Below are 144179 nucleotides of genomic sequence, written 5' to 3' on the forward strand. Positions count from 1 at the left end.
CGGTGAAGCACGTTTGAACTTACAACTACGTTGACGCTGTGAATTAGCCAGCGAGCTAAAGCTGACGCTGGCTTCAGACACGGATACAATGTATATAAAGCAGGCATTGTCAAAGTGGCGGTGGGGACACGCAGGTGGGTCGCGGGCGGGTGTCGGGAGGGTCACGGGGCCAGCCTTTGCGGCGTTCATCAGTGCTCATGCGGCCCGGAGTGTTGGGACCTGAACCTGGGTCAAAGTGCGATCGCGGATGGCGTCGGCTGAAGGCGCGGTGATCACTGATGATGAACACGGCTATTATCTCGATCTTTTTTGCATCGCTGAACATTACTCAAGTGATCTGGAGAGAGTCTATATCCCTCGTGGTCACACCATGCACTGAACTGAACGTTTGGCAAGGGATATAATGAGATCCATGGGAATTCACCACATCGTCGCCCTCGAAGGATGGCTGAAAGTGTTTTGCTGACCATTAAAACTACATTAAAGCATTGAATCGATACAGTGACCAGTCAATCCCAATGTCGGTTGACATCATCCGCTTGAAGTAATGATCACTGAACAAGGGAAATATTCAGAGTTTACGAACTGAGGTACGAATTCCACACTTTCCTCCTGGAGAAATTGTCCTCTCTGCTGATTCGATTGCTGATGAAATTTGGATGCTAACTATCATCTTTTCAATTCTAAATGAACTGAACCTCAAATAACAAGAGAAGGATGGTGATGGCTTTCCGCTCTGTGAAGAAATCGCAGCTTTCCAAAACCCATTGAAAGTTTGGAATTGCGATGCAAAGCCAAAATCACCAGATGTCCCCCACACTGCCCCGGGACATCAAAGAAAACAGCATTAGTAAGGAAAGTGTAGATGAACTGGATAGACTGACTCCAAATGAAGCTGACTGGACTTCTGCGCCTCAGTTTTGACAGCGCATTAAAAACACGGCACATGTCAATCAAACTGTCAGCATTTTGGAGTAGCGTCTCCGAGGAGTATCCGGAGCTGAGTAAAACAAGCATTTTGTTGATTTTGCCCTTCACAACGACCTCCGTGTCCGAGGTTGGAATTTCCGCCCTCACAAAGATGAAGACGGCGCAAAGGGGCACCACGGTAGCATTGTGGATAGCACAATTGCTTCAAAGCTCCAGGGGTCCAGGTTCGAATCCGGCTTGGGTCACTGTCTGTGCGGAGTCTGCACATCTTTCCCGTGTGGTCGTGGGTTTCTTTCGGGTGCTCCGGTTTCCTCCCAGAGTCAAAAGATGTGTAGGTTCGGTGGATTGCCCATGATAAATTGCCCTTAGTGTCCAAAATTGCCCTTAGTGTTGGGTGGGGTTACTGGGTTATGGGGATAGGGTGGAGGTGTTGACCTTGGTTAGGGTGCTCTTTCCAAGAGCCGATGCAGACTCGATGGGCCGAATGGCCTCCTTCTGCACTGCAAATTCTATGAAATGACCCGGCTGAATCCAGAACCCGGAATGTGCCGAACCCTCTCCCCCTGTGAACCTGCTTGGAGTGAGATTGTGAGGACCAAGCAGGCTCAGCTCTCGCATTAAAGGTAAGCAAAAATGGTGGGTCACGAATGACTGCCTTCCTGGGTCACGAAGGTCGGCCGGAGTGGGTCCCGAAGGTTGGTCGTTTGCTGAAAATGAGTCCTTGTAAATAAAAGTTTGAAAAACAGTTAAGAAGGCAAATGCAATGTGAGTATTCCTGTCAACAGGGTTAGAATAAGACCAGGGATGTACTTCTGAGGCTGTATAAGGACCCATTTCGAGTACTGTGAGCAGATTTGGGCATATCTAAGGAAGGATGTGCTGGCTTTGGAAATGGTCCAGAGGAAGTTCACAAGAATGATCCCTGGAATGAAGAACTTGTCGTATGAGGAACGTTGAGGACTCTGGGTCTGTACTCGTTGGAGTTTAGAAGGATGAAAGGTGATCTCATTGAAACATACAAGATACTGCGAGGACTGGATAGAGTGGACGTGGAGAGGATGTTTCCATTTGTAGGAAAAACTAGAACCAGAGGACACCAACTCCGATTGAAGGGACGATCCTTTAAAACAGAGATCAGGAGGAATTATTTCAGCCATAGGGTCGTGAATCTGTGGATCTGTTTGCCGCAGAAGGCTGTGGAGGCCAATTCACTGGGTGTCTTTAAGGCAGAGATAAATAGATTATTGTTTAATACGGGCATCAGGGTTATGGGGAGAAGGCAGGAGAATAGGGATGAGAAAAATATCAACCATGATTGAAGGGCGGAGCAGACTCTTTTGGCCAAGTACCCTAATTCTGCTCCTATGTCTTATGGTCTTATGGTCTCATTACAGTGATCATACTCACGTGGTGGATAACATTGAGGGGAAACTCCAGGTGTTGGTCCCTACCATCTCACAGCCAGGCGACACCAAACAACTTAAAAGTGCGTGGCGTAGCTACGGAGGACATTCATTCCGTTTGGCCTCAGCGCCAATATGGATTTAGCAGATCATTCAATCTCATTCTACCGCCTTTCCTCAGAGGGATGCATTTGATTCTTGTCACTCCCATTCCCTTTTGAAACCGCTGTTGTATCTGCCTCCACAGAAATCCCAGGCCGTGCAGACCAGATCAGAACCACTCGCTGTGGGAATCGGTTAGTAGTTCCCCGTTCGGGATGCTGGGATACGCTTGGGCTGCGTTATTGCATATAAAAGGTGACGATGTGAGATCCGTTCGACACATCTCAAATTACGTTAGGTCCACATAATGTGGCTAAAAATGAACTGTATCCATGAATATAGAAATAACTCTTGGATGTAACTTAGAAATCGTATCTTGCAGCCATATCCATCAGCAAGTAATGTGACAACTGGAACTGATAACCAATGACAACATGGGGAGACTGCACAGCCACTGACTCCTCTTCCACCATTCAACTTGATCATAGCTGAGCTTCTGCCTGAATGTCATTTCCTGCCTGTTCCTCAGATCCATTCATTCCCTTAAAGATCATTGTCCATAAAAATAATGGATGGAGACACCCACAGCAACATTTCAAACCGATTTGGCCAGACAGAGGATGTGCTCGAATCTGCTGCATTCCAGAGATGGAAGGTGGGATAGAGTCAAACAGGTTTGCAGCATGGAAACAGGCCCGTAGGTTCAACTTGCAAATGTCGCTCAGTTTTTACCACTAAGCCTGTCCCAATTGCCCTCATTTCGCCCATATCCCGCTGTACTCATCTTACCCATATAACAATCAAAACGCTTTTTAAAAAGCAAAATTGTAACCGCCTCGATTACTGCCAATTACAGATCGTTCCAGACACTCAACGCCTTCAGTGTGAAAACATTGCCGTCTGTACACTTTCGTATCTCTCCCGTCTCACCTTAAACCTATTCCCTCTGGTTGTCGACTCCCTACCTCTGGGAGAAAGGTGTTGTCTATGTACTTTATCTATGCCCTTCATTATTTTATAGGCCTCTATATGTTCACCCCTAAACCTCCAAAGATCCTCGGGGAAATATACCCATTCGATCCAGTCTTTCCTGACAACTCTAACCATTAAGTACCTATAGCACCCTTGTAAATCTTTTCAGCCCTTTTTCTGGTTTAATAATGTCGTTTGAATAAAAGAACTATACACTGTATTCCAAGTGTGACCTTACTAATGTCGTTTGCAACTTCAACAAGACGTCTCAATCCTGTATTCAATGTCCTAACCATGTGTCTGTAATGCAGTAATGATGGGTACAGACAGAGTAATGATGGAGCAAATATCCTGTTGCGAAATTCCAAGTGCACTTCTAGTTTGCAGTGGTTCCAAAAAGTAACAAAGTCACAGAGTATGTCTGACTGGAAAAAGATGTGGAAGAATATTCTGCTCAGGAGAACTGCAGCAAATCAAACCTTCACCCGATACCAAGAGAAAGAAAACAGAAACAGAAACAGAACGAAGGAGTGTTAAAGAGAGAAAGGGGCAGAGCGTTTGAAGCCAGGTTAGATTGCACCCCACACCCTTCCACTATACTGCATCAAGCACTTTGTTTCTGTGTACCAGGAGTCCTGTTGTTAGAAATACCTTAGATGCAGGTTCCTATGAAGTAGAAGTAACATGATGCACTCCATCGGAAGAATTGAGAACAGTTCATAATAATAATGGCAATCACTTATTGTCACAAGGAGGCTTCAATGAAGTTACTGTGAAAAACGCCTAGTTGTCACATTCCGGCGCCTGTTCGAGGAGGCCGGTTCCGGAATTGAAGCCGTGCCGCTGACATTGTTCGGCATTAGAAGCCAGCTGATTAGCCCACTGTACAAACCAGCTCGCAGAATTTCAAATCATTAAAGAGATAACTGTTATGGGGTTTGCGAGTTGCTGGTTCGGGCAGGATTTAATTCCCATCTCTAGTTCTCCTCGAGAAGGAGGTGGTGAGCTGCCTTCTTGAACCGCTGCAATCCATGAGGTGCAGGTGCACCCACCGTGCTTTTAGGGAGGGAGTTTCAGGAATTTTTCCCGGTGCCGTGAAGTAACAATTATATAATTCCAAGTGGGAGTTGTGAGTGACTTGAGGGAAGACCTCCACCTACGGCCTTTTGATGTCCTTCCAGAGGATAGTGGTTGTGGATTTGGAAGGTGCTGGCTCAGGATCCTTGATGAGTTACCGCAGTGCATTTTGTGATCGTCTGCAGCGCTGTCACTGTGCGTCCGCGGTGGAGGGTCAGTGCTTCTGGAAGTGAGCGCAGTCAAGCGGGATGCTTGGTCCTGGGTGGAGCAGAACGTCTTGAGTGTTCTTGCAGTTATGGGGTACAGTGTGTCACGTGAAAAACACAAAATGGATTCATTAATTTGCTTGAGTAAACATCCTCTTCTTAAATTCAAAAATGAGATAATCCATAAAGAAAGTATTCTTAATGAACATTTCCTCCATTTAAGTGGTGAACAATTGACAACGTGTGATAAGCAACTCCACAGGGAATCTCCTTAATCCAAACAGAATTGCATTCGCCCAAGCTTTTACAATGCCGAATTGCAGCTCTGGTCCTAAAATCTTTGTTGTCTTTCAGCCTAAGATTTTTCGTTATCCATGACTGCAGCAGTCGCGCACATCCTGGAACCCAGGCTTTAGGTTATTGGGCACAGCTGATTGGATTGGGGTGGTTTATTGTCACGTGTCCGGGGTACAGTGACCAGCATTGTTCTGCGTACAGTTCACACAGATTATTCCGGAAATGAAAAGAAAATACATCGGGTAAACATAAAATACACCATGTAAATACATAGACACTGGCATCGGGTGAAGCATACAGGTATAGTACTACGCAGTAGAGAAGCGTGCGAATAGATCAGACCAGTCCATAAGAGGTTCGTTTAGCAGTCTGGTAACAGCGGGGAAGAAGCTGTTTTTGAGGCTGTTCGTGCGTGTTTTCAAACGTTTGTACCTCCTGCCCGATGGAAGAGGTTGGAAGAGTGAGTAGACCGGGTGTTAGGGGTGTCTGATTCTGCTGCCCGCTTTCCCAAGGCAGCGGTAGGTGTAGACAGAGTAAATGGACGGGAGGCGGGTTCGTGTGATGGAATGGATGTGTTCACGACTGTCTATAGTTTCTTACGTTCTTAGGCCGAGTAGGTGATATACCAGGCTGTGATGCAGCTAGATAGGGTGCTTTCTATGGTGCATCTACTAAAATCGGTAAGAGTCAGTTTGGACATGCCGAATTTTCTTAGTTTCCTGAGAACGTATAGGCGCTGCACTGCTTTCTTGGTCTTAGTGTCGACCAAGGACATATGATCTGTATGTGCACACCTAATGATTTGAAGCTGTAAACCATCCCCACCACTGCTTCGTTGATGCAGAGAGGGGTGTATAAAACACTTCACTTCCTGAAGTCAATGACCAGCTCTTCAGTTTTGCTGACATTGAGGGTGAGATTATTGTCGTTAAACCACACCACTGTGTTCTCTATCTCCGTCCAGTATTCTGACTAGTCGCTGTTCGAGATCCTACCCAATACAGTTGTATGGTCAGCAATCTTGTAGGGCAATGTTTACACAGACTCTTTTTACAGCAGGGTGCGGTTCACATAAACACTGTTGACAGTACGCACTGTTTGTATATTCTATTTATAGCAGTGTACGGTTCATATAAACACATTTTACTGTAGGGCACTGTTTACGTCGACTTTACAGCAGTGTACGGTTTACATACACACTGTTTACTGAAGTACGCTGTTTTCATAGACTATGTTTACAACAGTGTACGGTTCACATAAACACTGTTTACTGCAAGTCCGGTTCACATAGACTCTGCTTGCAGCAATGTCCGGTTTAAATATTGTTTACTGCAGGGCACTGTTTAAATTGACAATGTTTACTTTAGGCACTGTTTACATAGACTGTTTGCAACAGTGTACGGTTTACATTAACACTGATTACAGCAGGACACTGTTTACGTAGACTATTTACAGCAGTGTACGATTTACATAAAGACTGTTAACTATCCGGCACTGTTTATATAGCCTGTTTACAGCAGGACACTGTTTATATAGTGTGTTTCCAGTGTATACCGTTTATATAAACACTGTTTACTGTCGTGCTATATTTACATAGACTCTGTTTACAGTAGTGTACGATTTACATAAACACTGATAACTGTAGGGCATTGTCTACAGAGACTATTTACAGCAGTGTACGGTTTACAATAAGACTGTTTACTGTCCGGCACTGTTTCCACAGCCTCCGTTTGCAGAAATGTCCGGTTTAAGTTTACTGTTTAATGCAGGGCACTATTTAAATAGACTATGTTAACTGCAGGGCACATGTACAAAGATTGTTTGCAGTAGTGTACGGTTTACATAAACATTGGTTACAGTAGCGCACTGTTACGATGACTGTTTAGTGTAGGACACTGTTTATATAGTCACTGTTTACAGCAGTGTACGATTTACAGAAACTCTGTTTCCTAGTAGGGCACAGTTTACATAGACGCTGTTTACAGCAGTGTACGATTTACAGAAACACTGTTTACTATAGGTCACTGTTTACATAGACTCTGGTTGAAGTAGTGTACGGTTTAATTTCACTCTCTTTACTGTAGGGCACTGTTTACATAGACTCTGTTTACAGAAGTGTATGGTTTACTTTCACCCTGTTGCTGTAGTGCACTGTTTACATAGAGTCTGTTACTGTAGGGGCTGTTTAGCACAGGGCTAAATCGCTGGCTTTGAACGCAGACGAAAGCAGGCCAGCAACACGGTTCGATTTCCCGAACAGGTGCCGGAATGTGGCGACTAGGGGCTTTGCACAGTAACTTTATTTGAAGCCTACTTGTGACAATAAGCGATTTTCATTTCATCGGGCACAGTTTACATTTTGTTTACTTTAGTGCACTGTGTACATAGTCTTTGTTTACAGTGTACATTTTATATATGCACGTTTTACTGTAGGGCACACTTTGCACAGACTCCGTTTACAGTAGTGTACAGTTTACATAAACACTGCTTCCTGTAAGGCTCTGTTTACACAGACTATGTTTACATCAGTGTACGGTTTGCTTTTATTCTGTTTACTACAGGGCCCTGTTTACGTACACTCTGTTTACAGCAGTGTACTGTTTACATATACACTGTTTAGTGTAGTCCACTGATTACTCAGACATTGTTTACAGCAGTGTACGATTTACAGAAACACTGTTTACTGTAGGGCACTGATTACATAGACTCTCTTTACAGCAGTGTACGGTTTACATTAACACTTTTTACTAGAAGGCACAGTTTACAAAGGGTCTGTTTACTTTAATGTAAGGATTATTTTCACTCTGTTTACTGTATGGTGCTGTTTAAATACTGCTTACTGGAGGGCACTTTTACATAGACTGTTTCCAGTAGTGCACGGTTTAATTTCTCTGTTCACTGTAAGGCACTGTTTTCAACGACTTTCCTTGTACATTTTACATACACGCTGTTTACTCTAGGGCACTGTTTACATAATGTGGAGATGCCGGCGTTGGACTGGGGTGAGCAGAGTAAGAAGTCCAACAGGTTTGTTTCAAATCACTAGCTTTCGGAGCACTGCTCAGTACAGCATGGTACTTTTTACATAACAACTGTTTCCAGTAGGTCACTGATTACAAACACTCTGTTTACAGCAGTGTACGGATAACCTAAACGCTGTTTACCGCAGGGCTCTGTTTACCTTGACGCCGTTTACATCAGCGCACGGTTCACATCAGCACTGTTTACTGTTGGCACTGTTTACATAGACTGTTTACTGTAGGGCATTGCATAAATGGTTACTGTTTGGGACTTTTTATATAGACTCTGTTTACTGTATGGCACTGTTCAAATACTGTTTACTGTAGGGCACTGTTTGCGTAGACCCTCTTTACAGTAGTTACGATTTACATAAACACTGTTTACTGTAGTGCACTGTTTACATATACTCTGTTTATAGCAGCGTACGATTTACATATACACTGTTTACTGGAGGTTACTGTTTACTTAGACTCTGTTTACAACAGTGTAGGGTTTACATAAACACCGCTTACTGTGTTGCACTGTTTACTTAAACTCTTATTACAGCAGGGTACGGTTTTTAAAAACTGTTTACTGTAGGGCACTCTTCACATCGACTCTGCTGACAGCAGTGAACGGTTTACATAGACACTGTTTACTGCAGGACACTGTTTACATTGACTCTGTTTTCCAGCAGAGTGCGGTTTACGTTGGCACTGCTTACTGTAGGGAGTTGTCTACATAGACGCTGTTTGCAGTTGCGTCCGGTTTACATTAACAATGTTTACTTTAGGGCAGTGTTTACATGGACTTTGTTTACAGCAGTATACGATTTCATAAACACTGTTTTGTCTAAGGCACTGTTCACATAGAGTTTTTTTACAACAGTGTACGGTTCACATAAACACTGTTTATTGAAGGGCACTGATTACATTCACTCTGTTTACAGCAGTGTACATTTTACATAAACACTGTTTACAGTAGGACACTGTTTAATAGACTCTGTTTACAGCAGTGTACGGTTTACATATAAACTATTTACTGACGGGGACTGTTACAGAGGCTCTGTTTACAGCAGGCTACGTCTTATATAAATACTTTACTGCAGGTAACTGTGTTCATGGACTCTGATTACAGCAGCGCATGGTTAACTTTCACTCTGTTTATTGTCGACCATGTTTACATAGACCATGTTTACTGTATTGTACGGTTTACGCAAACACTGTTTACAGTAGGGCACTGTTTACCTAGACTCTGTTTACAGTAGTGTATGGTGTAATTAAACTCTGTTTACTGTAAGGCACTGTTTACATAGACTCTGTTTACGCAGAGTACGGTTTATGTCGGCACTGTTTACTGTAAGGCGCTTTTTACATAAACGCTGTTTGCCGTGGTGTCCGGTTTACATTAGCACGGTTTACTGTAGGGCAGTGTTTACATGGACTTTGTTTACAGCAGTATATGATTTAATAAACTCTGTTTAATTTAGGGCACGGTTCACATGGAGTTTCTTTTACAGCGGTGTCCGGTTCACATAAATACTGTTTATTGTAGGGTACTGTTTACATTCACTCTGTTTACAGTAGTTTACATTTTACATAAACACTGTTTACAGTTGGACACAATTTACATGTCCTCTCTTTACAGCACTGTACTGTTTGCACGAACAATATTTACTGTAAGACAATGTTTGCATAGACTGTTTACAGTAGTGTACAGTTTACATAAAGACTGTATACTGAAGGGGACGGTGAGCTCGTATTTGAGACAGTTCTATAAACATTCCATTATCAATGCGATGTATTACCGTTCCTAATTTACAGAGTATCTGACTGCCTAATAGGGTCAGGTGTCGCCAGTTACGGTACATCCTTCCTGGGGGTTAAATGCTTCTTGGCCCCTTGCATGATAGCCTCTTTCCCTATATTTGCTAGAGAACTTGGCATGATGCCATTTACGTTTTTTCACATAATCTAAAACTTATTCATATTTAATTGCTTTTATTCGTAAAGGCACTTTCTTTCTTTTAAACTGATCGTAATTTCCAATGTTTCCGTTCATTAGAGAAATCTCAACAAAAATCACTGAAGTTATAATCTCTGACTCACACAGACAGACGATAAAAAATACAACCCACTTCATGCTTTGACTAAAATTAATTGGTTAAACAAAACACACAGATTCTCACAGCTAACAAATATCACAGTTAACCGTTAGCCTTATCTCACGGCTACAGACAAATCTCGCTTCTCCCTTAATCTTCTATTTACTTTTACTCCCCTGTTTTTTTTCCGAAAGGGGGTCAGCTTCATTAGATTCCTATGAGGGACATATAGGTTTACCAACCTCATTCCGTTGCTTTACGATTGTTTCTTTTCATTGTCTTACTCATTTTGACTCCCTTATCTGTCCTCTTTACGGAGTTCACCTTCTTTCTCGCTCCGGATATTTTTACTGAGGCTTTGGGACGACCTGTGAGGGAGCGGCGAGTTTAGTGCTCATCGTTCCTTCTGCGAAATACTTTAGAACATATATATAACAATAACAACAACCGCAGAAATCGGAAATAATTTATAAATACTACAGGGAGCGCACACCGCTATTTATCCTTTCATGAACCTCGAAGTCTTTTTATTTTTATTTTAGTCTCTAAGGCACCTTTTTCTTCCCATGCAGCTATCATTAATTTATTAACTAAGATAACTCTCAGAGCATGAGTCACTGGCCAGTAATTAAGGCTGCCGAGCCGCAGACCCCCCTTTCAGCTGGGGTCGCGCATTAGCTCTCTCCCTTTCAGCTGAGACAGTCCTGTTTAGAGATTCGTTTCGGGGGTTCGCTTCCTGTTAAATTAGGGAAACTGCAACGACTGCGCCAATTTGTCTTGGAAATCATAATAAAGACAAATTCCTCGAGGTTCGATTTAAGGAAATTTATTTACACAAATATACTTGTGGAGAGAGATTGTTTCAGCTGCAAAGTTAAGGCACTGCACTCTGAGTTATGCAGTCAAAAACCATTATATTTATAGGTTGAAAGAAACAACTTTGAAGAGATAAAGCTTGGGAACATACGCAAGAGGAAATATGAATGTTTTGCCCTTGGTTTAAAAACAATTCGAGTCCGCATTTTGTTGTCCTTCGGAAGAACAACTTATTATCATAATAAGGCCAGTACCACATACTAAGCAGTATTTGGTTTACATTACTTGACCTCCTCACTTTCGCTCAAAAGCAGTGTTAAAATATAGTTACTATTCCCAGCATGCTTCTAAATTGGTAACTCATTAACTTCCCTTCAACACTTACCAACACACGAAGAGTTACGTTTCTCCCAGCTACTGCTAATTGGAGCACTTTCATTCCCAGCCAATCAGGTCACTGCTTTGCTGTGATCTCACTCTTCAAGGTAAGTTTTTAAAGTTTTGAAAGAGGAAAACTTACCTTCCCGACAGACCCATGGCCACTGCACCCGCCGAAAATCTGAAGGCCGCTTCTCCGGCAGCTGTGTCCCCGCCGCTCTCCTCGCGCTCGTTTATCCTCTCTCCCCGCCCCTATCCTCGCGCCCTTTAATCCTCTCTCCACGCTCCCCTCCTCGCGCCCTTTTATCCCGTGTACCCGCCGCTCTCCTCGCGCTCTTCCACTGCCTCCCCGCCGCTCACCTCGCGCTCTTTTATCGTGTGTCCCCGAAGCTCTCCTCGCCCTCTTTCACTGAGTCCCCGCCGCTCTCTTCGCGCTCTTTTACTGTAGGCTGTGACGTCACAGTTTAGCTTCTTTCCACTTCGACCTGCCCTCGAGTCTCCCTCTTGATCTTTACTCGGCTGGGATTCTTACAGTGATTGTCTTTTTTCGGTTAGAGGAGGAGGTAGGGAGGGAAACACTGAAGAAATGTTTCGGGTTAACTGTCACTTGACAACAGCTCCTCCACAAACCACCTTCAATGTGTACAGAGCTGGAATCAAACTCGGGATTCCGCAGTGTGAGATCAGAAAGTAAACACGTGGCACAAGCCTCTTTTCAAAACAGATCAATGCAGCCTCTAACAAAATACACCCACTTCTAATTATAAATGTGCTGCTGCTTTTATTTATGCAACACACATGTTTTGGGAACATTGAAAACGCCAGGAAGCGCCCACGGTGAAACAGGTCCGAACTTACAATTAAGTTGATGCTGTGAAGTAACCAGTGACCTAAAGCTGACGTCGGTTTTAAACATGGACACATTTTATATAAAGGGTTACCGTGATCATACTCGCCGTGGTGGGTAACATTGACGGGAAACTCCAGGTGTTGGTGCACATCATCTCACAGCCAGACGTGACCAGAAATGTGAAGGTGCGTGAATTACCGACGGAGGACATTCATTCCGTTTAACCTCAGCGGCTCTTTAGATTAGCGGTTCATTCAATCCCACTCGATCGACCTTTCCCCAAAGTCATGCATTTGATTCCTGTCATTTCTCGAATTGACATTTGAAAGCCATTGTTGTGACTGCGTCCACCAATCTCACAGGCAGTGCGGACCAGATAATTGATCTGTATGCCAGTACATTGAAATAATTATTCGAAAGATATAACTTAAAAATCTTATCTCGCAGTTATATTCACCTGCGAGTGCTGTGGCAACTGGAACTGACAGCAAATTACAACAGGGCCACTCACTCCTGCCCCAACATTAGGTTTGATCGCAGCTGAGATTCTGCCTCAATGTCAATTCCTGCCTGTTCCTCAGAGACTTCCAATCCCTCAAAGTTCACTGTCCAGAAGAAAAATGGAGGCAGACACCCACAGCAAAATTTCAAACCGATTTGGACATTAGATGGAGTGCTCGAATCTTCAGCGACACAGATCTGGAAGGTGGGACAGGTCATAGAGTCATAGAGTTTTACAGCATGGAAATAGGCTCTTCGGCCTAACTTGTCCATGCCGCCCAGTTTTTACTACACAAAGCCTGTCCAATTGCCCACATTTGTCATGTTCCTCTGCACCCACCTTCTCCATATAACTATCTAAATGCTTTTTAAAAGGCAACAATGTAGCCGCCTCCACTACTGCCTCTGCCAGCTCGTTCCAGACAGTCACCACCCTCTGTGTGAAACAATTGTTCCTCTGGACCCTTTTGTTTCTCTCCTCATTCAACTTAAACCTACGCCCTCTCGTTTTGGATTTCAGTACCTTTGCGAAAATCTACCTCATCTCTGTCCCTCATTATTTTATAGCCGTTGTCAAGATCACCCCTAGCCTTCAAGAAAAATGTTCCAGTCTATCCAGCCGCTCCTTATAACTAAAATTTTCAAGACCAGAAGCAGCAGAGCAAATCTTTTCTGCCCTCTTTCTATATTACGGTGACCAGAACTGTACACATTATTCCAAGTGTGTCCTTCCCAATGTCTTGTACAGCTCCAGTAAGACGTCCCACCTCCTGTAATCAATAATCTGACCATGTATCTGTATAATAGTAACAATGGGCACAGACACAGTAATTGTGGAACAAAGAGCCTCCGTCAGTGTTGAGAATTTACAATTATCCATCATGTTTACAGTCGTGCAAAAAGCAAATAAGTCGCAAAATGTGTCTGACTGGAATAAGATGATGAAGAATGTCTTGCTCGAGCGACCCACGGCAAATGAAATCTTCACCCGATACCAATAGAAACAAAACAGAAACCGAATAAAGGTAAAGAGAGAAATGGGGAGAGAGCGTTTACTGCTGGATACATTGCACACCATTACCTTCCACCTTACTGCAGCAAGCACATTGTTTCTATCTTCCAGGATTCATGCTGCTAGAAATACCTTCGATCCAGTTACCTCCGAAGCAGAAGTTACATGATTCATTCCACCGTTAGAATGACAAACAGGGGCAGCACGGTGGCGCAGTGGTTAGCACTGCTGCCTCACGGTGTCGTGTTCTCAGGTTCGAATCCGGCTCTGCGTCACTCTTTGTGTGGAGTTTGCACATTCTCCCCGTGTTTGCGTGGGTTATGCTCCCAGAACCCAATGATGTGCAGAGTAGGTGTACTAGTCACGCTAAATTGCGCCTTAATTGGAAAAGATGAATTGGGTACACGATATTTTTGTTTCAAGAATGGAGAAGAGTTCATCCCAGGTCCCAGAAATTCAAAGCACCAATGCATTAAAAAGATCACTTTTACTGGATGTTAGAGTTTCTAGTTAGGACATAATTCATTGCCCATCCCGAGTTGACCTTCAGAAGGTGGTGGTGAGCTGCTTTCTTGCAGCGTTGCATGCCGGTGAAGTTTGGGTACACCCAACGTGCCTTTATGGAGGAAGCTAAATTATTTTTTTACCCCGTTACCGTGAAGGAACGTTTATCTGTTTCCAAGTGTGATTGGTGAGTGATTTGGACGGAAATTCCAGTTGGTGATTGTCCCAAGTAGGGGCTTGTCTAGCTCTTCAAAATGATAGTAGTCGGAGGTCTGGAGGTGCTGCTTGAGGAACAATTGCCCGAGGCACTTTGTTGAGTTATTGAAGTGCATTTGCTTTCCAACTCCCTGAGTGTTCTTTGAGAACGAGGGAGCAGCGTTTCACGTGGAAAGAAATGGATTAATCAATTCGCCTGCGTAACGAATCTTGTTCCGAAATGTCAAAGAAGCTATAATAGATAATCGTTAAAGCTCTTTTTCTCCATTTAGGTTGTGAATAATTGACAAAGTTTGACAAAGTTATTGTACAGAGCTGGAATTGAACTTGGCTTTCCGCAGTGTGAGTTCAGAAAGTGAACAGGTGGCACACGACTCTTTTTAAAACAGATTAATGCAACCTCTGAAAAAAATACACCTTCTTATAATTATAAATGTGCTACTGCTTAGACAGACATGTTTTGGAAATGTTAAAAGCGCCAAACAGCGCCCACGGTGAGACAGATTCGAACTTATAATTAAGTTGATGCTGTGAAGTAACCAGTGAGCTAAAGCTGACGCTGACGTCACGCATGGACACATTGTATATAAAGGATTTCCGTGATCGGTATTCGCCGTGGTGGGCAACACTGAGGCGAAACTCCAGGTGTTGCTGCACATCATCTCACAGCCAGACGTGACCAAAAACTTAAAAGTGCGTGAAGTACCGACGGAAGACATTCATTCCGTTTGACACCAGCGGCTCTTTAGATTAGCAGATCATTCAATCCCACTGGACCGACCTTTCCCCAGAGGCATGCATTTCATTCCTGTCATTTCTCGCATTGAAGTTTGAAAGGCATTGTTGAATCTGCCTCCACCAATCTCACAGGCAGTGCGGACCAAATAATTGAACTGTATCCCAGAACATTGAAATCATTGTTCGAAAGATATAACTTAAAAATCTGATCTCGCAGTTATATTCATCTGCGAGTACTGTGGCAACTGGAGCTGATAGCAAATGAAAACATAGGGAGACTACACGGCCACTCACTCATGTCCCAACATTCAGTTTGATCACAGCTGAGATTCTGCCTCAAAGTTCACTGTCGCGAAGAAAAATGGAGGCAGACATTCAAACGAATTTGGACATAAAGATGGAGTGCTCGAATCTGCAGCGACACACAGCTGGAAGGTGGGACAGGTCATCGAGTCATAGACGTTTACAGCGTTGAAATAGGCCCTTCGGCCTAACTTGTCATGCCGCCCAGTTTTTACTACACAAAGCCTGTCCAATTGCCCACAATTGTTCATATTCCTCCATACCCATCTTCTCCATATAACTATTTAAATGCTTTTCAAAAGGCAGAATTGTACACGCCTCTACTACTGCCTCTGCCAGCTCGTTCCAGACACTCACCGCCCTGAATGAAACAATTGTTCATCTGGACCGTTTTGTATCTCTCTGCTCTCAATTTAAACCTATGCCCTCTAGTTTTGGATTCCACTACCTTTGGGATAATCTACCTGATCAATGTCCCCCATTATTTTACAGCGGTCGTCAAGATCACCCCGAGGCTCCAAGAACAATATTCCAGTCTAAACAACCGCTCCTTATAACTCAAACCATCAAATCCGGTAGCAGCATGGCAAACCTTTTCTGCCCTTTTTCTAGGTTAATAATATCCTTTCTATGTTAGGGTTACCAGAACTGTGCACAATATTCCAAGTGTGTCCTTCCCAACGTCCTGTAGAACTTCAGCAAGACATCCCAACACGTGTGCTCAATTATCTGACCATGTATCGGTATAGTAGTAATAATGGGAAGACACAGTAATTGGGGAACAAAGAGCCTCCTTCAGTATTGTGAATTTCCAATTATTCATCATGTTTGCACTGGTTCCAAAAAGCAACAAAGTCGCAGAATGTGCCTGACTGGAAAAAGATTCAGCAGAATATCTTCGTCAAGAGACCCACAGCAAATCAAATCTTCAGCCGATACCAATAGAAACAAAACAGAAACAGAATAAAGGAGGGTGGTAAAGAGAGAAAGGGGAAGAGACCGTTTAACGCCAGAGTAGATTGCACGCCACTCAGTTCCAGCTGACTGAAGAAAGCGCATTGTTTCTGTCTTCCAGGATTCATGCTGTTAGAAATACCTGAGGTCCAGTTTCCTCGGAGGTAGAAGTTATATGATTCATTCCACCGTTAGAATTAAAAAATAGCGGCAGCACGTGGGCGCAGTGGTTAGCACTGCTGCCGGAAGGCGCCGAGTTCTCAGATTCGATCCCAGCTCCGGGTCACCGTCCGTGTGGAGTTTGCGTATTCTTCCCATTTGTGCGTGGGTTATGCCCCACAACCCAATGATGTGCAGAGTAGGTAGATTAGTCACGCTAAATTGCGCCTTAATAGGAAAAAATGAATTGGGTACACGATACTTTTGTTTCAAGAATGGAGAACAGTTCATCCCGGGCCCCAGGAATTCTAAGCACCCATGCATTAAAAATATCACTTTCACTGGATGTGAGAGTTGCTGGTTAGGACAGAATTTATTGACCATCTCTAGTTGCCCATCAGAAGGTGGTGGTGAGCTGCTTTGTTGAAGCGTTGCAGGCCGTTGAGTTTTGGGTACACCCAACGTGCCTTTATGGAGGAAGCTCAATTAAGTTTTCCCGTTAATGTGAAGGAACGTTAATATGCTTCCGAGTGGGAGTGGTGCGTGATTTGGAGGGAAATTCCAGTTGGTGATTGTTCCAAGTAGGGGCTTGTCTAGTTCTTCAAAATGATAGTGGTCGTACGTCTGGAAGGTGCTGTCGAAGGAACAATTGCCTGAGGAAGTTTGTTGAGTTATTGCGGTGCATTTTGGGATGACTGTGGCGGAGGGATTGGATGCTTGTGGCAGGAGGAGCAATCAAACGCACTGCTTGGTCCTGGAAGCTTTCGAACTCACTGGGTGTTCTTGGAGAACTGGGGAACAGCGTTTCACGAGGAAAATAATGGATTAATCAATTTGCCTGCGTAGACACTCTTGTTCCGAAATTTAAAATTGAATAATCGATAATCTTTCATGCTCTTTTCCTGCATTTAGGTTGTGAGTAATTGACAGAGTGTGATAGGTCAGGTATTATACAGAGCTGGACTCGAACTTGGGTTTCCGCAGTGTGAGATCAGAAAGTAAACACGGGGCACAAGCCTCTTTTAAAAACAATTAATGCAAACTCTAAACAAAATACACCTACTTCTAATTATAAATGTGCTGCTGTTTTATTTATGCAACACATGTTTTGGAAATAATAAAAACGCCAGGCAGTTCCCACGGTAAGACAGGTTCGAACTTACAATTAAGTTGATGCTGTGAAGTAACCAGTGAGCTAAAGCTGACGCTGGCTTAAAGCATGGACACATTGTATATGAAGGATTACAGTGATCATAATCGCCGTGGTGGGTAGCATTGAGGGAAACTCCAGTGTGGTGGTGCACATCATCTCACAGCCAGACGTGACCAAACACTTAAAAGTGCGCGAAGTACCGACAGAGGACATTCATTCCGTTTCACCTCAGCGACTCTTTAGATTAGCAGATCAATCAATCCCACTCTACCGACCTTTCCCCAGAGACATGCAATTGATTGCTGTCGTTTCTCGCATTGAAATTTGAAAACTACTGTTGTATCTTCCTCCACCAACCTCAGAGGCTGTGCAGACGAGATAACTGAACTGTATCCCCGAACATTGAATTAATTGATGGAAAGATGTAACTTAAAAATCTTATCGCGCAGTTATAATCATCTGCGAGTACTGTGGCAATTGGAACTGATAGTAAATAACAACATAGTGAGACCTCCCGGCCACTCACTACTGCCCCAACATCCAGTTTGATCGCAGCTGAGCTTCTGCCTCAATGTCATTTCCTGCCTGTTCCTCAGATCCTTTCAATCACTCAGGGACCATTGTCCATGAGAATGATAAATGCAGACACCCATAGGAAAATTTCAAAATCACTTGGACATAGAGATAGAGTGCTCGAATCTGCAACGTTACAGAGCTGGAAGATGGGATAGGGTCACAGAGTGCAAGAGGTTTACAGCATGGAAAAGGCCCTTCGGTCCAACTTATCCATGCTGCCCATTCTTCTGCATTCATCCCATAACACCTGATCCCTTTAATAAGACAACATAGTACCCGCTTCTGTCAACTCGGTCCAGACACTCAGCACACTGTTTGTGAAGACATTACTCTCTGGACCCTTTTGTGTGTCTCCTCTCTAACTTTAAACCTATACCCACTTGTTTTACACTCCCCTATCTTTGGGAAAATATTTTGACGATGTACATTACCTCTGCCCTATTAACCTTATAGACCTCGAGAATTTCACCCCTATGCCTCCTACACTCCAGGGGAAAATGTCCCAGCTTACCAAACGCACCTTATAACTCAAACTGTCAATTTACGGTAACATCCTTGTAAAACGTTTCAGCACTATTTCTAGTTGAATAATATCATCTCTATAATAGTGAGACCAGAACTGCACACAGTATTCCAAGTGTAGACTTACTTATGTCTTGTACAACTTCAACAAGGCGTCCAAACTCCTGTATTCAATGTTCTGACCATGTGTCTGTATAACAGTAATGATGGGTACAGACACAGTAATCATGGAGGAAATACCCTCCTTTCGTGTCATGTAGTGCCAATTATTCTTCATGTTTGGAATGGTTCCACAATGTAACAAAGTCGCAAAATATGTCTTACTGAACAGAAAATATGGAACAATATTCTGCTCAACTTCAAACTTCACCCGAAACCAAGAGATACAAAACAGAAACAGAACAAATGAGAGTGTTAAAGAGAGAAAGCGGGAGAGAGTGTTTAAATCCATGATAGATTGCACAACACTCCGTTCCATCTTACTGCCGCAACCACATTGTTTCTGTTTTCCTGGATTCATGCTGTTAGAAATACCTTAGAACATAGAACATAGAAAAATACAGCGCAGTACAGGCCCTTCGGCCCACGATGTTGCACCCACATGGGAAGTCAAAAAACAAAAGCCATCTAACCTACACTATGCCATCATCATCCATATGCTAATCCAATAAACGTTCATAGAATCATAGATTATCATAGAATTTACAGTGCAGAAGGAGGCCATTCTGCCCATCGAGTCTGCACCGGCTCTTGGAAAGAGCACCCTACCCAAGGTCAACAACCCCACCCTATCCCCATAAACCAGTAACCCCACCCAACACTAAGGGCAATTTTGGACACTAAGGGCACTTTTTCATGGCCAATCCACCTAACCTGCACATCTTTGGACTGTGGGAGGAAACTGGAGCACCCGGAGGAAACCCACGCACACACGGGGAGAATGTGCAGACTCCGCACAGACAGTGACCCAAGCCGGATTCGAACCTGGGGCCTTGGAGCTGTGAAGCAATTGTGCTATCCACATGGCTACCGTGCTGCCCCTAACGTAAACTTCACAGAATTGTGGTCACTGTCCCCAAAGTGCTCACCTACCTCCAAATCTAACACCTGGCCTAGTCCATTACCCAAAACCAAATCCAATGTGGCCTCGCCTCTTGTTGGCCTGTCAACATATTGTGTCAGGAAACCCTGCTGCACACACTGTACAAAAAACGACCCATCTAATGTACTCAAACTATATCTTTTCCAGTCAATATTTGAAAAGTTAAAGTCTCCCATAATAACTACCCTGTTACTTTCGCTTTATCCAGAATCATCTTCGCCATCCTTTCCTCTACATCCCTAGAACTATTAGGAGGCCTATAGAAAACTCCCAACAGGGTGACCTCTCCTTTCCTGTTTCTAACCTCAACCCATACTACCTCGGAAGAAGAGTCCCCATCTAGCATCCTCTCCGCCACCGTGATAAAATTCTTGACTAGCAGCACCCCACCTCCCCCTCTTTTGCCTCCTTCTCTGAGCTTCCTAAAATACCTAAACCCCGGAACCTGCAACACCCATTCCTGTCCCTGCTCTATCCATGTCTCCGAAATGGCCACAACATCGAAGTCCCAGGTACCAACCCATGTTGCCAGTTCCCCTACCTTATTTCGTATACTCCTGGCATTGAAGTAGACACACTTCAAACCACCTACCTGAACACTGGCACCCTCCTGCGATGTCAAATCTGTGCTCCTGACCTCTGTACTCTCAATATCCCTTACCCTAAAACTACAATCCAGGTTCCCCTGCCCCTGCTGCATTAGCTTAACCGCCCCCCCCCCCAAAGAGCACTAACAAATCTCTCCCCCCCCCCAGGATATTTGTGCCCCTCAGGTTCAGGTGTAAACCATCCTGTCTGTAGAGGTCCCACCTTTCCCAGAAAGAGCCCCAGTTATCCAGAAATCTGAATCCCTCCCGCCTGCACCATATCTGTAGCCACGTGTTTAATTGCCCTCTGTCCCTATTCCTCATCTCATTATGACGTGGCACGGGCAACATCCCAGAGATAACAACTCTGTTTGTTCTAGTTCTGAGCTTCCATCCTAGCTCCCTGAAAGCCTGCCTGACATCCTTGTCCCCTTTCCTACCTATGTCGTTAGTGCCAATGTGGACCACGACTTGGGGCTGCTCCCCCTCCCCCTTAAGGACCCGGAAAACACGATCCGAGACATCACGTACCCTTGCACCTGGGAGGCAACATACCAAACGTGAGTCTCTCTCGCTCCCACAAAATCTCCTATCTGGGCCCCTGACTATCGAGTCCCCAATTACTAACGCTCTGCTCCTCTCCCCCTTCCCTTCTGAGCAACAGGGACAGACGCCATGTCAGAGGCCCGTACCCCATGGCTTACCCCTGGTAAGCCCCCCCCCCCCACACCAGTATCCAAAGCGGTATACTTGTTACTCAGGGGAACGACCGCAGAGGATCCCTGCACTGACTGCTTCGTCCCAGTCCCTCTTACAGTTACCCATCTATCTCCAATCTTTGGTGTAACTAATTCCCTGAAGCTGCTATCGATGACCCCCTCTGCCTCCCGAATGATTCGAAGTTCATCCAACTCCAGCTCCAGTTCCCTAACTCGGTCTTAGAGGAGCTGGAGATGGCTGCACTTCCTGCAGGTAAAATCAGCAGGGACACTAACGGCGTCCCTCACCTCAAACATCCTGCAGGAAGAACATTGCACTCCCTTCCCTGCCATTCCTCTTACTTTCAGCCAAGTTCTTGTTAATAAATTAAAAAAAACAGGAGGATCTCCAACTCGGCATGCGTGAATCTTGGAGCCGTTCTCCTCGCTGCCATCTTGTTGGTTGTGATGGTGTGTGTGGGGAGTGCAGTGTGTATATGCGGCTGCAGCTTGTCAGCCTCCTGAGTGTCAATCGTGAAACCGGCGAATCCGGCACGTTTCTCATTAGAATCGATTGTGTTCCACATGGCTCTGTTTTACTGTAGGGCACTGTTTACATATACGCCACTTACCGCAATTGCACGGTTTTACTGCGGGACACTGTTTACATAGTCACTGTTTACAGCAGTATACGATTTACAGAAACACTGTTTACTGTAGGGCACTGTTTACATATACTCTGTTTACTGTAGTGTGTGGTGTACTTTCACTCTGTTTACTGTAGGGCACTGTTTACATAAACTCTGTTACAGCAGTGTGTGGTGAACTTTCACTCTGTTTACTGTAGGGCACTGTTTACATAGACTCTGTTTACAGCAGTGTGTGGTGTACTTTCACTCTGTTTACAGTAGGGCACTGTTTACACAGACACAGTGTACAGCAGTGTATGGTGTACTTTCACTCTGTTTACTGTAGGGCACTGCTTACATAGACTCTGTTTACAGCAGTGTACGGTTCACTTTCACTCTGTTTACTGTAGGGCACTGTTTACATAGACTCTGTTACAGCAGTGTATGGTGTACTTTCACTCTGTTTACAGTAGGGCACTGTTTACATAGACTCAGTGTACAGTAGTGTATGGTGTACTTTCACTCTGTTCACTGTGGGCACTGTTTACATAGACTCAGTGTACAGTAGTGTATGGTGACTTTCACTCTGTTTACTGTAGGGCACTGTTTACATAGACTCTGTTACAGCAGTGTATGGTGTACTTTCACTCTGTTTACAGTAGGGCACTGTTTACATAGACTCAGTGTACAGTAGTGTATGGTGTACTTTCACTCTGTTTACTGTAGGGTACTGTTTACATAGACTCTGTTTACAGCAGTGTACGGTTCACTTTCACTCTGTTTACTGTAGGGCACTGTTTACATAGACTCTGTTACAGCAGTGTATGGTGTACTTTCACTCTGTTTACTGTAGGGCACTGTTTACATAGACTCTGTTTACAGCAGTGTATGGTGTACTTTCACTCTGTTTACTGTAGGGCACTGTTTACATAGACTCTGTTACAGCAGTGTATGGTGTACCTTCACTCTGTTTACTGTGGGGCGCTGTTTACATAGACTCAGTTACAGCAGTGTATGGTGTACTTTCACTCTGTTTACTGTAGGGCAATGTTTACATATACTCTGGTTACAGCCGTGTACGGTGTATCTAAATGTATGGCATTGTTTACATAGACTCTGTTTACAACAGCAGAGGGTTAACATAAACTCTGCTTACTGTAGTGCACTCTTTACATCGACACTTATTACAGCAGGTTACGTTTTTCAAAAACGTTTTACTGTAGGGCACTGTTTACATAGACGCTGTTTACTGTGGGGCACAGTTTACATTTAGTTTACTGTAGTGCACTGTTTACATAGTCCCTGTACGGCACTGTTTACACTGACGCTTTTAACAGTCGTGTACAGTTTACCTAAATACTGCTTCCTGTAGGGCTCTCTTTACACAGACTCTGTTCATATTAGCGCACGGTTTACTTTCATTCTGTTTACTGTAGGGCATTGTTTACATAGTCTCTGATTACAGCCGTGTACGGTGTATCTAAATGTATGGCATTGTTTACATAGACTTTGTTAACAACATCAGAGGGTTTACATAAACACTACTTACTGCAGTGCACTCTTTACACAGACTCTTATTACAGCAGGTTACGTTTTTCAAAAAAGTTTTACTGTAGGGCACTGTTTACATAGACTCCAGTTACAGCATAACACGGTTTTCACAGACACTGTACTGCAGGACACTGTTTACACAGACTCTGTTTACAGCAGAGTACGGTTTACGTCGGCACTGTTTCCTGTGAGGCGCTGTTTACATAAACGCTGTTTGCCGTGGTGTCCGGTTTACATTAGGACTGTTTACTGTAGGGCAGTGTTTACATGGACTTTGTTTAGAGCAGTACACGATTTAATAATCTCTATTCAATTTAGGGCACTGTTGACATAGAGTTTTTTTTACAGCGGTGTACGGTTCACATAAATACTGGTTATTGTAAGGCACTGTTTACATTCACTCTGTTTACAGTAGTTTACATTTTTCATAAACACTGTTTACAGTAGGACACAATTTACATATACTCTCTTTAAAGCACTCTATGGTTTACATGAACAATATTTACTGTAAGGCATTGTTTACACAGACTGTTTACAGTAGTGTACAGTTTACATAAAAACTATAGACTGAAGGGGACGCTGAGCTCGTATTTGAGACAGTTCGATAAACATTCCATTATCAATGCGATATATTACCGTTCCTAATTTGCAGAGTGTCTGTCTGCCTAATAGGGTCAGGTGTCGCCAGTTGCGGTACATCCTTCCTGGGGGTTAAATGTTTCTTGGCCCCTTGCATGACAGCCTCTTCCCTCTATTTCCAACCAGTGTTCGAGGGACGCATTTCCTTCGTTCAAATGATTATCATTATTGGGAACGCAGCCCCATCTATGCCGGGTGGGATACCAAACTTCAAAGCAAAGATGCACCATAAGAGTATGTTAGAAGCAGCAAAACATCCCCTGGGAGGGGGCTATGAATAGCACACATTTAAGTCAATTTCTAATGATTGATTTTATAGGCATTAGCTATTCTTAGAGATGTATATTTTTTCTTTGTCAATTCAGAAAAGATCAACTGTCTGCTGAAATGGTTCATGTTTCCTGCAGAATCTAAGTGTCAGAGACGTGGAATGATGCCATTTACGTTTTTTTTACATAATCTAAAACTTATTCATATTCAATTACTTTTATTCGTAAAGGCATATTCTTTCTTTTAAACGGATTTTAATTTCCTATGTTTCCGTTCATTCGAGTAATCTCAACAAAAATCACTCAATTTATAATCTCCGACTCATAAAGACAGACGATAAAAAATACAACCCACTTCATGCGTTGACAAAAATGAATTGGTTAAACAAAACACACAGATTCTCACAGCTCACAAATATCACAGTTAACTGTTAGCCTTATCTCACGGCTACAGACAAATCTCACTTTTAACTAAATCTTCGATTTACTTTTACTCCCCTGTTTTTTGTTTCGAAAGTGGGTCAGCTTCATTACATTCCTATGCGGGACATATAGGTTCACCAACCTCATTCCGTTGCTTTACGATTGTTTATTTTCATTTTCTTACTCATTTTGACTCCCTTATCTGTCCTCTTTACGGAGTTCACCTTCTTTCTCGCTCCGGATATCTTTACCGAGGCTTTGGGAGGACCTGTGAGGGAGCGGTGAGTTTAGTGCTAATCGTTCGTTCTGGAAAATACTTTAGAACATATATATAACAATAACAACAACCGCGGAAATCGGAAATCATTCACAAATACTACAGGGAGCGCACACCGCTATTTATCCTTTCACGAACCTCGAAGTCTTTTTTATTTATTTTAGTCTCTAAGGCACCTTTTTCTTCCCATGCAGCTATCATTAATTTCTACACTAAGCTAGCTCTTCGAGCATGAGTCACTGGCCAGTAATTAAGGCTGCCGAGCCGCAGACCCCCCTTTCAGCTGGGGTCGCGCTATAGCTCTCTCCCTTTCAGCTGAGACAGTCCTGTTTAGAGATTCGTTTCGGGTTTCACGTCCCGTTAAATTAGGGAAACTGCACCGACTGCGCCAATTTGTCATGAAAATCAGAATAAGGACAAATTCCTCGAGGTTCGATTTAAGGAAATTTATTTACACAAATATACTTGTGGAGAGAGAGTGTTTCAGCTGCAAAGCCAAGACACTGCACTCTGAGTTATGCAGTCAAATACCATTATATTTATAGGTTGAAAGAAACAACTTTGAAGAGATAAAGCTTGGGAACATACGCAAGAGGAAATATGAATGTTTTGCCCTTGGTTTAAAAACAATTCGAGTCCGCATTTTGTTGTCCTTCGGAAGAACAACTTATTATCATAATAAGGCCAGTACCACATACTAAGCAGTATTTCGTTTACATTACTTGACCTCCTTATTTTCGCTCAAAAGCAGTGTTAAAATATAGTTAATATTCCCAGCATGCTTCTAAATTGGTAACTCATTAACTTCCCTTCCACACTTACCGACACACAAAGAGTTAAATTTCTCCCAGCTACTGCTAATTGGAGCACTTTCCTTCCCAGCCAATCAGATCACTGCTTTGCTGTGATGTCACTCTTCAAGGTAAGTTTTTTAAGTTTTGAAAGAGGAAAACTTACCTTCCCGACAGACCCCTGGCCACTGCTCCCGCCGAAAATCTGAAGGCCGCTTCTCCGGCAGCTGTGTCCCCGCCGCTCTCCTCGCGCTCATTTATCCTCTCACCCCGTCCCTATCCTCGCGTCGTTTTATCCTCTCTGCACGCTCCCCTCCTCGCGCCCTTTTATCCTGTGTACCCGCCGCTCTCCTCGCGCTCTTCCACTGCCTCCCCGCCGCTCTCCTCGCGCTCTTTTATCGTGTGTCCCCGAAGCTCTCCTCGCCCTCTTTCACTGAGTCCCCGCCGCTCTCTTCGCGCTCTTTTACTGTAGGCTGTTACTCGGCTGGGATCCTTACAGTGATTGTCTTTTTTTCTGTTAGAGGAGGAGGTAGGGAGGGAAACACTGAAGAAGTGACTCGTGTTAACTGTCACTTCACAACAGCTCCTCCACAAACCACCTTCAAGGTGTACAGAGCAGGAATCGAACTATGCTTTCCGCAGTGTGAGATCAGAAAGTAAACACGTGGCACAAGCCTCTTTTCCAAACAGATCAATGCAACCTCTGAACAAAATACACGTACTTCTAATTATAAATGTGCTGCTGCTTTTATTTATGCAATACACATGTTTTGGGAATATTAAAAACGCCAGGAAGCGCCCACGGTGAAACAGGTCCGAACACGCAATTAAGTTGATGCTGTGAAGTAACCAGTGAGCTAAAGCTGACGTCGGTTTCAAGCATGGGCACATTGTATATAAATGATTACCGTAATCATACTCGCCGTGGTCGGTAACATTAAGGTGACACTCCAGGTGTTTGTGCACATCATCTCACAGCCAGACGTGACCAGAAACGTGAAGGTGCGTGAATTACCGACGGAGGACATTCATTCCGTTTAACCTCAGCGGCTCTTTAGATTAGCGGTTCATTCAATCCCACTGGACCGACCTTTCCCCAGAGGCATGCATTTGATTTCCTGTCATTTCTCGCATTGACATTTGAAAGCCATTGTTGTGACTGCGTCCACCAATCTCACAGGCAGTGCGGACCAGATAATTGATCTGTATGCCAGTACAATGAAATCATTATTCGAAAGATATAACTTAAAAATCTTATCTCGCAGTTATATTCACCTGCGAGTGCTGTGGCAACTGGAACTGACAGCAAATTACAACAGGGCCACTCACTCCTGCGCCAACATTAAGTTTGATCGCAGCTGAGATTCTACCTCAATGTCAATTCCTGCCTGTACCTCAGAGACTTCCACTCCCTCAAAGTTCACTGTCCAGAAGAAAAATGGAGGCAGACCCCCACAGCAAAATTTCAAACCGATTTGGACATTAGATGGAGTGCTCGAATCTTCAGCGACACAGATCTGGAAGGTGGGACAGGTTAGAGTCATAGAGATTTACAGCATGGAAATAGACCCTTCCGCCTAACTTGTTCATGCCGCCCAGTTTTTACTACACAAAGCCTGTCCAATTGCCCACATTTGTCATATTCCTCTACACCCACCTTCTCCATATAACTATCTAAATGCTTTTGAAAAGACTACAATGTAGCCGCCTCCACTACTGCCTCTGCCAGCTTGTTCCAGACACTCATCACCCTCTGTGTGAAACAATTGTTCCTCTGGACCCTTCTCTTTCTCTTCTCATTCAACTTAAGCCTATGCCCTCTAGTTTTGGATTACAGTACCTTTGCGAAAATCTACCTCATCTATGCCCCTCATTATTTTATAGCAGTTGTCAAGATCACCCCTAGCCTCCAAGAAAAATGTTCCAGTCTATCCGCCGCTCCTTATAACTTAAATTTTCAAGACCAGAAGCAGCAGAGCAAATCATTTCTGCCCTCTTTCTATATTACGGTGACCAGAATTGTACACAGTATTCCAAGTGTGTCCTTCCCAATGTCTTGTGCAACTTCAGCAAGACGTCCCAACTCCTGCATTTAATAATCTGACCATGTACCTGTATAATAGTAACAATGGGCACAGACACAGTAATTGTGGAACAAAGAGCCTCCGTCAGTGTTCTGAATTTACAATTATTCATCATGTTTACAGTCGTGCAAATAGCAAATAAGTCGCAAAATGTGTCTGACTGGAATAAGATGATGAAGAATGTCTTGCTCAAGAGACCCACGGTAAATCAAATTTTCACATGATACCAATAGAAACAAAACAGAAACAGAATAAAGGTAAAGAGAGAAATGGGGAGAGAGCGTTTACTGCTGGATACATTGCACACCATTACCTTCCACCTACTGCAGCAAGCACATTGTTTCTATCTTCCAGGATTCATGCTGCTAGAAATACCTTCGATCCAGTTTCCTCCGAAGAAGACGTTACATGATTCATTCCACCGTTAGAATGGCAAATAGGGGGAGCACGGTGGCGTAGTGGTTAGCACTGCTGCCTCACGGTGTCGTGTGCTCAGGTTTGATCCCGGCTCTGGGTCACTCTTTGTGTGGAGTTTGCACATTCTCCCCGTGTTTGCGTGGGTTATGCTCCCACAACCCAACGATGTGCAGAGTAGGTAGATTAGTCACGCTAAATTGCGCCTTAATAGGAAAAAATGAATTGGGTACACGATACTTTTGTTTCAAGAATGGAGAACAGTTCATCCCGGGCCCCAGGAATTCTAAGCACCAATGCATTAAAAATATCACTTTCACTGGATGTGAGAGTTGCTGGTTAGGACAGAATTTATTCACCATCTCTAGTTTCCCATCAGAAGGTGGTGGTGAGCTGCTTTGTTGAAGCGTTGCAGGCCGTTGAAGTTTGGGTGCACCCAACGTGCCTTTATGGATGAAGCTCAATTAAGTTTTCCCGTTAATGTGAAGGAACGTTAATATGGTTCCGAGTGGGAGTGGTGAGTGATTTGGAGGGAAATTCCAGTTGGTGATTGTTCCAAGTAGGGGCTTGTCTAGTTCTTCAAAATGATAGTGGTCGTACGTCTGGAAGGTGCTGTTGAAGGAACAATTGCCTGAGGAAGTTTGTTGAGTTAGTGCGGTGCATTTTGGGATGGCTGTGGCTGAGGGATTGAATGCTTGTGGCAGGAGGAGCAAACAAGCGCACTGCTTGGTCCTGGAAGCTTTCGAACTCACTGGGTGTTCTTGGAGATCTGGGGCACAGCGTTTCACGTGGAAAATAATGGATTAATCAATTTGCCTGAGTAGACACTCTTGGTCCGGAATGTAAAATTGTATAATCGATAATCTTTCATGCTCTTTTCCTGCATTTAGGTCGTGAGCAATTGACAGAGTGTGATAGGTCAGGTATTATACAGAGCTGGACTCGAACTTGGGTTTCCGCAGTGTGAGATCAGAAAGTAAACACGGGGCACAAGCCTCTTTTATAAACAATTAATGCAACCTCTAAACAAAATACACCTACTTCTAATTATAAATGTGCTGCTACTTTTACTTATGCAACACATGTTTTGAAAATAATAAAAACGGAAGGCAGCGCCCACGGTAAGATAGGTTTAAACTTACAATTAAGTTGATGCTGAGAAGTAAGCAGTGAGCTAAAGTTGACGCTGGTCTCAAGCATGGACACATTGTATATGAAGGATTACAGTGATCATAATCGCCGTAGTGGGTAGCATTGAGGGAAACTCCAGTGTGTTGGTGCACATCATCTCACAGCCAGACGCGACTAAAAACTTAAAAGTGCGCGAAGTACCGACAGAGGACATTCATTCCGTTTAACCTCAGCGGCTCTTTAGATTAGCAGATCAATCAATCCCACTCGACCGACCTTTCCACAGAGGCATGCAATTGATTGCTGTCGTTTCTCGCATTGAAATTTGAAAACCACTGTTGTATCTGCCTCCACCAACCTCAGAGGCTGTGCAGACGAGATAACTGAACTGTATCCCCGAACATTGAATTAATTGATGGAAAGATGTAACTTAAAAATCTTATCGCGCAGTTATAATCATCTGCGAGTACTGTGGCAACTGGAACTGATAGCAAATAACAACATAGTGAGACCTCCCGGCCACTCACTCCTGCCCCAACATCCGGTTTGATCGCAGGTGAGCTTCTGCCTCAATGTCATTTCCTGCCTGTTCCTCAGATCCTTTCAATCACTCAGGGACCATTGTCCATGAGAATGATAGAGGCAGACACCCATAGGACAATTTCAAAATCACTTGGACATCGAGATAGAGTGCTCGAATCTGCAGCGTTACAGCGCTGGAAGATGGGATAGGGTCACAGAGTGCAAGAGGTGTACAGCATGGAAATAGGCCCTTCGGCACAACTTATCCATGCCCCCCATTCTTCTGCATTCTCCCCATAACCCCTGATCCCTTTAATAAGACAAAATTCTACCCGCTTCTATTACTTCCTCTGGCAACTCAGTCCAGACACTCAACGCACTATTTGTGAAAACATTACTCTCTGGACCCTTTTGTGTGTCTCCCCTCTAACTTTAAACCCATACCCACTTGTTTTACACTCCCCTATCTTTGGGAAAATATGTTGACGATGTACATTACCTCTGCCCTATTAACCTTATAGAACTCGAGAATTTCACCCCTATGCCTCCTGCACTCCAGGGGAAAATGTTCCAGCATACCAAACGAACCTTATAACTCAAACTGTCAATTTACGGTAGCATCCTTGTAAAACGTTTCAGCACTATTTCTAGTTGAATAATATCATCTCTATACTAGTGAGACCAGAACTGTACACAGTATTCCAAGTGTAGACTTACTTATGTCTTGAACAACTTCAACAAGGCGTCCAAACTCCTATATTCAATGTTCTGACCATGTGTCTGTATAACAGTAATGATGGGCACAGACACAGTAATCATGGAGCAAATACCCTCCTTTCGTGTCATGTGGTGCCAATTATTCTTCATGTTTGCAATGGTTACACAAAGTAACAAAGTCGCAAAATATGTCTTACTGAACAGAAAATATGGAACAATATTCTGCTCATCTTAAACCTTCACCCGAAACCAAGAGATACAAAACAGAAACAGAACAAAGGAGAGTGTTAAAGAGAGAAAGGGGGAGAGAGTGTTTAAATCCATGATAGATTGCACAACACTCCGTTCCACCTTACTGCCGCAACCACATTGTTTCTGTTTTCCTGGATTCATGCTGTTAGAAATACCTTAGAACATAGAACATAGAACGATACAGCGCAGTACAGGTCCTTCGGCCCACGATGTTGCACCCACATGGGAAGTCAAAAAACAAAAGCCATCTAACCTACACTATGCCATCATCATCCATATGCTTATCCAATAAACTTTTAAATGCCCTCAATGTTGGCGAGTTCACTACTATTGCAGGTGGGGCATTCCACGGCCTCACCACTCTTTGCGTAAAGAACCTACCTCTGACCTCTGTCCTATATCTATTACCCCTCAGTTTAAGGCTATGTCCCCTCGTGCTAGCCATTTCCATCCGCGGGAGAAGTCTCTCACTGTCCGCCCTATCTAACCCTCTGATCATTTTGTATGCCTCTATTAAGTCTTCTCTTAACCTTCTTCTCTCTAACGAAAACAACCTAAAGTCCATCAGCCTTTCCTCATAAGATGTTCCCTCCATACCAGGCAACATCCTGGTAAATCTCCTCTGCACCCGTTCCAAAGCTTCCACGTCCTTCCTATAATGAGGTGGCCAGAACTGCACGCAATACTCCAAATGCGGCCCTACCAGAGTTTTGTACAGCTGCAACATGATCTCATGACTCCGGAACTCAATCCCTCTATCAATAAAGGCCAACACGCCATAGGCTTTCTCCACAACCCTATCAATCTGTGTGGCAACTTTCAAGGATCTATGTACATAGACACCGAGATACCTCTACTCATCCACACTTCGAAGAATTTTACCATCAGCCAAATATTCCGCATTCTTGTTATTCCTTCCAAAGTGAATCACCTCACACTTCTCTACATTGAACTCCATTTGCCACCTCTCAGCCCAGCTCTGCAGCTTATCTATGTCCCTCTGTAACCTGCAACATCCTTCCGCACTGTCGACAACACCACCGACTTTAGTATCGTCTGCAAATATACTCACCAACCCTTCTGCGCCTTCCTCTAGGTCATTTATGAAAATGACAAACAGCAACGGCCCCAGAACAGATCCTTGTGGTACGCCACTTGTAAGTGAACTCCATTCGGAACATTTCCCATCAACCACCTGTCTTATTTCAGCTAGCCAATTTCTGATCCACATCTCTAAATCACCCTCAATCCCCAGCCTCCGTATTTTATGAAATAGCCTACCGTGGGGAACCTTATCAAACGCTTTACTGAAATCCAGAAACACCACATCAACTGCTCTACCCTCGTCTACCTGTTCAGTCACCTTCTCAAAGAACTCGATAAGGTTTGTGAGGCATGACCTACCCTTCACAAAGCCATGCTGACTATCCCTAATCATATTATTCCTGTCTAGATGATTATAAATCTTGTCTCTTATAATCCCCTCCAAGAATTTACCCACAACAGACGTGAGGCTCACTGGTTTATAGTTGCCGGGGTTGTCTCTACTCCCCTTCTTGAACAAAGTGACCACATTTGCTATCCTCCAGGCCTCTGGCACTATTCCTGTAGCCAATGATGAAATAAAAATCAAAGCCAAAGGCTCAGCAATCTCTTCCCTGGCTTCCCAGAGAATCCAAGGATAAATCCCATCAATCCCCGGGGATTTATCTATTTTCAGCCTGTCCAGAATTGCCAACACCTCTTCCCTACGCACCTCATTGCCATCTATTCTAATAGCCTGGGTTCCAGCATTCTCCTCCACAACATTCTCTTTTTCCTGAGTGAATACTGACGAAATATATTCATTTAGTATCTCGCCTATCTCTTCAGACTCCACACACAACTTCCCATCCCTGTCCTTGACTGACCGACTCTTACCCTAGTCATTCTTTTATTCCTGACATACCTATTGAAAGCTTTTGGGTTTTCCTTGATCCTACCGCCAAATATTTCTCATGTCCCCTCCTTGCTCATCTTAGCTCTCTCTTTAGATCCTTCCTCGCTACGTTCTAACTATCAAGCGCCCCAACTGAAACGTCACACCTCATCTTCACATAGGCCTCCTTCTTCCTCTTAACAAGAGATTCCACTTCTTTGGTAAACTACGGTTCCCTTGCTCGACGGCTTCCTCCCTGCGTGGCCGGTACGTACTTATCAAGAACACGCAGTAGCTGTTCCTTGAACAAGCTCCACATATCCAGTGTGCCCAACACTTGCAGCCTACTTCTCCAACCTACCCCTCCCAAGTCATGTCTAATAGCATCATAATTGCCCTTCCCCCAGCTATAAATCTTGCCCTGCGGGGTATACTTATCCCTTTCCATCACTAACGTAAACGTCACCGAATTGTGGTCACTGTCTCCAAAGTGCTCACATACCTCCAAATCTAACACCTGGCCTGGTTCATTACCCAAAACCAAATCCAATGTGGCCTCGCCTCTTGTTGGCCTGTCAACATATTGTGTCAGGAAACCCTCCTGCACACATTGTACAAAACACGACCCATCTAATGTACTCGAACTATATCTTTTCCAGTCAATATTTGGAAAGTTAAAGTCTCCCATAATAACTACCCTGTTACTTTCGCTTTATCCAGAATCATCTTCGCCATCCTCTCCTCTACATCCCTGGAACTATTAGGAGGCCAATAGAAAACTCCCAACAGGGTGACCTCTCCTTTCCTGTTTCTAACCTCAGCCCATACTACCTCGGAAGAAGAGTCCCCATCTAGCATCCTCTCCGCCACCGTAATACTGTTCTTGACTAGCAGCGCCACACCTCCCCCTCTTTTGCCTCCTTCTCTGAGCTTACTAAAACACCTAAACCCCGGAACCTGCAACATCCATTCCTGTCCCTGCTCTATCCATGTCTCCGAAATGGCCACAACATCGAAGTCCCAGGTACCAACCCATGCTGCCAGTTCCCCTAACTTATTTCGTATACTTCTGGCATTGAAGTAGACACACATCAAACCACCTACCTGAACACTGGCCCCCTCCTGCGAAGTCAAATCTGTGCTCCTGACCTCTGTACTCTCAACCTCCCGTACCCTAAAACTACAATCCAGGTACCCATGCCCCTGCTGCATTAGTATAACCGCCGCGCCCCCCCCCACCCCAAAGAGCAATAACAAATCTCACCCCCCAGGTTATTTGTGCCCCTCAGGTTCAGATGTAGACCATCCTGTCTGTAGAGGTCCCACCTTCCCCAGAAAGAGCCCCAGTTATCCAGAAATCTGAATCCCTCCCGCCTGCACCATCCCTGTAGCCACGTGTTTAATTGCTCTCTCTCCCTATTCCTCATCTCATTATCACGTGGCACGGGCAACAAGCCAGAGATAACAACTCTTTTTGTTCTCGTTCCGAGCTTCCATCCTAGCTCCCTGAAAGCCTGCCTGACATCCTTTTCCCCTTTCCTACCTATGTCGTTAGTGCCAATGTGGACCACGACTTGGGGCTGCTCCCCCTCCCCCCTAAGGACCCGGAAATCACGATCCGAGACATCACGTACCCTTGCACCTGCGAGGCAACATACCAAACGTGAGTCTCTCTCGCTCCCACAAAATCTCCTATCTGTGCCCCTGACTATCGAGTCCCCAATTACTAACGCTCTGCTCCTCTCCCCCCTTCCCTTCTGAGCAACAGGGACAGACGCCGTGCCAGAGGCCCGTACCCCATGGCTTACCCCTGGTAAGTCCCCCCCCCCCCCCACAATTATCCAAAGTGGTATACTTGTTACTCAGGGGAACGACCGCAGAGGATCCCTGCACTGACTGCTTCTTCCCAGTCCCTCTTACAGTTACCCATCTATCTCCAATCTTTGATGTAACTAATTCCCTGAAGCTGCTATCTATGACCCCCCTCTGCCTCCCGAATGACCCGAAGTTCATCCAACTCCAGCTCCAGTTCCCTAACTCGGTCTTGGAGGAGCTGGAGATGGCTGCACTTCCTGAAGGTAAAATCAACAGGGACACTAACGGCATCCCTCATCTCAAACATCCTGCAGGCGGAACATTGCACTACCTTCCCTGCCACCCCTCTAACTTCCAGCCAAGTTCTGGTTAATAAATAAATTAAAAAAACAAAAATAATAATAATATAATATGGCACTTACCTCACATCAATGGGTCTTATTATTAGGTTAGAGGAGGAGGGCGGGTGGGAGACACTGCACGTGTAGTGTCTCGGGTTTCCTCTCCACTAGAATTTATTGGTTGGGGGGGGGGGGGGGTGGTACGGAGGGGGGGGGGCTTCCCAGAAGTCCGCGTGTCGAACGTCCGGTTCCCGCCTAATATCAAAAAAATAAAAAATAAAACAGAAAAGAAGAACAAAATCGGGACCAGGTAAGTGTTTTTGAAGCAAAAACTCATCTCCCGACAGGCCCCTGTACTCTGCTCCCGCCGAATTTCTGAGGCCTGCTCCTGCAAGGTAAGTGTTTTTAAAGCAAAGACGTACCTCTCGACAGGCCCCTGCACTCTGCTCCCGCCGAAACCCTGAGGACTGCTCCTGTAAGGTAAGTGTAGATCCAGTTTCCTCTGAAGCAGAAGATATATAATGAGCTCTACCGTAATAATGGAAATCAGTTCATCCCATGTCCCAGAAATTTAAAGCAGCAATGCTATAAAAAGTTCACTTTTACGGGATTTGCGAGTTTCTGGTTCTTGCAGCATTTAATTCCCACCCCGAATTGCACTTCAGTAGGTGGCGGTGAGCTGCCTTGTTGATCCGCTGCTGTCAGTGAGGTGCGGGGACACCCAACTGTAGGGGGCTTCTAGGGAGTGCTTTTAGGGATTTCTTGTCCTTGAAGATGATCGTGTTTGTGCGATTGGAAGTTGATGTCTAAGGAACCTTGGTGAGTTACTGCAGTGCATTTTGGGATGGTAAACAGGGCTGCCACAGTGCGTTTGAGGTACAGGGATTGAATATTTCTGGAAGAGGGAGCAATCAAGTGGGATACTTGGTCCAGGATGATATCGAACTACTTGAGTGCTTTTCGTGGTATGTGGAATACTGTATCATGTACAAAACACAAAATAGATGATTACATTTGCTGAGTAAATAATTGTTATAGGCCAGGGTCAAGAAACTCAAAACAATGTTATGAAGTCCAACTGACCGACAATCTTTATGTTGAATTTGGCTAGAATATACACAAGAGCCTCCCCTTCAAGTGTGATTCAACAGTCTTCCTAAACACTTTAATCAACACAAGCTTTATTCTAAGAACTTAGTTAACATATGTATATAAATAAACACAGCAAGAAATATTATCAATTACAAACATAATGACACCATATAGCTACAATAATCTATGTATAATACTTAATGAATTCCCCCTTAACTGTTCCAAATCCAAATCGCATGAACGAAAAACCACATTTCAAGGTCGTGGCCCAGCACTCTGCATTCTCACCTGAATAAGACTTACTTTTCCTGAGAATTTAATTTCGTCTCACCAGCAGGTTTAAAACCATTCCGGAGAGAAAACTATATTTTTCTAATTTAGCGAAGCAGGTAACTATAATCAATGTTTTTTTTTAACTGACTCTGATATTAACAGTGACAATAGATAAACAGGCCAAAACATGTTGCCGAAGCGAAAGTAAAAACATCACACAGCCACAGCTCAGCTTCACCCACAAAATGACATCACTGAAGCCATGTGATGAGACAAAAACCTTTCTTAAAGGCACACTCCCACGACATAATCTCGTTCTAAATGATAAAATCAGATAATCAATAAAGGAGATTTCGCTAATGCAGTTTTCCTCTATTTAAGTTGTGAATAATTGACAAAGTGTCATAGAGAATATGGTGAACTGGTACACGACAATAATCTTTCCCTCAATGTCAACACTACATAGGAGATTGTCATCGACTTCAGGAAGCGTGGTGGAGAACATGCCCCGGTCTCCATCAATGGGAATTAAGTACAAAGGCTTCAATCCTTTAAGTGTCCAGATCACCAACAACCTGTCCTGGTCCCCTCATGCCGATACTATAGCTAAGAAAGCTCAACAAAGACTCTACTTTCTCAGAAGACTAAGGACATTAGGCATGTCAGCTACGACTCTCACCAACCTTTACAGATGCACAAAAAATGCATTCTTCCTGGTTGTATCACAGCTTGGTATGGATCCTGTTCTTCCCCAAGACCGCAGGGAACTACAAAATGTCGTGAATGTAGCCCAATCCATCATGCATCCAGCCTCCCATCCATTGACTCGATCTTTAATTCCCGCTGCCTTAGAAAGGCAGCCAGCATAATTACGGACCCCACACACCGCGGACATGCCATCTTCCACTTTCTTCCATCAGTAAAAATATACAAAAGTTTGAGGTCACTGCCATCAGACTTTTAAATGGACCTACCTTGTATTAAGTTGATCTTTTCTCTACACCAGAGCTATAACTGCAACATTACATTCTGCAGTCGCTCCTTCCTTCCCTATGTACGGTATGCGTTCTCTGTATAGCATGCAAGAAACAATTATTTTCACTGTAGACTAATAATGTGAGACTAATAAATCAAATCAAAGAGGTCAGTTATTGTGCAGAGCTAGAATCGAACTTGAGTTTCCTCAGTGAGAACCAGAAAGTAAACACGTGGCACAAGCTGCATTAAAAAATAATTGTAGTGCAACCTCTAAAAAATACACCTACTTCTAATTTAGAAATCTGGGTCTGCTTTTAATCGGTGCAAAACACATGTTTTGGAAATATTAAAAACGCCAGGCAGCGCTCACGGTGAGACAGGTTAAGTTACAATTAAGTTGATGCTGTGAAGTAGCCAGTGAGCTAAAGCTGACGCTGGATTCAGACACGGATAAAATGTATATAATGCAGGCATTGTCAAAGTGGCGGTGGGGACACGCAGGTGGGTCACGGGCAGGTGTCGGGAGGGTCACGGGGCCAGCCTTTGCGGTGTTTATCAGTGCTCATGCGGCCCGGAGTGTTGGGACCTGAACCAGGGGTCAAAGTGCGATCGCGGATGGCGGCGGCTGAAGGCGCGGTGATCACCGATGATGAACAAGGCTATTATCTCGATCTTTTTTGCATCGCTGAACATTACTAAAGTGATCTGGAGAGAGTCTATATCCCTCGTGGTCACACCATGCACTGAACTGAACGTTTGGCAAGGGATATAATGAGAGTCATGGGAATTCATCACATCGTCGCCCAAGAAGGGTGGCTGAAAGTTTTTGGCTGACCATTCAGACTACATTAAAGCATTGAATCGATACAGTGACCAGTCAATCCCAATGACGGTTGACATCATCCGGGAGATATTCAGAGTTTACGAACTGAGGTCCGAATTCCACACTTTCCTCCTGAAGAAATTGTCCTCTCTGCTGATTCGATTGCTGATGAAATTTGGAGGCTAACTATCATCTTTTCAATTCTAAATGAACTGAACCTCAAATAGCAAGAGAAGGATGGTGCTTGCTTTCGGCTCTGTGAAGAAATCGCAGCTTTCCAAAACGCATTGAAAGTTTGGAATTGCGATGCAAAGCCAAAATCACCAGATGTCCCCCACACTGCCCCGGGACATCAAAGAAAACAGCATTAGTAAGGAAAGTGTAGATGAGCTGGCAGACTGATTCCAAATGAAGCTGACTGAACTTCTGCGCCACACTTTTGACAGCGCATTAAAAACGCGGCACGAGTCAATCAAACTGTCAGCATTTTGTAGCATCTCCGAGGAGTATCTGGAGCTGAGCAAAACAAGCATTTTGTTGCTTTTGCCCTTCACAACGACCTCCGTGTACAAGGTTGGATTTTCCGTCCTCACTAAGATGAAGACGTTACAAAGGACCCGGCTAAATCATGCACCCGATATGTACATAGCCCTCTCCCCCTGTGAACCTGCTTGGAGTGAGATTGTGAGGACCAGGCAGGCTCAGCTGTCGCATTAAAGGGAAGAAAAAATGTTGGGTCACGAATGACTGCCTTCCTGGGTCACGAAGGTCGGCCGGAGTGGGTCCCGAAGATTGGTCGTTTGCTAAAAATGAGTCCCTGTAAAAAAAGTTTGAAAAACAGTTAAGAAGGCAAATGCAATATTAGCATTCATGTCAACAGGGTTAGAATAAGACCAGGGATGTACTTCTGAGGCTGTATAAGGCCCAATTTCGAGTACCGTGAGCAGATTTGGGCATATCTAAGGAAGGATGTGCTGGCCTTGGAAAGGGTCCAGAGGAGGTTCACAAGAATTATCCCTGGAATGAAGAACTTGTCGTATGAGGAACGTTTGAGGACTCTGGGTCTGTACTCGTTGGAGTTTAGAAGGATGAAAGGTGATCTCATTGAAACGTACAAGATACTGAGATGACTGGATAGAGTGGACGTGGAGAGGATGTTTCCACTTGTAGGAAAAACTAGAACCAGAGGACACCATCTCAGACTGAAGGGACGATCCTTTAAAACAGAGATGAGGAGGATTCTTTTCACCCAGAGGGTGGTGAATCTGTGGATCTGTTTGCCGCAGAAGGCTGCGGGGCCAATTCACTGAGTGTCTTTAAGGCAGAGATAGATAGATTCTTGTTTAATAAGGAGATCAGTGGTTATGGGGAGAAGTCAGGAGAATAGGGATGAGAAAAATATCAACCATGATTGAATGGCGGAGCAGACTCGATGGACCGAGTGGCCTAATTCTGCTCCTACGTCTTATGGTCTTATGGTCTCATTACCGTGATCATACTCACGTGGTGGGTAACATTGAGGGGAAACCCCAGGTGTTGGTCCATACCATCTCACAGCCAGGCGACACCAAACAACTTAAAATTGCGTGACGTCGCGATGGAGGACATTCAGTCCGTTTGACCTCAGCGGAAATATGAATTAGCAGATCATTCAATCTCATTCGACCGCCTTTCCCCTGAGGGATGCATTTGATTCTTGTCAATTCCATTCCCTTTTGAAACCACTGTTGTATCTGCCTCCACCGAAATCCCAGGCCGTGCAGACCAGATCAGAACCACTGGCTGTGGGAATCGGTTAATAGTTTACCGTTCGGGATGCTGGGATACGCTGGGGCTGCGTTATTGGATATAAAAGGTGAAGATGTGAGATCCGTTCGACACATCTAAAATTACGTTAGTTCTGCATAATGCAGCTCTAAATGAACTGTATCCATGAATATAGAAATAACTCTTGTATGTAACTTAGAAATCGTATCTTTCAGCCATATTCATCAGCAAGTAATATGACAACTGGAACTGATAACCAGTGACAACATGGTGAGACTGCACGGCCACTGACTCCTCTTCCACCATTCAATATGACCATAGCTGAGCTTCTGCCTGAATGTCATTTCCTGCCTGTTCCTGAGATCCTTTCATTCCCTTAAAGATCATTGTCCATAAAAATAATGGATGGAGCCACCCACAGCAACATTTCAAACCGATTTGGCCAGACAGAGGATGAGCTCGAATCTGCTGCATTCCAGAGATGGAAGGTGGGATAGAGTCAGACAGGTGTGCAGCATAGAAACAGGCCCGTAGGTTCAACTTGCGAATGTCGCTCAGTTTGTACCACTTAACCTGTCCCTATTGCCCTCATTTCACCCATATCCCGCTGTACTCAGCTTACCCATAGAACTATCAAAACGGTTTTAAAAAGCAAAATTGTAACCGCCTCGATTACTGCCAATTACAGATCGTTCCAGGCACTCAACGCCTTGGAAAAAGGCGTGTGGAAAAATTGCCGTCTTTACACTTTTGTATCTCTCCCGTCTCACCTTTAACCTATTCCCTCTGGTTGTCGACTCCTGACCTCTGGGAGAAAAGTGTTGTCTATGTACCTTATCTATGCCCTTCATTATTTTATAAACCTCTATATGTTCACCCCTAAACCTCCAAAGATCGTCGGGGAAAATGTGCCATTCGATCCAGTCTTTCCTGACAACTCAAACCATTAAGTACCGATAGCATCCTTGTAAATCTTTTCTGCACTTTTCCTGGTTTAATAATGTCGTTTCTATAACAGAACTATACACCGTATTCCAAGTGTGACCTTACTAATGTCGTTTAAAACTTCAACAAGACGTCCCAACTCCTGTATTCAATGTCCAACCATGTGTCTGTATCACAGTAATGATGGGCACAGACACAGTAATGATGGAGCAAATATCCTGTTGTGAAATTCCAAGTACACTTCGTGTTTGCAGTGGTTCAAAAAGCAACAAAGTCACAGAATGTGTCTGACTGGAAAAAGATGTGGAAGAATATTCTGCTCAGGAGAACGGCAGCAAATCAAATCTTCACCCGATACCAAGAGAAAGAAAACAGAAACAGAACGATGGAGAGTGTTAAAGAGAGAAAGGGGGAGAGCGTTTGAAGCCAGGTTAGATTGCACCCCACACCCTTCCACTTTACTGCATCATTTACTTTGTTTCTGTGTACCAGGAGTCCTGTTGTTAGAAATACCTTAGACCCAGGTTCCTCCGAAGCAGAAGTAACATGATGCACTCCACCGGAAGGATTGAGAACAGTTCATAATAATAATAGCAATATTAATATAATAATAGTGGGCGTCAATGAAGTTACTGTGAAAAACGCCTAGTTGTCACATTCCGGCACCTGTTCGGGGAGGCCGGTTCCGGAATTGAAGCCGCGCCGCTGACATTGTTGTGCATTAGAAGCCAGCTGTTTAACCCACTGTGCTAAACCAGCTCCCAGAAATTCAACACATTAAAGGGATCACTGTTGTGGGATTTGTGAGTTGCTGGTTCGGGCAGTATTTAATTCCCATCTCGAGTTCTTCTCGACAAGGAGGTGGTGAGCTGCCTTCTTGAACCGCTGCAATCCATGAGGTTCAGGTGCACCCACAGTACTTTTAGGGAGGGAGTTTCAGGAATTCTTCCCGGTGCCGTGAAGGAACGATTCTATGATTCCAAGCGGGAGTTGTGTCTGACTTGAGGGAAGACCTCCACCTCCGGCCTTTTTTTATCCTTCCAGAGGATAGTGGTTGTGGACTTGGAAGGTGCAGGCTCAGGAACTTTGATGAGTTACCGCAGTGCATTTTGGGATGGTGTGCAGCGCTGCCACTGTGCGTCCGCGGTGGAGGGAAACAGTGCTTCTGGAAGTGGGTGCAATCAAGCGGGATGCTTGGTCCTGGATGGTGCAGAACGTCTTGAGTGTTCTTGCAGTTATGGGGTACAGTGTGTCACGTGAAAAACACAAAATGGATTCATTAATTTGCTTGAGTAAACATCCTCTTCTTCAATTCAAAAATGAGATAATCCATAAAGAAAGTATTCTTAATGCACATTTCCTCCATTTAAGTGGTGAACAATTGACAAAGCGTGATGAGTAACTCCTCTGGGAATCTCCGTAATCCAAACAAAATTGCATTTGCCCAAGCTTTTACAATGCCTAATTGCATCTCTGGTCATAAAATCATTGTTGTCTTTCAACCTAAGATTTTTCTTTATCCATGACTGCAGCTGTCGCGCACATCCTGGATCACCGGCTTTTGGTTATTGGGCAGAGCTGGATTGGATTGGAATGGTTTATTATCACGTGTCCCGGGGTATAGTGACAAGCATTGTTCTGCGTACAGTTCAGACAGATTATTCCGGAAATGAAAAGAAAATACATAGGGTAAACATAAACTACACCATGTAAACACATAGACACTGGCATCGGGTGAAGCATACAGGTGTAGTACTACGCAGCAGTGAAGCGTGCGAATAGATCAGACCAGTCCATAAGAGGTTCGTTTAGGAGCCTGGTAACAGCGGGGAAGAAGCTGTTTTTGAATCTGTTCGTTAGTGTTCTCAGACTTTTGTACCTCCTGCCCGATGGAAGAGGTTGGAAGAGTGAGTAGACCGGATGTTATGGGTATCTGATTCTGCTGCCCGCTTTCCCAAGGCAGCGGTAGGTGTAGACAGAGTAAATGGACGGGAGGCGGGTTCGTGTGATGGACTGGATGTGTTCACGACTGTTTATAGTTTATTACGTTCTTAGGCCGAGTAGGTGATATACCAGGCTGTGATGCAGCTAGATAGGATGCTTTCTATGGTGCACCTACTAAAATCGGTAAGAGTCAGTTTGGACATGCCGAATTTTCTTAGTTTCCTGAGGACGTATAGGCGCTGCAGTGCTTTCTTGGTCTTAGCGTCGACCAAGGACATATGATCTGTGTGTGCACACCTAATAATTTGAAGCTGTAAACCATCTCCACCACGGCTTCGTTGATGCAGAGAGGGGTGTATAAAACACTTCACTTCCTGAAGTCAATGACCAGCTCTTCAGTTTTGCTGATATTGAGGGTGAGATTATTGTCGTTAAACCACACCACTGGGTTCTCTATCTCCGTCCAGTATTCTGACTCATCGCTGTTCGAGATCCTACCCAGTATAGTTGTATGGTCAGCAATCTTGTCTGGCACTGTTTACACAGACTCTTTTTACAGCAGGGTGCGGTTCACATAAACACTGTTTACAGTACGCACTGTTTGCATATACTATTTAGAGCAGTGTACGGTTTATATAAACACTGGTTACTGCAGGGCACTGTTTACGTCGACTTTACAGCAGTGTACGGTTTACATACACACTGTTTACTGTAGTGCGCTGTTTACATAGACTATGTTTACAACAATGCACGGTTCACATAAACACTGTTTACTGCAGGTCCAGTTCACATAGACTCTGCTTACAGCAATGTCCGGTTTAAATATTGTTTATTGTAGGGCACTGTTTAAATTGACTCTGTTTACTTTAGACACTGTTTACATAGACTGCTTGCAAAAGTGTGCGGTTTACATTAACACTGTTTACTGCAGGGCACTGCTTACATAAACTATTTACAGCAGTGTATAGAACATAGAACATAGAACAATACAGCGCAGTACAGGCCCTTCGGCCCACGATGTTGCACCGAAACAAAAGCCATCTAACCTACACTATGCCATTATCATCCATATGTTTATCCAATAAACTTTTAAATGCCCTCAATGTTGGCGAGTTCACTACTGTAGCAGGTAGAGCATTCCACGGCCTCACTACTCTTATGGTTTACATAAAGACTGTTAACTATCCGGCACTGTTTATATAGCCTGTTTACAGCAGGGCACTGTTTATATAGTCGGTTTCCAGTGTATACCGTTTATATAAACACTGTTTACTGTCTTGCTATATTTACATAGACTCTGTTTACAGTAGTGTACGATTTACATAAACACTGATAACTGTAGGGAACTGTCTACAGAGACTATTTACAGCAGTGCACGGTTTACAATAAGACTGTTCACTGTACGGCACTGTTTCCATAGTCTCCGTTTGCAGAAATGTCCGGTTTAAGTATACTGTTTACTGCAGGACACTGTTTAAATAGACTATATTAACTGCAGGGCACATGTACAAAGATTGTTTGCAGTAGTGTACGGTTTACATAAACATTGGTTACTGTAGCGCCCTGTTCGGATGTCTGTTTAGTGTAGGGCACTGTTTACATAGTCACTGTTTACAGCAGTGTACGATTTACAGAAACATTGTTTACTGTAGGGCACTGTTTACAAATACTCTGTTTTCATGGAACATAGATAATACAGCACAGAACAGGCCCTTCGGCCCACGATGGTGTGCCGAACCTTTGTCCCAGATTAATCATAGATTATCATTGAATTTACAGTGCAGAAGGAGGCCATTCGGCCCTTTTTGTCTGCACCGGCTCTTGTAAAGAGCACCCTACCCAAACTCAACACCTCCACCCAACACCAGGGGAAATTTTGGACACTAAGGACAATTTATCATGGCCAATCCATCTAACCTGCACATCATTGGACTGTGGGATGAAACGGCAGCACCCGGAGGAAACCCACGCAGACACGGGGAGGATGTGCAGACTCCGCACAGACAGTGACCCAAGCCGGAATCGAACCTGGGACCCTGGAGCTGTGAAGCAATTGTGCTAGCCACAATGCTACCGTGCTGCCCTGAAGAACAAATAAATCTACACTATTTAATTTTACCGTAATCCATGGACCTATCCAATAGCTGCATGAAGGTCCCGAATGTTTCCAAACTCAACTACTTCCACAGGCAGTGCATGCCATGCCCCCACTACTCTGTGGGTAAAGAACCTACCTCTGACATCCCTCCTATATCTTCCACCATTCACCTTAAATTTATGTCCCCTTGTAATGGTTTGTTCCACCCGGGGAAAAAGTCTCTGACTGTCTACTCTATCTATTCCCCTTATCATCTGACAAACCTATGTCAAGTCGCCCCTCATCCTTCTCCATTTTAATGAGAAAAGGTCTAGCACCCTCAACGTTTCCTCGTAAGACCTACTCTCCATTCCAGGCAACATCCTGGTAAATCTCCTTTGCACCTTTTCCAAAGCTTCCACATCCTTCCTAAAATGAGGCGACCAGAACTGTACACAGTACTCCAAATGTGGCCTGACCAAAGTTTTGTACAGATGCATCATCACCTCATGGCTCTTAAGTTCAATCCCTCTGTTAATGAACGCGAGCACACCATAGGACTTCTTCACAGCTCTATCCACTTGCGTGGCAACTTTCAAAGATGTATGCACATAGACCCCAAGATCTCTCTGCTCCTCCACATTGCCAAGAACTCTACCATTAACCCTGTATTCCGCATTCATATTTGTCCTTCCAAAATGGACAACCTCACACTTTTCAGTGTTAAACTCCATCTGCCACTTCTCAGCCCAGCTCTGCATCCTATCTATGTCTCTTTGCAGCCGACAACAGCCCTCCCTCCTCTCCACAACTCCACCAATCTTCGTAGCGTCTGCAAATGTACTAACCCACCCTTCAACTCCCTCATCCAATTCATTAATGCAAATCACAAACAGCAGAGGACCCAGAGCTGATCCGTGCGGTATGCCACTGGTAACTGGGATCCAGGCTGAATATTTCCCATCCACCACCACTCTATGACTTCTATCGGTTAGCCAGTTCGTTATCCAACTGGCCAAATTTCCCACTGTCCCATGCCTCCTTTCTTTCTGCAGAAGTCTGCCATGGGGAAACTTATTTAATGCCTTACCAAAATCCATGTACACTACATCCACTGTTTTACCTTCATCCACATGCTTGGTCACCTCCTCAAAGAATTCAATAAGACTTGTAAGGCAAAACCTACCCCTCACAAATCCGTGTTGACTATCCCTAATCAAGCAGTGTCTTTCCAGATACTCAGAAATCCTATCCTTCAGTACCCTTTCCATTACTTTGCCTACCACCGAATAAGACTAACTGGCCTGTAATTCCCAGGGTTATCCCTAGTCCCCTTTTTGAACAGGGGCACGACATTCGCCACTTTTCAATCCCCTGGTACCACCACTGTTGACAGTGAGGACGAAAAGTTCATTGCCAACTGCTCTGCAATTTCATCTCTTGCTTCCCATAGAATCCTTGGATATATCCCGTCAGGCCAGGGGGACTTGTCTATCCTCAAGTTTTTCAAAATGCCCTACACATCTTCCTTCCTAACAAGCATTTCCTCGACATTACCAATCTGTTTCACAATGTCCTCTCCAACAATATGGCCCCTCTCATTTGTAAATACAGAAGAAAATTACTCGTTCAAGACCTCTCCTATCTCTTCAGACTCAATACACAATCTCCCGCTACTGTCCTTGATCGGACCTACCCTCGCTCTAGTCATTCTCATATTTCTCACATATGTGTAAAAGGCCTTGGGGTTTCCCTTGATCCTTCCCGCCAAAGATTGTTCATGCCCTCTCTTAGCTCTCCTAATCCCTTTCTTCAGTTCCCCCCTGGCTATCTTGTATCCCTCCAATGCCCTGTCTGAACCTTGTTTCCTCAGCCTTACATACGTCACCTTTTTCCTCTTAACAAGACATTCAACCTCTCTTGTCAACCATGGTTCCCTTACTCCACCATCTCTTCCCTTCCTGACAGGGACATAGATATCATGGACACGTAGTACCTGTTCCTTGAACAAGTTCCACATTTCACTTATGTCCTTCCCTGACAGCCTATGTTCCCAACTTAGGCACTTCAATTCTTGTCTGACAACATCGTATTTACCCTTCCCCCCAATTGTAAAACTTGCCCTGCTGCACGCACCTCTCCCTCTCCATTACTAAAGTGAAACTCACAGAATTGTGGTCACTATCTCCAAAATGCTCCCCCACTAACAAATCTGTCACTTGCCATGTTTCATTACCAAGTACTAAATCCAATATTGCCCCTCCTCTGGTCAGACAATCTACATACTGTGTTAGAAAAGCTTCCTGGACACACTGCACAAACACCACCCCATCCAAACTATTTGATATAAAGAGTTTCCACTCAATATTTCGGAAGTTAAAGTCACCCATGACTACTACCCTGTGACTTCTGCACCTTTCCAAAATCTGTTTCCCAATCTGTTTCTCCACATTTCTGCTACTATTGGGGGGCCTATAGAAAACTCCTAACAAGGTGACTGCTCCTTTCCTATTTCTGACTTCAACCTATACTATCTCAGTAGGCTTATACTCCTCGAACTGCCTTTCTCCAGCTGTTATGCTATCTCTAATTAACAATACCACCCCCACCTCTTTTACCACCCTCCCTAATCTTATTGAAAGATCTGTAACCAGGGACCTCCAACAACCATTTCTGCCCCTCTTCTATCCAAGTTTCCCTGATGGCCACCACATCGTAGTCCCAAGTACCGATCCATGCCTTAAGTTCACCCACCTTATTCCTGGTGCTTCTTGCGTTGAAGTATACACACTTCAACCCATCTCCGTGCCTGCAAGTACACTCCTTTGTCAGTGTTCCCTTCCCCACTGCCTCATTACACACTTTGGCGTCCTGAATATCGGCTACCTTAGTTGCTGGACTACAAATCCGGTTCCCATTCCCCTGCCAAATTAGTTTAAACCCTCCCGAAGAGTACTAGAAAGCCTCCCTCCCAGGATATTGGTGCCCCTCTGGTTCAGATGCAACCCGTCCTGCTTGTAAAGGTCCCACCTTCCCCAGAATGAGCTCCAATTATCCAAATACCTGAAGCCCTCCCTCCTAAACCATTACTGCAGCCACGTGTTCAGCTGCACTCACTCCCTATGTACAGTGGATCCTGTGCAGTATGTCATTAATTATAGTGGCCCCTGGGTAATATATCATTATTTACAACGGTCCCAGTGAGGAATTTCATATTTACAGTGGACCCTGGTTCGTATATTATTATTTACAGCTGTCGTCCGGTAGCATATTTTTATTTTCAGTGGTCGCTGGATAGTATTTCATCATTTACTGTGGTCCCTGGGTAGTATATCACTTTTTACAGTGGTCCCTTAGTAGTATATCTTTATTTACAGTGGTCCCTGTGTGGTATACCATTTTTTACAGTGGTCCTTGGGTAGTGTATCTTTAGTTACAGTGGGCCCTGGGTGATATTTCATTTTTTACAGTGGTCCTGGTAGTATATCTTTAGTTACAGTGGATCACTGTAGGACCCGAAGGGAAAACTGCTTCTAAACGATTCACACAGCGAGTGGTTCTGATCTGGTCTGCACGGCCTGGGACACTGGTGCCGGCAGATACAACAGTGGTTTCACAGGGAATGGTAGGAGTGACAGAAATCAAATGTATGTCTCCAGGGAAAGGACGCTGAGGTCAAACGGAATCAATGTCCTCCTTCGGGACTTCACGCACTTTTAAGGCTTTGGATGTGGTCTGGCTGTGAGATGATGGGACCAACACCTCCAGGTTCCCTCCAAGTTCCCCACCACCGCGAGTATTCTCACTGTAATCCTTTCTATTCACTGTGTCCATGTGTGAACCCAGCGTCCGCTTTAGCTCACTGCTTACTTCACAGCATCAACTTCATTGTAAGTTCCAATCTGTCTGACCCTGGGCGCTGTCTGTGCTGTTAATATTGAAAACATCTGTGTTGCTCCCAATAAAAGCAGACGCACATTTAATGATGAGAGGAGGTCTATCTTTTTTCAGGTTGCTTTACAATTATTTTTAAAAGCGGCTGTGCCACGTGTTTGCTTTCTGGCCTCTCACTGGGGAAAGACAAGTTCTATTCCAGCTCTGCACAATAACTGACCTATCACACTCTGTCAGTTATTCACAACTTAAATGGTGCAATACTGCATGAAGGACATTTACTTTATCCAGGATCTGATTTTATAATTTAGGAACACGTTTGTTTAATCAGCAAATGTATTAATCCGGATTGTGTTTCCCACATGATACCCAGTTCCCCATATCTCCAGGAACACTCCCTCGCACGCTATCTCTCCCTTGCACTCTCACCCGCCCTCACCTTCACTCTCTCACACTATCCCTCTCTCACACTCTCTCCCTCTCTCACACTCTCTCCCTCTCTCACACTCTCTCCCTCTCTCTCCCTCTCTCACACTCTCTCCCTATCTCCCACTCTCTTCCTCTCTCCCAATCCCTCCCTCTCTCACACCTCCTTTAGACACTTTCTCTTACACTGTCTCTCTCTCTCACACTCTCTCCATCCCTATATCACTCTCCCTCCATGCCTCCCTCCCTCTCACAAAACTCCCTCACTGACATTTTCTCTCACACGCTTTTCCTCACTGACACTTTTTCTCACACACTTTCCCTTTCACACTTTCTCTCACACTTTTCCCCCTCTCCCACTTTCTATCACACTCTTCCCCCCCTCACACTTTCCCTCACAATCTTTCCCTCTCCCACTCCCTCAGTCACTCAGTCGCTCTCGCCTTCACTTATGTCTAAGATTATGTTAGTATTTTAGACACCATCCTTCTCACCCAATCTGCCTCCCCCATTCACTCACCCGCTCGGTCTCCACTCTCTGCTTCCCTTTCTCTCAGACAATCTACCTCCTTCTCTCGTTTTATCCTTTATTTCTCCCACCCTCTTTCTCTCCCATTCTGTCTCCTCCCACCCTCTTTCTCTCTCATCCTGTTTTCTATCATCACATCTCTCTTCTCTCTTCCTCCACATCTCACCCCGCCTCTCCTCCAGTTGAAGTGTGAGTATCAGATGGACGGCCGGTATCAGTTAGAGACGGGGTATTAGCTTTCACAGCTGAATCTGTTTTAATGCTGCTCTCTGAGGTGATGAGTTTGTTGCTGCAGCCTCTGAGTTTGCAGAGGTTCCAATGATTCTAAATGTTTTCTTAGTTTGAGGGGCTGAATCAGATTTAAATATGGGATCACATACTTTGCGCTTTAAAATTGTTCCAGATTTTGGAGACATTGAAATTTGCTACTTATGCTCAAACAGAACCTACTGAAATTAAGTAACGGAATGGTCACAGTTAGAGACAGCTACACCCCAGAGTGCAGTGGAACCACCCAGAGAAACACACGCCCTGATCTGAATCACTGAATAGTCACAGTTACAGAGGCAGCTACATCCCAGAATGCAAAGGAACCACCCCGTGAAATACACTGACAACTGGAACTGAATCACTGAATAGTTACAGTGAAGTGAGGGATATCACTGAAACAATGTGAGATTGAGAGATTGGACAGATGGTGTCTGAGTGGACAGCATCCTTTCTGTTAATGTTTGTTGAACAATGTGATTAACGCAGTCCAGTCTTTGGAAAGAGGTCATTCACTCACAAAAATAATATTTGCTTTCACTGAACACAATATCGTAATCTGTTTGTTCACATCTTCGAAAAATAAGTTATACGATGTCACAACCTCAATATCCCTGAGGTGGTTCCACAGGGTATTAATTAAAAGCTTGGAGAATATATAACCTCAGAGTTACAGACAGAGAGATTTCCAATCGCAGGAAGGGACAGATCACTTCACAGTGAAAATGCATCGTTCAATTGACATGGTTGAGAAAGTATTTTACCCAATCCTGGCTATTGTTGGTGTTCCTGGTAAGTGACAGTCACCATTGAAGTTGTGTAAAACTGTGTGTGAGCGGCTCTCTGATTTTAAACTGGGACTGAAAATACCTGATCTTGATCTCGTGCTCACTGTTATATAGACACCTGGTCAACGATATAATTGTCAAATGTCTTTAAGCATGTCAATGATTTGAATCCCTTCATCAACTCACAATAAACCTCTGTTTGTAACTCACTGGATCTCTGTCCGGTGAAGTTATTATGTTGAGTGGAATCTTGTATAATGTTAGATTGGATTTCAGAAAAGGCAATCTCTCTGAAGGGAGGTTTAGGAGGAGAAACAATTAAATCGCACTGAGTGTGGGTATCTGTCAGTGTAGAATTGTACTGACTGTGGGTCACTATCCAACGTGGAGTATCTGACAGCAGTGAACAAGGATTACTGGAAGTATCTGTCAGTGTAGAACTGTACTAAATGTGGGTCTCTCACCAGAGTGGAATATCAGACAGCGGTGAACAAGGATTACTGGAAGTATCTGTCAGTATAGAATTGTACTGAGTGTCGGTCCCTCACCAGAGTGGAATATCTGATCCAATTATCTATCTATTACTGGGACTATCTGTCCGTGTGGAATTGTATTGAGTGTGGGTCAGTAACTGGACTGAAATTAGTTGGTTCTGTTTTGAAATGATGTATTTTATTGGGCAGTGGTCGCTCCATTCTGTGGAGTTCTCTCTGTGTGTTTTAACTTTGGAATAGGTTGAAAACAGGAAGAGTTTGGCTGTGTTTTGAAGATGTTTGATATTTATCGTGTGAAGTGACATTTCTCTATCTCTGTTTTCTACTGATCTACTCTAACAGGAACAGATTTCACCCACACTCTAATATTTCATAAAACCCACAGCAGTGCAGCATTCCAATAGGTTTTGTGATATTTTCTCATTTCTATTCCTCCTAAAATAAATCACATGTTTGTTCAATTTTTATGGGTGTTTATAAACTGTGTTTTTGCTTCACACGATTTGTGAATCTATTCTCCTGAACCCAGAAACCCCTCCAGTCCATTCACACACTTGTTTTCCAAGGAGTGATTTGGGGACTGATTGTTCTGATCAAAATGCAGCAGCGGACACTGATCAGTCGGAACATTAATTTCCCATTGAAATTCCCACTTTGCAATTTCATAATTAATGATGATGTGTGCCTATAATTACTTGTATTCTTCCTCTGTATTCACTATAATTCTCAATGTGATTTTGTCTGTAAATTGTGTCATTATCATTCTGCTTCCCGATCCCATACTGTTGATGGGAATGGTGAAGGAGAGTGATCCCAGTGCTGATCCTTGTGGAACACCACGTCCCACAATCCACCAATCAGCCTAAATCCCTTTAACTCCTCTCCCTGTTTTCTGTGTGTGTCCCCAGCATGTGTCCATTCTGCTGCTGTGTCCCCTAACTCCACTGGCTCTGAGATTACCCATCAGTCTGTTATGTCGGATCTTACTGTCGGCCTTGAGACAATCAAATTGTTTAACATCTATCATACTACTCAGATCTATTATTTCTGGTAGTTATTGAAATAATTGGATAAAATGTGTCAGGAATAATGTTGACTTTGGAATATGTGCCGACTATTTAATATGATCTGTGTTACTGGATTTCTTTTAACTCATGCTTCTAATTCCATTTTTCCAACTGTTGGCATTGTGACTGGAAGATTATATTATATTCTGTTCTTAATTCAAGTATAATAGATGCCGACTTCTGCTTTTCAATTGTTTGGTAATTATTCTGATGATGATCGGTGACTAGATAATATTGTCTTTGCCGTTTCTCTCTGTCTATTTTATGAACATTTGTTGTTGAAATCCATCCGCCTCCAGTAATCTCCCTCTCCCTGGACCCCACCCTCTGGCCTCCTATCAGCTCTTGATCTTCTCATTGAGATCTCTCAGTGCGACATCGGCCGTCTCACTTTCTCTCTGCCTCCCACCAACTCTATCCTGACTCAATCTAACCTTGCTCCAATCCTCTCTCTGATATCCAACCCTGGCCTGGTGATCTCAGCTGCTCACAAGGGTGGTGCCATTATTGTCTGGTGTACTGACCTCTTCCTCACAGAGGCTGACCGTCAACTCTCAGACCCATCCTGGTACCTCCCCCTGGACCAGCAGCACACCACCAAACATCATGATATTGTTTCCAGGACTTTCACTGACCTCGTTGACTCTGGATATATTCTGTCCACAGCCTCGGACATCATAGTCCCACAACCCCACACATCTTGCATCAACCTCCCGCTTCTACTTCCTTCCCAAAATCCACAAACAGGAAAGTCCGTACACCTATTATTTCGTCCTGTTCCAGCCCACCAAGATCATTTCTTCCTATCTTGATTCCATCCGCTTTACCCTGTCCTGCCCCTTCCCAAAGACATTGATGGCACAGTGACACAGTGGTTTGCACTGTTGCCTCACAGCAGCACAGTCCCCGGATCAATTCCTGCCTTGGGTGACTGTCTGTGTGGAGACTACACCTTTTCGCCGTGTCTGCGTGGGTTTCCTCCGGGTGCTCCGGTTACCTCCCACAGTCCAGGTTAGGTGGATTGGCCATGCTAAATTACTCCGTAGTGTCCAAAAATATGTGTAGGTTAGATTCAGGGGTTAATGAGTTAGGCGGGGGAGTGAGCTTGGTTGAGGTACTCTTTCAGAGGTGTGGTACAGACTTAATGGGCCGCATGACCTCCTTCTGCACTGTGGGGATCCTATGATTCCTGATTCCGCTGGTGCCGTATGTCATATAAAGAAGGCCCATTTCCCTGGGCCGAACCGCCTAATCTTCACAATGGATGTCCAATCCCTCTGCTCCTCCGTTCCCCAACACGAGGGTATTGTATAGATCCTCATTCCCTGCTTCCTGTGCAGACTGCATCTCATTCTCCCACTTTCTCCGCCTCCATCGCCTCTGTTATGTTGATGAAATATTTGAAAATAGCCCGTCTGGCATGTCTGTCTTTTCCTTAACCTGGCTGTCCCCACCACCTTCCTCTGTTAACAGGGCTCTCAATCGTGTTCAATTCACTTCTCACACCTCTGTCCTCACACATCCCCCTCCCTCCCGGAAACATGATAGTGTCTCCCACTCCTCACTTTCCACACCATCAGCCTTCCCATTGAAAGGAAAATCCTCCTCCATTTCTGCCAACTGCAGCATGATGTCACCAGCAAACACATCTTCACCTCTCTCCAACCACTCCCCACAATTTCTGCATTCCTCAGTTACCGCTCCCTCCCCCTTGTCCACTTCCCCCTCACACCCCACACCCCTTTCCCTTCCCCCAGCACCTTCTCCTGCAATCAGAGACGGTGCAACAACTGTCCCTTTACCTCCTCCCGTCTCATGGTTCTCAGCAGCAAACTCTCCTTTCTGGGGAAACAGCGTTTCACTTCTGTGCCTTCAATTTGTTCTACTGTATTCGCTGCTGCCAATACCGTCTCCTCTTCATTGGGGAGACTAAACACAGACTGGGAGACTGCTTTGTGGAACACCTTCACTCATCCCACAGCATGGCCCCAGCCTTCCTGTTGTGGCCATGTTAACTCAGCATCTTGCTCTCAGGCCCATATGTCTGTCCTTGGCCTGCTGCAAGAATGCAGTGAAGCCCAACGCAAGCTGGAGGAGCAACAGCTCATCGTCCAATTAGGATGTTACATCCCGCAGGACGTAACTTTAATTTCAACAACTTTAGTCTGGGAACTTTGTCCTCCATCTTTCCGCTCTTGTTTTGGAATTTTCCTACTTTTCTGTCGAATGCAATGAGTCCGAATCTGGAGAGAGTCTATTCCGGCCAAGTGAACCCTGGGGAATGTCCAATGCAGGAGCGGGAATATTCCTGAGAAAAACTTGGCTGGGATTGTTTTCAAACAGGGAGAGGATGGATTCGTGGGTACAGTGATGTTGGGAAGTTCGAGAAATGGCAATGGGGATTCCTGGGAGCGGGTGCTTTATGAATGATTAAACCTGGGAGGGGTGTGTCCTTGGAATGTTCTGGAGACTGGACCGACCCTATTCTGGACAGGATGGGCTGCACGGTAGCACAGTGGTTAGCACAGTTGATTCACAGCTCCAGGGTCCCAGGTTCGATTCCCGGCTTGGGTCACTGTCTATGCGGAGTCTACACTTTCTCCCCGTGGGTTTCCTCCGGGTGCTCCGGTTTCCTCCTACAGACCAAAGATGAGTAGGTTAGGTGGATTGCCAAGATAAATTGTGTTTAGTTTCCAAACAATTTAGATGGGGTGACTGGGTTATGGGGATGGGGTGGACTGAACTGGTTTTCTCTTTCCAAGGGCCGGTGCAGACTCGATGGGCCGAATGGCCTCCTTTTGCACTGTACATTCTATATTTCTATTCCTCCCAAGGTTATGAATTGGGAAGGTCCTGCGTCTGTTTTATTTTTTCCATTGATCGTCGAGTATTCAAATATACCAGGAGTGGTGTCCAACCTCATCAGAAATCCAGTCCAGGGAACGGTCCAATCCGGGGTGTGGTCCAATAATTGAGCAGGGATGACAATCTCTGGTATGTTTGTATCCGGTTTGGGAAACCTGGCCGGCCTGAGTGAATCCTGTAAATCAGACTAAATGAGAAATGTAACCTCTCCCAAAGGTCTCTGAATTATTAATATTTTCCTACCACTGTCATCAAACTGACAGGGCAGCAATTCACACTTTGCCCCCATTCCCCATCTTTAACACTGGAGTTACATTTCCTACTTCCCTCTCGGCAATGTTAATCTCTGTGCCCACTCCTCTCCCAACACCCCCACCCACCCACTGTCCATTATATTGATGCTGAATTATGTCCTGGTTCAGACAGAGAGATTCATTACCCAGTTATTTCCCGCGTCTCTCCTTTCTCTCTCTGACAGTTAATGTACTGGGAATTGTGATTCTGTGTCGGGGGAAGTGTGGCCTCTCTACCTGCACCACTCGCTACCTGGTGGCCATGACAACGGCAGATCTGCTTTTTATTATCACTAAACCCATACTGAACAAGATCAATGGTTATTATTTCCCCCGGAATTTCCTGGATCTCACCCCTGTGTGTAGTGTTCACTCTGTCCTGCTCTTTGCAGCCACTGACTGTTCTGTCTGGTTCACCCTCACTTTCTCCTTTGATCGATTTGTGGCCATTCGCTGCCAGAAACTGAAAACCAAATATTGCACCGGGAAAACTGCGGCTGTGGTTCTGTCCACAAGCGGCCTCCTGCTCTGTGTGAAAAACATCCCCCAGGACTTTGTATATGAACCTAGGAAGATAATCGACAATGTCCAGTGGTTCTGTGTCATAAAGAGGAGCTATCTCACTGACCCAGAATGGGTTGGATATAACTGGTTTTCTCAGGTTTTAACCCCATTGATGCCGTTCTTCTCAATCCTGTTGATCAACACTCTGACAGTCAGACACATTTTACTCAGCAGTCGTGTCCGGAAGACACTGAGGGCTCAGAGTCAGGGAGACAATCGCACCGACCCAGAGATGGAGAGCAGAAGGAAGGCAATGATTTTACTCTTCAGCATCTCCGGAACATTCATCCTCCTCTGGACCGTTGCCGTTATTAAATTTTTCTATTTGGATTTAAGTAGATTATATTACCTCACACTTCCGCAATATAATTTACAAGAAGTCGGATATATGCTGCGGGATTTAAATTGCTGCACAAACACATTTATTTATGTGGTCACTCAGTCCAGGTTCAGGGAGCAGATCAAGATCGCGGTGAAATATCCGGTTACATCAATTATTAAATCAATGAGAAAATAAAACTGACAGCCGTTCAGCCAATCAGGAGCTACAGCCGTTGACTGATAGCCTCTCAGCCAATCAGGAGTTCCACCCGCTGACTGACAAACTCTCAGCCAATCATGAGCTCCAGCCGCTGACTCACAGATCTCAGCCAATCAGGAGCTCCAGCGCCTGACTGACAGCCTCTCAGATAATCAGAAGCTTCAGCCGCAGACTCACAGCCTCTCAGCCAATCATGAGCACCAGCGCCTGACCGACAGCTTCTCAACCAATCAGGAGCTCCAGACTTTGACTCACAGCGCTTTAACCAACCAGCAGCTCCAGCCACTGACTGACAGCCTCTCAGCCAATCAGCACTCCAGCGCCTGACTGACAGCTTCTCAGCCAATCAGCAGCTCCAGAGCCTGACTGATAGCATCACAGCCAATCAGCAGCTGCAGCCGCTGCCTGGTTTGGGGGGGGGGGGGGGGAGAGGGTAGGGCACTGGCAGTGCTGGCTGTATGGCGAGCACTGACAGTGCTGGCTGTGTGGGGGAGCACTGGAAGTACCGGCTGTGTGGGGGAGCACCGGCAGTGCTGGCTGTGGGGTGGGGGGGGGGTGCGGTGACAGGGCACTGGCAGTGCTGGCTGCGGGGAGCACTGGCAGTGCTAGCTGTCCAGGGGAGCACTGCCAGTCCTGACCTTGAGGTGGGACGCACAGGCAGTGTTGGCTGTGGTGGGAGCACTGGAAGTGCTGGCTGTGTGGAGGGGAGCACTGGCATTGCTGGTTGTGGGAGAGCACTGACAGTGTTGGATGTGGGGGATAACTGGCAGTGCTGGCTTTGAGAGGGAACACTGTCAATGCTGGCTGTGTGGGGGGTGCACAGGCAGTGCTGGCTGTGGGGAGCATTGGCAATGCTGGCTCTGTGTGGGAGCACTGGCAGTTCTGGTTATAGAGGGGCGCACTGGCAATGCTGGCTGTGGGGGAAACACAGGCGGTGCTGGCTGTGGGGGGAACACTGGCAGTGCTGGCTGTGTGGGGGGGGTGCACAGGCAGTCCTGGCTGTGGGTGGAGCACTGACAATGCTGGCTGTGTGCGTGAGCACGGCAGTGCTGGTAATGTGGAAGCGCACTGGCAGTACTGGCTGTGGGAGCACTGGCAGTGGGGCTTTGGACGGAAGCTAACCAGCACTGGACGTGGGTGGCAGCACTGGCAGTGCTGGCAGTTGGGGAGGAGCACTGAAGCGCTGGTTGTAGGGAGCACTGGCAGTGCTGGCTGAGGGGGGGGCGCACTGGCAGTGCTGGCTGAGAGGGAGAGCACTGGCAGTGCTGTTTGTGGGGGACCACTGGCAGCACTGGCTGTGGGGGAGCACTGGCTGTGCTGGCGGCGGGAGCACTGGCATTGAACGCTGTGGGGGTGCAAAGGGAATGCTGGCTATGGGGAGCACAGGCAGTGTTGGCTGTGGGGGTGTGGGGCGGGAGCACTGGCAGTGCTGGCTGTGGGGTGGAGCGCAGGCAATGCTGGCCGTGGGAGCACTGGCAGTGCTAGCTGTGTGGGGGAGCACTGAACGTGCAGGCCTTGGGTGGGAGCACTGGCAGTGCTGTCTGTGGTGAGGGGCACTGGCAGTGCTGGCCGTGAGTGGGGGGGGCACTGGCAGTCCTGGCTGTGAGGTAGGGAGCGCTGGCTTTGGGTGGAGCACTGGCAGTTCTGCCTGTGGGGTGCGCACTGGTAGTGCTAGCTGTGGCGGAGAGCACTGCCAATGCTGACCTTGTAGTGGAGCACTGGCAGTGCTATCTGTGTGGGAGGAGCACTGGCAGTGCAGGATGTGTGTGGGGAGTACTGGCAGTGCTGGCTTTGGAGATGGTGCACTGACTGTGGGGGGTGCACTGGCAATGCTGGCTGTGGGGAGCACTGGCAGTGCTTGCTGTGTAGGGGAGCACTGCCAGTCCTGGCCTTGATGGTGGGAAGCACAGGCAGTGCTGGCTGTGGTGGGAGCACTGGAAGTGCTGGCTGTGCGGAGGGGAACACTGGCAGTGCTGTATGTGTGGGGGATGCACAGGCATTGCTGGCTGTGGGAGTACTGGCAATGCTGGCTGTGTGTGGTAGCACTGGCAGTGCTGGTTATAGAGGGGCGCACAGGCAATGCTGTCTGTGGGGGGAACACTGGCAGTGCTGGCTGTGGGGGGAACACTGGCAGTATGGCTGTCGGGGGTGCACAGGCAGTGGTGGCTGTGGGTGGAGCACAGACAATGCTGGCTGTGTGCGTGAGCACTGGCAGTGCTGGTAATGGGGAAGCACACTGGCTGTGCTGGCTGTGGGAGCACTGGCAGTGCTGGCTGTGTGGAAGTGAACAATGGCAGTGCTGGCTGTGGAGGGAAGCTCTGCCAGTACTGGACTTGGGTGGCAGCACTGGCAGTGCTGGCAGTGCGGGGGAGCACTGAAGTGCTGGTTGTCAGGAGCACTGGCAGTGTTGGCTGTGGGGGGGCGCACTGGCAGTGCTGGTTGTGGTAGACCACTGGCAGTACTGGCTGTGGGGGAGCAGTGGCTGTGCTGGCTGTGGGGAGCACTGGCAGTGCTCGCTGTGGGGGAGCACTGGCAGTGCTGGCTGTTTTGGGGAGCACTGCCAGTGCTGGCTGTGTGGGTGGGGTGCACTGGCAGTGCTTGCAGTGAAAGAGGGCATTGGAAGTTCTGGCTGTGTGGGGAGCACTGGCAGTGCTGGCTGTGTGGGCGGAAGCACTGGCAGTGCTCGCCGTGGGGAGCACTGACAGTGCGGGCTGTGTGGGGAGCACTGGCAGTGCTCAATGTGAGGCTGAGCACTCACAGTGCTGGCTTTATGGGGAGCACTGACAATGCTGGTTGTGGGGAGGATCTGTGGGAGTGCTGGTTGTTGGGAAGCAGTGGCAGTGCTGGCTGTGGGGATCACTGGCAGTGCTGGCTGTAGGGGAGCACTGGCAATGCTGGCTTTGTGGGTGGTGCACTGGCAGTGCTGCATGTGTGGGTGGGGGGATTTGCAGTGCTGGCTGCTTGGGGAGCATTGGCAGTGCTGGTTGTGTTGGAGAACTGGCAGTGCTGACTCTTTGGGGAGCGCTGGCAGGGCTGGCTGTGGGGAGCACTGGCTGTGCTGTGTGTGGGTGAAGCATGGCAGTGCAGGCTGCGGGGAGCACTGGCAGTGCTGGCTGTGGGGAGCACTGGCAGAGCTGGCTGTGGTGTGAGCACTGACAGTGCTGGCTGTGAGAGGCGAGCAGTGGAAGTGCTGGTTGCGGGAGGGCGAGAGCACTGGCAGTTCTGGCTTGGTGGGAGCACAGGCTGTTCTGGCTGTGGCAGGGCGGTAGCACTGACAGTGTTGTCTGCTGTGGGAGCACTGGCAGTTCTCGCTGTGGGGAGCACTGACAGTGCTGGATGTGGGTGGGAGCACTGACGGTGCTGGTTGTGGGGAGCACTGGCAGAGGTGGTTGTGGTGGGAGCATTGGCTGTGCTGGTTGTTGGGGAGCACTGGCAGTTCTGGCTGTGAGGGGGAGCACGGGCAGTGTTGTCTGTGGGGGGGGGGGCATTGGCAGTGCGGGCTGAGTGGGGAGCACTGGCAGTACTTGCTGTGGGGCAGCATTGGCAGGTCTGGCTGTGTTCGGGTGGCACTGGGTGCTGCATGCGTGGGAGCACTGGCAGTATTGGCTGTCGTGGTACGGGAGCACTGGCAGTGCTGGCTGTGGGGGGCAGCACTGGAAGTGCTGGCTGTGGGGGAGCACTAGGAGTGCTGATGTGAGGCGGAGCGCTCGCTGTGCTGTGTGTGGGAGCGCTGGCAGTGCTGGTCTTGGGGGGAGCACAGCCAGTGCTGGCTTTGGGTGGAGCACTGGCAGTGCTGGCTGTGAGGGGAGCACTGACAGTGCTCAATGTGAGGCTGACTCACAGTGCTGGCTTTATGGGGAGCACTGGCAATGCTGGTTGTGGGGAGGATCTGTGGGAGTGCTGGTTGTTGGGAAGCAGTGGCAGTGCTGGCTGTGGGGATCACTGGCAATGCTGGCTTTGTGGGTGGTGCACTGGTAGTGCTGCATGTGGGGGTGGGGGGATTTGCTGTGCTGGCTGCTTGGGGAGCATTGGCAGTGCTGGTTGTGTGGGGAGCACTGGCAGCGCTGACTCTTTGGGGAGCGCTGGCAGGGCTGGCTGTGGGGGAGGACTGGCAGTGCTGGCTGTGGGGGAGGACTGGCAGTGCTGGCTGTGGGGGAGCACATGCAGAGCTGGCTGTGGGGTGAGCACTGACAGTGCTGGCTGTGAGAGGCGAGCAGTGGAAGTGCTGGCTGCGGGAGGGCGGGAGCACTGGCAGTTCTGGCTTCGTGGGAGCACAGGCTGTTCTGGCTGTTGCAGGGCGGTAGCACTGACAGTGCTGCCTGCTGTGGGAGCACTGGCAGATCTCGCTGTGGGGAGCACTGGCAGTGCTGGCTGTGTGGTGGGAGCACGGAAAGTCATGGCAGTGTTGGGAGCGCTGACAGTGCTGGCTGTGTGGGGGAGCACTGACAGTGCTGGCTGTGCGGGGGGAGCACTGTCATTGCTGGCTGTGTGCGGGGAGCACTGACAGTGCTGGATGTGTGTTGGGAGCGCTGACAGTGCTGGCTGTGTGGGGGGAGCACTGACAGAGCTGGCTGTGTGTGGGGAGCATTGACATTGCTGGCTGTGTGGGTAGAGCACTGACAGTTCTGGCTGTGTGGGGGGAGCACTGACAGTGCTGGCTGTGTGGGGAGCACTGACATTGCTGGCTGCGTGGGGACCACGGACAGTGCTGGCTGTGCATGGGGAGCACTGACAGTGCTGGCTGTGTGTGGGGAGCACTGCCAGTGCTGGCTGTGTTGTGGGAGCACTGACAGTGCTGGCTGTTTGGGGGGAGCACTGACAGTGCTGGCTGTGTGGGGGAGCACTGACAGTGCTGGCTGTGTGGGTGAGAGCACTAACAGTGCTGGCTGTGTGGGGGAGCACTGACAGTGATGGCTGTGTGGTGGGAGCACTGACAGTGCTGGCGTGTGGTGGGAGCACTGACAGTGCTGGCTGTGTAGGGCAGCACTGACAGTGCTGGCTGTGTGGGGGAGCACTGACAGTGCTGGCTGTGTGGGTGAGAGCACTGACAGTGCTGGCTGTGTGGGTGAGAGCACTGATAGTGCTGGCTGTGTGGGGAGCACTGACAGTGCTGGCTGTGTGGGGGGCACTGACAGTGCTGGCTGTGTGGGGGGAGCACTGACAGTGCTGGCTGTGTGGGGCAGAGCATTGATAGTGCTGGCTGTGTGGGGAGCACTGACAGTGCTGGCTGTGTGGGTGAGAACACTGACAGTGCTGGCTTTGTGGGGGGAGCACTGACAGTGCTGGCTGTGTCGGGGGAGCACTGACAGTGCTGGCTGTGTAGTGGGAGCACTGACAGTACTGGCTGTCTGGTGGGAGCACTGACAGTGCTGGCTGTGAGGGGAGAACTGGCAGTGCTGGCTGTGAGGGGAGAACTGGCAATGCTGGTTGTGAGGAGGAGTGCTTACAGTGCTGGCTTTGGGGGAGCACAGGCAGTGTTGGCTATGAGGGGGAGCACTGGCAGTGCTCAATGTGAGGCTCAGCACTCACAGTGCTGGCTGTGCGGCGGGCGGGCAGTGACAGTGCTGGCTCTGCGGGGGGAGCACTAACAGTGCTGGCTGTGTGGGGGGAGCACTGACAGTGCTGTCTGTGTGGGGGAGCACTGACAATGCTGGTTGTGAGGAGGAGCTCTGTGAGTGCTGGTTGTTGGCAAGCAGTGGCAGTGCTGGCTGTGGGAATGACTGGCATGCTGGCTGTAGGGGAGCACTGACAATGCTGGTTTTGTGGGGGTTGCACAGGCAGTGTTGGCTGTGGGGGAGTACTGACAGTGCTGGCTGTGTGGGGGGAGCACTGACAGTGCTAGCTGTGTGGGGGAGCACTGACAGTGCTGGCTGTGTGGTGGGAGCACTGACAGTGCTGGCTGTGTGGGGTAGCACTGACAGTGCTGGCTGTGTGGGTGAGAGCACTGACAGTGCTGGCTGTGTGGGGGGAGCAATGACAGTGAAGTCTGTGTGGTGGGAGCACTGACAGTGCTGGCGTGTGGTGGGAGCACTGACAGTGCTGGCTGTGTAGGGCAGCTCTGACAGTGCTGGCTGTGTGGGGGAGCACTGACAGTGCTGGCTGTGTGGGTGAGAGCACTGACAGTGCTGGCTGCGTGGTGGGAGCAGTGACAGTGCTGGCTGTGTGGTGGGAGCACTGAAAGTGATGGCTGTGTTGGGAGCGCTGACAGTGCTGGCTGTGTGGGGGAGCACTGACAGTGTTGGCTGTGCGGGGGGAGCATTGACATTGCTGGTTGTGTGTGGGGAGCACTGACAGTGCTGGATGTGTGTTGGGAGCGCTGACAGTGCTGGCTGTGTGGAGGAGCACTGACAGTGCTGGCTGTGCATGGGGAGCACTGACAGTGCTGGCTGTGTGTGGGGAGTACAGACATTGCTGGCTGTGTGGGGAGAACACTGACAGTGCTGGCTGTGTGGGTGAGAGCACTGACAGTGCTGGATATGTGGGGAGCACTGACAGTGCTGGCTGTGTGGGTGAGAGCACTGACAGTGCTGGCTTTGTGGGGAGAGCACTGACAGTGCTGGCTGTGTCGGGGTAGCACTGACAGTGCTGGCTGTGTAGTGGGAGCACTGACAGTACTGGCTGTCTGGTGGGAGCACTGACAGTGCTGGCTGTGAGGGGAGAACTGGCAGTGCTGGCTGTGAGGGGAGCGCTGGCAATGTTGGTTGTGAGGAGGAGCGCTTACAGTGCTGGCTTTGGGGGAGCACAGGCAGTGCTGGCTATGAGGGGGAGCACTGACAGTGATGGCTGTGTGGTGGGAGCACTGACAGTGCTGGCGTGTGGTGGGAGCACTGACAGTGCTGGCTGTGTAGGGCAGCACTGACAGTGCTGGCTGTGTGGGGGAGCACTGACAGTGCTGGCTGTGTGGGTGAGAGCACTGACAGTGCTGGCTGTGTGGGTGAGAGCACTGATAGTGCTGGCTGTGTGGGGAGCACTGGCAGTGCTGGCTGTGTGGGGGGCACTGACAGTGCTGGCTGTGTGGGGGGAGCACTGACAGTGATGGCTGTGTGGTGGGAGCACTGACAGTGCTGGCGTGTGGTGGGAGCACTGACAGTGCTGGCTGTGTAGGGCAGCACTGACAGTGCTGGATGTGTGGGGGAGCACTGACAGTGCTGGCTGTGTGGGTGAGAGCACTGACAGTGCTGGCTGTGTGGGTGAGAGCACTGATAGTGCTGGCTGTGTGGGGAGCACTGACAGTGCTGGCTGTGTGGGGGGCACTGACAGTGCTGGCTGTGTGGGGGGAGCACTGACAGTGCTGGCTGTGTGGGTGAGAGCATTGATAGTGCTGGCTGTGTGGGGAGCACTGACAGTGCTGGCTGTGTGGGTGAGAGCACTGACAGTGCTGGCTTTGTGGGGGGAGCACTGACAGTGCTTGCTGTGTCGGGGGAGCACTGACAGTGCTGGCTGTGTAGTGGGAGCACTGACAGTACTGGCTGTCTGGTGGGAGCACTGACAGTGCTGGCTGTGAGGGGAGAACTGGCAGTGCTGGCTGTGAGGGGAGCACTGGCAATGCTGGTTGTGAGGAGGAGTGCTTACAGTGATGGCTTTGGGGGAGCACAGGCAGTGTTGGCTATGAGGGGGAGCACTGGCAGTGCTCAATGTGAGGCTCAGCACTCACAGTGCTGGCTGTGCGGCGGGAGGGGACTGACAGTGCTGGCTCTGCGGGGGGGAGCACTAACAGTGCTGGCTGTGTGGGGGGAGCACTGACAGTGCTGTCTGTGTGGTGGAGCACTGACAATGCTGGTTGTGAGGAGGAGCTCTGTGAGTGCTGGTTGTTGGCAAGCAGTGGCAGTGCTGGCTGTGGGAATGACTGGCATGCTGGCTGTAGGGGAACACTGACAATGCTGGTTTTGTGGGGGTTGCACAGGCAGTGTTGGCTGTGGGGGAGTACTGACAGTGCTGGCTGTGTGGGGGGAGCACTGACAGTGCTGGCTGTGTGGGGGAGCACTGACAGTGCTGGCTGTGTGGTGGGAGCACTGACAGTGCTGGCTGTGTGGGGTAGCACTGACAGTGCTGGCTGTGTGGGGGGAGCACTGACAGTGATGTCTGTGTGGTGGGAGCACTGACAGTGCTGGCGTGTGGTGGGAGCACTGACAGTGCTGGCTGTGTAGGGCAGCTCTGACAGTGCTGGCTGTGTCGGGGAGCACTGACAGTGCTGGCTGTGTGGGTGAGAGCACTGACAGTGCTGGCTGTGTGGTGGGAGCAGTGACAGTGCTGGCTGTGTGGTGGGAGCACTGAAAGTGATGTCTGTGTTGGGAGCGCTGACAGTGCTGGCTGTGTGGGGGAGCACTGACAGTGTTGGATGTGCGGGGGGAGCATTGACAGTGCTGGTTGTGTGTGGGGAGCACTGACAGTGCTGGATGTGTGTTGGGAGCGCTGACATTGCTGGCTGTGTGGAGGAGCACTGACAGTGCTGGCTGTGCATGGGGAGCACTGACAGTGCTGGCTGTGTGTGGGGAGTACTGACATTGCTGGCTGTGTGGGGAGAGCACTGACAGTGCTGGCTGTGTGGGGGAGCACTGACAGTGCTGGCTGTGTGGGGGAGCACTGACAGTGCTGGCTGTGTGGGTGAGAGCACTGACAGTGCTGGCTGTGTGGGGAGCACTGACAGTGCTGGCTGTGTGGGTGAGAGCACTGACAGTGCTGGCTTTGTGGGGAGAGCACTGACAGTGCTGGCTGTGTCGGGGTAGCACTGACAGTGCTGGCTGTGTAGTGGGAGCACTGACAGTACTGGCTGTCTGGTGGGAGCACTGACAGTGCTGGCTGTGAGGGGAGAACTGGCAGTGCTGGCTGTGAGGGGAGCGCTGGCAATGTTGGTTGTGAGGAGGAGCGCTTACAGTGCTGGCTTTGGGGGAGCACAGGCAGTGCTGGCTATGAGGGGGAGCACTGACAGTGATGGCTGTGTGGTGGGAGCACTGACAGTGCTGGCGTGTGGTGGGAGCACTGACAGTGCTGGCTGTGTAGGGCAGCACTGACAGTGCTGGCTGTGTGGGGGGGCACTGACAGTGCTGGCTGTGTGGGTGAGAGCACTGACAGTGCTGGCTGTGTGGGTGAGAGCACTGATAGTGCTGGCTGTGTGGGGAGCACTGACAGTGCTGGCTGTGTGGGGGGCACTGACAGTGCTGGCTGTGTGGGGGGAGCACTGACAGTGCTGGCTGTGTGGGTGAGAGCATTGATAGTGCTGGCTGTGTGGGGAGCACTGACAGTGCTGGCTGTGTGGGTGAGAGCACTGACAGTGCTGGCTTTGTGGGGGGAGCACTGACAGTGCTGGCTGTGTCGGGGGAGCACTGACAGTGCTGGCTGTGTAGTGGGAGCACTGACAGTACTGGCTGTCTGGTGGGAGCACTGACAGTGCTGGCTGTGAGGGGAGAACTGGCAGTGCTGGCTGTGAGGGGAGCACTGGCAATGCTGGTTGTGAGGAGGAGTGCTTACAGTGATGGCTTTGGGGGAGCACAGGCAGTGTTGGCTATGAGGGGGAGCACTGGCAGTGCTCAATGTGAGGCTCAGCACTCACAGTGCTGGCTGTGCGGCGGGCGGGCACTGACAGTGCTGACTCTGCGGGAGGGGGAGCACTAACAGTGCTGGCTGTGTGGGGGGAGCACTGACAGTGCTGTCTGTTTGGTGGAGCACTGACAATGCTGGTTGTGAGGAGGAGCTCTGTGAGTGCTGGTTGTTGGCAAGCAGTGGCAGTGCTGGCTGTGGGAATGACTGGCATGCTGGCTGTAGGGGAACACTGACAATGCTGGTTTTGTGGGGGTTGCACAGGCAGTGTTGGCTGTGGGGGAGTACTGACAGTGCTGGCTGTGTGGGGGGAGCACTGACAGTGCTGGCTGTGTGGGGGAGCACTGACAGTGCTGGCTGTGTGGTGGGAGAACTGACAGTGCTGGCTGTGTGGGGTAGCACTGACAGTGCTGGCTGTGTGGGGGGAGCACTGACAGTGATGTCTGTGTGGTGGGAGCACTGACAGTGCTGGCGTGTGGTGGGAGCACTGACAGTGCTGGCTGTGTAGGGCAGCTCTGACAGTGCTGGCTGTGTGGGGGAGCACTGACAGTGCTGGCTGTGTGGGTGAGAGCACTGACAGTGCTGGCTGTGTGGTGGGAGCAGTGACAGTGCTGGCTGTGTGGTGGGAGCACTGAAAGTGATGGCTGTGTTGGGAGCGCTGACAGTGCTGGCTGTGTGGGGGAGCACTGACAGTGTTGGATGTGCGGGGGGAGCATTGACATTGCTGGTTGTGTGTGGGGAGCACTGACAGTGCTGGATGTGTGTTGGGAGCGCTGACATTGCTGGCTGTGTGGAGGAGCACTGACAGTGCTGGCTGTGCATGGGGAGCACTGACAGTGCTGGCTGTGTGTGGGGAGTACTGACATTGCTGGCTGTGTGGGGAGAGCACTGACAGTGCTGGCTGTGTGGGGGAGCACTGACAGTACTGGCTGTGTGGGGGAGCACTGACAGTGCTGGCTGTGTGGGTGAGAGCACTGACAGTGCTGGCTGTGTGGGGAGCACTGACAGTGCTGGCTGTGTGGGTGAGAGCACTGACAGTGCTGGCTTTGTGGGGAGAGCACTGACAGTGCTGGCTGTGTCGGGGTAGCACTGACAGTGCTGGCTGTGTAGTGGGAGCACTGACAGTACTGGCTGTCTGGTGGGAGCACTGACAGTGCTGGCTGTGAGGGGAGAACTGGCAGTGCTGGCTGTGAGGGGAGCGCTGGCAATGTTGGTTGTGAGGAGGAGCGCTTACAGTGCTGGCTTTGGGGGAGCACAGGCAGTGCTGGCTATGAGGGGGAGCACTGACAGTGATGGCTGTGTGGTGGGAGCACTGACAGTGTTGGCGTGTGGTGGGAGCACTGACAGTGCTGGCTGTGTAGGGCAGCACTGACAGTGCTGGCTGTTTGGGGGAGCACTGACAGTGCTGGCTGTGTGGGTGAGAGCACTGACAGTGCTGGCTGTGTGGGTGAGAGCACTGATAGTGCTGGCTGTGTGGGGAGCACTGACAGTGCTGGCTGTGTGGGGGGCACTGACAGTGCTGGCTGTGTGGGGGGAGCACTGACAGTGATGGCTGTGTGGTGGGAGCACTGACAGTGCTGGCGTGTGGTGGGAGCACTGACAGTGCTGGCTGTGTAGGGCAGCACTGACAGTGCTGGCTGTGTGGGGGAGCACTGACAGTGCTGGCTGTGTGGGTGAGAGCACTGACAGTGCTGGCTGTGTGGGTGAGAGCACTGATAGTGCTGGCTGTGTGGGGAGCACTGACAGTGCTGGCTGTGTGGGGGGCACTGACAGTGCTGGCTGTGTGGGGGGAGCACTGACAGTGCTGGCTGTGTGGGTGAGAGCATTGATAGTGCTGGCTGTGTGGGGAGCACTGACAGTGCTGGCTGTGTGGGTGAGAGCACTGACAGTGCTGGCTTTGTGGGGGGAGCACTGACAGTGCTGGCTGTGTCGGGGGAGCACTGACAGTGCTGGCTGTGTAGTGGGAGCACTGACAGTACTGGCTGTCTGGTGGGAGCACTGACAGTGCTGGCTGTGAGGGGAGAACTGGCAGTGCTGGCTGTGAGGGGAGCACTGGCAATGCTGGTTGTGAGGAGGAGTGCTTACAGTGCTGGCTTTGGGGGAGCACAGGCAGTGTTGGCTATGAGGGGGAGCACTGGCAGTGCTCAATGTGAGGCTCAGCACTCACAGTGCTGGCTGTGCGGCGGGCGGGCACTGACAGTGCTGGCTCTGCGGGGGGAGCACTGACAGTGCTGGCTCTGCGGGGGGAGCACTAACAGTGCTGGCTGTGTGGGGGGAGCACTGACAGTGCTGTCTGTTTGGTGGAGCACTGACAATGCTGGTTGTGAGGAGGAGCTCTGTGAGTGCTGCTTGTTGGCAAGCAGTGGCAGTGCTGGCTGTGGGAATGCCTGGCATGCTGGCTGTAGGGGAACACTGACAATGCTGGTTTTGTGGGGGTTGCACAGGCAGTGTTGGCTGTGGGGGAGTACTGACAGTGCTGGCTGTGTGGGGGGAGCACTGACAGTGCTGGCTGTGTGGGGGAGCACTGACAGTGCTGGCTGTGTGGTGGGAGCACTGACAGTGCTGGCTGTGTGGGGTAGCACTGACAGTGCTGGCTGTGTGGGGGGAGCACTGACAGTGATGTCTGTGTGGTGGGAGCACTGACAGTGCTGGCGTGTGGTGGGAGCACTGACAGTGCTGGCTGTGTAGGGCAGCTCTGACAGTGCTGGCTGTGTGGGGGAGCACTGACAGTGCTGGCTGTGTGGGTGAGAGCACTGACAGTGCTGGCTGTGTGGTGGGAGCAGTGACAGTGCTGGCTGTGTGTTGGGAGCACTGAAAGTGATGGCTGTGTTGGGAGCGCTGACAGTGCTGGCTGTGTGGGGGAGCACTGACAGTGCTGGCTGTGCGCGGGGAGCATTGACATTGCTGGCTGTGTGTGGGGAGCACTGACAGTGCTGGCTGTGTGTGGGGAGCACTGACATTGCTGGCTGTGTGGGGAGAGCACTGACAGTGCTGGCTGTGTGGGGGAGCACTGACAGTGCTGCTGTGTGGGGGAGCACTGACAGTGCTGGCTGTGTGGGTGAGAGCACTGACAGTGCTGGCTGTGTCGGGGTAGCACTGACAGTGCTGGCTGTGTAGTGGGAGCACTGACAGTACTGGCTGTCTGGTGGGAGCACTGACAGTGCTGGCTGTGAGGGGAGAACTGGCAGTGCTGGCTGTGAGGGGAGCGCTGGCAATGTTGGTTGTGAGGAGGAGCGCTTACAGTGCTGGCTTTGGGGGAGCACAGGCAGTGCTGGCTATGAGGGGGAGCACTGACAGTGATGGCTGTGTGGTGGGAGCACTGACAGTGCTGGCGTGTGGTGGGAGCACTGACAGTGCTGGCTGTGTAGGGCAGCACTGACAGTGCTGGCTGTGTGGGGGAGCACTGACAGTGCTGGCTGTGTGGGTGAGAGCACTGATAGTGCTGGCTGTGTGGGGAGCACTGACAGTGCTGGCTGTGTGGGGGGCACTGACAGTGCTGGCTGTGTGGGGGGAGCACTGACAGTGATGGCTGTGTGGTGGGAGCACTGACAGTGCTGGCGTGTGGTGGGAGCACTGACAGTGCTGGCTGTGTAGGGCAGCACTGACAGTGCTGGCTGTGTGGGGGAGCACTGACAGTGCTGGCTGTGTGGGTGAGAGCACTGACAGTGCTGGCTGTGTGGGTGAGAGCACTGATAGTGCTGGCTGTGTGGGGAGCACTGACAGTGCTGGCTGTGTGGGGGGCACTGACAGTGCTGGCTGTGTGGGGGGAGCACTGACAGTGCTGGCTGTGTGGGTCAGAGCATTGATAGTGCTGGCTGTGTGGGGAGCACTGACAGTGCTGGCTGTGTGGGTGAGAGCACTGACAGTGCTGGCTGTGTGGGTGAGAGCACTGATAGTGCTGGCTGTGTGGGGAGCACTGACAGTACTGGCTGTCTGGTGGGAGCACTGACAGTGCTGGCTGTGAGGGGAGAACTGGCAGTGCTGGCTGTGAGGGGAGCACTGGCAATGCTGGTTGTGAGGAGGAGTGCTTACAGTGCTGGCTTTGGGGGAGCAGAGGCAGTGTTGGCTATGAGGGGGAGCACTGGCAGTGCTCAATGTGAAGCTCAGCACTCACAGTGCTGGCTGTGCGGCGGGCGGGCACTGACAGTGCTGGCTCTGCGGGGGGAGCACTAACAGTGCTGGCTGTGTGGGGGGAGCACTGACAGTGCTGTCTGTGTGGTGGAGCACTGACAATGCTGGTTGTGAGGAGGAGCTCTGTGAGTGCTGGTTGTTGGCAAGCAGTGGCAGTGCTGGCTGTGGGAATGACTGGCATGCTGGCTGTAGGGGAACACTGACAATGCTGGTTTTGTGGGGGTTGCACAGGCAGTGTTGGCTGTGGGGGAGTACTGACAGTGCTGGCTGTGTGGGGGGAGCACTGACAGTGCTGGCTGTGTGGGGGAGCACTGACAGTGCTGGCTGTGTGGTGGGAGCACTGACAGTGCTGGCTGTGTGGGGTAGCACTGACAGTGCTGGCTGTGTGGGGGGAGCACTGACAGTGATGTCTGTGTGGTGGGAGCACTGACAGTGCTGGCGTGTGGTGGGAGCACTGACAGTGCTGGCTGTGTAGGGCAGCTCTGACAGTGCTGGCTGTGTGGGAGAGCACTGACAGTGCTGGCTGTGTGGGTGAGAGCACTGACAGTGCTGGCTGTGTGGTGGGAGCAGTGACAGTGCTGGCTGTGTGGTGGGAGCACTGAAAGTGATGGCTGTGTTGGGAGCGCTGACAGTGCTGGCTGTGTGGGGGAGCACTGACAGTGCTGGCTGTGCGCGGGGAGCATTGACATTGCTGGCTGTGTGTGGGGAGCACTGACAGTGCTGGCTGTGTGTGGGGAGCACTGACATTGCTGGCTGTGTGGGGAGAGCACTGACAGTGCTGGCTGTGTGGGGGGAGCACTGACAGTGCTGCTGTGTGGGGGAGCACTGACAGTGCTGGCTGTGTGGGTGAGAGCACTGACAGTGCTGGCTGTGTAGTGGGAGCACTGACAGTACTGGCTGTCTGGTGGGAGCACTGACAGTGCTGGCTGTGAGGGGAGAACTGGCAGTGCTGGCTGTGAGGGGAGCGCTGGCAATGTTGGTTGTGAGGAGGAGCGCTTACAGTGCTGGCTTTGGGGGAGCACAGGCAGTGCTGGCTATGAGGGGGAGCACTGACAGTGATGGCTGTGTGGTGGGAGCACTGACAGTGCTGGCGTGTGGTGGGAGCACTGACAGTGCTGGCTGTGTAGGGCAGCACTGACAGTGCTGGCTGTGTGGGGGAGCACTGACAGTGCTGGCTGTGTGGGGAGCACTGACAGTGCTGGCTGTGTGGGGGGCACTGACAGTGCTGGCTGTGTGGGGGGAGCACTGACAGTGATGGCTGTGTGGTGGGAGCACTGACAGTGCTGGCGTGTGGTGGGAGCACTGACAGTGCTGGCTGTGTAGGGCAGCACTGACAGTGCTGGCTGTGTGGGGGAGCACTGACAGTGCTGGCTGTGTGGGTGAGAGCACTGACAGTGCTGGCTGTGTGGGTGAGAGCACTGATAGTGCTGGCTGTGTGGGGAGCACTGACAGTGCTGGCTGTGTGGGGGGCACTGACAGTGCTGGCTGTGTGGGGGGAGCACTGACAGTGCTGGCTGTGTGGGTGAGAGCATTGATAGTGCTGGCTGTGTGGGGAGCACTGACAGTGCTGGCTGTGTGGGTGAGAGCACTGACAGTGCTGGCTTTGTGGGGGGAGCACTGACAGTGCTGGCTGTGTCGGGGGAGCACTGACAGTGCTGGCTGTGTAGTGGGAGCACTGACAGTACTGGCTGTCTGGTGGGAGCACTGACAGTGCTGGCTGTGAGGGGAGAACTGGCAGTGCTGGCTGTGAGGGGAGCACTGGCAATGCTGGTTGTGAGGAGGAGTGCTTACAGTGCTGGCTTTGGGGGAGCACAGGCAGTGTTGGCTATGAGGGGGAGCACTGGCAGTGCTCAATGTGAGGCTCAGCACTCACAGTGCTGGCTGTGCGGCGGGCGGGCACTGACAGTGCTGGCTCTGCGGGGGGGAGCACTAACAGTGCTGGCTGTGTGGGGGGAGCACTGACAGTGCTGTCTGTTTGGTGGAGCACTGACAATGCTGGTTGTGAGGAGGAGCTCTGTGAGTGCTGCTTGTTGGCAAGCAGTGGCAGTGCTGGCTGTGGGAATGCCTGGCATGCTGGCTGTAGGGGAACACTGACAATGCTGGTTTTGTGGGGGTTGCACAGGCAGTGTTGGCTGTGGGGGAGTACTGACAGTGCTGGCTGTGTGGGGGGAGCACTGACAGTGCTGGCTGTGTGGGGGAGCACTGACAGTGCTGGCTGTGTGGTGGGAGCACTGACAGTGCTGGCTGTGTGGGGTAGCACTGACAGTGCTGGCTGTGTGGGGGGAGCACTGACAGTGATGTCTGTGTGGTGGGAGCACTGACAGTGCTGGCGTGTGGTGGGAGCACTGACAGTGCTGGCTGTGTAGGGCAGCTCTGACAGTGCTGGCTGTGTGGGGGAGCACTGACAGTGCTGGCTGTGTGGGTGAGAGCACTGACAGTGCTGGCTGTGTGGTGGGAGCAGTGACAGTGCTGGCTGTGTGGTGGGAGCACTGAAAGTGATGGCTGTGTTGGGAGCGCTGACAGTGCTGGCTGTGTGGGGGAGCACTGACAGTGCTGGCTGTGCGCGGGGAGCATTGACATTGCTGGCTGTGTGTGGGGAGCACTGACAGTGCTGGCTGTGTGGAGGAGCACTGACAGTGCTGCCTGTGCATGGGGAGCACTGACAGGGCTGGCTGTGTGTGGGGAGTACTGACATTGCTGGCTGTGTGGGGAGAGCACTGACAGTGCTGGCTGTGTGGGGGGAGCACTGACAGTGCTGGCTGTGTGGGGGAGCACTGACAGTGCTGGCTGTGTGGGTGAGAGCACTGACAGTGCTGGCTGTGTGGGGAGCACTGACAGTGCTGGCTGTGTGGGTGAGAGCACTGACAGTGCTGGCTTTGTGGGGAGAGCACTGACAGTGCTGGCTGTGTCGGGGTAGCACTGACAGTGCTGGCTGTGTAGTGGGAGCACTGACAGTACTGGCTGTCTGGTGGGAGCACTGACAGTGCTGGCTGTGAGGGGAGAACTGGCAGTGCTGGCTGTGAGGGGAGCGCTGGCAATGTTGGTTGTGAGGAGGAGCGCTTACAGTGCTGGCTTTGGGGGAGCACAGGCAGTGCTGGCTATGAGGGGGAGCACTGACAGTGATGGCTGTGTAGGGCAGCACTGACAGTGCTGGCTGTGTGGGGGAGCACTGACAGTGCTGGCTGTGTGGGTGAGAGCACTGACAGTGCTGGCTGTGTGGGTGAGAGCACTGATAGTGCTGGCTGTGTGGGGAGCACTGACAGTGCTGGCTGTGTGGGGGGCACTGACAGTGCTGGCTGTGTGGGGGGAGCACTGACAGTGATGGCTGTGTGGTGGGAGCACTGACAGTGCTGGCGTGTGGTGGGAGCACTGACAGTGCTGGCTGTGTAGGGCAGCACTGACAGTGCTGGCTGTGTGGGGGAGCACTGACAGTGCTGGCTGTGTGGGTGAGAGCACTGACAGTGCTGGCTGTGTGGGTGAGAGCACTGATAGTGCTGGCTGTGTGGGGAGCACTGACAGTGCTGGCTGTGTGGGGGGCACTGACAGTGCTGGCTGTGTGGGGGGAGCACTGACAGTGCTGGCTGTGTGGGTGAGAGCATTGATAGTGCTGGCTGTGTGGGGAGCACTGACAGTGCTGGCTGTGTGGGTGAGAGCACTGACAGTGCTGGCTTTGTGGGGGGAGCACTGACAGTGCTGGCTGTGTCGGGGGAGCACTGACAGTGCTGGCTGTGTAGTGGGAGCACTGACAGTACTGGCTGTCTGGTGGGAGCACTGACAGTGCTGGCTGTGAGGGGAGAACTGGCAGTGCTGGCTGTGAGGGGAGCACTGGCAATGCTGGTTGTGAGGAGGAGTGCTTACAGTGCTGGCTTTGGGGGAGCACAGGCAGTGTTGGCTATGAGGGGGAGCACTGGCAGTGCTCAATGTGAGGCTCAGCACTCACAGTGCTGGCTGTGCGGCGGGCGGGCACTGACAGTGCTGGCTCTGCGGGGGGGAGCACTAACAGTGCTGGCTGTGTGGGGGGAGCACTGACAGTGCTGTCTGTGTGGTGGAGCACTGACAATGCTGGTTGTGAGGAGGAGCTCTGTGAGTGCTGGTTGTTGGCAAGCAGTGGCAGTGCTGGCTGTGGGAATGACTGGCATGCTGGCTGTAGGGGAACACTGACAATGCTGGTTTTGTGGGGGTTGCACAGGCAGTGTTGGCTGTGGGGGAGTACTGACAGTGCTGGCTGTGTGGGGGGAGCACTGACAGTGCTGGCTGTGTGGGGGAGCACTGACAGTGCTGGCTGTGTGGTGGGAGCACTGACAGTGCTGGCTGTGTGGGGTAGCACTGACAGTGCTGGCTGTGTGGGGGGAGCACTGACAGTGATGTCTGTGTGGTGGGAGCACTGACAGTGCTGGCGTGTGGTGGGAGCACTGACAGTGCTGGCTGTGTAGGGCAGCTCTGACAGTGCTGGCTGTGTGGGGGAGCACTGACAGTGCTGGCTGTGTGGGTGAGAGCACTGACAGTGCTGGCTGTGTGGTGGGAGCAGTGACAGTGCTGGCTGTGTGGTGGGAGCACTGAAAGTGATGGCTGTGTTGGGAGCGCTGACAGTGCTGGCTGTGTGGGGGAGCACTGACAGTGCTAACTGTGCGCGGGGAGCATTGACATTGCTGGCTGTGTGTGGGGAGCACTGACAGTGCTGGATGTGTGTTGGGAGCGCTGACAGTGCTGGCTGTGTGGGGGAGCACTGACAGTGCTGGCTGTGCATGGGGAGCACTGACAGTGCTGGCTGTGTGTGGGGAGCACTGACATTGCTGGCTGTGTGGGGAGAGCACTGACAGTGCTGGCTGTGTGGGGGGAGCACTGACAGTGCTGCTGTGTGGGGGAGCACTGACAGTGCTGGCTGTGTGGGTGAGAGCACTGACAGTGCTGGCTGTGTGGGGAGCACTGACAGTGCTGGCTGTGTGGGTGAGAGCACTGACAGTGCTGTCTTTGTGGGGGGAGCACTGACAGTGCTGGCTGTGTCGGGGTAGCACTGACAGTGCTGGCTGTGTAGTGGGAGCACTGACAGTACTGGCTGTCTGGTGGGAGCACTGACAGTGCTGGCTGTGAGGGGAGAACTGGCAGTGCTGGCTGTGAGGGGAGCACTGGCAATGTTGGTTGTGAGGAGGAGCGCTTACAGTGCTGGCTTTGGGGGAGCACAGGCAGTGCTGGCTATGAGGGGGAGCACTGGCAGTGCTCAATGTGAGGCTGAGCACTCACAGTGCTGGCTGTGCGGCGGGCGGGCACTGACAGTGCTGGCTCTGCGGGGGGAGCACTAACAGTGCTGGCTGTGTGGGGGGAGCACTGACAGTGCTGTCTGTGTGGGAGAGCACTGACAATGCTGGTTGTGAGGAGGAGCTCTGTGAGTGCTGGTTGTTGGCAAGCAGTGCCAGTGCTGGCTGTGGGAATGACTGGCATGCTGGCTGTAGGGGAGCACTGACAATGCTGGTTTTGTGGGGGTTGCACAGGCAGTGTTGGCTGTGGGGGAGTACTGACAGTGCTGGCTGTGTGGGGGGAGCACTGACAGTGCTGGCTGTGTGGGGGAGCACTGACAGTGCTGGCTGTGTGGGGAGCACTGACAGTGCTGGCTGTGCGGGGTGAGCACTGACAGTGCTGGCTGTGTGGGTGAGAGCACTGACAGTGCTGGCTTTGTGGGGGGAGCACTGACAGTGCTGGCTGTGTCGGGGGAGCACTGGCAGTGCTGGCTGTGTAGTGGGAGCACTGACAGTACTGGCTTTCTGGTGGGAGCACTGACAGTGCTGGCTGTTAGGGGAGAACTGGCAGTGCTGGCTGTGAGGGGAGCACTGGCAATGCTGGTTGTGAGGAGGAGCGCTTACAGTGCTGGCTTTGGGGGAGCACAGGCAGTGCTGGCTATGAGGGGGAGCACTGGCAGTGCTCAATGTGAGGCTGAGCACTCACAGTGCTGGCTGTGCGGCGGGCGGGCACTGACAGTGCTGGCTCTGCGGGGGAGCACTAACAGTGCTGGATGTGTGGGGGGAGCACTGACAGTGCTGTCTGTGTGGGGGAGCACTGACAATGCTGTTTGTGAGGAGGAGCTCTGTGAGTGCTGGTTGTTGGCAAGCAGTGGCAGTGCTGGCTGTGGGAATGACTGGCATGCTGGCTGTAGGGGAGCACTGACAATGCTGGTTTTGTGGGGGTTGCACAGGCAGTGTTGGCTGTGGGGGAGTACTGACAGTGCTGGCTGTGTGGGGGGAGCACTGACAGTGCTGGCTGTGTGGGGGAGCACTGACAGTGCTGGCTGTGTGGTGGGAGCACTGACAGTGCTGGCTGTGTGGGGTAGCACTGACAGTGCTGGCTGTGTGGGTGAGAGCACTGACAGTGCTGGCTGTGTGGGGGAGCACTGACAGTGATGGCTGTGTGGTGGGGGAACTGACAGTGCTGGCGTGAGGTGGGAGCACTGACAGTGCTGGCTGTGTGTTGGGAGCGCTGACAGTGCTGGCTGTGTGGGGGAGCACTGACAGTGCTGGCTGTGCGGGGGGAGCATTGACATTGCTGGCTGTGTGTGGGGAGCACTGACAGTGCTGGATGTGTGTTGGGAGCGCTGACAGTGCTGGCTGTGTGGAGGAGCACTGTCAGTGCTGGCTGTGCATGGGGAGCACTGACAGTGCAGGCTGTGTGTGGGAGCACTGACATTGCTGGCTGTGTGGGGAGAGCACTGACAGTGCTGGCTGTGTGGGGGGAGCACTGACAGTGCTGGCTGTGTGGGGGAGCACTGACAGTGCTGGCTGTGTGGGTGAGAGCACTGACAGTGCTGGCTGTGTGGGGAGCACTGACAGTGCTGGCTGTGTGGGTGAGAGCACTGACAGTGCTGGCTTTGCGGGGAGAGCACTGACAGGGCTGGAATGTGTCGGGGTAGCACTGACAGTGCTGGCTGTGTAGTGGGAGCACTGACAGTACTGGCTGTCTGGTGGGAGCACTGACAGTGCTGGCTGTGAGGGGAGAACTGGCAGTGCTGGCTGTGAGGGGAGCACTGGCAATGTTGGTTGTGAGGAGGAGCGCTTACAGTGCTGGCTTTGGGGGAGCACAGGCAGTGCTGGCTATGAGGGGGAGCACTGACAGTGATGGCTGTGTGGTGGGAGCACTGACAGTGCTGGCGTGTGGTGGGAGCACTGACAGTGCTGGCTGTGTAGGGCAGCACTGACAGTGCTGGCTGTGTCGGGGAGCACTGACAGTTCTGGCTGTGTGGGTGAGAGCACTGACAGTGCTGGCTGTGTGGGTGAGAGCACTGATAGTGCTGGCTGTGTTGGGAGCACTGACAGTGCTGGCTGTGTGGGGGGCACTGACAGTGCTGGCTGTGTGGGGGGAGCACTGACAGTGATGGCTGTGTGGTGGGAGCACTGACAGTGCTGGCGTGTGGTGGGAGCACTGACAGTGCTCGCTGTGTAGGGCAGCTCTGACAGCGCTGGCTGTGTGGGGGAGCACTGACAGTGCTGGCTGTGTGGGGAGAGCACTGACAGTGCTGGCTGTGTGGGGGGAGCACTGACAGTGCTGGCTGTGTGGGGGAGCACTGACAGTGCTGGCTGTGTGGGTGAGAGCACTGACAGTGCTGGCTGTGTGGGGAGCACTGACAGTGCTGGCTGTGTGGGTGAGAGCACTGACAGTGCTGGCTTTGCGGGGAGAGCACTGACAGGGCTGGAATGTGTCGGGGTAGCACTGACAGTGCTGGCTGTGTAGTGGGAGCACTGACAGTGCTGGCTGTCTGGTGGGAGCACTGACAGTGCTGGCTGTGAGGGGAGAACTGGCAGTGCTGGCTGTGAGGGGAGCACTGGCAATGTTGGTTGTGAGGAGGAGCGCTTACAGTGCTGGCTTTGGGGGAGCACAGGCAGTGCTGGCTATGAGGGGGAGCACTGACAGTGATGGCTGTGTGGTGGGAGCACTGACAGTGCTGGCGTGTGGTGGGAGCACTGACAGTGCTGGCTGTGTAGGGCAGCACTGACAGTGCTGGCTGTGTCGGGGAGCACTGACAGTTCTGGCTGTGTGGGTGAGAGCACTGACAGTGCTGGCTGTGTGGGTGAGAGCACTGATAGTGCTGGCTGTGTGGGGAGCACTGACAGTGCTGGCTGTGTGGGGGGCACTGACAGTGCTGGCTGTGTGGGGGGAGCACTGACAGTGATGGCTGTGTGGTGGGAGCACTGACAGTGCTGGCGTGTGGTGGGAGCACTGACAGTGCTCGCTGTGTAGGGCAGCTCTGACAGCGCTGGCTGTGTGGGGGAGCACTGACAGTGCTGGCTGTGTGGGTGAGAGCACTGACAGTGCTGGCTGTGTGGTGGGAGCAGTGACAGTGCTGGCTGTGTGGTGGGAGCACTGAAAGTGATGGCTGTGTTGGGAGCGCTGACAGTGCTGGCTGTGTGGGGGAGCACTGACAGTGCTGGCTGTGCGGGGGGAGCATTGACATTGCTGGCTGTGTGTGGGGAGCACTGACAGTGCTGGATGTGTGTTGGGAGCGCTGACAGTGCTGGCTGTGTGGAGGAGCACTGACAGTGCTGGCTGTGCATGGGGAGCACTGACAGTGCTGGCTGTGTGTGGGGAGCACTGACATTGCTGGCTGTGTGGGGAGAGCACTGACAGTGCTGGCTGTGTGGGGGGAGCACTGACAGTGCTGGCTGTGTGGGGGAGCACTGACAGTGCTGGCTGTGTGGGTGAGAGCACTGACAGTGCTGGCTGTGTGGGGAGCACTGACAGTGCTGGCTGTGTGGGTGAGAGCACTGACAGTGCTGGCTTTGCGGGGAGAGCACTGACAGTGCTGGCTGTGTCGGGGTAGCACTGACAGTGCTGGCTGTGTAGTGGGAGCACTGACAGTACTGGCTGTCTGGTGGGAGCACTGACAGTGCTGGCTGTGAGGGGAGAACTGGCAGTGCTGGCTGTGAGGGGAGCACTGGCAATGTTGGTTGTGAGGAGGAGCGCTTACAGTGCTGGCTTTGGGGGAGCACAGGCAGTGCTGGCTATGAGGGGGAGCACTGACAGTGATGGCTGTGTGGTGGGAGCACTGACAGTGCTGGCGTGTGGTGGGAGCACTGACAGTGCTGGCTGTGTAGGGCAGCACTGACAGTGCTGGCTGTGTCGGGGAGCACTGACAGTGCTGGCTGTGTGGGTGAGAGCACTGACAGTGCTGGCTGTGTGGGTGAGAGCACTGATAGTGCTGGCTGTGTGGGGAGCACTGACAGTGCTGGCTGTGTGGGGGGCACTGACAGTGCTGGCTGTGTGGGGGGAGCACTGACAGTGATGGCTGTGTGGTGGGAGCACTGACAGTGCTGGCGTGTGGTGGGAGCACTGACAGTGCTGGCTGTGTAGGGCAGCACTGACAGTGCTGGCTGTGTGGGGGAGCACTGACAGTGCTGGCTGTGTGGGTGAGAGCACTGACAGTGCTGGCTGTGTGGGTGAGAGCACTGATAGTGCTGGCTGTGTGGGGAGCACTGACAGTGCTGGCTGTGTGGGGGGCACTGACAGTGCTGGCTGTGTGGGGGGAGCACTGACAGTGCTGGCTGTGTGGGTGAGAGCATTGATAGTGCTGGCTGTGTGGGGAGCACTGACAGTGCTGGCTGTGTGGGTGAGAGCACTGACAGTGCTGGCTTTGTGGGGGGAGCACTGACAGTACTGGCTGTGTCGGGGGAGCACTGACAGTGCTGGCTGTGTAGTGGGAGCACTGACAGTACTGGCTGTCTGGTGGGAGCACTGACAGTGCTGGCTGTGAGGGGAGAACTGGCAGTGCTGGCTGTGAGGGGAGCACTGGCAATGCTGGTTGTGAGGAGGAGTGCTTACAGTGCTGGCTTTGGGGGAGCACAGGCAGTGTTGGCTATGAGGGGGAGCACTGGCAGTGCTCAATGTGAGGCTGAGCACTCACAGTGCTGGCTGTGCGGCGGGCGGGCACTGACAGTGCTGGCTCTGCGGGGGGAGCACTAACAGTGCTGGCTGTGTGGGGGGAGCACTGACAGTGCTGTCTGTGTGGGGGAGCACTGACAATGCTGGTTGTGAGGAGGAGCTCTGTGAGTGCTGGTTGTTGGCAAGCAGTGGCAGTGCTGGCTGTGGGAATGACTGGCATGCTGGCTGTAGGGGAGCACTGACAATGCTGGTTTTGTGGGGGTTGCACAGGCAGTGTTGGCTGTGGGGGAGTACTGACAGTGCTGGCTGTGTGGGGGGAGCACTGACAGTGCTGGCTGTGTGGGGGAGCACTGACAGTGCTGGCTGTGTGGTGGGAGCACTGACAGTGCTGGCTGTGTGGGGTAGCACTGACAGTGCTGGCTGTGTGGGGGGAGCACTGACAGTGATGTCTGTGTGGTGGGAGCACTGACAGTGCTGGCGTGTGGTGGGAGCACTGACAGTGCTGGCTGTGTTGGGCAGCTCTGACAGTGCTGGCTGTGTGGGGGAACACTGACAGTGCTGGCTGTGTGGGTGAGAGCACTGAAAGTGCTGGCTGTGTGGCGGGAGCAGTGACAGTGCTGGCTGTGTGGTGGGAGCACTGAAAGTGATGGCTGTGTTGGGAGCGCTGACAGTGCTGGCTGTGTGGGGGAGCACTGACAGTGCTGGCTGTGCGGGGGGAGCATTGACATTGCTGGCTGTGTGTGGGGAGCACTGACAGTGCTGGATGTGTGTTGGGAGCGCTGACAGTGCTGGCTGTGTGGGGGAGCACTGACAGTGCTGGCTGTGCATGGGGAGCACTGACAGTGCTGGCTGTGTGTGGGGAGCACTGACATTGCTGGCTGTGTGGGGAGAGCACTGACAGTGCTGGCTGTGTGGGGGGAGCACTGACAGTGCTGCTGTGTGGGGGAGCACTGACAGTGCTGGCTGTGTGGGTGAGAGCACTGACAGTGCTGGCTGTGTGGGGAGCACTGACAGTGCTGGCTGTGTGGGTGAGAGCACTGACAGTGCTGGCTTTGTGGGGGGAGCACTGACAGTGCTGGCTGTGTCGGGGTAGCACTGACAGTGCTGGCTGTGTAGTGGGAGCACTGACAGTACTGGCTGTCTGGTGGGAGCACTGACAGTGCTGGCTGTGAGGGGAGAACTGGCAGTGCTGGCTGTGAGGGGAGCACTGGCAATGTTGGTTGTGAGGAGGAGCGCTTACAGTGCTGGCTTTGGGGGAGCACAGGCAGTGCTGGCTATGAGGGGGAGCACTGGCAGTGCTCAATGTGAGGCTGAGCACTCACAGTGCTGGCTGTGCGGCGCGCGGGCACTGACAGTGCTGGCTCTGCGGGGGGAGCACTAACAGTGTTGGCTGTGTGGGGGGAGCACTGACAGTGCTGTCTGTGTGGGGGAGCACTGACAATGCTGGTTGTGAGGAGGAGCTCTGTGAGTGCTGGTTGTTGGCAAGCAGTGGCAGTGCTGGCTGTGGGAATGACTGGCATGCTGGCTGTAGGGGAGCACTGACAATGCTGGTTTTGTGGGGGTTGCACAGGAAGTGTTGGCTGTGGGAGAGTACTGACAGTGCTGGCTGTGTGGGGGGAGCACTGACAGTGCTGGCTGTGTGGGGGAGCACTGACAGTGCTGGCTGTGTGGGGAGCACTGTCAGTGCTGGCTGTGCGGGGTGAGCACTGACAGTGCTGGCTGTGTGGGTGAGAGCACTGACAGTGCTGGCTTTGTGGGCGGAGCACTGACAGTGCTGGCTGTGTCGGGGGAGCACTGGCAGTGCTGGCTGTGTAGTGGGAGCACTGACAGTACTGGCTGTCTGGTGGGAGCACTGACAGTGCTGGCTGTGAGGGGAGAACTGGCAGTGCTGGCTGTGAGGGGAGCGCTGGCAATGCTGGTTGTGAGGAGGAGCGCTTACAGTGCTGGCTTTGGGGGAGCACAGGCAGTGCTGGCTATGAGGGGGAGCACTGGCAGTGCTCAATGTGAGGCTGACACTCACAGTGCTCGCTGTGCGGCGGGCGGGCACTGACAGTGCTGGCTCTGCGGGGGAGCACTAACAGTGCTGGATGTGTGGGGGGAGCACTGACAGTGCTGTCTGTGTGGGGGAGCACTGACAATGCTGTTTGTGAGGAGGAGCTCTGTGAGTGCTGGTTGTTGGCAAGCAGTGGCAGTGCTGGCTGTGGGAATGAATGGCATGCTGGCTGTAGGGGAGCACTGACAATGCTGGTTTTGTGGGGGTTGCACAGGCAGTGTTGGCTGTGGGGGAGTACTGACAGTGCTGGCTGTGTGGGGGGAGCACTGACAGTGCTGGCTGTGTGGGGGAGCACTGACAGTGCTGGCTGTGTGGTGGGAGCACTGACAGTGCTGGCTGTGTGGGGTAGCACTGACAGTGCTGGCTGTGTGGGTGAGAGCACTGACAGTGCTGGCTGTGTGGGGAGCACTGACAGTGATGGCTGTGTGGTGGGAGAACTGACAGTGCTGGCGTGTGGTGGGAGCACTGACAGTGCTGGCTGTGTAGTGCAGCACTGACAGTGCTGGCTGTGTGGGGGAGCACTGACAGTGCTGGCTGTGTGGGTGAGAGCACTGACAGTGCTGGCTGTGTGGTGGGAGCAGTGACAGCGCTGTCTGTGTTGGGGAGCACTGGCAGTGCTGGCTGTGTGGGGAGCACTGACAGTGCTGGCTGTGTGGGTGAGCACTGACATTGCTGGCTGTGTGGGGAGAGCACTGCCAGTGCTGGGTGTGTGGGGGAGCACTGACAGTGCTGGCTGTGTGGGGGAGCACTGACAGTGCTGGCTGTGTGGGTGAGAGCACTGACAGTGCTGGCTGTGTGGGGGAGCACTGACAGTGATGGCTGTGTGGTGGGAGCACTGACAGTGCTGGCGTGTGGTGGGAGCACTGACAGTGCTGGCTGTGTAGGGCAGCACTGACAGTGCTGGCTGTGTGGGGGAGCACTGACAGTGCTGGCTGTGTGGGTGAGAGCACTGACAGTGCTGGCTGTGTGGGTGAGAGCACTGATAGTGCTGGCTGTGTGGGGAGCACTGTCAGTGCTGGCTGTGTGGGGGGCACTGACAGTGCTGGCTGTGTGGGGGGAGCACTGACAGTGCTGGCTGTGTGGGTGAGAGCATTGATAGTGCTGGCTGTGTGGGGAGCACTGACAGTGCTGGCTGTGTGGGTGAGAGCACTGACAGTGCTGGCTTTGTGGGGGGAGTACTGACAGTGCTGGCTGTGTCGGGGGAGCACTGACAGTGCTGTCTGTGTAGTGGGAGCACTGACAGTACTGGCTGTCTGGTGGGAGCACTGACAGTGCTGGCTGTGAGGGGAGAACTGGCAGTGCTGGCTGTGAGGGGAGCACTGGCAATGCTGGTTGTGAGGAGGAGTGCTTACAGTGCTGGCTTTGGGGGAGCACAGGCAGTGTTGGCTATGAGGGGGAGCACTGACAGTGCTGTCTGTGTAGGGGAGCACTGACAATGCTGGTTGTGAGGAGGAGCTCTGTGAGTGCTGGTTGTTGGCAAGCAGTGGCAGTGCTGGCTGTGGGAATGACTGGCATGCTGGCTGTAGTGGAGCACTGACAATGCTGGTTTTGTGGGGGTTGCACAGGCAGTGTTGGCTGTGGGGGAGTACTGACAGTGCTGGCTGTGTGGGGGGAGCACTGACAGTGCTGGCAGTGTGGGGGAGCACTGACAGTGCTGGCTGTGTGGGGAGCACTGACAGTGCTGGCTGTGCGGGGTGAGCACTGACAGTGCTGGCTGTGTGGGTGAGAGCACTGACAGTGCTGGCTTTGTGGGGGGAGCACTGACAGTGCTGGCTGTGTCGGGGGAGCACTGACAGTGCTGGCTGTGTAGTGGGAGCACTGACAGTACTGGCTGTCTGGTGGGAGCACTGACAGTGCTGGCTGTGAGGGGTGAACTGGCAGTGCTGGCTGTGAGGGGAGCACTGGCAATGCTGGTTGTGAGGAGGAGCGCTTACAGTGCTGGCTTTGGGGGAGCACAGGCAGTGCTGGCTATGAGGGAGAGCACTGGCAGTGCTCAATGTGAGGCTGAGCACTCACAGTGCTGGCTGTGCGGCGGGCGGGCACTGACAGTGCTGGCTCTGCGGGGGAGCACTAACAGTGCTGGCTGTGTGGGGGAGCACTGACAGTGCTGTCTGTGTGGGGGAGCACTGACAATGCTGGTTGTTAGGAGGAGCTCTGTGAGTGCTGGTTGTTGGCAAGCAGTGGCAGTGCTGGCTGTGGGAATGACTGGCATGCTGGCTGTAGGGGAGCACTGACAATGCTGGTTTTGTGGGGGTTGCACAGGCAGTGTTGGCTGTGGGGGAGTACTGACAGTGCTGGCTGTGTGGGGGAGCACTGACAGTGCTGGCTGTGTGGGGGAGCACTGACAGTGCTGGCTGTGTGGTGGGAGCACTGACAGTGCTGACTGTGTGGGGTAGCAGTGACAGTGCTGGCTGTGTGGGTGAGAGCAATGACAGTGCTGGCTGTGTGGTGGGAGCACTGACAGTGATGTCTGTGTGGTGGGAGCACTGACAGTGCTGACGTGTGGTGGGAGCACTGACAGTGCTGGCTGTGTAGGGCAGCTCTGACAGTGCTGGCTGTGTGGGGGAGCAGTGACAGTGCTGGCTGTGTGGGTGAGAGCACTGACAGTGCTGGCTGTGTGGTGGGAGCAGTGACAGTGCTGGCTGTGTGGTGGGAGCACTGAAAGTGATGGCTGTGTTGGGAGCGCTGACAGTGCTGGCTGTGTGGGGGAGCACTGACAGTGCTGGCTGTGCGGGGGGAGCATTGACATTGCTGGCTGTGTGTGGGGAGCACTGACAGTGCTCGATGTGTGTTGGGAGCGCTGACAGTGCTGGCTGTGTGGGGGAGCACTGACAGTGATGGCTGTGCATGGGGAGCACTGACAGTGCTGGCTGTGTGTGGGGAGCACTGACATTGCTGGCTGTGTGGGGAGAGCACTGACAGTGCTGGCTGTGTGGGGGGAGCACTGACAGTGCTGCTGTGTGGGGGAGCACTGACAGTGCTGGCTGTGTGGGTGAGAGCACTGACAGTGCTGGCTGTGTGGGGAGCACTGACAGTGCTGGCTGTGTGGGTGAGAGCACTGACAGTGCTGGCTTTGTGGGGGGAGCACTGACAGTGCTGGCTGTGTCGGGGTAGCACTGACAGTGCTGGCTGTGTAGGGGGAGCACTGACAGTGCTGGCTGTGAGGGGAGAACTGGCAGTGCTGGCTGTGAGGGGAGCACTGGCAATGTTGGTTGTGAGGAGGAGCGCTTACAGTGCTGGCTTTGGGGGAGCACAGGCAGTGCTGGCTATGAGGGGGAGCACTGGCAGTGCTCAATGTGAGGCTGAGCACTCACAGTGCTGGCTGTGCGGCAGGCGGGCACTGACAGTGCTGGCTCTGCGGGGGGAGCACTAACAGTGCTGGCTGTGTGGGGGGAGCACTGACAGTGCTGTCTGTGTGGGGGAGCACTGACAATGCTGGTTGTGAGGAGGAGCTCTGTGAGTGCTGGTTGTTGGCAAGCAGTGGCAGTGCTGGCTGTGGGAATGACAGGCATGCTGGCTGTAGGGGAGCACTGACAATGCTGGTTTTGTGGGGGTTGCACAGGCAGTGTTGGCTGTGGGGGAGTACTGACAGTGCTGGCTGTGTGGGGGGAGCACTGACAGTGCTGGCTGTGTGGGTGAGCACTGACAGTGCTGGCTGTGTGGGGAGCACTGACAGTGCTGGCTGTGCGGGGTGAGCACTGACAGTGCTGGCTGTGTGGGTGAGAGCACTGACAGTGCTGGCTTTGTGGGGGGAGCACTGACAGTGCTGGCTGTGTCGGGGAGCACTGACAGTGCTGGCTGTGTAGTGGGAGCACTGACAGTACTGGCTGTCTGGTGGGAGCACTGACAGTGCTGGCTGAGAGGGGAGAACTGGCAGTGCTGGCTGTGAGGGGAGCACTGGCAATGCTGGTTGTGAGGAGGAGCGCTTACAGTGCTGGCTTTGGGGGAGCACAGGCAGTGCTGGCTATGAGGGAGAGCACTGGCAGTGCTCAATGTGAGGCTGAGCACTCACAGTGCTGGCTGTGCGGCGGGCGGGCACTGACAGTGCCGGCTCTGCGGGGGGAGCACTAACAGTGCTGGCTGTGTAGGGGGAGCACTGACAGTGCTGTCTGTGTGGGGGAGCACTGACAATGCTGTTTGTGATGAGGAGCTCTGTGAGTGCTGGTTGTTGGCAAGCAGTGGCAGTGCTGGCTGTGGGAATGACTGGCATGCTGGCTGTAAGGGAGCACTGACAATGCTGGTTTTGTGGGGGTTGCACAGGCAGTGTTGGCTGTGGGGGAGTACTGACAGTGCTGGCTGTGTGGGGGGAGCACTGACAGTGCTGGCTGTGTGGGGGAGCACTGACAGTGCTGGCTGTGTGGTGGGAGCACTGACAGTGCTGGCTGTGTGGGGTAGCACTGACAGTGCTGGCTGTGTGGGTGAGAGCACTGACAGTGCTGGCTGTGTGGGGGGAGCACTAACAGTGATGTCTGTGTGGTGGGAGCACTGACAGTGCTGGCGTGTGGTGGGAGCACTGACAGTGCTGGCTGTGTAGGGCAGCTCTGACATTGCTGGCTGTGTGGGGGAGCACTGACAGTGCTGGCTGTGTGGGTGAGAGCACTGACAGTGCTGGCTGTGTGGTGGGAGCAGTGACAGTGCTGGCTGTGTGGTGGGAGCACTGAAAGTGATGGCTGTGTTGGGAGCGCTGACAGTGCTGGCTGTGTGGGGGAGCACTGACAGTGCTGGCTGTGCGGGGGGAGCATTGACATTGCTGGCTGTGTGTGGGGAGCACTGACAGTGCTGGATGTGTGTTGGGAGCGCTGACAGTGCTGGCTGTGTGGGGGAGCACTGACAGTGCTGGCTGTGTGGGTGAGAGCACTGACAGTGCTGGCTGTGTGGGGGGAGCACTGACAGTGATGTCTGTGTGGTGGGAGCACTGACAGTGCTGGCGTGTGGTGGGAGCACTGACAGTGCTGGCTGTGTAGGGCAGCTCTGACAGTGCTGGCTGTGTGGGGGAGCACTGACAGTGCTGGCTGTGTGGGTGAGAGCACTGACAGTGCTGGCTGTGTGGTGGGAGCAGTGACAGTGCTGGCTGTGTGGTGGGAGCACTGAAAGTGATGGCTGTGTTGGGAGCGCTGACAGTGCTGGCTGTGTGGTGGAGCACTGACAGTGCTGGCTGTGCGGGGGAGCATTGACATTGCTGGCTGTGTGTGGGGAGCACTGACAGTGCTGGATGTGTGTTGGGAGCGCTGACAGTGCTGGCTGTGTGGGGGAGCACTGACAGTGCTGGATGTGCATGGGGAGCACTGACAGTGCTGGCTGTGTGTGGGGAGCACTGACATTGCTGGCTGTGTGGGGAGAGCACTGACAGTGCTGGCAGTGTGGGGGGAGCACTGACAGTGCTGCTGTGTGGGGGAGCACTGACAGTGCTGGCTGTGTGGGTGAGAGCACTGACAGTGCTGGCTGTGTGGGGAGCACTGACAGTGCTGGCTGTGTGGGTGAGAGCACTGACAGTGCTGGCTTTGTGGGGGGAGCACTGACAGTGCTGGCTGTGTCGGGGTAGCACTGACAGTGCTGGCTGTCTAGTGGGAGCACTGCCAGTACTGGCTGTCTGGTGGGAGCACTGACAGTGCTGGCTGTGAGGGGAGAACTGGCAGTGCTGACTGTGAGGGGAGCACTGGCAATGTTGGTTGTGAGGAGGAGCGCTTACAGTGCTGGCTTTGGGGGAGCACAGGCAGTGCTGGCTATGAGGGGGAGCACTGGCAGTGCTCAATGTGAGGCTGAGCACTCACAGTGCTGGCTGTGCGGCGGGCGGGCACTGACAGTGCTGGCTCTGCGGGGGGTGCACTAACAGTGCTGGCTGTGTGGGGGGAGCACTGACAGTGCTGTCTGTGTGGGGGAGCACTGACAATGCTGGTTGTGAGGAGGAGCTCTGTGAGTGCTGGTTGTTGGCAAGCAGTGGCAGTGCTGGCTGTGGGAATGACAGGCATGCTGGCTGTAGGGGAGCACTGACAATGCTGGTTTTGTGGGGGTTGCACAGGCAGTGTTGGCTGTGGGGGAGTACTGACAGTGCTGGCTGTGTGGGGGGAGCACTGACAGTGCTGGCTGTGTGGGGGAGCACTGACAGTGCCTGCTGTGTGGGGAGCACTGACAGTGCTGGCTGTGCGGGGTGAGCACTGACAGTGCTGGCTGTGTGGGTGAGAGCACTGACAGTGCTGGCTTTGTGGGGGGAGCACTGACAGTGCTGTTTGTGAGGAGGAGCTCTGTGAGTGCTGGTTGTTGGCAAGCAGTGGCAGTGCTGGCTGTGGGAATGACTGGCATGCTGGCTGTAAGGGAGCACTGACAATGCTGGTTTTGTGGGGGTTGCACAGGCAGTGTTGGCTGTGGGGGAGTACTGACAGTGCTGGCTGTGTGGGGGGAGCACTGACAGTGCTGGCTGTGTGGGGGAGCACTGACAGTGCTGGCTGTGTGGTGGGAGCACTGACAGTGCTGGCTGTGTGGGGTAGCACTGACAGTGCTGGCTGTGTGGGTGAGAGCACTGACAGTGCTGGCTGTGTGGGGGGAGCACTAACAGTGATGTCTGTGTGGTGGGAGCACTGACAGTACTGGCGTGTGGTGGGAGCACTGACAGTGCTGGCTGTGTAGGGCAGCTCTGACATTGCTGGCTGTGTGGGGGAGCACTGACAGTGCTGGCTGTGTGGGTGAGAGCACTGACAGTGCTGGCTGTGTGGTGGGAGCAGTGACAGTGCTGGCTGTGTGGTGGGAGCACTGAAAGTGAAGGCTGTGTTGGGAGCGCTGACAGTGCTGGCTGTGTGGGGGAGCACTGACAGTGCTGGCTGTGCGGGGGGAGCATTGACATTGCTGGCTGTGTGTGGGGAGCACTGACAGTGCTGGATGTGTGTTGGGAGCGCTGACAGTGCTGGCTGCGTGGGGGAGCACTGACAGTGCTGGCTGTGTGGGTGAGAGCACTGACAGTGCTGGCTGTGTGGGGGGAGCACTGACAGTGATGTCTGTGTGGTGGGAGCACTGACAGTGCTGGCGTGTGGTGGGAGCACTGACAGTGCTGGCTGTGTAGGGCAGCTCTGACAGTGCTGGCTGTGTGGGGGAGCACTGACAGTGCTGGCTGTGTGGGTGAGAGCACTGACAGTGCTGGCTGTGTGGTGGGAGCAGTGACAGTGCTGGCTGTGTGGTGGGAGCACTGAAAGTGATGGCTGTGTTGGGAGCGCTGACAGTGCTGGCTGTGTGGTGGAGCACTGACAGTGCTGGCTGTGCGGGGGAGCATTGACATTGCTGGCTGTGTGTGGGGAGCACTGACAGTGCTGGATGTGTGTTGGGAGCGCTGACAGTGCTGGCTGTGTGGGGGAGCACTGACAGTGCTGGATGTGCATGGGGAGCACTGACAGTGCTGGCTGTGTGTGGGGAGCACTGACATTGCTGGCTGTGTGGGGAGAGCACTGACAGTGCTGGCAGTGTGGGGGGAGCACTGACAGTGCTGCTGTGTGGGGGAGCGCTGACAGTGCTGGCTGTGTGGGTGAGAGCACTGACAGTGCTGGCTGTGTGGGGAGCACTGACAGTGCTGGCTGTGTGGGTGAGAGCACTGACAGTGCTGGCTTTGTGGGGGGAGCACTGACAGTGCTGGCTGTGTCGGGGTAGCACTGACAGTGCTGGCTGTCTAGTGGGAGCACTGCCAGTACTGGCTGTCTGGTGGGAGCACTGACAGTGCTGGCTGTGAGGGGAGAACTGGCAGTGCTGACTGTGAGGGGAGCACTGGCAATGTTGGTTGTGAGGAGGAGCGCTTACAGTGCTGGCTTTGGGGGAGCACAGGCAGTGCTGGCTATGAGGGGGAGCACTGGCAGTGCTCAATGTGAGGCTGAGCACTCACAGTGCTGGCTGTGCGGCGGGCGGGCACTGACAGTGCTGGCTCTGCGGGGGGAGCACTAACAGTGCTGGCTGTGTGGGGGGAGCACTGACAGTGCTGTCTGTGTGGGGGAGCACTGACAATGCTGGTTGTGAGGAGGAGCTCTGTGAGTGCTGGTTGTTGGCAAGCAGTGGCAGTGCTGGCTGTGGGAATGACAGGCATGCTGGCTGTAGGGGAGCACTGACAATGCTGGTTTTGTGGGGGTTGCACAGGCAGTGTTGGCTGTGGGGGAGTACTGACAGTGCTGGCTGTGTGGGGGGAGCACTGACAGTGCTGGCTGTGTGGGGGAGCACTGACAGTGCCTGCTGTGTGGGGAGCACTGACAGTGCTGGCTGTGCGGGGTGAGCACTGACAGTGCTGGCTGTGTGGGTGAGAGCACTGACAGTGCTGGCTTTGTGGGGGGAGCACTGACAGTGCTGGCTGTGTCGGGGGAGCACTCACAGTGCTGGCTGTGTAGTGGGAGCACTGACAGTACTGGCTGTCTGGTGGGAGCACTGACAGTGCTGGCTGAGAGGGGAGAACTGGCAGTGCTGGCTGTGAGGGGAGCACTGGCAATGCTGGTTGTGAGGAGGAGCGCTTACAGTGCTGGCTTTGGGGGAGCACAGGCAGTGCTGGCTATGAGGGGGAGCACTGGCAGTGCTCAATGTGAGGCTGAGCACTCACAGTGCTGGCTGTGCGGCGGGCGGGCACTGACAGTGCTGGCTCTGCGGGGGGAGCACTAACAGTGCTGGCTGTGTGGGGGGAGCACTGACAGTGCTGTCTGTGTGGGGGAGCACTGACAATGCTGTTTGTGAGGAGGAGCTCTGTGAGTGCTGGTTGTTGGCAAGCAGTGGCAGTGCTGGCTGTGGGAATGACTGGCATGCTGGCTGTAGGGGAGCACTGACAATGCTGGTTTTGTGGGGGTTGCACAGGCAGTGTTGGCTGTGGGGGAGTACTGACAGTGCTGGCTGTGTGGGGGGAGCACTGACAGTGCTGGCTGTGTGGGGGAGCACTGACAGTGCTGGCTGTGTGGTGGGAGCACTGACAGTGCTGGCTGTGTGGGGTAGCACTGACAGTGCTAGCTGTGTGGGTGAGAGCACTGACAGTGCTGGCTGAGTGGGGGGAGCACTGACAGTGATGTCTGTGTGGTGGGAGCACTGACAGTGCTGGCGTGTGGTGGGAGCACTGACAGTGCTGGCTGTGTAGGGCAGCTCTGACAGTGCTGGCTGTGTGGGGGAGCACTGACAGTGCTGGCTGTGAGGGTGAGAGCACTGACAGTGCTGGCTGTGTGGTGGGAGCAGTGACAGTGCTGGCTGTGTGGGGGAGCACTGACAGTGCTGGCTGTGTGGTGGGAGCACTGACAGTGCTGGCTGTGTGGGGTAGCACTGACAGTGCTGGCTGTGTGGGTGAGAGCACTGACAGTGCTGGCTGTGTGGGGGGAGCACTGACAGTGATGTCTGTGTGGTGGGAGCACTGACAGTGCTGGCGTGTGGTGGGAGCACTGACAGTGCTGGCTGTGTAGGGCAGCTCTGACAGTGCTGGCTGTGTGGTGGGAGCACTGAAAGTGATGGCTGTGTTGGTTGCGCTGACAGTGCTGGCTGTGTGGGGGAGCACTGACAGTGCTGGCTGTGCGGGGGGAGCATTGACATTGCTGGCTGTGTGTGGGGAGCACTGACAGTGCTGGATGTGTGTTGGGAGCGCTGACAGTGCTGGCTGTGTGGGGGAGCACTGACAGTGCTTGCTGTGCATGGGGAGCACTGACAGTGCTGGCTGTGTGTGGGGAGCACTGACATTGCTGGCTGTGTGGGGAGAGCACTGACAGTGCTGGCTGCGTAGGGCAGCACTGACAGTGCTGGCTGTGTGGGGGAGCACTGACAGTGTTGGCTGTGTGTGTGAGAGCACTGTCAGTGCTGGCTGTGTGGTGGGAGCAGTGACAGTGCTGGCTGTTTTGGGGAGCACTGACTGTGCTGGCTGTGCGGGGAGAGCACTGACAGTGCTGGCTGTGTGGGTGAGCACTGACAGTGCTGGCTGTGTAGTGGGAGCACTGACAGTGCTGGCTGTGTGAGGGGTGCACTGACAGTTCTGACTGTGTGGGGGAGCACTGACAGTGCTGGCTGTGTGGTGGGAGCACTGACAGTGCTGGCTGTACGGGGGGAGCACTGACAGTGCAGACTGTGTGCGGGAGCACTGACAGTGCTGACTCTGCGTGAGGAGCACTGACAGTGCTGGCTGTGTGGGTGAGAGCACTGACAGTGCTGGCTGTGCGGGGGGAGCACTGACAGTGCTGGCTGTGTGGGGGCAGCACTGACTGTGCTGGCTGTGTGGGGGAGCACTGACAGTGCTGGCTGTGTGGAGAGCACTGGCAGTGCTGGCTGTGTGGGGGAGCACTGACAGTGCTGGCTGTGTGGGGAGCACTGACAGTGCTGGCTGTGTGGTGGGAGCACTGACAGTGCTGGCTGTGTGGGGGAGCACTGACAGTTCTGGCTGTGCGGGGTGAGCACTGACTGTGCTGGCTGTGTGGGGGAGCACTGACAGTGCTGGCTGTGTCGGGGGAGCACTGACAGTGCTGGCTGTGTAGTGGGAGCACTTACAGTGCTGGCTGTCTGGTGGGAGCACTGACAGTGCTGGCTGTGAGGGGAGAACTGGCAGTGCTGGCTGTGAGGGGAGCACTGGCAATGCTGGGTGAGGAGGAGCGCTTACAGTGCTGCCTTTGGGGGAGCACTGGCAGTGCTGGCTATGAGGGGGGGGGCACTGGCAGTGCTCAATGTGGGGCTGAGCACTCACAGTGCTGGCTGTGCGGTGGGAGCACTGACAGTGCTGGCTCTGTGGGGGGAGCACTGACAGTGCTGGCTGTGTGGAGGGAGCACTGACAGTGCTGTCTGTGTGGGGGAGCACTGACAATGCTGGTTGTGAGTAGGAGCTCTGTGAGTGCTGGTTGTTGGCAAGCAGTGGCAGTGCTGGCTGTGGGGGAGCACTGGCAGTGCTGGCTATGAGGGGGAGCACTGGCAGTGCTCAATGTGGGGCTGAGCACTCACAGTGCTGGCTGTGCGGTGGGAGCACTGACAGTGCTGGCTGTGTGTGGGGAGCACTGACAGTGCTCGCTGTGTGGGGGGAGCACTGACAGTGCTGGCTGTGTGGAGCGAGCACTGACAGTGCTGTCTGTGTGGGGGAGCACTGACAATGCTGCTTGTGAGGAGGAGCTCTGTGAGTGCTGGTTGTTGGCAAGCAGTGGCAGTGCTGTCTGTGGGGATGACGGGCATGCCGGCTGTAGGGGAGCACTGACAATGCTGGTTTTGTGTGGGTTGCATAGGCGGTGTTGGCTGTGGGGGAGTACTGACAGTTCTGGCTGTGTGGGGGAGCACTGACAGTGCTGGCTGTGTGGGGGAGCACTGACAGTGCTGGCTGTGTGGTTGGAGCACTGACAGTGCTGGCTATGTGGGGTAGCACTGACAGTGCTGGCTGTGTGGGTGAGCGCACTGACAGTGCTGGCTGTGTGGGGGGAGCACTGACAGTGATGGCTGTGTGGTGGGAGCACTGACAGTGCTGGCGTGTGGTGGGAGCACTGACAGTGCTGGCTGTGTAGGGCAGCACTGACAGTGCTGGCTGTGTGGGGAGCACTGACAGTGCTGGCAGTGTGTGTGAGAGCACTGACAGTGCTGGCTGTGTGTTGGGAGCGCTGACAGTGCTGGCTGTGTGGGGGAGCACTGACAGTGCTTGCTGTGCATGGGGAGCACTGACAGTGCTGGCTGTGTGTGGGGAGCACTGACATTGCTGGCTGTGTGGGGAGAGCACTGACAGTGCTGGCTGCGTAGGGCAGCACTGACAGTGCTGGCTGTGTGGGGGAGCACTGACAGTGTTGGCTGTGTGTGTGAGAGCACTGTCAGTGCTGGCTGTGTGGTGGGAGCAGTGACAGTGCTGGCTGTTTTGGGGAGCACTGACTGTGCTGGCTGTGCGGGGAGAGCACTGACAGTGCTGGCTGTGTGGGTGAGCACTGACAGTGCTGGCTGTGTAGTGGGAGCACTGACAGTGCTGGCTGTGTGAGGGGTGCACTGACAGTTCTGACTGTGTGGGGGAGCACTGACAGTGCTGGCTGTGTGGTGGGAGCACTGACAGTGCTGGCTGTACGGGGGGAGCACTGACAGTGCAGACTGTGTGCGGGAGCACTGACAGTGCTGACTCTGCGTGAGGAGCACTGACAGTGCTGGCTGTGTGGGTGAGAGCACTGACAGTGCTGGCTGTGCGGGGGGAGCACTGACAGTGCTGGCTGTGTGGGGGCAGCACTGACTGTGCTGGCTGTGTGGGGGAGCACTGACAGTGCTGGCTGTGTGGAGAGCACTGGCAGTGCTGGCTGTGTGGGGGAGCACTGACAGTGCTGGCTGTGTGGGGAGCACTGACAGTGCTGGCTGTGTGGTGGGAGCACTGACAGTGCTGGCTGTGTGGGGGAGCACTGACAGTTCTGGCTGTGCGGGGTGAGCACTGACTGTGCTGGCTGTGTGGGGGAGCACTGACAGTGCTGGCTGTGTCGGGGGAGCACTGACAGTGCTGGCTGTGTAGTGGGAGCACTTACAGTGCTGGCTGTCTGGTGGGAGCACTGACAGTGCTGGCTGTGAGGGGAGAACTGGCAGTGCTGGCTGTGAGGGGAGCACTAGCAATGCTGGGTGAGGAGGAGCGCTTACAGTGCTGCCTTTGGGGGAGCACTGGCAGTGCTGGCTATGAGGGGGGGGCACTGGCAGTGCTCAATGTGGGGCTGAGCACTCACAGTGCTGGCTGTGCGGTGGGAGCACTGACAGTGCTGGCTCTGTGGGGGGAGCACTGACAGTGCTGGCTGTGTGGAGGGAGCACTGACAGTGCTGTCTGTGTGGGGGAGCACTGACAATGCTGGTTGTGAGTAGGAGCTCTGTGAGTGCTGGTTGTTGGCAAGCAGTGGCAGTGCTGGCTGTGGGGGAGCACTGGCAGTGCTGGCTATGAGGGGGAGCACTGGCAGTGCTCAATGTGGGGCTGAGCACTCACAGTGCTGGCTGTGCGGTGGGAGCACTGACAGTGCTGGCTGTGTGTGGGGAGCACTGACAGTGCTCGCTGTGTGGGGGGAGCACTGACAGTGCTGGCTGTGTGGAGCGAGCACTGACAGTGCTGTCTGTGTGGGGGAGCACTGACAATGCTGCTTGTGAGGAGGAGCTCTGTGAGTGCTGGTTGTTGGCAAGCAGTGGCAGTGCTGTCTGTGGGGATGACGGGCATGCCGGCTGTAGGGGAGCACTGACAATGCTGGTTTTGTGTGGGTTGCATAGGCGGTGTTGGCTGTGGGGGAGTACTGACAGTTCTGGCTGTGTGGGGGAGCACTGACAGTGCTGGCTGTGTGGGGGAGCACTGACAGTGCTGGCTGTGTGGTTGGAGCACTGACAGTGCTGGCTGTGTGGGGTAGCACTGACAGTGCTGGCTGTGTGGGTGAGCGCACTGACAGTGCTGGCTGTGTGGGGGGAGCACTGACAGTGATGGCTGTGTGGTGGGAGCACTGACAGTGCTGGCGTGTGGTGGGAGCACTGACAGTGCTGGCTGTGTAGGGCAGCACTGACAGTGCTGGCTGTGTGGGGAGCACTGACAGTGCTGGCAGTGTGTGTGAGAGCACTGACAGTGCTGGCTGTGTGGTGGGAGCAGTGACAGTGCTGGCTGTGTGGGGGAGCACTGACAGTGCTGGCTGTGTGGGGAGCACTGACTGTGCTGTCTGTGCGGGGGAGCACTGACAGTGCTGGCTGTGTGGGTGAGCACTGACAGTGCTGGCTGTGTAGTGGGAGCACTGACAGTGCTGGTTGTGTGAGGGGTGCACTGACAGTTCTGGCTGTGTGGGGAAGCACTGACAGTGCTGGCTGTGTTGTGGGAGCACTGACAGTGCTGGCTGTGAGGGGAGAACTGGCAGTGCTGGCTGTGAGGGGAGCCCTGGCAATTCTGTTTGTGAGGAGGAGGGCTTACAGTTCTGGCTTTGGGGGAGCACTGGCAATGCTGGCTATGAGGGGGGGGGGCACTGGCAGTGCTCAATGTAAGGCTGAGCACTCACATTGCTGGCTGTGTGGTGGGAGCACTGACAGAGCTGGCTGTGAGGGGAGAACTGGCAATGCTGGTTGTGTGCAGGAGCTCTGGGAGTGCTGGTTGTTGAGAAGCAGTGGCAGTGCTGGCTGTGGGGATAACTGGCAGTGCTGGCTGTAGGGGGAGCACTGACAATGCTGGCTTTGTGTGGGGTGCGCAGACAGTGCTGGCTGTGTGAGGAGCACTGGCAGTGCTGGCTGTGGGGAGCACTAGGGGTGCTGATGTGAGGGGGAGCTCTTGCAGTGCTGGGTGTGGGGAGCACTGGTAGTGCTGGCCTTGGGGGGGGAGAGGGCACAGCCAGTGCTGGCTTTGTGGGGAGCAGTGGCACTGCTGGCTGTGGTAGCACTGGAATTGCTGGCTGTGAGGGGGTGCACTGGAAGTGCTCAATGTGAGGCTGAGCACTCACAGTACTGGCTGTAGGGGAGCACTGGCAATGCTGGCTTTGTGGTGGGTGCACAGGCAGTGCTGGCTGTGGGGAGCACTGGCAATGCGGGCTGTGTGTGGGAGCACTGGCAGTGCTAGATTATGGGGAGGCGCACTGGCAGTGCTAGATGTGTGGGGCTGCACTGGCAGTGCTAACTATGGGGGGGAAGCACTTGCAGTGTTGGCTGTGGGAGCACTGGCAGTGTTGGCTGATGGGGGAGCACAGGTACTGCTGGCTGTGGGAGGCTTGGAACACTGGGAGTGTTTGTTCTGAGGAGCACTGGCAGTGCTGGTTGTGGGGAGCACCGGTAGTGCTGGCTGTGATGGGGAGCACTGTCAGTGCTGTGTCTGGGGAGAACTGGCAGTGCTGGATGTGGGAGGGGAATTGCAGTGCTGGATGTGTGGGGTGCACTGGCAGTGCTGGTGGTGGGGAGCACTGGCAGTGCTGACTCTTTGGGGAGCGCTGACAGGGCTGTCTGTGGGAAGCACTTGCTGTGCTGTGTGTGGGTGGAGCATGGCAGTGCTGGCTGTGGGATGAGCACGGGCAGTGCTGGCTGTGAGGGGCGAGCACTGGCAGTGCTCGCTGCGGGGGCACTGGCCGTGCTCTCTGTGGGGTGGAGCACTGGCAGTGTTGGCTGTGGTGGGAGCACTGGCTGTGCTGGTTGTGGGGAGCACTGGCAGTGCTGGCTGTGTGGGTGAGAGCACTGACAGTGCTGTCTGTGTGGGGGAGCACTGACAGCGATGGCTGTGTGGTGGGAGCACTAACAGTGCTGGCGTGTGGTGTGAGCACTGACAGTGCTGGCTGTGTAGGGCAGCACTGACAGTGCTGGCTGTGTGGGGGAGCACTGACAGTGCTGGCTGTGTGGGTGAGAGCACTGGCAGTGCTGGCTGTGTGGTGGGAGCAGTGTCAGTGCTGGCTGTGTTGGGGAGAACTGACAGTGCTGGCTGTGTGGGGGAGCACTGGCTGTGCTGGTTGTGGGGAGCACTGGCAGTGCTGGCTGTGTGGAGAGCACTGACTGTGCTGTCTGTGCGGGGGGAGCACTGACAGTGCTGGCTGTGTGGGTGAGCACTGACAGTGCTGGCTGTGTAGTGGGAGCACTGACAGTGCTGGCTGTGTGAGGGGTGCACTGACAGTTCTGGCTGTGTGGGGAAGCACAGACAGTGCTGGCTGTGTTGTGGGAGCACTGACAGTGCTGGCTGTGAGGGGAGAACTGGCAGTGCTGGCTGTGAGGGGAGAACTGGCAGTGCTGGCTGTGAGGGGAGCCCTGGCAATTCTGTTTGTGAGGAGGAGGGCTTACAGTTCTGGCTTTGGGGGAGCACTGGCAGTGCTGGCTATGAGGGGGTGCACTGGAAGTGCTGGCTTTGAGGGGGTGCACTGGAAGTGCTCAATGTGAGGCTGAGCACTCACAGTACTGGCTGTAGGGGAGCACTGGCAATGCTGGCTTTGTGGTGGGTGCACAGGCAGTGCTGGCTGTGGGGAGCACTGGCAATGCGGGCTGTGTGTGAGAGCACTGGCAGTGCTAGATTATGGGGAGGCGCACTGGCAGTGCTAGATGTGTGGGGCTGCACTGGCAGTGCTAACTATGGGGGGGAAGCACTTGCAGTGTTGGCTGTGGGAGCACTGGCAGTGTTGGCTGATGGGGGAGCACAGGTACTGCTGGCTGTGGGAGGCTTGGAACACTGGGAGTGTTTGTTCTGAGGAGCACTGGCAGTGCTGGTTGTGGGGAGCACCGGTAGTGCTGGCTGTGATGGGGAGCACTGTCAGTGCTGTGTCTGGGGAGAACTGGCAGTGCTGGATGTGGGAGGGGAATTGCAGTGCTGGATGTGTGGGGTGCACTGGCAGTGCTGGTTGTGGGGAGCACTGGCAGTGCTGACTCTTTGGGGAGCGCTGACAGGGCTGTCTGTGGGGAGCACTTGCTGTGCTGTGTGTGGGTGGAGCATGGCCTTGATATGTATGTCCCTGTCAGGCAGGGAAGAGATGGTCGAGTGAGGGAACCATGGTTGACAAGACAGGTTGAATGTCTTGTTAAGAGGAAAAAGGTGACTTATGTAAGGCTGAGGAAACAAGGTTCAGACAGGGCATTGGAGGGATACAAGATAGCCAGGAGGGACCTGAAGAAAGGGATTAGGAGAGCTAAGAGAGGGCATGAACAATCTTTGGCGGGTAGGATCAAAGAAAACCCCAAGGCCTTTTACACATATGTGAGAAATATGAGAATGACTAGAGCGAGGGTAGGTCCGATCAAGGACAGTAGCGGGAGATTGTGTATTGAGTCTGAAGAGATAGGAGAGGTCTTGAACGAGTACTTTTCTTCTGTATTTACAAATGAGAGGGGCGATATTGTTGGAGAGGACAGTGTGAAACAGATTGGTAAGCTCGAGGAAATACTTGTTAGGAAGGAAGATGTGTTGGGCATTTTGAAAAACTTGAGGATAGACAAGTCCCCCGGGCCTGACGGGTTATATCCAAGGATTCTATGGGAAGCAAGAGATGAAATTGCAGAGCCGTTGGCAATTATCTTTTCGTCCTCACTGTCAACAGGGGTGGTACCAGGGGATTGGAGAGTGGCGAATGTCGTGCCCCTGTTCAAAAAAGGAACTAGGGATAACCCTGGGATTACAGGCCAGTTAGTCTTACTTCGGTAGTAGGCAAAGTAATGGAAAGGGTACTGAAGGATAGGATTTCTGAGCATCTGGAAAGACACTGCTTGATTAGGGATAGTCAGCACGGATTTGTGAGGGGTAGGTCTTGCCTTACAAATCTTATTGAATTCTTTGAGGAGGTGACCAAGCATGTGGATGAAGGTAAAGCAGTGGATGTAGTGTACATGGATTTTAGTAAGGCATTTGATAAAGTTCCCCATGGTAGGCTTCTGCACAAAGTAAGGAGGCATGGGATAGTGGGAAATTTGGCCAGTTGGATAACGAACTGGCTAACCGATAGAAGTCAGAGAGTGGTGGTGGATGGCAAATATTCAGCCTGGATCCCAGTTACCAGTGGCGTACCGCAGGGATCAGTTCTGGGTCCTCTGCTGTTTGTGATTTTCATTAATGACTTGGATGAGGGAGTTGAAGGGTGGGTCAGTAAATTTGCAGACGATACAAAGATTGGTGGAGTTGTGGATAGTAAGGAGGGCTGTTGTCGGCTGCAAAGAGACATAGATAGGATGCAGAGCTGGGCTGAGAAGTGGCAGATGGAGTCTAACCCTGAAAAGTGTGAGGTTGTCCATTTTGGAAGGACAAATATGAATGCGGAATACAGGGTTAACGGTAGAGTTCTTGGCATTGTGGAGGAGCAGAGAGACCTTGGGGTCTATGTTCATACATCTTTGAAAGTTGCCACTCAAGTGGATAGAGCTGTGAAGAAGGCCTATGGTGTGCTCGCGTTCATTAACAGAGGGATTGAATTTAAGAGCCGTGAGGTGATGATGCAGCTGTACAAAACTTTGGTAAGGCCACATTTGGAGTACTGTGTACAGTTCTGGTCGCCTCATTTTAGGAAGGATGTGGAAGCTCTGGAAAAGGTGCAAAGAAGATTTACCAGGATGTTGCCTGGAATGGAGAGTAGGTCTTACGAGGAAAGGTTGAGGGTGCTAGGCCTTTTCTCATTAGAGCGGAGAAGGATGAGGGGCGACTTGATAGAGGTTTATAAGATGATCAGGGGAATAGATAGAGTAGACAGTCAGAGACTTTTTCCCCAGGTGGAACACACCATTACAAGGGGACATAAATTTAAGGTGAAAGGTGGAAGGTATAGGAGGGATATCAGAGGTAGGTTCTTTAACCAGAGAGTAGTGGGGGCATGGAATGCACTGCCTGTGGAAGTAGTTGAGTCAGAAACATTAGTGACCTTCAAGCAGCTGTTGGATAGGTACATGGATTACGGGAAAATTATATAGTGTAGATTTATTTGTTCTTAAGGGCAGCACGGTAGCATTGTGGATAGCACAATTGCTTCACAGATCCATGGTCCCAGGTTCGATTTCGGCTTGGGTCATTGTCTGTGTGGAGTCTGCACGTCCTCCCCGTGTCTGCGTGGGTTTCCTCCGGGTGCTCCGGTTTCCTCCCACAGTCCAAAGATGTGCGGGTTAGGTGAATTGGCCAATGATAAATTGCCCTTAATGTCAAAATTGCCCTTGGTGTTGGGTGGAGGTGTTGAGTTTGGGTAGGGTGCTCTTTCCAAGAGCTGGTGCAGACTCAGGGGGCCGAATGGCCTCCTTCTGCACTGTAGATTCAATGATAATCTATGATTAATCTAGGACAAAGGTTCGGCACAACATCGTGGGCCGAAGGGCCTGTTCTGTGCTGTATTTTCTATGTTCTATGTTCTATGGCAGTGCTGGCTGTGGGATGAGCACTGGCAGTGCTGGCTGTGAGGGGCGAGCACTGGCAGTGCTCGCTGCGGGGGCACTGGCCGTGCTCTCTGTGGGGTGGAGCACTGGCAGTGTTGGCTGTGGCGGGAGCACTGGCTGTGCTGGCTGTGGGGAGCACTGGCAGTGCTGGCTGTGTGGGTGAGAGCACTGACAGTGCTGTCTGTGTGGGGTGAGCACTGACAGTGCTGGCTGTGTAGTGGGAGCAATGACAGTGCTGGCTGTGTGAGGGGTGCACTGACAGTTCTGGCTGTGTGGGGAAGCACTGACAGTGCTGGCTGTGTTGTGGGAGCACTGACAGTGCTGGCTGTGAGGGGAGAACTGGCAGTGCTGGCTGTGAGGGGAGCCCTGGCAATTCTGTTTGTGAGGAGGAGGGCTTACAGTTCTGGCTTTGGGGGGAGCACTGGCAGTGCTGGCTATGAGGGGGCGGGGGGCACTGGCAGTGCTCAATGTGAGGCTGAGCACTCACATTGCTGGCTGTGTGGTGGGAGCACTGACAGAGCTGGCTGTGAGGGGAGAACTGGCAATGCTGGTTGTGTGCAGGAGATCTGGGAGTGCTGGTTGTTGAGAAGCAGTGGCAGTGCTGGCTGTGGGGATAACTGGCAGTGCTGGCTGTAGGGGGAGCACTGACAATGCTGGCTTTGTGTGGGGTGCGCAGACAGTGCTGGCTGTGTGAGGAGCACTGGCAGTGCTGGCTGTGGGGAGCACTAGGGGTGCTGATGTGAGGGGGAGCTCTTGCAGTGCTGGGTGTGGGGAGCACTGGTAGTGCTGGCCTTGGGGGGGGAGAGGGCACAGCCAGTGCTGGCTTTGTGGGGAGCAGTGGCACTGCTGGCTGTGGTAGCACTGGAATTGCTGGCTGTGAGGGGGTGCACTGGAAGTGCTCAATGTGAGGCTGAGCACTCACAGTACTGGCTGTAGGGGAGCACTGGCAATGCTGGCTTTGTGGTGGGTGCACAGGCAGTGCTGGCTGTGGGGAGCACTGGCAATGCGGGCTGTGTGTGGGAGCACTGGCAGTGCTAGACTATGGGGAGGCGCACTGGCAGTGCTAGATGTGTGGGGCTGCACTGGCAGTGCTAACTATGGGGGGGGAAGCACTTGCAGTGTTGGCTGTGGGAGCACTGGCAGTGTTGGCTGATGGGGGAGCACAGGTACTGCTGGCTGTGGGAGGCTTGGAACACTGGGAGTGTTTGTTCTGAGGAGCACTGGCAGTGCTGGTTGTGGGGAGCACCGGTAGTGCTGGCTGTGATGGGGGAGCACTGTCAGTGCTGTGTCTGGGGAGAACTGGCAGTGCTGGATGTGGGAGGGGAATTGCAGTGCTGGATGTGTGGGGTGCACTGGCAGTGCTGGTTGTGGGGAGCACTGGCAGTGCTGACTCTTTGGGGAGCGCTGACAGGGCTGTCTGTGGGGAGCACTTGCTGTGCTGTGTGTGGGTGGAGCATGGCAGTGCTGGCTGTGGGATGAGCACTGGCAGTGCTGGCTGTGAGGGGCGAGCACTGGCAGTGCTCGCTGCGGGGGCACTGGCCGTGCTCTCTGTGGGGTGGAGCACTGGCAGTGTTGGCTGTGGTGGGAGCACTGGCTGTGCTGGTTGTGGGGAGCACTGGCAGTGCTGGCTGTGTGGGTGAGAGCACTGACAGTGCTGTCTGTGTGGGGGGAGCACTGACAGCGATGGCTGTGTGGTGGGAGCACTGACAGTGCTGGCGTGTGGTGTGAGCACTGACAGTGCTGGCTGTGTAGGGCAGCACTGACAGTGCTGGCTGTGCGGGGGAGCACTGACAGTGCTGGCTGTGTGGGTAAGAGCACTGGCAGTGCTGGCTGTGTGGTGGGAGCAGTGACAGTGCTGGCTGTGTTGGGGAGCACTGACAGTGCTGGCTGTGTGGGGAGCACTGACTGTGCTGGCTGTGCGGGGGAGCACTGACAGTGCAGACTGTGTGGGGGAGCACTGACAGTGCTGACTCTGCGTGAGGAGCACTGACAGTGCTGGCTGTGTGGGTGAGAGCACTGACAGTGCTGGCTGTGCGGGGGGAGCACTGACAGTGCTGGCTGTGTGGGGGGAGCACTGACTGTGCTGGCTGTGTGGGGGAGCACTGACAGTGCTGGCTGTGTGGGGAGCACTGGCAGTGCTGGCTGTGTGGGGGAACACTGACAGTGCTGGCTGTGTGGGGGAGCACTGACAGTGCTGGCTGTGTGGTGGGAGCACTGACAGTGCTGGCTGTGTGGGGGAGCACAGACAGTTCTGGCTGTGCGGGGTGAGCACTGACAGTGCTGGCTGTGTGGGTGAGAGCACTGACAGTGATGGCTCTGTGGGGGAGCACTGACAGTGCTGGCTGTGTCGGGGGAGCACTGACAGTGCTGGCTGTGTAGTGGGAGCACTGACAGTGCTGGCTGTCTGGTGGGAGCACTGACAGTGCTGGCTGTGAGGAAAGAACTGGCAGTGCTGGCTGTGAGGGGAGCACTGGCAATGCTGGTTGTGAGGAGGAGCGCTTACAGTGCTGGCTTTGGGGGAGCACTGGCAGTGTTGGCTATGAGGGGGAGCACTGGCAGTGCTCAATGTGGGGCTGAGCACTCACAGTGCTGGCTGTGCGGTGGGAGCACTGACAGTGCTGGCTCTGCGGGGGGAGCGCTGACAGTGCTGGCTGTGTGGAGGGAGCACTGACAGAGCTGTCTGTGTGGGGGAGCACTGACAATGCTGCTTGTGAGGAGGAGCTCTGTGAGTGCTGGTTGTTGGCAAGCAGTGGCAGTGCTGGCTGTGGGGATGACTGGCAGTGCTGGCTGTAGGGGAGCACTGACAATGCTGGTTTTGTGGGGGTTGCATAGGCGGTGTTGGCTGTGGGGGAGTACTGACAGTGCTGGCTGTGTGGGGGAGCACTGACAGTGCTGGCTTTGTGGGGGAGCACTGACAGTGCTGGCTGTGTGGTTGGAGCCCTGACAGTGCTGGCTGTGTGGGGTAGCACTGACAGTGCTGGCTGTGTGGGTGAGAGCACTGACAGTGCTGGCTGTGTGGGGGGAGCACTGACAGTGATGGCTGTGTGGTGGGAGCACTGACAGTGCTAGCGTGTGGTGGGAGCACTGACAGTGCTGGCTGTGTAGGGCAGCACTGACAGTGCTGGCTGTGTGGGGGAGCACTGACAGTGCTGGCTGCGTGGGTGAGAGCACTGACAGTGCTGGCTGTGTGGTGGGAGCAGTGACAGTGCTGGCTGTGTGGGGGAGCACTGACAGTGCTGGCTGTGTGGGGAGCACTGACTGTGCTGGCTGTGCGGGGGGAGCACTGACATTGCTGGCTGTGTGGGTGAGCACTGACAGTGCTGGCTGTGTAGTGGGAGCACTGACAGTGCTGGCTGTGTGAGGGGTGCACTGACAGTTCTGGCTGTGTGGGGAGCACTGACAGTGCTGGCTGTGTTGTGGGAGCACTGACAGTGCTGGCTGTAAGGGGAGAACTGGCAGTGCTGGCTGTGAGGGGAGCCCTGGCAATGCTGTTCGTGAGGAGGAGAGCTTACAGTTCTGGCTTTGGGGGGAGCACTGGCAGTGCTGGCTATGAGGGGGAGCACTGGCAGTGCTCAATGTGAGGCTGAGCACTCACATTGCTGGCTGTGTGGTGGGAGCACTGACAGAGCTGGCTGTGAGGGGAGAACTGGCAATGCTGGTTGTGTGCAGGAGCTCTGGGAGTGCTGGTTGTTGAGAAGCAGTGGCAGTGCTGGCTGGGGGGATAACTGGCAGTGCTGGCTGTAGGGGGAGCACTGACAGTGCTGGCTGTGTGGGTGGGAGCACTGGCAGTGCTGGCTGTGTGGTGGGAGCAGTGACAGTGCTGGCTGTGATGGGGAGCACTGACAGCGCTGGCTGTGTGGGGAGCACTGACTGTGCTGGCTGTGCGGGGAGAGCACTGACAGTGCTGGCTGTGTGGGTGAGCACTGACAGTGCTGGCTGTGTAGTGGGAGCACTGACAGTGCTGGCTGTGTGAGGGGTGCACTGACAGTTCTGACTGTGTGGGGGAGCACTGACAGTGCTGGCTGTGTGGTGGGAGCACTGACAGTGCTGGCTGTGCGGGGGAGCACTGACAGTGCAGACTGTGTGGGGGAGCACTGACAGTGCTGACTCTGCGTGAGGAGCACTGACAGTGCTGGCTGTGTGGGTGAGAGCACTGACAGTGCTGGCTGTGCGGGGGGAGCACTGACAGTGCTGGCTGTGTGGGGGGAGCACTGACTGTGATGGCTGTGTGGGGGAGCACTGACAGTGCTGGCTGTGTGGGGAGCACTGGCAGTGCTGGCTGTGTGGGGGAGCACTGACTGTGCTGGCTGTGTGGGGGAGCACTGACAGTGCTGGCTGTGTGGTGGGAGCACTGACAGTGCTGGCTGTGTGGGGAGCACTGACAGTTCTGGCTGTGCGGGGTGAGCACTGACAGTGCTGGCTGTGTGGGTGAGAGCACTGACAGTGATGGCTCTGTGGGGGAGCACTGACAGTGCTGGCTGTGTCGGGGGAGCACTGACAGTGCTGGCTGTGTAGTGGGAGCACTGACAGTGCTGGCTGTCTGGTGGGAGCACTGACAGTGCTAGCTGTGAGGAAAGAACTGGCAGTGCTGGCTGTGAGGGGAGCACTGGCAATGCTGGTTGTGAGGAGGAGCGCTTACAGTGCTGGCTTTGGGGGAGCACTGGCAGTGTTGGCTATGAGGAGGAGCACTGGCAGTGCTCAATGTGGGGCTGAGCACTTACAGTGCTGGCTGTGCGGTGGGAGCACTGACAGTGCTGGCTCTGCGGGTGGAGCACTGACAGTGCTGGCTGTGTGGAGGGAGCAATGACAGAGCTGTCTGTGTGGGGGAGCACTGACAATGCTGCTTGTGAGGAGGAGCTCTGTGAGTGCTGGTTGTTGGCAAGCAGTGGCAGTGCTGGCTGTGGGGATGACTGGCAGTGCTGGCTGTAGGGGAGCACTGACAATGCTGGTTTTGTGGGGGTTGCATAGGCGGTGTTGGCTGTAGGGGAGTACTGACAGTGCTGGCTGTGTGGGGGAGCACTGACAGTGCTGGCTGTGTGGGGGAGCACTGACAGTGCTGGCTGTGTGGTTGGAGCACTGACAGTGCTGGCTGTGTGGGGTAGCACTGACAGTGCTGGCTGTGTGGGTGAGAGCACTGACAGTGCTGGCTGTGTGGGGGGAGCACTGACAGTGATGGCTGTGTGGTGGGAGCACTGACAGTGCTGGCGTGTGGTGGGAGCACTGACAGTGCTGGCTGTGTAGGGCAGCACTGACAGTGCTGGCTGTGTGGGGGAGCACTGACAGTGCTGGCTGTGTGGGTGAGAGCACTGACAGTGCTGGCTGTGTGGTGGGAGCAGTGACAGTGCTGGCTGTGTGGGGGAGCACTGACAGTGCTGGCTGTGTGGGGAGCACTGACTGTGCTGGCTGTGCGGGGGGAGCACTGACATTGCTGCTTGTGAGGAGGAGCTCTGTGAATGCTGGTTGTTGGCAAGCAGTGGCAGTGCTGGCTGTGGGGATGACTGGCAGTGCTGGCTGTAGGGGAGCACTGACAATGCTGGTTTTGTGGGGGTTGCATAGGCGGTGTTGGCTGTGGGGGAGTACTGACAGTGCTGGCTGTGTGGGGGAGCACTGACAGTGCTGGCTGTGTGGGGGAGCACTGACAGTGCTGGCTGTGTAGTTGGAGCCCTGACAGTGCTGGCTGTGTGGGGTAGCACTGACAGTGCTGGCTGTGTGGGTGAGAGCACTGACAGTGCTGGCTGTGTGGGGGGAGCACTGACAGTGATGGCTGTGTGGTGGGAGCACTGACAGTGCTAGCGTGTGGTGGGAGCACTGACAGTGCTGGCTGTGTAGGGCAGCATTGACAGTGCTGGCTGTGTGGGGGAGCACTGACAGTGCTGGCTGCGTGGGTGAGAGCACTGACAGTGCTGGCTGTGTGGTGGGAGCAGTGACAGTGCTGGCTGTGTGGGGGAGCACTGACAGTGCTGGCTGTGTGGGGAGCACTGACTGTGCTGGCTGTGCGGGGGGAGCACTGACATTGCTGGCTGTGTGGGTGAGCACTGACAGTGCTGGCTGTGTAGTGGGAGCACTGACAGTGCTGGCTGTGTGAGGGGTGCACTGACAGTTCTGGCTGTGTGGGGGAGCACTGACAGTGCTGGCTGTGTTGTGGGAGCACTGACAGTGCTGGCTGTAAGGGGAGAACTGGCAGTGCTGGCTGTGAGGGGAGCCCTGGCAATGCTGTTCGTGAGGAGGAGAGCTTACAGTTCTGGCTTTGGGGGGAGCACTGGCAGTGCTGGCTATGAGGGGGAGCACTGGCAGTGCTCAATGTGAGGCTGAGCACTCACATTGCTGGCTGTGTGGTGGGAGCACTGACAGAGCTGGCTGTGAGGGGAGAACTGGCAATGCTGGTTGTGTGCAGGAGCTCTGGGAGTGCTGGTTGTTGAGAAGCAGTGGCAGTGCTGGCTGGGGGGATAACTGGCAGTGCTGGCTGTAGGGGGAGCACTGACAGTGCTGGCTGTGTGGGTGGGAGCACTGGCAGTGCTGGCTGTGTGGTGGGAGCAGTGACAGTGCTGGCTGTGATGGGGAGCACTGACAGCGCTGGCTGTGTGGGGAGCACTGACTGTGCTGGCTGTGCGGGGAGAGCACTGACAGTGCTGGCTGTGTGGGTGAGCACTGACAGTGCTGGCTGTGTAGTGGGAGCACTGACAGTGCTGGCTGTGTGAGGGGTGCACTGACAGTTCTGACTGTGTGGGGGAGCACTGACAGTGCTGGCTGTGTGGTGGGAGCACTGACAGTGCTGGCTGTGCGGGGGAGCACTGACAGTGCAGACTGTGTGGGGGAGCACTGACAGTGCTGACTCTGCGTGAGGAGCACTGACAGTGCTGGCTGTGTGGGTGAGAGCACTGACAGTGCTGGCTGTGCGGGGGGAGCACTGACAGTGCTGGCTGTGTGGGGGGAGCACTGACTGTGATGGCTGTGTGGGGGAGCACTGACAGTGCTGGCTGTGTGGGGAGCACTGGCAGTGCTGGCTGTGTGGGGGAGCACTGACAGTGCTGGCTGTGTGGGGGAGCACTGACAGTGCTGGCTGTGTGGTGGGAGCACTGACAGTGCTGGCTGTGTGGGGAGCACTGACAGTTCTGGCTGTGCGGGGTGAGCACTGACAGTGCTGGCTGTGTGGGTGAGAGCACTGACAGTGATGGCTCTGTGGGGGGAGCACTGACAGTGCTGGCTGTGTCGGGGGAGCACTGACAGTGCTGGCTGTGTAGTGGGAGCACTGACAGTGCTGGCTGTCTGGTGGGAGCACTGACAGTGCTGGCTGTGAGGAAAGAACTGGCAGTGCTGGCTGTGAGGGGAGCACTGGCAATGCTGGTTGTGAGGAGGAGCGCTTACAGTGCTGGCTTTGGGGGAGCACTGGCAGTGTTGGCTATGAGGAGGAGCACTGGCAGTGCTCAATGTGGGGCTGAGCACTTGCAGTGCTGGCTGTGCGGTGGGAGCACTGACAGTGCTGGCTCTGCGGGTGGAGCACTGACAGTGCTGGCTGTGTGGAGGGAGCAATGACAGAGCTGTCTGTGTGGGGGAGCACTGACAATGCTGCTTGTGAGGAGGAGCTCTGTGAGTGCTGGTTGTTGGCAAGCAGTGGCAGTGCTGGCTGTGGGGATGACTGGCAGTGCTGGCTGTAGGGGAGCACTGACAATGCTGGTTTTGTGGGGGTTGCATAGGCGGTGTTGGCTGTAGGGGAGTACTGACAGTGCTGGCTGTGTGGGGGAGCACTGACAGTGCTGGCTGTGTGGGGGAGCACTGACAGTGCTGGCTGTGTGGTTGGAGCACTGACAGTGCTGGTTGTGTGGGGTAGCACTGACAGTGCTGGCTGTGTGGGTGAGAGCACTGACAGTGCTGGCTGTGTGGGGGGAGCACTGACAGTGATGGCTGTGTGGTGGGAGCACTGACAGTGCTGGCGTGTGGTGGGAGCACTGACAGTGCTGGCTGTGTAGGGCCGCACTGACAGTGCTGGCTGTGTGGGGGAGCACTGGCAGTGCTGGCTGTGTGGGTGAGAGCACTGACAGTGCTGGCTGTGTGGTGGGAGCAGTGACAGTGCTGGCTGTGTGGGGGAGCACTGACAGTGCTGGCTGTGTGGGGAGCACTGACTGTGCTGGCTGTGCGGGGGGAGCACTGACATTGCTGCTTGTGAGGAGGAGCTCTGTGAATGCTGGTTGTTGGCAAGCAGTGGCAGTGCTGGCTGTGGGGATGACTGGCAGTGCTGGCTGTAGGGGAGCACTGACAATGCTGGTTTTGTGGGGGTTGCATAGGCGGTGTTGGCTGTGGGGGAGTACTGACAGTGCTGGCGGTGTGGGGGAGCACTGACAGTGCTGGCTGTGTGGGGGAGCACTGACAGTGCTGGCTGTGTGGTTGGAGCACTGACAGTGCTGGCTGTATGGGGTAGCACTGACAGTGCTGGCTGTGTGGGTGAGAGCACTGACAGTGCTGGCTGTGTGGGGGGAGCACTGACAGTGATGGCTGTGTGGTGGGAGCACTGACAGTGCTGGCGTGTGGTGGGAGCACTGACAGTGCTAGCTGTGTAGGGCAGCACTGACAGTGCTGGCTGTGTGGGGGAGCACTGACAGTGCTGCTGGCTGTGTGGGTGAGAGCACTGACAGTGCTGGCTGTGTGGTGGGAGCAGTGACAGTGCTGGCTGTGTGGGGGAGCACTGACAGTGCTGGCTGTGTGGGGAGCACTGACTGTGCTGGCTGTGCGGGGGGAGCACTGACATTGCTGGCTGTGTGGGTGAGCACTGACAGTGCTGGCTGTGTAGGGCAGCACTGAGAGTGCTGGCTGTGTGGGGGAGCACTGACAGTGCTGGCTGTGTGGGTGAGAGCACTGGCAGTGCTGGCTGTGTGGTGGGAGCAGTGACAGTGCTGGCTGTGTTGGGGAGCACTGACAGTGCTGGCTGTGTGGGGAGCACTGACTGTGCTGGCTGTGCGGGGAGAGCACTGACAGTGCTGGCTGTGTGGGTGAGCACTGACAGTGCTGGCTGTGTAGTGGGAGCACTGACAGTGCTGGCTGTGTGAGGGGTGCACTGACAGTTCTGACTGTGTGGGGGAGCACTGACAGTGCTGGCTGTGTGGTGGGAGCACTGACAGTGCAGACAGTGTGGGGGAGCACTGACAGTGCTGGCTGTGTGGGTGAGAGCACTGACAGTGCTGGCTGTGCGGGGGGAGCACTGACAGTGCTGGCTGTGTGAGGGGTGCACTGACAGTGCTGGCTGTGAGGGGAGAACTGGCAGTGCTGGCTGTGAGGGGAGCCCTGGCAATGCTGTTTGTGAGGAGGAGAGCTTACAGTTCTGGCTTTGGGGGGAGCACTGGCAGTGCTGGCTATGAGGGGGAGCACTGGCAGTGCTCAATGTGAGGCTGAGCACTCACATTGCTGGCTGTGTGGTGGGAGCACTGACAGAGCTGGCTGTGAGGGGAGAACTGGCAATGCTGGTTGAGTGGAGGAGCTCTGGGAGTGATGGTTGTTGAGAAGCAGCGGCAGTGCTGGCTGTGGGGATAACTGGCATGCTGGCTGTAGGGGGAGCACTGACAATGCTGGATGTGTGGGGGGAGCACTGACAGTGCTGGCTGTGTGAGGAGCACTGGCAATGCTGGCTGTGGGGAGCACTAGTGGTGCTGATGTGAGGGGTAGCTCTTGCAGTGCTGGGTGTGGGGAGCACTGGTAGTGCTGGCATTGGGGGGGGGGGGGGCACAGCCAGTGCTGGCATTGTGGGGAGCACTGGCACTGCTGGCTGTGGGGAGCACTGGAAGTGCTGGCTTTGAGGGGGTGCACTGGAAGTGCTCAATGTGAGGCTGAGCACTCACAGTACTGGCTGTAGGGGAGCACTGGCAATGCTGGCTTTGTGGTGGGTGCACAGGCAGTGCTGGCTGTGGGGAGCACTGGCAATGCGGGCTGTGTGTGGGAGCACTGGCAGTGCTAGATTATGGGGAGGCGCACTGGCAGTGCTAGATGTGTGGGGCTGCACTGGCAGTGCTAACTATGGGGGGGAAGCACTTGCAGTGTTGGCTGTGGGAGCACTGGCAGTGTTGGCTGATGGGGGAGCACAGGTACTGCTGGCTGTGGGAGGCTTGGAACACTGGGAGTGTTTGTTCTGAGGAGCACTGGCAGTGCTGGTTGTGGGGAGCACCGGTAGTGCTGGCTGTGATGGGGGAGCACTGTCAGTGCTGTGTCTGGGGAGAACTGGCAGTGCTGGATGTGGGAGGGGAATTGCAGTGCTGGATGTGTGGGGTGCACTGGCAGTGCTGGTTGTGGGGAGCACTGGCAGTGCTGACTCTTTGGGGAGCGCTGACAGGGCTGTCTGTGGGGAGCACTTGCTGTGCTGTGTGTGGGTGGAGCATTGCAGTGCTGGCTGTGGGATGAGCACTGGCAGTGCTGGCTGTGAGGGGCGAGCACTGGCAGTGTTGCCTGTTGGTGGGCTTTTCTAGCGCTGGCTGTAGCGGTAGCACTAGCAGTGATGGCTGTTGGAGTGCGAGGGCACTGGCAGTGCTGGCTTGGGGAGGACAGGCATTTCTGGCTGTGGGAGGGCGGGAGCACTGGCAGTGCTGGCTGCTGAGGAGCACTGGCAGTTCTCTCTGTGGGGAGAACTATCAGTGCTGGATGTGGGTCGGAGCGCTGGCAGGGCTGGCTGTGGGGGGCTGAGCACTGGCATTGCTGGCATTGGGACGTGGGGGGTGCACTGGCAGTGCTGTATGTGGGTGGGAGCACTGGCAGGGATAGCCGTGGGGGGCTGAGCACTGGCAGCGCTGGCTGTGGGGCGTGGGGGTGCACTGGCAATGCTGTGTGTGAGTGGGGCATGGCAGTGCAGGCCGTGGGGGTGAGCACTGGTAGTGCTGGCTGTGAGGGGCGAGCACTTGCAGTGCTGGCTGCGGGGAGCACTGGCCGTGCTCACTGTGGGGTGGTGCACTGGCAGTGCTGGCTGTGGTGGGTGCACTGGCTGTGCTGGCTGTGGGGAGCACTGGCAGTGCTGGCTGTGAATGGGGAGAGCTGGCAGTGCTGGTTGTGGGGGAGCACTGGCAGAGTTGGCTGTGGGGCGGGGGGTGCACTGTCAGTGTTGGCTGTGGGGTGGCATTGGCAGTGCTGGCTGTAGGGGTAGCACTGGCAGCGCTGGCTGAGGGACGGCGGGAGCACTGGCAGTGCTGGCTGTAAGACCATAGACCATAATATATAGGAGCGAAAATAAGGCCATTCGGCCCATCGAGTGCACTCCACCATTCAATCATGGCTGATTTCAACTCCATTTACCCTCTCTCTCTCCATAGCCATTTATTCCTCGAGAAATCAAGCATTTATCAACTTCTGTCTTAAAGACACTCAACGTCCCGGCCTCCACCGCCCTCTGTGGCAATGAATTCCACAGACCCACCACTCTCTGGCTGAAGAAATTTCTCATCATCTCTGTTGTAAAGTGACTCCCTACATCCACCCTATCTAAGCCATTCATTATCTTGTAAGTTTCTATTAGATCTCCCCTCAACCTCCTAAACTCCAATGAATATAATCCCAGGATCCTCAGACGTTCATCGTATGTTAGGCCTACCATTCCTGGGATCATCCGTGAGAATCTCCGCTGGACCCGCTCCAGTGCCAGTATGTCCTTCCTGAGGTGTGGGGCCCAAAATTGCTCACAGTATTCTAAATGGGGCCTAACTAATGCTTAATAAAGCTTCAGAGGTACATCCCTGCTTTTATATTCCAAGCCTCTTGAGATGAATGACAACATTGCATTTGCTTTCTTAATTGCGGACTCAACCTGCAAATTTACCTTTAGAGAATCCTGGACTAGGACTCCCAAGTCCCTTTGCACTTCAGCATTATGAATTTTGTCACCGGTTAGAAAATAGTCCATGCCTCTATTCTTTTTTCCAAAGTGCAAGACCGCGCACTTGCCCACGTTGAATTTCATCAGCCATTTCTTGGACCACTCTCCTAAACTGCCTAAATCTTTCTGCAGCCTCCCCACCTCCTCCATACTACCTGCCCCTCCACCTATCTTTGTATCACCGGCAAACTTAGCCAGAATGCCCCCAGTCCCGTCATCTAGATCGTTAATATATAAAGAGAACAGCTGTGGCCCCAACATTGAACCCTGCGGGACACCACTCGTCAGCGATTGCCATTCCGAAAAAGAACCTTTTATCCCAACTCTCTGCCTTCTGTCTGACAGCCAATCGTCAATCCATGTTAGTACCTTGCCTCGAATACCATGGGCCCTTATTTTACTCAGCAGTCTCCCGTGAGGCACCTTATCAAAGGCCTTTTGGAAGTCAAGATAGATAACATCCATTGGCTCTCCTTGGTCTAACCTATTTGTTATCTCTTCAAAGAACTCTAACAGGTTTGTCAGGCACGGCCTCCCCTTACTAAATCCATGCTGACTTGTCCTAATCCGACCCTGCACTTCCAAGAATTTAGAAATCTCATCCTTAACAATGGATTCTAGAATCTTGCCAACAACCGAGGTTAGGCTAATTGGCCTACAATTTTCCATCGTTTTCCTTGTTCCCTTCTTGAACAGGGGGTTACAACAGCGATTTTCCAATCCTCTGGGACTTTCCCTGACTCCAGTGACTTTTGAAAGATCATAACTAACGCCTCCACTATTTTTTCAGCTATCTCCTTTAGAACTCTAGGATGTAGCCCATCTGGGCCCGGAGATTTATCAATTTTTAGACCTCTTAGTTTCTCTAGCACTTTCTTCTTTGTGGTGGCTACCATATTCAACTCTGCCCCCTGACTCTCCGGAATTGTTGGGATATTACTCATGTCTTCTACTGTGAAGACTGACGCAAAGTACTTGTTCGGTTCCTCAGCTATTTCCTTGTCTCCCATCACAAAATTACCAGCGTCATTTTGGAGCGGCCCAATGCCAACTTTTGCCTCCCGTTTGTTTTTAATGTATTTAAAAAAACTTTTACTATCATTCCTATTGTTACTGGCTAGCCTACCTTCAAATTTGATCCTCTCTTTCCTTATTTCTGTCTTTGTTATCCTCTGTTTGTTTTTGTAGCCTTCCCAATCTTCTGACTTCCCACTACTCTTTGCCACATTATAGGCTTTCTCTTTTGCTTTGTTGCATTCCCTAACTTCCTTTGTCAGCCAGGGCTGCCTAATCCCTCCTCTGGTAACCTTTCTTTTCTTTGGTACGAACCTCTGTACTGTGTCCTCAATTACTCCCAGAAACTCCTGCCATTGCTGTTCTACTGTCTTTCCCACCAAGCTCTGCTCCCAGTCGATTTTCGTCAGTTCCTCCCTCATTCCCCTGTAGTTACCTTTATTTAACTGTAACACCTTTACATCTGATTCTACCGTCTTTCTTTCAAATTGGAGATTGAATTCTACCATATTATGATCACTGCCTCCTAAGTGCTCCCTTACTTTAAGGTCTTTAATCAAGTCTGGCTCATTTCATAACACTAAGTCCAGAATGGCCTGTTCCCTCGTGGGCTCCATCACAAGCTGTTCCAAAAAGCCCTCCTGTAAACATTCAGTGAATTCCCTTTCCTTGGGTCCACTGGCAGCATTATTTACCCAGTCCACCTGCATATTGAAGTCCCCCATGATCACTGTGACCTTGCCTTTCTGACATGCACTTTCTATTTCGTGGTGCATTTTGTGCCCCCGGTCCTGACCACTGTTAGGAGGCCTGTACATAACTCCCATTATGGTTTTTTTGCCTTTGTGGTTCCTCAACTCTACCCACTTCTTACTGTTCTCACCCCAGTCCAACGCCCCATCTCCACATCATGACTGTTATGGGCGAGGCGTTTTCAGAACCCCAAAACGTATCATGCAGTTCAACCAACCTCCCCCTTTAATGTATGTGTTGCTTTTCCTAGCACACGGCTTATTCCCTCGAGCCGGGATTACAATTATGGACACTTGGGTTTTTAAACACAAAACAATGTTTATTCAATGCACTCAACTTAACATCTTAAGTAAACATTGGATCCTTAACACCCCTTACTTCAAAGATAACTCCGAAAATATTGCAACATTAAATAAATCCTCAAAATATTCCTTCAAACTTCCAAGAGACTTAACACCTTTAAACAGAATCACATCACATTAAAGGCTTTACTATTGTGAGTTTAAATCACCCAAATGATCCAGAGATAGTCTTTCATGGCAGAGATCCAGCTCACTGCAACACAGACACTGCCAAGCTCTTTTCATACTGCAAAACTAAAAAAAATGCAAAATGGCTGACCTAAAGCCCAGCTACACCCACACTCTAACATCACTGCATTTTCTTAAAGGTACATTCCGTAAACATCCATTTCTTAAAGGCACTCTCACATGATAATGACTCTCAAAATGGATTTGTCTGCAAATTCTGTAATGATCATTCTGATTCCCGATTCCATATTTGTGATGAAAATGGTGGAGGAGAGTGACCGCAGTGCTTATCCTTGTGGACATCACTTCCCACCTTCCTCCAATCCGACTAAATCCCTTTTACTTCTCTACCTGTTCTCAGTGTGTTTCTCCGGGTTGCTGTCCATTCTGCTCCTGTGTCCCCTAACTCCACTTGTTCTGCCATTACTCATAAGTCTGTTATGTCAGATCTTACTGAAGGCCTTTAGAAAATCTAATTATTGAACATCAGCCATGCTAATCAACTCTATCATATATGATAGTTATCGAAATTGTTCAATCACATTTGGCAGGAATGATGTTGATTTTGGAATATGTGCCGACTATTTATTGTAATGCGTTACTAGAGTTTCTTCTCAGAATTTTCATTCCATTTTTCCTACTATTTATTTTTAAAATAAAAATTTAGAGTACCCAATTCATTTTTTCCAATTAAGGGACAATTGAGCGTGGCCAATCCACCTGGCCTGCACATCTTTGGGTTGTGGGGCGATACTCACGCAAACAAGGGGAGAATGTGCAAAGTCGACATGGACAGTTACTGCATACTTCACCCGATGCCTATGTCTAGGTATTTACATTGTGTATTTTATGTTTGCCCTATGTATTTCTGTCATGTATGGGATGATCCTCCTGGACTGTACGGAGAACAACATTTTTCACTGTGCCTTGGGACACTGGACAATAAACAAATCCAATCCAATGTAACCCAAGTTCCAGGATATCCATTATTTCAGCCTCTTCCAGCCCCAGCAGTATTTCTGCTTCCTTTCTTGACTCCATCCTCTCTCCCCTGTGCTGTCCATTCCCAACAACATTGGTGGCACGGTGGCGCCAATGCTGTTTCACAGCACCAGGGACCCGGGTTCAATTCCCGCCTTGGTTGACTGGCTGTGTGGTTTGTACTTTCCCCCCATGTCTGTGTGGTTTCTTCCGGATGCCCCGGTTTCCTCCCACTGTCAAAATGTGTGTAGGTTAGGTTCTATTGGTCACGCTATATTGTTCCTTATTATCCAAAAATATGTTTCGGTTAGAATAAGTAGGTAATGGGATAGGGCGGGGCAGTGAGCTTGGGTGAGGTACTCTTGAAGCGGTTCGGTGTAGACTTAATGGGCCGAATGACCTTCATATGCACAGTAGGGATTCTATGATTCCTGATTCCTCTGGTCCCATATATCATAGAAACAATGTCTACTACCCTGGTCCTAACCGCCTAATCGTTACTTTGGATGTCCAATCCCTCTACATCTCCGTACCCCAACAGGTGAGTCTGAGAGCTCTCAGTTTCTGCCTTTATCGCAGGCCGGGCAATCCGTGACCTTCCTACGCCGTGCTGTCACTCAATCATTTCTCCTTTAACTTGTCTTACGTCTTCCAAATAAAAGGTGTAACTATGTGAAAACTCTTGGGCCCCGCTATTTCTGCCAATTTGTGTGTTATGTGAACACTCCTTGTACCAGTTCTACTCAGGTCCCATCCCACAACTCAATTTATGTTAGAACGATGACTGTATTGGTGACACTTTAAGATTCTGTCTGGACTTGGAAACATTAATCGATTTTGTTTCCAACCTACCCTATTATGTGAGAAATATGGGAATGACGAGAGCGAGGGTAGGTCCGATCAAGGACAGTAGCGGAAGATTGTGTATTGAGTCTGAAGACATAGGAGAGGTCTTGAACGAGTACTTTTCTTCTGTATTTACAAATGAGAGGGGCGATATTGTTGGAGAGGACAGTGTGAAACAGATTAATAAGCTCGAGGAAATACTTGTAAGGAAGGAAGATGTGTTGGGCATTTTGAAAAACTTGAGGATAGACAAGTCCCCCGGGCCTGACGGGATATATCCAAGGATTCTATGGGAAGCAAGAGATGAAATTGCAGAGCCGTTGGCAATGATCTTTTCGTCCTCACGTTCAACAGGGGTGATACCAGGGGGTTGGAGAGTGGCGAATCCCGTGCCCCTGTTCAAAAAAGGGACTAGGGATAACCCAGGGAATTACAGGCCAGTTAGTCTTACTTCAGTGGTCGGCAAAGTAATGGAAAGGGGACTGAAGGATAGGATTTCTGAGCATCTGGAAAGACACTGCTTGATTACGGATAGTCAGCACGGATTTGTGAGGGGTACGTCTTGCCTTACAAGTCTTATTGAATTCTTTGAGGAGGTGACCAAGCATGTGGATGAAAGTAAAGCAGTGGATGTAGTGTACATGGATTTTAGTAAGGCATTTGATAAGGTTCCCCATGGTAGGCTTATGCAGAAAATAAGGAGGCATGGGATAGTGGGAAATTTGGCCAGTTGGATAACGAATTGGCTAACCGATAGAAGTCAGAGAGTGGTGGTGTATGTCAAATATTCAGCCTGGATCCCAGTTACCAGTGGCGTACCGCAGGGATCAGTTCTGGGTCCTCTGCTGTTTGTGATTTTCATTAATGACTTGGATGAGGGAGTTGAAGGGTGGGTCAGTAAATTTGCAGACGATACGAAGATTGGTGGAGTTGTGGATAGTAAGGAGGGCTGTTGTCGGCTGCAAAGAGACATAGATAGGATGCAGAGCTGGGCTGAGAAGTGGCAGTTGGAGTTTAACCCTGAAAAGTGTGAGGTTGTCCATTTTGGAAGGACAAATATGAATGCGGAATACAGGGTTAACGGTAGAGTTCTTGGCAATGTGGAGGAGCAGAGCGATCTTGGGGTGTATGTTCATACATCTTTGAAAGTTGCCACTCAAGTGGATAGAGCTGTGAAGAAGGCCTATGGTGTGCTCGCGTTCATTAACAGAGGGATTTAATTTAAGAGCCGTGAGGTGATGTTGCAGCTGTACAAAACTTTGGTAAGGCCACATTTGGAGTACTGTGCACAGTTCTGGTCGCCTCATTTTAGGAAGGATGTGGAAGCTTTGGAAAAGGTGCAAAGAAGATTTACCAGGATGTTGCCTGGAATGGAAAGTAGGTCTTACGAGGAAAGGTTGAGGGTGCTAGGCCTTTTCTCATTAGAACGGAGAAGGATGAGGGGCGACTTGATAGAGGTTCATAAGATGATCAGGGGAATAGATAGAGTAGACAGTCAGAGACTTTTTCCCCGGGAGGAACAAACCATTACAAGGGGACATAAATGTAAGGTGAATGGTGGAAGATATAGGGGGGATGTCAGAGGTAGGTTCTTTACCCAGAGAGTGGTGGGGGCATGGAATGCACTGCCTGTGGAAGTATTTTAGTCGGAAATATTAGGGACCTTCAAGCAGCTATTGGATAGGTACATGGATTACGGTAAAATGATATAGTGTAGATGTTTTTGTTCTTGATGGCAGCACGGTAGAATTGTGGATAGCACACTTGCTTCACAGCTCCAGGGTCCAGGTTCGATTCTGGCTTGGGTCACTGTCTGTGCGGAGTCTGCACGTTCTCCCCGTGTCTGCGTGGATTTCCTCCGGGTGCTCCGGTTTCCTCCCACAGTCCAACGATGTGCAGGTTAGGTGGATTGGCCATGATAAATTGTCGTTAGTATCCAAAATTGCCCTTAGTGTTGGGTGGAGGTGTTGACTTTGGATAGGGTGCTCTTTCCAAGAGCCGTTACGCACTCGACGGGCCGAATGGCCTCGTTCTGCACTGTAAATTCAATGATAATCTATGATTAATCTAGGACAAAGGTTCGCCACAACAGCGTGCGTCGAAGGACCCGTTCTGTGCTCTATTTTTCTATGTTCTATGTTCTAATCGTTTTAGCTGTAATATTATGTACTGGAATGGCCTCTGGAAACCTAGTAGACACATCCATTACAGTCAAAAGATATTGATTCCCACTTTTTGTTTTAGGAAGCAGTCCTACACCATCGATTAGGACCATTGTAAAAGGTTCCTCAAATGCTGGAATGGGTATTAAGGGCGATGGTTTTATCACTGCTTGAGGTTTCCCTATCACTTGACATGTGTGACATGATTGACAACATATAACTACATCTTTATATAGTCCTGGCCAATTAAAATGTTTCTGGATTTTAGCTTGAGTTTTCCTTATTCCCAAATGACCTTCCACTGGTACCTCATGTGCAACTTGCAACACCTCCTTTCTATACCTTACCGGCAATAATACTTGATAAATTTCTGCCCATTTTTCATCCGCCTGCATATGTACATGTCTCCATTTTCTCATCAAGACATCATTTGTACGCTCATAACACTCTGGTACTCTCAGATTCCTCTTCCGTATCTGCTTTCTGCAATCTGTTTTATTTCTACATCTTTCTGTTGTGACTCCACCAATTTTCCTGAATTAAAAATATCCGCCTCATCCTCCACCTGTTCTTGTTCTTTTTCAACTATATGATCAAAAATAGTTTCTGATAATTGCACTTCAACTTCACTCTTTGATTTCTCCTCTTGTCACTTCAGTTGACTGATTTTCCACTGGCTTATCAACCACAGTAGGCAACACTCCCACCTTCGATCCAGCTATATCATTGCCCAATATAATCTGTATTCCCGGACAAGATAGTTTATCTATTACTCCGACTACCGCTTCACCGCTCTTAACTGGACTTTCCAACCTTACCTTATATATTGGAAGGCTACTCCCCTGACCCTGAATTCCAACCTTACCTGATATAATGGAACGCTACTCCACTTACCCTGAATTCCACATATCACCACCTTGCCTGGCAACATTCTTCCCAAAATACATAATTCCTCATCTATTGCCATTAAAGATTGACTAGCCCCTGTATCTCTTAAAATTGTGACTTCTTTACCTGCTCCTCCTGATACACATGAGTAACTTTACCCACACAAGTAAATTATTTAAAGACATCTGGCACCTTCTTAACAATTACTTCTTGAACAGGCTGTCCAATCGTTTGTACCTCCTTCGCTTCCCTTGGGCTTTCCTTTACCACTCTAACAAACCCCAGTGTCTTAACCTGTTTTACCACATCAGCCTTCCCAGTTTTTATTTTCAACCACCAACACTGTGACGTTACATGGCCTAGATTATTACAGTGAAAACATTTGAACCTTTTCATTTCTTTTCCATCCTACTGGATTTCTTTTTTAATCTGAGGTACACTCTCTTTATTGTCTCCCATCAGATCACCTTGACCTTTACCACTTGAGTATTTCTCATGTTTCTATCCCCCACCAGCTGAAACTGATGTCGGAAACCAATCTTTGATTTATGAACTAATTCATAAACATCTGCCATTTCCGCTGCTAATCTCGCAGTTTTAACCCTCTGTTCTTCCACATGAGTTCTCACTGCATCAGGAATTGAATTTTTAAACTCCTCCAAAAGTATAATTTCTCTGAGAGCTTCATACGTTTGGTTTATTTTCAAAGCCCTTCTCCACGTATCAAAATTACTCTGTTTGAGCCTTTCAAACTCCATGGATGTTTGACCAAATTATTTCCTTAAATTTCTAAACCTTTGTCTGTAAGGTTCAGGCAGTAGCTCATATGCACTTAAGATGGATTTCTCTACCTCCTCATACGTTCCAGATATCTCCTCCGGTAGTGATGCAAACACATCACGAGCCCTACCTACCAGCTTTGTTTGAATCAGTAACACCCACGTGTCCTGTGGCCATTTCATTTGTTTAGCTACCTTCTCAAAAAAATGAAAAACGCTTCTACTTCCTTCTCGTCAAACCTTGGCAATGCTTGGACATATTTAAGTAGATTCCCACCAAGCCTTCGACTATGACGCTCTTTCTCACTATCTTCATCACTATCATCCAACTGTACGTTTCCGTTTACGTCTGCCAATTTTAACTGATTGTCAAATTCCATGGCCATTTTCTGAAGTTCAATCTCCCTCTCTTTATCTTTCTGTTTTGATGGGCTATTCTTTATTTTCTCCTTTCTTCTCTCTCCTTTTCTTTTTCCTCTCTCTCTATCTCTTTCTCTTTTTTCCCTCTCTCTCTCTTTCTCGTATTCCAGCCTCTTTTATTCTTTCTGATGTTCCATTTGTTTAATTTGAAACTAAATTTTTGCCATTTCCAATGAGTCAAACTGTATCTCAGGCAACTTTAAATGCTTGACCACCGCCATAATTACCTAATCTTTTCGCATTTTGTCAGGTAATGTTAGCTGCAATGTTCTTGCCAAATCTAACAGTCTGCTTTTCGTTTCTGTCCGTAAAGTACTACGTGTGACATTCTCCACCCCCAAAAATATCTGAGCCTCAGAAGAGCCATTGTTCACAACAATCTCCCCACTTAAACTAAAATACCACACCGGAAATCAACAATCCTTCACTGTATTTAAGTTCACAAAAGCTAATCCAATAGATAGACCTTCATCCCGGACGAGCCCCCAATTGCTATGGACGATGCTTCTCAAAACCACAAAGTGTATCATGGAGTTCAACCAACCTCATGCATTAATGGATTTGTATCTTTTCCGAGCACACGGCTTTTTCCCTACGTGTGGGATTATAATTATGCATTTTTAAACACAAAACACTGTTTATTCCATGAACTCAAATTAACATCTTAAATAAACATTGGATCTCTTATCACCCCTTACTTCAAAGATAGCTCAGAAATTATTGCAACAGTAAATACTTCCTGAAAATGTTCCTTCAAACTTCCAAGAGACATAACACCTTTAAACAGAATCACATCAGGTTAACGGACATATATACATATTGTAGAATGGCAGAGACTGTCACAAACTGGCTGTCTACTTTTAAACTGCTCTCAGCAAAACCAGCCAGGCACTTTTAAACTGCTCTCAGAAAAACCAGCCAGGCACTTTTTAGCTGCTCTCAGCAAAACCAAACTGCAAGCCTTGCAGTTCTCTGGCAACACACAGACACTGCTTTTGAACTGAAACTAAAAACCTGCAAAATGGCTGACCTGCGCTGAGTTCCACCCACTCTATGACATCACTGTTTACTTAAAAGTACATTGCTTAAACATCCAGTTCTTAAAGGTACCCTCACATGGTACCACAAAAACAACAGCAATGAAACAACGACCTCTACATCATGTGACAACTCCACACATAAAAGACAATGTACCAGCACAGTTCCAAGTGGTGTTAAGTCTACAAACATTACATTCCATAACAACAAATCTCTCGATTCCATAACTGCACCACAGCAACCAACCACCCCAGCTTTCAAGAACGAGGACCTACGGAGTCAATCCCGCAAGCACAAAAAGACATGTCCGGCCTGACCACAAGCTGCTTCGACCATTCGAAAACCTCATAATGACTTGCTGGTCACTTACACACATGAACACTGACGATGTTCTCAACGAAATGACGACATTAACTTTGCCACCTCGACGACAGAAGAAGAAAGCAACCCAACTGGTCAAATTCATAAACTTTGGACTCACAAATGTTCTTGTTAACATTGGTCTCTTTAAACACTGATTAGCGTTGTACTGTCATCATTACCATCACAGATTGTACACAGCGTTATTTGTCTTACCAATCTCCAGTTAACTGCATTACGTATATTTGTTCAATCTTCTTTCCAACATACAGAAAATATTTAACACGAGAAAGAGGGGGGATGTAGTGATTTCTGTATGTGCATGTTCACAAGGGGTTAATGTGCAATCAGCAGCACCACATGATGACTAGAGGGCAGGACCAAAGTGGGTACAAAAGCTAGGCACATTGGGTCTTGGGCGTTGCTCTCTCTCTCGGGTACACTGTGATCAGGGCAATATCAGAATAGTTCAGATAGTTAGTGGAGTCACGTATAGTTACTGTAGGTAGATCTTGTTAACCGTATCACTAGTATCAAAGTTAAAGTAAAGAACTCATGCACTTATTGTATAGTTACTCAATAACCCTTTGTTGTTACTGGACGAGTTCGAGTCTTCTTCATCGAGATTCAGAATACCTCACCATCAACCAAGGATTGAGCAGCACGAGTTTCCTACCACACAGGTAACAAGTCAAATACCAGCTGTGGCAGCAGCCGGTCCCAAGGGAAAGTTTGTGCTGAAGCGAAAGGGAGAAGTAGGGGTTCTCCAAAAGGCGGAGCACAACCCAGTGAACAACCGGCAGACACAAAAATCACAATTTTTTTGTGGACGGCTCCTCGATGGTTGAGGACAGAGGGATAAAAGTGGTATTTCGCAATTGTAGGGAAACAATGAAACACAGGTACAGGAAGAACTAATATTGGACTTACCCGGAACCATGAGCCTTCAGAGAGCTGAATTAGCAGCAGTAGAAATATACCCGGAATATTTAGCTGCAACACTTGACATGTATCCAGGAGCATATGTGTATGAAATAACCTGACTGTGTTGATGAGGATGAGCCAGTGAATGTGCTTTAATTGAATTTTAAGAAGGCTTTGCAAAAAGTCCCACATAAGACATTCCAGTGTAAAAGTACAGCGCAGTGGAGTAGGGAAATGTATTGATGGTTAGAAAACTGATTGGCAGGAATTACCGGGTATTTTCCAGATGGCAGGCTGTGGTTCCTGGGGTTTCAGAGGGAGCCGTGCTGGGGCCCCGGATATTCACACTATATATTAATGAGTTAGATGAGAGAACGAAATGTAACATCTCAAAATTTACAGATGACTCAAAGTTGAGTTGACTTGTGAGCTGTCCGGGTTTCCTGCAGTGTGATTCGGACATGTCGATTGAGTTGGCAAATGAATGGTAGATGTAGTGTAATTTGGATAATTGTGAGGCGGTATGGTAGCACAGTGGTTAGAACTGTTGCTTCACAGCGCCATGGTCCCAGGTTCGATTCCCGGCTTGGGAGACTGCCTATGCGGTGTCTACACGTTCTCCCCGTGTCTGCGTGGATTTCCTCCGGTTTCCTCCCACAAGTCCCGAAAGACGTGCTGTTAGGTGAATTGGACATTCTGAATTCTCCCTCAGTGCGGGTGGCGACCAGGGGATTTTCGCAGTAACTTTATTGCCGTGTTAATGTAAGCCCACTTGCAGTTGTGACAATAATAATGAGTATTATTATTCATTATTATTATTTCTGTGATAGCAAAACCGGGCGGCGGATTATTTGTTGAAATGAGCATAAATTAGGAGAAAGGAATGTGCAACTAGACCTGGCTGTCATCGTATACCAGTCGCTGAAGGTAAATATGCAGGTACAACAGGCAGTAAAGAAGGCAAATTGTATTTTGACCTTCACAGCGAGAGGGTTCGACGACAGGGGTAGGGATGTCGGCCTTCAATTATACAGCGTGTTGGTGAGGTCACCATTCTGCTGGAATATTGGGAGCAGTTTTGTTCTCCTTATCTACGGAAGGATCGACTTGTTCGAGAGCGAGTGCAGTGTAGGTTTCCAGACTGATGGCATGGCTGGACTGACGTATGCGGAGAGGTTGATTCGATTAGAATCATAGTGGCTGGAGTCCAGAAGAATCAGGAGGGACCTCATAGATACCGATAACATTCTATCAGGACTAGACAGGGTGGATGCAGGAAGGATGTTCGCGATGGTGGCTGTGTCTATATTCGGGGACACAGTCTGAGGCTACGTGGTAGACCATTTAGGACAGAGATGAGCAGGGACGTTTCACCCAGAGGTGAGGCTGTGGCATTCGGAACGACAGGAAGTAACTGAGGCAAAATCATTGTATGAGTTCAAGAAGTTCGAGGTAGCACTTGGAGCGAAGGGGATGAACGGATTTGGGCGAAGGGCGGTTAGGATATGGAGTTGGCTGATTAGCCATGGTCAGAACGAATAGTGTCGAAAGGTCAAATGGCCTCTACTCGCTCCTGTTTTCTATCTTTCTATGTTTGACAGACATGGAAGCTGGAGGATGTGTGTCTGCTGATGGAAAGACACTCCCCTAAGCCACATTATTATAATATATAATCCAGATAGTCCAAGGAAAACGATATGGTGTAATTATGGTAAAGGCACACCCCCATCCTCCCCAACAGACATTATAAACACAGGTGAGTTCGGGTGGCACGGTGGCGCAGCTGTGGTCACTGGGCCGAGGGACCCAGGTTCTACTCCCACCTTGGGTGACTGGCTGGATGTTCCGTGTGTGCGCATGGGTTTCCTCCGGGTGCTCGGGTTTTCTCTTACAGTCACATCGATGTGCAAGTTAGGGTAATTGACCATGGTAAATTATCCCTCATTGTACAGAGATGTACAGGTTAGGTGGGGTAACAGAGACTGAGTGCGGTGTCGCTCTGTGTACATTGCTCTTCCAGAGGTTCCGAGCAGATTCGATCATCCACATGGCCTCCTTCCCCACTGTAAGTATTCTAAGAAAGGGACCAGGGAAGGCATTCCTATGAAATCCCAAATAACGAGGAAATAGCGCTCTTCGTGTATGTGAGAGTAAATATGAGGATCATATTCCATGCCAAAGTCAAGATAATGATTTGAAACAGATTAGAGAAGGATAAGACCCATTCCCATTATCATATAGGAAGTGGATAAACAAGCGTGATGTCAAGGACGGAGGACTTGTTAAAGAGGGCCGATACATGCTTCCAACCCCAGATTGCCACCATGGATTGTGCAATGTCATGGCGTTCCGCGTAATCCATGACTAGAAACTACTGCGGAAATTATTAAGAATTTATCTTTTTGGCGAAATTTGTGTGAAGATATCAAACATTATGTTGAAAATTGCTTGATATGTGCCGAAAAGAATCACGATCGATGTGCTCAAAATTGGGATCTCAGACAAACCAGGCCTGTAGATGGACCCTGGACGAATTTACAAATTGATTATGTGGGACCTTTGCCCCCATGTAAGTCGGGTACAAATATATCATATTAATTATTCAATGAATGAGTAGAAACTTTTCCCACAATAGCCAAAAGCACAAAGTTGACTGCTGATACACTGGTACAACAGGTATTCGCCCAGTGGAATAACCCAAAGTGGAGAATCCGTCACTGCCCAGTTTATGCCCAATGGCATCACCATATTGGATTAAACCAAAAACAAAATGACAGTGCGTACCACCCACCGTCCAATGAAATTGCGGAATGATTGGATAGAACCCTGAAAACCAGGATCGGGAAAACAGTACAACAAAATGACAACACAGGGAATGTAGTGTTGCGTTTTGTTCCAATGTTAGTACCTGGTTTCTTGTCCGAAGCCAATGGATTCACTCCTCATGCCTTGGTGACAGCGCGTTCCAGAAAAGGACGACAGACCCTCATGGGACTGGACTTTTTGGAAGCGGATTTGTCAGCTTTCAGGCACTAGAAAGAAGTACAGCAGATATTGAGCAATGTGCAAGCAGCACACATATCTATAGATATGTCCGGAATAGCCGAATGACTAGGGTAAGAGTAGGGCCAGTCAAGCACAGTCGTGGGAAGTTGTGCTTGGAGTCCGAGGAGATAGGAGAGGTGCTAAATGAATATTTTTCATTAGTATTCACACAGGAAAAAGACAATGTTGTCGAGAAGAATACTGAGATTCAGGCCATTAGACTAGAATGGCTTCAGGTTCATAAGGAGGAGGTGTTAGCAATTCTGGAATGTGTGAAAATAGATACGTCCACTGGGCCGGATGGGATTTATCCTAAGATTCTCTGGGAAGCTAGGGAGGAGATTGCTGAGCCTTTAGCTTTGATCTTTAAGTCATCTTTGTCTACAGGAATAGTGCCAGAAGACTGGACGATAGCAAATGTTGTCCCCTTGTTCAAGAAGGGGAGTAGAGACAACCCCGGTAACTATAGACCAGTGAGCATTACTTCTGAAGTGGGCAAAATCTTGGAAAGGTTTATAAGAGATAGGATGGATAATCATCGGGAAAGGAATAATTTGATTAGAGATAGTCAACACGGTTTTGTGAAGGGTAGGTCGTGCCTCACAAACCTTATTGAGTTCTATGAGAAGGTGACCAAACCGGTGGATGAGGATAAAACAGTTGATGTGGTGTATATGGATTTCAGTAAAGCGTTTGATAAGGTTCCCCACGGTAGGCTACTGCAGAAAATACGTAGGCATGGGATTCAGGGTGATTTAGCAGTTTGGATCAGAAATTGGTGAGCTGGAGGAAGACAAAGGGTGGTGGTTGATGGGAAATGTTCAGACTGGAGTCCACTTACTAGTGGTGTACCACAAGGATCTGTTTTGGGGCCACTGCTGTTTGTCATTTTTATAAATGACCTGGAGGAGGGCGTAGAAGGATGGGTGAGTAAATTTGCAGATGACACTAAAGTCGGTGTTGTGGACAGTGCGGAAGGATGTTACAAGTTACAGAGGGACACACATAAGCCGCAGAGCTGGGCTGAGAGGTGGCAAATGGAGTTTAATGCAGAAAGGTGTGAGGTGATTCATTTTGGAAGGAATAACAGGAAGACAGAGTACATCTTGGCAGTGTGGATGAGCAGAGAGATCTCGGTGACAATGTACATAGAGCCCTGAACGTTGCCACCCAGGTTGAGAGGGTTGTTAAGAAGGTGTACGGTGTGTTAGCTGTTATTGGTAGAGGGATTGAGTTTCGGAGACATGAGGTCATGTTGCAGCTGTACAAAAGTCTGGTGCAGCCGCATTTGGAGTATTGCGTGCAATTCTGGTCGCCGCATTATGGGAAGGATGTGGAAGCATTGGAAAGGGTGCAGAGGAGATTTACCAGGATGTTGCCTGGTATGGAGGGAAGATCTTATGAGGGAAGGCTGAGGGACTTGAGGCTGTTTTCCAGAAGACCATAGGACCATAAGACATAGGAGTGGAAGTAAGGCCATTCGGCCCATCGAGTCCACTCCACCATTCAATCATGGCTGATTTCAACTCCATTTACCCGCTCTCTCTCCATAGCCCTTAATTCCTCGTGAAATCAAGAATTTATCAACTTCTAATAAGATCATAAGAAAGTTTTCGTTGGAGAGAAGAAGGTTAAGCGGTGATTTAATTGAGGCATACAAGATGATCAGAGGATTGGATAGTGTGGACAGTGAGAGCGTTTTTCCTCAGATGGTGATGTCTAGCACGAGGGGACATAGCTTTAAATTGAAGGGAGATAGATATAAGACAAATGTCAGAGGTAGGTTCTTTACTCAGCGAGGAGTAAGGGCGTGGAATGTCCTGCCTGCAACAGTAGTGGACGTGCCACCACTAAGAGCATTCAAATGGTCATTGGATAGACATATGGATGATAAGGGAATACTGTAGAAGGGCTTTAGTGTGGTTTCACAGGTCGGTGCAACATCGAGGGCCGAAGGGCCTGTACTGCGCTGCAATGTTCTATGTTCTACACATGGCTGCGGCTGTTGATGGGCTAGAAATAGAACAAAAAGTGTTTGGCATACTTTGATGGTGAAGTTTTACCAGTAGATTACGAGGTGTGACAAAATGTCATGATGCAGGTACACAAACGTGGATGATATATATCCGCAAAATACGAAGGCCGTTACTCAATTGTGGATAAAGTAAGCCCGTCTGTCTGTAAGGTTGTTTCAGAAACCGGGGTAAGCGGATCGCACCATGTCAATCAGTTTAAAGCGTATGGTGCACAGGCACGTCGCCGTTCACATGTGGGGCTGGTTTAACACAGTGGACTAAACAGCTGGCTTGCAATGCAGAACAAGACTAGCAGCGCGGGTTCAATTCCCGTACCAGTCTCCCCGAACAGGCGCCGGAATGTGGTGACTAGGGGCTTTTCACAGTACCTCCATTGAAGCCCACTTGTGACAATAAGCGGTTGTTATTATTATTATGTAGGATGCTGGAGAGGCGCAAGTGAACGCTCGTCCTGAGGTGTCTGCTTCAGTACCAGTTGTTCCCCATGAGGTGCGACGGGCGCCAGTAGTTGGATCAGCTCCGGGTGTCCACCAAAAAGCAAAGAACGCGAGGCACATAGGGGGAAATGGACAGGCATGTTCCAGGATTTTGACCCAGCGAAATTGAAGGAACGGCGATATATTTCTGAAATCGACTCGGAGCAGCCGACCACGTACGAGCAGCTGCCCGAGTCGCAGGCCAGGGAATCCCCCTACAGCGGCTGCCAGAGACCGGGGAAACGTCCTAGAAGCCTGAGCACTCTACTGGCTCCCAGAGACCTGGAAAACAACACAGAAGCCGAGACCTCCACTCTGCTGCCCTCTAACGACTAGACCAGCATCGCAGCAGCTGCATCCCTCCCCCTCCACCCCCCAGCTCCCAACCCCACTGACCCAGAGAGCTGCGACCCCCTGCAGGCCCCAAGCACTCCTTCCAGCCCCCCGCCACCCCCCTCTACAGTCGCCCCACACTCCTAAAACTCAACTCCCACAGCCTAACAATCACTAATACTGCTCTTTTAAATTTACTTGCAGGCCTAGAGGCCGCCGTCCTCTGAAGGAAGACAGCGATCTGGAAAGGACGCTGCGGACCCCAACAAACGGACCTGGCCATCGCCTCATCCGCAACCGCGATCCCAGAGACGCCATCCACTTACCGGCCTTCGCCCCAGAGCAAGGTCTGGGCATCCACCGACCTGTGAAGACAAACCGCAGCCCGATGGCGAGCTGGAACGCTCGCCCGAGCAGACCAACTTACCGCCGCAGGTACCGCAAGCAAGGCCACAAATCCTCCATCCACACACCGACCACAGTGAATAACCTCATTGGACACAACTATTCGCTGAACACTGCATACTCTCACCGTCTCCCAGGCTCGAAAAGAAGCAGTCACTTCAGGAAGCGGGGAGAACGCACAGGTCTGCAAGGGAGAGTGAAACAACACGGCCCCAAAGCCCCTCTGCCCAGCTCACTCCCAGCTAATGTCCAATCTCTAGAAAACAAGCCAGACGAACTTAAAGCCAGACTCACTTTTCAAAGAGAACTGAGGGACTTCTGTGTGCTCTGTTTCACGGAGACATGGCTCACTCCTGCTTCACCGGACTGTGGCCTACAACCAGAGGGCTTCTCGATCCACCGAATGAACCGTACGGCGCCCTCAGGCAAGACAAGTGGAGGTGGGGGTCTGCCTCCTAATCAACACCTCCTGGTGCCGAGGTGTAGCAACACTGGCGAGTTTCTGCTCCCCGGACCTGGAATACCTGACGCTAAAATGCCGACCATACTTCCTTCCGCGGGAGTTCAGCTCCGTTATCCTGACGGCAGTTTACATCCCACCCCATGCAAATGTGAAAATCGCACTGAACTAAATATTCAGCACCACAAATAGCCTTGAAACGAAACATCCCGAAGCCTTGTTCATTGTAGCTGGGGACTTCAATCAGGCCAAGCTCAGTGGCGTACTACCAAGTTACCACCAACACGTCACCTGTCCACCAGAGACCCAAACTTCCTGGACCACTGCTACACAAATATCAAACATGCCTACCCCTCTATCGTCCGCCCACACTTTGGCAAATCTGACCACAATGCTGTACTCCTGCTCCCGACTTATTTGCAAAAACTGAAGCGGAAGAATTCGTCAAAGAAAGTCGTGCATTGTTGGTCTGAGGAATCGGATGATCTCCTGCGGGACTGCTTAGAGTCAGTGGACTGGTCAGTATTTAAAAACTCTGCGACTAGGCTGAACCAGAACGCCACTACAGTAACTGACTTCATTAGTAAGTATCTAGGAGACTATGTGCAACAGAAGCAAATCCGCGTGTTTCCCAACCGGAAACCCTGGATGAACAGGGATATCCTCTGCTTACTGAAGTTTAGGTCTGAGGTGTTCAAGTCAGGCGACCCTGACCTCTACAAGAAAGCCAGATATGATCTAAAGAAATCCATCAACTATGCCAAAAGACAGTCCCGGACCAAGCTCGAGTCCCAGACTAGCCACACGGACCCCGCTGTATATGTCAAGGTCTGCAAGACATAACAGGCTACAAGATGAAGGCATGTAAAATCGTCGGCTCCAACGCACCTCTCCCTGATGAGCTCAACGCATTCTATGCCCGATTTGAGCAAGAGGTCAGCGAGAGCGAGCCCTCCACCCCAGAAGCCTCGGATGAACTTGTATCTGAGATCACCGCTGCAGACATCAGAGCAGCCTTCTCGAAGGTCAACCCACGGAAAGCCACTGGCCCGGATGGGGTACCCGGACGAGCACTCCGGTCTTGCGCGAATCAGCTGGCGGGAGTATTTGCAGACATCTTCAACCTCTCTCGACAACAATCTGCGGTTCCTATCTGCTTCAAGAAGACGACGTTCATCCCTGTACCAAAAGAAAAGTCAAGCAGCGTGCCTTAATGGCTGTCGTCCAGTGGCTCTGACATCCATCATCATGAAGTGCTCTGAAAGGTGAGTCGTGGCATGAATCAACTCCACCCTCCCAGATTGCCTTGATCCCTGGAACAACTAGATAACAAAGACACCTATGTCAGACTCCTATTTATCGACGACAGCTCAGCCTTCAACACCATCATTCCGACGAAACTCATCTCCAAATCCGTGGCCTGGGCCTCGGCTCCTCCCTCTGCGACTGGATCCTGAACGTTCTAACCCACAGACCACAATCAGTAAAGATAGGCAACTACATCTCCTCCACGATCATCCTCAACACCGGTGCCCCACAAGGCTGTGTCCTCAGCCCCCTACTATACTCCTTATACACCTATGACTGTGTGACTAAATACCCCTCCAACTCGATCTTTAAATTTGTTGATGACACCATCGTAGTGGGTCGGATTTCAGACAATGACGAGACAGAGTATCGGAATGAGGTAGAGAATCTGGTGAACTGGTGCGATGACAATAATCTCTCCCTCAATGTCAACAAAACGAAGGAGATAATCATCGACGTCAGGAAGCGTAGTGGAGAACATGCCCCTGTCTACATTAATGGGAACGAAGTAGAAAGTGTCGAGAGCTTCAAGTTTTTAGGTGTACAGATCACCAACAGCCTGTCTGCTCCCCCACGGCGACACAATAGATAAGAAAGCCCACCAACGACACTACTTTCTCAGAAGACTGAGGAAATTTGGCATGTCAGCTACGACCCACACCAACTTCTACAGATGCACCATAGAAAGCATTCTTTCTGGTTGTATCACAGCTTGGTATGGAGCCTGCTCTGCCCAAGACAGCAGGAAACTACAAAAGGTCGTGAATGTAGCCCAGTCCATCACGCAAACCGGCCTCCCATCCATTGACTATCTACAATTCCCGCTGCTTCAGAAAGGCAGCCAGCATAATTAAGTACCCCACGCACCCCGGACATACTCTCTTCCACCTCCTCTCGTCAGGAAAAAGATAACAAAGTTTGAGGTCACGTACCAACCGACACAAGAACAGCTTCTTCCCTGCTGCAATCAGACTCTTGAATGGATATACCTCGTATTAAGTTGATCCTTTCGCTACACCTTGTTTTAACTGTAATAATATATTCTGCAGTCTCTCCTTCCTTCCTTATGCAATGTTTGTACAGCATGCAAGAAACACTACTTTTCACTGTATACTAATACCTGTGACAATAATAAATCAAATCAAATCAAAGCAAAAAATAACAAAGGTCTTAACTTTTAAATTTGTGCTGAATTTTTTGCGTACTTTTTTCAAAATAAGTTATCCCTTCCTGTTATTATTTCCTATCTATGTCTTTGATCCATTCAGTAAATCTTCATCTTACAACACCTCGCTGTCAGCACGATCTGGAGAGAAATTGTCCTGTCATATCACGTTCATCTATCGGTTAGGGTAGCATGGTGCAGAGCGCTGAGCACAGCTACGTCACAGCTCAAGGATCCCAGGCTCGATTTTCGGCTTGAGTCACTGTCTGTGCGGAGTCTGCACCGTTCTCCACGTGTCTGCGTGGGTTTCCTCCGGGTGCTCCTGTTTCCTCCCAGAATCGAAAGTTTGCAGGTTCGGTGAATTGGCCATGAGAAATAGCCCTTAGTTTCCCAAAATTTTCCGTGGGGTTACGGGGATAGGGTGGAGGTGTGGGCTGAAGCAGAACCGGTGCAGACTCGATGGGCTGAATGGCCTCCTTCTGCGCTGTAACTTAACTGATTCTGTAATCGATGCCGTAAACTCTCCATCAATGAATTTTCATGCTGCCCCGGGACCGTTTTATTTGGGCTTCTCACAGAAACCCCTCTTCAGCCTCTGTACGATTTTCTTATAGGTGCTGTGACGGATCGGAAGAAGAGAAACTCGGTTCATTTCCCTTACGCCACTTTTGCGGCGTAAGTAGCAGTATTTAGAAATTTGTATGGTCATATCATCATAGAATCATCGAACTTACAGTGCAGAAGGAGGATATTCAGCCCATCGAGTGTGCACAGGCTCTGGGAAAAGCAGACGACTCAACCTCAGGCTTCCAACCTATCCCGGTAACGTGGGAACCCGACCCAACCTTTTGAACACCAAGGGACAACTTAACATCGCCAATCCACCAAACGTATACATCTTTGGACTGTGGGGAAACCGGAGCAACCGGTGGGAACCCACGCATACACGGGGAGAAAGTAAACATTCCATGCAACGGTCTCGGATGGAATTGAACCATCCGAGGCCGGATTTGAACCATGGTAACCTGGAGCTGTGAGGCAGCAGTGCGAACAACTGTGCCACCGTGCGCACGCGAGGGAAAGAAAACATCGCAAACTCTATTTATGAACATATTGGAAGACTAATTTCTGTCAAATTCATGGGTGCAGGTGAGGGAGCGGCCGGACGGGATAATTTTCCATAACCTCACACACATAGTCATAATATAAGAATGATTAAAATAATTATAAATATCTTTATTGTCACAAGTCGGCTTACATTAACACTGCAATGAAGTTACTGTGAAAAGCCCCTGGTCGACACATTCCTAAATTTCGGGAATTGTGGGAAGAAACAGGAGCAAGGAGCCCCTCGTAGACAGGGAGAAAACGTGCAGACTCTCTACAGACAGTGACCCAATTCTGGATTCGAAACTGGGACCCTGATGGAAGGGTTGAGGTGCCGCAGTATCGGGCCGGTGTTCACAAAGTCACACACACTCTCAGTAAGGTGGGGGAGTAGGACCGGGCTGTATGGGCCAGATGTTCACAACGTCACACACACTCACAGTAAGGCGGGGGAGTAGGAACTGGCTGGATGGGCCAGATGTTCACAACGCCACACACACTCACAGTGAGGCGGGGGAGTAGGAACCGGCTGGATGGGCCAGATGTTCACAACGCCACACACACTCACAGTGAGGCGTGGGAGTAAGAACCGGCTGGATGGGCCAGATGTTCACAATGCCACACACACACACAGTAAGGCGGGGGAGTAAGAACCGGCTGGATGGGCCAGATGTTCACAACGTCACACACACTCACAGTAAGGCGGGGGAGTAAGAACCGGCTGGATGGGCCAGATGTTCACAACGTCACACACACTCACAGTGAGGCGGGGGAGTAGGAACCGGCTGGATGGGCCAGATGTTCACAACGTCACACCCACTCACAGTAAGGAGGGGGAGTAGGAACCGGCTGGATGGGCCAGATGTTCACAACGTCACACCCACTCACAGTAAGGCGGGGGAGTAGGAACCGGCTGGAAGGGCCAGATGTTCACAACGTCACACAGACTCACAATAAGCTGGCGGATGACGAGCCCAATGGATGGGGCAGGAGTTGACAACCTCACACACACACTGACAATAAGTTGGAAGGTGTAAAAAGAACAAAGAAAAGTACAGCACAGGAACAGGCCCTTCGTCTCTCCAAGCCAGTGCCGACCATGCAGACCGACTAAACTACAATCTTCTACACTTCCTGGGTCCGTATCCCTCTATTCCCATCCTATTCATGTTTTGGCAAGATGCCCCTTAAATGTCCCTATCGTCCCTGATTCCAACACCTGCTCCGGCAGCGAGGTCCAGGCACCCACTACCCTCTGTGTAAAACACTTGCCTCGTACATCTCCTATAAACCTTGCCCCTCGCACCTTAAACCTATGCCCCCTAGTAATTGACCCCTCTACCCGGGGAAAAGCCTCTGACTATCCATTCTGTCAATGCCCCTCATAGTTTTGTAGACCTCTATCAGGTCGCCCCTCAACCTCCGTCGTTCCAGTGAGAACAAACCGAGTTTATTCAACCGCTCCTCGTAACTAATGCCCTCCATACCAGGCAACATCCTGGTAAATCTCCTCAGCACCCTCTCTAAATCCTCCAGATCCTTCTGGTAGTGTGGCGACCAGTATTGAACACTATACTCCAAGTATGGCCCAACTAATGTTCTTTATAGCTGCAAAATGACTTGCCAATTCTTCTCCTCAATGCCCCGGCCAATGAAGGCAAGCATGTCGTATGCCTTCTTGACTCTCTTCTCCACCTGTGTTGCCCCTTTCAGTGACCTGTGGACCTGTCCACCTCGATGTCTCTGACTTTCAATACTCTTGAGGGTTCTACAATTCACTATATTTTCCCTACCTACATTTGACCTTCCAAAATGCATTCCCTCACATTTGTCCGGATTAAATCCCACCTGCCATCACTCCGCCCAAGTCTCCACACGATCTAAATACTGCTGTATCCTCTGACAGTCCTCATCCTTATCCTCAATTCAAAAAACCTTTGCGTCGTCTGCAAATTTACTAATCAGACCAGTTACATTATCCTCCGAATCATTTATATATACAACGAACAGCAAAGGTCCCAGCACTGATCCCTGCGAAACACCACTGGTCACAGCCCTCCAATTAGAAAAGCACCCTTCCATTGCTACTCTCTGCCTTCTATGACGTAGCTAGTTCTGTTTCCACTTGGCAGCTCACCCCTGATCCCATGTGACTTCACCTTTTGTACCAGTCTGCAATAAGGGACCTTGTCAAAGGCCTTACTGAAGTCCATATAGACAACATCCACTGCCCTACCTGCATCAATCATCTTTGTGACCTCTTCTAAAAACTTTATCAATTGAGTGAGACACGACCTCCCCTTCACAAAACTATGCCCTCTCACTAATACGTCCATTTGCTTCTAAATCGGAGTAGATCCTGTCTCGAAGAATTCTAACCTGTAATTTCCCTACCACTTAAGTAAGGCTCACCAGCCTGTAGTTCCCTGGATTATCCTTGCTACCCTTCTTAAACAGAGGAACAACATTGGCTATTCTCCAGTCCTCCGGGACATCACCTGAAGACAGTGAGGATCCAAAGATTTCTGTCAAGGCCTCAGCAATTTCCTCTCCAGCCTCCTTCTGTATTCTGGGGTAGATCCCATCAGGCCCTGCGGACTTATCTCCCAGGCTATCTACACACCCTTCTCCAGACTCAACATCCACTAATTCCTTCTGTTTGGTGAATACTGATGCAAAGTATTCATTTAGTACCTCGCCCATTTCCTTGGCTCCACACATAGATTCCCTTGCCTATCCTTCAATGGGCCAATCCATTCCCTGGCTACCCTCTTGCTTTTTAAGTACATGTAAAAAGCCTTGGGATTTTCCCTAACCCTATTTGTCGTTCGGGGCGGTTGGACAGAGTACTTGTACACAACCTCCGCACTCACAATAGAGTCAGCTGATATGCCTTTGGGAGGGGCAACTTTGCACCACATCAATACCCTCACGCTGAGGTGGAGGGGGTTGTGACGAAGGCGGTTGGACCCGGCAGTTGTTCTGAACCTCACACTCACTCTCAATAATATGGTTGGAGTTATGAGGCCGCGGTTGTATGGGGAATTGTTCTCAACCTCACACTCTCATAACATATTGGATATGCTGTAGTGTCGATTGAACGGGGAAATAGTTCACAACTTCACACACATGATCACTATCAGTTGAAGAGGACGGTGAGGTTGCGGCGGGCAGAACAATTGTTCCCCAATTCACACACTAACTCTCTCACAGTCATTTAGAAGGGCAGACATAGGAACGATTGTACGTGCTAATTTTTCACAACCTCATACGCACTCACAGTAAAGTAGGGAGGTGATGCAGAGGTCATGTGGTGGGTTAATAGTTCACAACCTCACACATCTGTTCACAATAACATGGAGGGTGTGGAGAGTGGACGGACAGAAGTGTTCGGTGTTCACAACCTCACACACACACATTCACAATATGGTGGCGATGGTGAGGGGGGGCCTGGACGGGGCAATTGTTCACACAGTTACAAAAAGGTGGAGGTGTTGTTGAATGGGAGAGGGATATTTTGCAACTACTGAAAAAAAAAAAATATCCAGAAAGAAGAAGAACCAGACAACTTGCCTCAAAGCCTACCGTCCGTTGGCCTTGACATCGATCGAAGTGAAGTGCTTCGAGAGGTTGGCAATGAAGCACATCAACACCACACTCCTCGGATGCCTCGATCCACGACAATTTGCATAGTGCCGCAACCGGTCCTCAGCAGACGCCATCTCACTGGCCCGACACTCATCCCTGGAACATCTCCACAACAAGGACGCCTACGTCAGACTCATATTCATTGACTACAGCTCCGCTTTCGGACACAATCATTCTGACCTTCTCCACGATTGTTCTCATTACCGGTGCCCAGAAGGCTGCGTGCTCAGCCCCGTACGACACTACCTATACAGCCAGGACGTGTGGCAATATGTGGCTCCAACTCCATTTAAAGTTTGCTGCTCGGTCAGATCTCGAACAATGATAAGTCATAATACGGGAGGGGGATAGAGAATCCAGTAGAGTGGTGCAGCGACAACAATCTCTCCCTCAATGACGGGAAACTAAAGATCTGGTCATTGTTTTTAGGAATCTAAGTACTGTACACACTACTGTGTGCATCAGCGGGGCCGAGGTGGAGATGGTTGATAGTTTCAAATTCTTGTTGTGCACATCACCAAAAATCTGTCTCCTCCAAGCACGTCGACGCTACCACTAAGAAATCACAACAGGGCCTATACTTCCTCATGAAACTAAGGAAATTCGGCATGTCCCCACTGTCTCTTACCAACGTTTACAGGTGCAGCATCGAACGCATCCTATCTGGCTGCATTACAGCGTTGTATAGCAATTGCTCAGCCTAAGACCGCAAGAAACATCGAAGAGTCGTGAACACCGCCTCGTCCATCAGACGAACCCACCTCCCATCCATTGCCTGTATTTATCGCTGCCTTGGGAAAGCGGGCAGCATAATCAAAGAGACATCCAACCGGCTTACTAACTCTGCAAACTTTTGCCATCGGTCAGGAGATAGAAAAGTCTGAGAACACGCACAAACAGATTCAAATACAGCTTCTTCCCCGCTGTTACTGGACTGCGAAACGACCCTCTTCTGGACTGATCTGATTAATACTACTCCTGGATGCTTCACTCGATGCCGGTGTCTCGGTATTTGCAGTGCGGACCTTTTGTTGCCTTATTACGTACTTTGGTTTCTTTTCATCGACTAAATGATCTGTTAGATCTGGAATAGAAAATTCATTGTAACTGTACCTCGGTACACGTTACAATAAACAAATCCAAATCCTATCCGGAGTCCAGATATTAAATATCTTTAAACCGGTGAAATTATGACAGATGGAGTGTCAGATATTAAATATCTTTAAACCGGTGAAATTATGACAGATGGAGTGTTTATTACTTGAATTATTTAATTATTTTCTGTCGAAGATCAGTCACCTGTTAACGTAATTTATCCCAATAATTAGAGTGAACTCGAACTCACTGCTTGGTCGAATAAACAATTAACTCATTCATTCATTACGTGTTTGTTCATTATGTTGAAGTTCAACAAACATTACAACCAATTATTATTTCGCAACATCAATAGAAAATTATTTTTCAGTCCATTAAACACAGCAAAAGACTGAAAACATTTCATTGCATCTATCACTGTGATTGCCGAAGGATTGTTCATTCCAATAATAACATACAGTTTCTAATTATTGTTTATACAATCATGAAATTAAGATTGATATTCAGTGGAATATAATCTGTAATTCCTGACCACACAACGATAATAACTTCAATTAAACATGCATTTGTTCAGCTCACAATCCCAATCAATGGGATTCTCCCTCGGCAGGATTCTCCCCTTCGCCGGCAGCGCTCCCATGTCCGCGGGTTTCCCGACGCAGTGGGGTGGCCACAACGGGAAACCTCATTGACCGGCTGCAGGAATGGAGAATGCCGCGCGCAGCTTCGGAAACCGGACCTGATGGAACTGAGAACCAAACACAGACCATTAAATCGATGATAATATTCATACAGAATGCTCACGGGAAGGAACTGATTACATTCAATCCATTGATCACTAACGATATGTATTCAATTTTTAACTTGCTACAATAATATGCATTTTGAAATATTTTGCATATCGCTGACACTAACAATTATATCTCAGGTTTTAATTCCAGTAATCATTGTTGTGACATGATCCAACGGGGTCTCGGTCTTCTAGCGCGAGATGGACCGAATGGTTCACCGGTACGGTTTACGGGCAACATTCCCGTATCTCTATAATGTCACCGTCTGCGGCCATGACCAGCAGGACCACGACAACAACCTCCGAAAATTTCTCCAGACCGCTAAAATCCTTAACCTTACATACAACAAGGATAAATCTGTGTTTAGCACCGACCATCTAGCCATCCTCGGCTACGAGGTGCGAAATGGAGTTATAGGCCCAGACCCTGCACGCATGCGCCCCCTTATGGAGTTCCCCCTCACTCACTGCTCCAAGGCCCTGAAAAGTTGCCTCGGGTGTTTTAGCTACTATGCCCAGTGGGTCCCCAACTACGCAGAAAAGGCCCATCCCTGATCCAATCAACAGTTCTTCCCCTGTCGATAGAGGCCCGTAGGGCCTTCAGCCGCATCAAAACAGACATTGCAAAGGCCACGATGCACGCCATCGACGAGTCCCTCCCCTTCCAGCTCGAGAGCGATGCGTCCGACGTAGCTCTGGCGGCCACCCTCAACCAAGCAGGCAGACCCGTGGCCCTCTTCTCCAGTACCCTCCATGCATCCGAAATCCGCCACTCCTGAGTCGAAAAGGAGGCCCAGGCCATAGTAGAAGCTGTGCGACATTGGAGGCATTACCTGGCCGGCAGGAGATTCACTCCTCACTGACCAACGGTCGGTTGCTTTGATGTTTAATAATGCACAGCGGGGCAATATAATAAACGACAAGATCTTGAGGTGGAGGATCGAACTCTCCACCTACAACTCCGAGATCTTGTATCATCCCGGGAAGCTAAACGAACCTCCTGACGCCCTGTCCCACGGCACATGTGCCACCGAACAAGTGGACCGCCTCCGAGCCCTCCACGAGGACCTCTGCCACCCGGGGGCCACTCGCCTTTTCCATTTTGTCAAGACCTGCAACCTGCCCTACTCCATCGAGGAGGTCAGGTCAGTCACCATTGACTGCCAAATCTGCGCGGTGTGCAAACCGCACTTCTACCGGCCAGAGAGAGCGCACCTGATAAAGGCTTCCCGTCCCTTTGAACACCTCAGCATGGACTTCAAAGGCCCCCTCCACTCCACCGACCGCAACACGCACTTCCTGAACGTGATTGACGAGGACTGTTCCCGTTCACCATCCCTTGCCCCGACATGACCGCAAACACCGTTATCCAGGCCCTCCAGGGTATCTTTACACTGTTCGGGTTCCCCGCTTACATACACAGTGATAGGGGGTCCTCCTTTATGAGCGGCGAACTGCATCAATTCCTGCTCAGCAAGGGCATCGCCTCGAGCAGGACGACTAGTTACAACCCCTGGGGTAATGGCCAGGTAGAGGGGGAGAAGGGAACCGTCTGGAAGACCGTCCTACTGGCCCTACAGTCCAGGAACCTCCCAGTCTCCCGCTGGCAGGAAGTCCTCCCGGATGCCCTCCACTCCATTTGGTCACTGCTTTGTACCACAACCAACCAGACACCTCACGAACGTCTCCTGGTCTTCCCCAGGAAGTCCTCCTCTGGGACCTCGCTCCCGACCTGGCTAACAGCACCCGGTCCCATCCTGCCCTGAAAACACGTGCGGGCACACAAGTCGGACCCGTTGGTCGAGAGGGTCCATCTGCTCCATGCTAACCCCCAGTAAGCCGACAAGATACGGTCTCCCTACGGGACCTGGCGCCCGCCGGAACACCACGCACATTCCATCCGCCAGTCCCAACCTCCCCTCCACGGCAGCACCTTACCGGAGGCTCGGCCCTTCCACCGGCCCCACCGAGGAGCCCCCCCCCTCCCCCCCCCCCACCCCCCACCCGCCGACGCCCCCCCCCGCCCCCAGGTCAACCGTTTTCTCCACCATCGCCATCTAGGAGTGCCGAAGCAGCCATCGAGATCGAAGCCAGGCTCCCGGAGTCTCAGACGCCCGAGCCTCCACCGGAGTCAAAAAAAGCTCCGACGATCACAGAGGACGGCCAGGGCCCCCGATCGACTGATTGCTCAATTTTAATTGTAATCTGGAAATAAAAAACATCAAATGTACATAGATATCAGACTTGTAAATAGTTATTAAACAGTGTACGGAGGTATTCCTGGTAAGTCGTGTTTCTGTTTTTCTGTTTCTTTTCATTGGTATATTTATTTATTTTTTTCTTCATTGTTTATTTGTTTATTTAAATTTTTTTTGGGGGAAATTGAAATTGTTGAAGCTAACCGAAGGTTTAAGACATGGCAGGAGATCTCAGGCCCGTGTCATGCTCCTCGTGTGCGATGTGGGAGCTCACGGACACGTCCACTGTCCCTGGCTCGTTCATGTGCATGAAGTGTGTCCAGTTGCAGCTCCTGTTAGACCGCTTGACGGCTCTGGAGCTGCGGATGGACTCACTTTGGAACGTCCGCGATGCTGAGGACGTCGTGGATAGCACGTTTAGCGAGTTGGTCACACCGCAGGTGAAAGTTACTGAAGGAGATAGTAAATGGGTGACCAAAAGACAGAGCAAGAGTAGGAAGGCAGTGCAGGTGTCCTCTGAGGTCACCCCCCTACAGAACAGATATACCGCTTTGGATACTGTTGAGGGAGATGGTTCACCAGGGGAAGGCAGCAGCAGCCAGGTTCATGGCACCGTGGCTGGCTCTGCTGCGCAGCTGGGCAGGATGAAGAATGGCAGGACTATAGTGATAGGGGACTCAATTGTAAGGGGAATAGACAGGCGGTTCTGCGGACGAAATCGAGACTCCAGGATGGTATGTTGCCTCCCTGGTGCAAGGGTCAAGGATGTCTCGGAGCGGCTGCAGGACATTCTGGAGTGGGGGGTGAACAGCCAGCTGTTGTGGTGCACATAGGCACCAACGATATAGGTAAAAAACGGGACGAGGTCCTACAAGCTGAATTTAGGGAGCTAGGAGTTAAACTAAAAAGTAGGACCTCAAAGGCAGTAATCACAGGATTGCTACCAGTGCCACGAGCTAGACAGAGTAGGAATGTCAGGATAGAGAGGATGAATACGTGGCTCGAGAGATGGTGCAACAGGGAGGGATTCAAATTCCTGGGACATTGGAACCGATTCTGGGGGAGGTGGGACCAGTACAACCCGGACGGTCTGCACCTGGGCAGGACTGGAACCGATGTCCGAGGGGGGGGGGGGTGTTTGCTAGAGCTGTTGGGGAGAGTTTAAACTAATGTGGCAGGGGGATGGGAACCAATGCAGGAAGTTGGAAGGTCGTAAAACAGGGACAGAAATAAAAGGCAGTAAGGGGGAAAGTGTAAGGCAGAGAAGCCATTGTCAAAAATCAAAAAGGGCGACAGTACAAGGTACAGTGACTGAGGGGTGCTCAGTGAATAGGACCAGGAATACTAAAAGAAATAAAACGGGAAGTGAAAACATTAATGGTAAGCGATGCGGCAGGTTGTTACAGGAAGATGTGGGTTCGACGACAAGGAAAATTAGGAGAACGGTTAAGAGGAAATATAACTTAGGAGAGGTTACTGATCGAGGTGTTAAGATTCAGAACAGAGGTAAAAAAGCCAACATAAGTGTACTTTACCTGAATGCTCGTAGTATTCGGAATAAGGCAAATGAGTTGATGGCGCAAATCATCGTGAATGACTATGATTTCGTGGCCATTACTGAAACATGGTTAAAGGATGGTCACGACTGGGAGTTAAATAACCGAGGGTATCAAACTTTTCGCAAGGACAGAGTGAATGGCAAGGGAGGTGGTGTAGCTCTGTTATTTAAGGATGACATCCGGGCAACAGTAAGGGATGACATCGGTGCTATGGAGGATAAGGTTGAATCCATTTGGGTGGAAATCAGGAATAGTAAGGCGAAAAAGTCACTGATAGGAGTAATCTGTAGGCCACCAAATAGTAACATTATGGTGGGGCAGGCAATAAACAAAGAAATAACAGATGCATGTAGAAATGGTACAGCAGTTATCATGGGGGATTTTAATCTACATGTTGATTGGTTTAACCAGGTCGGTCAAGGTAGCCTTGAGGAGGAGTTTATAGAATGTATCCGCGATAGTTTCCTCGAACAGTATGTAATGGAACCTACGAGGGAACAAGCGGTCCTAGATCTGGTCCTGTGTAATGAGACAGGATTGATTCAGGATATCATAGTTAGGGATCCTCTCGGAAGGAGCGATCACAATATGGTGGAATTTAAAATACAGATGGAGGGTGAGAAGGTAAAATCAAGCACTAGTGTTTTGTGCTTAAACAAAGGAGATTACAATGGGATGAGAGGAGAACTAGCTAAGGTAGACTGGGAGCGAAGACTTTATGGTGAAACAGTTGAGGAACAGTGGAGAACCTTCCAAGGGATTTTTCACAGTGCCCAGCAAAGGTTTATACCAACAAAAAGGAAGGACGGTAAAAAGAGGGAAAATCGACCGTGGATATCTAAGGAAATAAGGGAGAGTATCAAATTGAAGGAAAAAACATACAAAGTAGCAAAGATCAGTGGGAGACTAGAGGACTGGGAAATCTTTAGGGGGCAACAGAAAGCTACTAAAAAAGCTATAAAGAAGAGTAAGATAGATTATGAGAGTAAACTTGCTCAGAATATAAAAACAGATAGTAAAAGTTTCTACAAATACATAAAACAAAAAAGAGTGGCTAACGTAAATATTGGTCCTTTAGAGGATGAGAAGGGGCATTTAATAATGGGAGATGAGGAAATGGCTGAGGAACTGAACAGGTTTTTTGGG

Source organism: Scyliorhinus torazame, chromosome 20 (genome assembly GCF_047496885.1).
Source record: "Scyliorhinus torazame isolate Kashiwa2021f chromosome 20, sScyTor2.1, whole genome shotgun sequence".
Lineage (NCBI taxonomy): Eukaryota > Metazoa > Chordata > Chondrichthyes > Carcharhiniformes > Scyliorhinidae > Scyliorhinus > Scyliorhinus torazame.